Below are 132,051 nucleotides of genomic sequence, written 5' to 3'. Positions count from 1 at the left end.
CTTGGTCTGTGTTTCAGGGTACGTTTTCCTTTCTAATTAATTATACACATGCATGCAATCACATGTATCAGATGTTCTACACTTCTTAAAGCTTATTTGGTTGCTAAGAAATAGAAGATGAAGAGAAAATGATGTGTGTGTAGTTTTCATTCTATTGATTTCTGTATCATGATTAGTTGTTATTCATATTCTGGAATGGATCTTATGCATAAGCGAAGAACACAGTGAACATAATCTAAAAGCTATATATATATATATATATATATATATATATATATATATATATATATAAAATAAAAGATAAATTAATGATCACAAGTATATATATGTCGAGTTTGAATTTTTTATTAAGATTTATAAAATGAATATTATTTATTTTTCTTGAAATAAATATTAAGAACACCAGCCATAATTAATTTTAAATTTGAAAGAATAAAGTAAGAAAAAGATTTTACATAAATAAAAAACAAAATTTTACTCATTTAATAAGGAATAAAATAATTTGTTTTAAATTTTAAATGAAATGAGATATTTTTAAAAACTTGGAATTAAAATTTCACTCATTTTTTACGAATTAAAGTGTCTTTTTAAAAATGATTATTGAAAAGTTTATTGCTGCAGGTGTAAAGCACTTATGGACAAAAAATAAAGCACTGGATAAAGGCAATCATGGGGGCCACCTTAAACTGAATAATCTCTTCATGGGGTGCGAGGATATAAAAAGTATGTAATTTGTTTTTTTATTTTAATTTTAATTATGCACATTTTTATGTTTGTTGTTTTGTATTTGTAAAAATTGGTCCCTGTAAGACTGAAGAGTGCTGATAGTTTTACTACATGAGCTTTTAGCTGTTCAAATTATATAGTTTATTTTATAAAAAATATAAATTATTATCAAAATAAGGTTAACCTAAATAGTAATTAAAGGATAGGGTAAAAAAAGGTTTGTTAAATGATGAGATATAATTCTAAACATAGTTTTGGATGAATACTAAATTATTTTTGTCATGACTGTAAAACATATAGAATCAAGTTTCTTCTAACATTTTATAATAATAAGAGACCTTTGGTACATAATTTTTTTAAAAATATAAAAAATATTACATAAAAAAACTAGACACAAATTTTTATTAAATAACATGTTCATTGTTGAGCTATAATTTAGTTTATTCAATTCCAATTTTTCTTGTAAACGTATAGTATATCATACGCAATAGAATGAATATTGTTTATTAGATAATTGTAAATTTATGTATAGTGTATTTTCATAAATTTACTCTCTTTTTTATGTCTCAACAATTTTTGTTAAAAAATATATTTATTAATTATAATTATGTCGATATTATTCTTGTAATAAATATTATGTCAGTATGATAAACATATCATGTCATATTATTGTTGAATTTTTAAAGTGAATATTTTGAAAATTTTAATAGTGGTATTTAAGTTAATAATTCATTTTGATGACCAATTTAGATATAAGTACAATTTATATGAATGACTCTTGTATTGAAAGTCTTTTTGAGAAGATTTTAAGTAAGTGTCGAGAAGTTATACTAATATAGAAGAGATCAACAATTGAAAATTCAAATGCTAAATTAAATCTTATTTTAAGTAGAAATGAGAAAGTTGTATAACACTATAAGAAAATCATGAAATAGAAAGTAATTTTAGAGACAAAAAATAATTAGTTGCTATAATAACTAAATTAGGGATTATTTTAGAAATTAAAATTCTTTTGTTTCTAAATTAGTTTTTATTGCTGTTAAATACTTTCTAAATTGGTATCTAATTAGCTACCAAAGTTAAAAACTAAATAATTGGTAGTTAAAACCTTGGTAACTAATTAGATACCAATTTAAAAAATATTTAACAATATAAAAACTAATTTAGAAACCAAAGAATTTTTTAGTCGTATTTAATTTAGTCACTGTAACAACTAATTATTTTTTATGTCTAAAATTGGTTTCTATTTCATGATTTTCTTGTAGTGAACCTAGAATATTCATAAACTTATTGTATTAAAATCTTAGGTAATTTGGTTGTGATGCTAATCTATTATGTAAGTTTAGATCATGTCTAATTTATTGGATTATTTGGGTCAATCTCTTAATGACCTAACATAGCATCATTCTCTTACTCTATCATTCATCATCGAAAATATTAATTTCTCATATTAAACTTATTCTTTATGTTGGAGGATAAATTGAAAATATCATATTTATTTTAACTTTTAAAAATATATAGTAAGAAGTACATGCAAAATAAAACTACATTCCACTACAAAATATTAAATTATATTAAAAGAATATTTCTTTTACCAGTTGCTATTGGTATGAATCATTATTATTATTATTGCTGATACTATAAGAAAACAAGCTATTAGCTTCCAAATATTTGCGTGGACCAGCAACAAACGCTAATATCGTCGGCTAAAATGGCGCAAAACTCACGCAAAATAGCAGACGCAAAACGAACGCACTTGTGGATTTAATTTTTTTTTTTTAAAAAAATCAGTTTGCATCGGCCGCGATCCACGCATATGCGTCGGCCGCGGCCATGCATGTTTCACGTTCTCCACATTAATAATAATAATAAGTATAATACAAATCATATTATGACAAAAGAATTTATTTAGTGTAGTGGTTAAAGCTTCTTTATCACCAGGAGGACCTGTTGCATAAGCGTATGCTTTTGTCCACTCTAGATCCTTGTTTTCTTGTAGTGTGACAATTTTTCTCATAAACAGAGTGCAGTAGTATGACACAGTCACCGGGAAGTGATGAATTTGCTAAGGACACACCTGAGAATGATGTTCATCGTGTGTTATCTGCCAACTTTAGGAATGAAACAAGTGGCATAGGTTTTCAATATCCTCCTCCTGACTCACCTTACGAATCAATCAGAAATGGTATGGCTTCTTCCTTCTTTTCATTCTAATAAATTTTAACTTTTAATTTTCTCTTTCTCTCTATTTTTTTTATCAACAAGATAAGAATAAATAATAAAAATATTTAAAAAATATTCTAATTCTTATACAAAATCTTTCAAAACATTCAACTCCTAACATTACAAACAACACCCAACAAAGCTGCATATTACAGCTGCTACACTTAAATTCTCTCTATATATATATTTATTTATTTATGTGTGTTCATTTTATTAGCATATATACTAAACTAGAATAAAATATAATGAAATAAAAAATTAATATATTTATTAGTTTTCGTTTATTTGATACTTACTTTTTATGTATATTAAATACTTTACCTTTTTTTTTTTACTTTTATGGAAGATAGTTTAGTGGATAGAACTAGAACGGCATATACCAATGTAATCTGGTCATTACAAGAAAATTATTAAATAAAAACTAATTTTAAAAAAAATAAATTATTTTAGAGACTTAAAAAAATATTGGTATCTAAATTATTTTTTATAATTGATAAATGATTTCTAAATTGGTTTAAGGTTTAGGTTAGATACCAAGATTTTAGATACTAATTTTATTATCTAAATAATTGATAGCTAAAACTAAGGTAACTAATTAGATACCAATTTAAAAACTATTTATCAATAATAGAAACTAATTTAAAAATTAATAATTTTTCTAGTTTCTAAAATAATATCTAATTTAGTTAATATAAAAATTAATAATTTTTTTTTTAAATTGGTTTCTAATTAATGATTGTGTATTAGGTTTCTATTTTTTTTTTTTATGTTTACAAAATTTCCCCCTCCACTTCTAAAAAAACACTTTATAATAAAATTCAATCAAGTGTTTATTTTTTTTTCTTCTAATACGTCACCATTTAATATGTTTATATATATCTTCATTGATTATCATCATACTATCAGAAACAAACTCCTCACTAGGAGCAAATTCATCGGCAAGTCCAGCACCAGCACCAGCACCAGCACCAGCACCAGTTCCATTGCCTGCTCCTTCATTATCGATATCGCCATTATCAATACCAACAGAAAGAACCACATTAGGTGACTTTTATTATGATTCATGTGTCTTTTATTCTTTCCTCTTATATCTCATACTGATTAATATGTTGCCTATACTTAAATGCTGTAATATTTATCAATCTATTTTATATCATCAATCTTGCTATGATCAATTTTTAATAATTAGGATTAAACTTTAATTAACTCAATCTCACAAAATAAATATGGTGAAGTTATATTTACACTTATGTTATAATTTGATTATTGCAGGAAAACACCTATTTTGGAAAAGCAAAGTCATTATAGGTAATATATCAATTGTCCTTTATATGTACTGTTTCACTATTGTAAGCTATATATACTACAAATCTATATAATCCATTTCAATGAATGGATAATTACATACATAATCTAAGGTTGCGTGTTCTAGTTTTTCATGAATAGATATTTCTATATAACTTCAAAATTCTTTCAAATAGGGAAAGTTATCCTTTGCAATAATATAAACACTTTAGTGTATGAAGAAAGAACAAATAATGCAAAATTCATGCAAGATTTATTAGCCTTTCTCAACCATTTAATATTGAAAAAGAGTTAAGATAAACTACATAGGTCAAGTAGCAACAATAACCAACACAAGTAGAACCTACGAAAACACAACAGTGCAAATTTAGTTGTAGCAGAGAAATTGAGCCACTCTACCTATATTAACTACCTAGTTATTTTCAAACATATAACAGAGCATAAAATCCAATCACAATAGGAAAAGTTAATAGGAGAAGCTTTGTTTTTCATCCAAGTTCAGGTTTTAAGTTAGGCTATGTGTAATATTTCATCCATAAACTTTCTCTTGTTTAAAAAATTCTTTGTGTCTACCTTCCCAAATACTATCCACGTACAATTTCAAAATAGATTTTATTTTTTATTAATACCAAATAGATGAAATTGCTCAAAATAGAACACCAAATAAACTGCTATTTATATAAGTTTAGAGACCAACATCATGCATGTATGTTAAAATTGAATAAATTGAATGAAGATGCACAAATGATTTTATGTGCAAAAGTTAATTGTTTTTTAGTATTAGTGGCATTAAAAATGAGTTTTATCTTACAGAAGCCTCATTTATTTAGGGTTAGATTCATGGAGGAATATGAAACTAATAAAATTAATTTTCCAAAATAAAATTATATCTCTTATTTATTAACTCATAACTCTCCTACTATACTTGTTAGTGCAGGCATTACAAGTGTTGGTGTGGTAATGGGAGTATTCACTATATGTATTATAATTTATTGTTTTAGATACAAGTTATTCACTCCATCGATGAAATTTGGTTTGACCACAAAGAATGACCAAGATATTGAAGCATTTTTAAAAATTCATGGAGCTGAGTCACAAAAAAGATACAAATTTGCAGAAGTCAAGAAAATGACCAATTTCCTCAAAGTTAAACTTGGTCAAGGTGGTTTTGGTGAAGTGTACAAAGGACAATTACCCTCAGGCATCCCTGTGGCTGTAAAATTATTGAATGCATCCAAAAGAAATGGAGAAGAATTTATCAATGAGGTTGCTAGCATTAGTAGAACCTCTCATGTTAATATTGTGTCACTTCTTGGATTTTGCTTTGAAGGTCGCAAGAAAGCTCTTATCTATGAGTTTATGGCTAATGGTTCTCTTGAAAAGTATATATATAAAAGAGAGGCAGAAAACATTATATCATTGAGTTGGGAGAATTTATACCAAATCTCAATAGGAACAGCTCGAGGGTTGGAGTACTTACATAAGGGATGCAACACTTGAATTTTACATTTTGATATAAAACCACATAATATTCTGTTGGATGAGAACTTTTATCCCAAGATATCAGATTTTGGGTTAGCAAAGCTCTGTCCTAGAAAAGAGAGCATTATTTCCATGGCGGATACTAGAGGGACAATGGGGTATGTAGCTCCAGAAATGTGCAATAGACAATTTGGTGGCGTTTCACATAAGTCTGATGTCTACAGTTATGGGATGATGTTGCTAGAAATGGTAGGAGGAAGGAAGAACATTAATGCTGAAGCTAGTCATACAAGTGAGATATACTTCCCACATTTGATACACAAGAGGCTTGCGTTGAACAAGGATTTAAGACCTGATGAAGAGATGACCACGGAAGAAAATGAGATTGCAAAGCGAATGACTATAGTAGGTTTATGGTGCATTCAAACGTTTCCAAATGATAGACCTACAATGAGTAAAGTAGTGGACATGCTAGAAGGCAACATCAATTTCTTTAAAATGCCACCAAAACCTATGTTTTCTTCACCTACAAGATCGACAACAGAATCTTCCTCTTAAATTTAATTACTACATCTGGATTCTAGGCAAATGTTTGAAGTTACTTTGTAAAACCAACCTCTCAACATATTTATTTGGTACTTTTGAATATGTAAAGCTAATGGATCTTTTATGTGCATCATCAAACTAATGTTACATTTAATGCAAATAAACAAATATCACTACTAGAAAATCATTAAATTGAAACCAATTTTTGAGACAAAAAATAATTAGTTGCTATATTCATTAAATTAGATATTATTTTAGAGACTAAAACAATTATTGATATCTAAATTAGTTTCTATTATTGATAAATAATTTCTAAATTGATATCTAATTAGATACCAAGTTGGTAGAATGTAGAACACAAAGAAAAAAAGCTTATTTGCATCCATGAGTTTCGAACATCATGTATTTGATTTTATCATTCTTTATTTTTTTTACTGTTAACAACTTTAGTTTTTTTTTTACCTTTATACAATACTTTTCAAAGAATTCATCAATGTAAACCGTGTATTCACTATCTAGTTTAAACAAAAGCTTACTCACAAATAGATCTTAGAAGACCATAGAGGGACGTACATCAAGTCATGTATAATATGACCTTTTAAAACCATGCATAACCAATGGATGGTCTAACTTTCAATATTTTTATGGTCTCAAATGAAACCACCACATTTTTCCCCATACTTGGGGAACTCTTCTTTTTCTATAACTGTATTTGAAGGATAGTTAAGACCACGTGTTATGTCAGAGTTTGTAGTTTGTAGATCGTCATACCATTAGGGTTTAGGGTTTTCGATGGTCCGTACTATTATTTTGAAATAACTTTAATTGTTGGGAATCGAGTCATCTGGTAATATTTACTTTACTTCTTTAATTATGATTTTTTATTTAAATTTTATAGACGAACTAAATTATGTTTACACTACCTTACAATATTGTCCCCTTCATTTGTGTCTTACATACCCACCTGAAATTTTAAATTTATTAATCATCATGGTCATCTCAAATTTGTAAAATGCAAAAATAGTGAAAGAAAATGCACAAAATAAATCAACAAAACTTGGAGCGAGATAAAAGAATATATGTATGTTAAATGACTCCAAAAAAATACAACAAAATTGTTTTTTGAAACAAAAGTTAACATACCAAATAATAAAATTCGAGTTATTTATCTTTTAGGAATAATCCTTTTTTTACATAACTGATCATTATTACTTACTTTTCTTAAAATTTGTTGAGACTTCAACAATTTATTTATTTACATTTACCATTTATGTTTATACATTGTTTATATTAATTTTAATATGGTTTTTTTATTTATTTTTACATGTTTGATGTTTATTTCCTATATATTAATACTTGTTTTGTAATTTTTTTATTTATATTTACATTTATTTATATTTATGTTTATATATATTTAATTATATAAATTATATTTTTACTTTTTTAATTTATATTGTACATGCTAATTAAATTTATAAACATATTTTTACCACTGTTAATTAGTTTAAGTATTTATGCTTCTTTATAAAAATAATAATTAATATATTTTGATCAAATATCTTAAATTTATTATTTAAAACAAATTCAGGGAAACTTCTTTGCTGATAAAAATAAAATAAAATTATTGAGAGAAAATTCAGGGTACCTTCTTTGCTGATAAAAATAAAATAAAATTATTGAGAGAAAATTCAGGGTAGCTTCTAATTTGATCATTTGGAAATGATTGTTGACTTGACTTGGTTGGGGAAAATATCTAGAGTTTGATCCCTTCTTGACTTCTTAAATTTCTGGTATCTTTCAACTTCATCATTAAAGACTTTATTGGATCTACCATTAAATCTCCCATTAAAACGTAAGAGAGACACTTAGCTGTTTCCGATGTATGCAGATGAATTGAAACTAAAGATGTTCCGCACTCTCACTCTCTTCTTTCTGTTCTCTGTAACTCCAACACTTGTTCTTCCAACTAAGTGTGATGTGAACTTCAACACTTCGTCTATGCTTCTGGGTAAGTATAGATCTATGCAATCACATATATCAGAAGAAATATATGTTTTTCTGTTTCCTTCATTCAACTACCCTATATTATAACCATATTACTCATGCTAATGCTTGCAGCTCAAAACCATAGTTGATGCAAACAACTGAAAAAAAGTGTTGATTCATTGTTTGATAAAATTTTCTATACATAAGATTGAGGAGTGGGATATTTCAAATATTTCTTAAAATAGTTATATGCTTTGTTCTTTAAATAATAAAATGTAAAATGAAATTGAAATTGAAACGTATAGAAAATATTTAATATAAAAAATAATATGGGACTCGGTAAAAAAAGTTATAAGTCTTTTAAATTTTACTCTTAATAGTGAATGTTTAAATTTAATTATGAAAATGAGTGTCGATGAAAAAATTGTAAACAGATTGCAGCAGAAGCAGCGTGGATAGTGATCATTCTGCTTACGTGGCACGGAAACTTGATGACGTGTCAGAAAATAAAACTGTTAGCAATATTACCCGAGGTAAGTATTCGTCCTTTCATATTCATTGTGTTATATATTTTGTCAAAAGTGCATTATATGAATATTAATATTTAACAATATCTTTATGTATGAATCTTTGTTAACGTTTGTATGGAAGTATTAACACTTTAAAAATAAAAAAAATTCTCAAAATTATCTTTAAACATTTAAACTACGAACTCAATTATTATATATATATATATCTTCAGTAGAAGTAAATCACATGAGCGTGTATTAATAATTTTGAACGAAAAACTGCTTAATAGCTTGCAGTGATGGTGGAAGTTGTATTATCGACGCAACATCACAGTCATCAGCGTCGCCGGTGTCGCCACCAAATTTAAAGGCACCGCCGCCATCATCACGGCCACGTGCACGACGATTCCGATCAATTTCATTATCACCGGCAACAGCACCAGCACCGGCACCTGAATCAATGTTTCGATATCCTGATGGACATTTTGATCGTTCAGGTATATTTTATCATTCATTCTTTCAATTTAGACAATTAGAGCTCTCAAAGTATTTCTTAAGGTTAGAGGTTTTTTTTTTTTTTTTTTTATCTTTGGATATGTTCTTTTGATTAATAAATTTTCAAGAGAATAGAAATCATAGAATTTCAGACTAGTAGTTTAATTATTTAAAATTATAAAATTTTAAATTTTATTCAAAAAAATTAAGAACTTAAAATTCTTCGTATTTTCAAATTTATATCATTTGTTTTTTAATTTACGTCATCTAACTTAATTTATTGTTGGTGTTACACATTTCTTAGTCTACCTTAAATGTGTTTCTTAATCTTGAGAAATTTGAATAGAAGAATAAAATCAATCAAATTCAACTAAAAAATATTATCAATATTACGAAACAATTGGAGATGAGATGAGTTTATATTCAATTTAATTAATTTTTTTGAAAATTCTGAAATTCCTTACAAGATTAATGATTAGTTGTGATCATGAATATAATATTTATCTTTCTTTTATCGTGAAGTGATTGTTGTAAAATATGATCTTTTCTTCTCATATAATCTTCTAAAACGACTAATGTTACAACATTTTAAGAACTCTTTTTGTTACCAATACATATTGTTGGATGTGCGGGTACTCCAAGTGCAGGTAACGCAGATAACAATTTGGAGACATGGAAAATTATAATTATTATAGGTAATAGATCTATTATCTTTTTAAATCTCCTTCATCATTATTTTATAAGTTACATTATCTTTAATCTATTTGGCTATGAAATGCAAATTAAACTAGTATTTTTTTTGTTAATAGCTACTTTTTTATTATATATCTAGATAACAAAGAAACTCTAAGAATTTTATACCTTATCTTCTGCTTTTGTTGATGAATCCTAATATAATATGAGAGAAAATTATCTCTTTTCATTGATCTATTGTATTAGTTTACATATAAGAGTTGGCTTTGCTATTTACTCTTAAAGAAAAAATAATACCAAGAGTATTGCTGATAAAAAAAAAAAAAAAAAAAAAAAAAAAAAAAAAAAAAACTCCTAAACCAACCCAAAGTTAATATCAAACAGATTTTATCTAGACTTTATCTCCTAAAAGGTATTTTATGATAAAAAATTATCTTCTTAATAATCTTATCCTGAACAAGTTAGTGTACAAACATTATGTTCAACTTAACCATTAAAAAAATGTAATTTATTAAGAGCTTTAGTAAAAATATCAATCAAAGTTGAGGCATAAGCTAGTTGGATGTTTTCGTTAGAAAACTAATCAGAAACAAAATAATAATTAATCTTAATATGTTTGATTTATATATGGAAGACTAGAATTTTAGCAACATGGAAATTGCTTGACTATATAAAAAACATACATCACTACAAGAAAATAATTATTCAAAAAATTCCCTTAGTTTGTTAAGCTCTAAGACACACATCACACGCATTATTCAAAAATTTACAATTTTTATTTCCACTAATACTCGAAGCTTATTGTGTGATTTTCCTTTAATGATGCCATAAGAGTTTATACCAAAGATTTGATGGTTCATGTCATCAACTCTAAAGACCCATTGTCCTTGATTTGCACGGAAAAAAAAATAGAGTCATTCTCCCTCTCCAATCAACATCCTTGAAGTGTGATCCTGCATAACACACAATTTATTAGTGAATTGCAATGTACAATTGGATTCATTCATCTGTTATGAAACTTATATTAAGTTGTAATTCAACTTGTGAACATAGAAAATATTTATAATTTTTAGATCCTCATCCAACATCACATCCTCTTCGTCGAGGAGCCTTACTATGTGATTTTCCTTGAATGATGCCACAAGAGTTTATGCCAAAGATTTGATGGTTCACGTAATCAACTCTAAAGACCCATGGTCCTTGAATTCCACGAAAAAAATAGAGTTCAGTCTCCCTCTCCAATCAACATCCTTGAAGTGTGGTCCTGCATAACATACAATTTATTAATGAACTGCAATGTATTGGATACATTAATCCGTTATGAGACATATATTAAGTTGTTATTCAACTTGTGAACATAAAGAATATTTGTAAGTTTTAGATCCTCGTCCAACACCACATCCTCTTTGTCTAGGAGCCTTAGGGGATAATGTTAAATATCACGTAACTCAGATATACTCTTCAAATTTCTTATTAGATGATTAGATGTTCTAGTGTCAATTTTCCAATGAATAATGCTACATTCACTTGTCATTTTCTCATTTTAGTTTGTCTTTTAAGTATTCAACATTTTCACCAATACTTTGTCATTGTTCAATAGTCATTACAGCAAGAGTACTCTTGTCTGCATCAGAGAAAGGTGTGTTTGTACTCTTTACTACGTCGATTTGTGCAACATTAACAAAAACATACTATTCCTCCAACTTTGATTGGATAATTGTTCCATCTGCAAACCTCATTTTCTTCTAGCACATAATGAAGTCCTAATTGCATGTGTTCATTCTCCATAATTATCTCCCAAAGATGCACTTGGGCAATTACATTTTCTCGATTATCACTCAAGTTGAGATCATATGATGTGAGAACACTATTTCCTTGATCAATGGAATGTGTCATATCCCATGTCACTTTTAAATTGTTTTTCTTTTGAATTTTCATGCTCTAGTACCATAATAAATATGATATCAAATTGTGTCCCTTCCTTGATCTTTTGTGTTATTTTATATACAAGAGATGCTTTCAATATTTATTCATAAAAAAGTACAAAAAATTTCCTAAATCAACCCAAATTAATAGTAATTAGATCTTACCCAAATTTCGATTCTTAAAAGGTAGTCAAAGATAGATATATTTTGTTATATATGGAGAAATTTCAGATAAAGTTTAGATTGACAATCTATATCAATTAACCAATAATTATATGAAACCTAAAAGGAGTACCTACATTTACGCCCTCACACACCCAAAAACACACACATGTTATAAAAAGATATATATGATTTCTTAATATCCTATATTTCTTGACAGGTGTTGTAAGTGCGGTAATTGGAGGATTATTCATCATACTTTGTTGTTTTAGACGTAAGTCTTCAAGCAAACTAGTCAAATTTTGTTTTACCACAAACAATCATTCAAATATTGACACACATACACACTGAACTCACATAGAGAGAAAATATCGACATGTTATAAAATTATATCTATAATTTCTTAATATCTTATATTTTTTGGCAGGCGCTGCAAATGCGGTAATTAAAGGACTTTATTTCATACTTCGTTGTTCTATAAGTAAGTCTTCAGGTAGATTGGTTAATTTTTTTTTTACCACAATCATTTAAATATCGGCACACATGCACAACACACAAAGAGAGAAAAAAAAAACAGCATGTTATAAAAGGATATCTATGATTTTTTTTAATATTCTATATTTCTTGGCAGGTGCTGCAAGTGCGGTAATTAAAGGATTTTATTTCATACTTCCTTATTTTACACGTAAGTCTTCAAGTAGACGGGTTAAATTTTGTTTTACCACAATGGTTTAAATATCAACGCACACGCACAATACACAAAGAGAAAAAAAGTAGCATGTTATAAAAGGATATCTATGATTTTTTTAATATTCTATATTTCTTGACAGGTGCTGCAAGTGCGATAATTAAAGGATTTTATTTCATACTTTCTTATTTTATACGTAAGTCTTCAAGTAGACTGGTTTTGTTTTACCACAATGATTTAAATATCGACACACGCGCACAACACATAAAGAGAGACAAAAAGCAGCATGTTATAAAAGGATAACTCTTATTTTTGTTTTAATATTCTATATTTCTTTACAGGTGCTGCAAGTGTGGTAATTAAAGGATTTTATTTCATACTTCCTCGTTTTATAGGTAAGTCTTCAAGTAGAATGGACAAATTTTTTTTTAACAAAATGATTTAAATATCAACACACACACAAACACACAAAGATAGAAAAGATCAACATGTTATAAAAATATATCTATGATTTCTTAATATCCTATATTTCTTTACAGGTGCTGCAAATGCGGTAATTAAAGAATTTTGTTTAAAACTTTGGTGTTTTACTCGTAAGTCATCAAGCAGACTAGACAAATTTTGTTTTAACACAATGATTTAAGTATCGACACATACAAACACAACACACAAAGATAGAAAAGATCTACATGTTATAAAAGGATATTTATGATTTCTTAATATCCTATATCTGGACAAATTTTGTTTTAACACAATGATTTATATATCGACACACACAAACACAACACACAAAGAGAGAAAAGATCTACATGTTATAAAGGGACATCTATGATTTCTTAATATCCTATATATTTCTTGACAGGTGTTGCAAGTGTGGTAATTAAAGAATTTGGTTTCACACTTTGGTGTTTTATACGTAAGTCATCAAGCAGACTGGTCAAATTTTGTTTTACCACAAACAATGATTCAAATATTGAAGCATTCTTAAGAAATCATGTTGTTATAACACAAAAAAGATACAAATTTTTAGAAGTGAAGAAAATGACTAATTCATTCAAAGTCAAACTTGGTCAAGGTGGTTTTGGTGCAGTATACGAAGGAAAATTACTAACAGGTAGCCTTGTGGCAGTAAAATTACTAAATGAATCCAAAGGAAATGGTGAAGATTTTATCAATGAGGTTGTCAGCATCAGTAGAACATCTCATGTTAATATTGTCACACTTCTTGGATTTTGTTTGGAAGGCCGCAAAAAAGCTCTCATCTATGAGTTTATGGCCAATGGTTCTTTGGATAAGTTTATCTACAAAAGAGGGTCGTCATCAAAAATTACATCTTTGAGCTGGGAGAATTTATATCAAATTTCAATAGGAATAGCTCGAGGGTTGGAGTACTTACACAGGGGTTGCAATACTAAAATTTTACATTTTGACATAAAGCCGCATAATATTCTTTTGGATGAGAATTTGTGTCCTAAAATATCAGATTTTGGACTAGCAAAACTTTGTCTCAGGAATGAAAGCATTATTTCTATGTCAGATGCTAGAGGAACAATGGGATATGTTGCTCCTGAAATGTGGAGTAGAAATTTTGGTGGAGTTTCACAAAAGTCTGATGTCTATAGTTATGGAATGATGCTATTAGAGATGGTAGGAGGAAGGCATAACATTAATGCTGAAGCTAGTCATACAAGTGAGATATACTTTCCACATTTGGCATACAGGAGACTTGAGTCGAATAATGATGTTAGACCGGATGAAATGATGAATACGGAAGAAAATGAGATTGCAAAAAGAATGACTGTAGTGGGGTTATGGTGCATTCAAACACTTCCCAATGATAGACCTACAATGAGTAGAGTGGTCGATATGTTGGAAGGTAACATGAATTCCTTGGAAATGCCTCCAAAACCTTTGTTTTCTTCTCCTACTAGATCAGAAACAGAATCTTCCTTGTAAATTATATTTATTTTGTTAAAAAATTTCTACAATACAAGAAAATCATTAAATAGAAACCAAATTTAGAGACCAAAAATATTTAATCACTGTATTGACTAAATTACATATTATTACTTACAAAATTATTGGTATCTAAAGTAGTTTATATTATTAATAAAATTTATAAATTAGTTTCTAAATTAGTATTTAATTAGTTACCAAGATTTTAGCTACTTTGTGTGCTATGTCTACGGGTCTCTCAAATGCAAGAAAATTAAATCAAGGAGGAACCTAGCATAGGAGTCTTATACGTTTTAACTTCGGAGAATGCATAAGGAGAGCTCCCTTCTTCTACATTAGTGATTGAAAGGGTTTGGAATAAACACAAAGGCCATTTTATGCGCACACTGTCAAACAATAAACTTTTCCTTTTGAATTTTCAAATGTTTGTGACTAAGATTGGAGTTTTAAATAAAAATATTTAAAAGAAATATAAAATAACATGAAATATTTAATTTAAAAAAAAATTGGACTCGATAAAACAATTACTCTTATAAAAATAGTTAAATTCCTTTTTATTTATAATTTTTTAATTAATTTAAAAAATTAATTTCATTGCTCTACCTTTAAAAGGGTTGAATTTAATCTATTTTTGTTTTAAGTTTAATATTATCGTTTCTGCTAAATCAACTTCATGGAATATTTCTCTGTCATGGTTTAAAACTATTATTACGTAATTATAACTACAAACCCTTCACTGTAATAATTTAATATTTTTTATTAACTTTTAAAGTTTAAAAAATACACATAGTGTAATTTATTATTTTTCACTATAAATATTTAATTTTTTTGAATCTAGAGTTCATATACTTTTTTATTAATTCTATACATATTAATACTAATTAAAGATATTAATTTTTACAATTTGATTTTTGTTTAGAATTCAAACATTATACTTTTAAAATTAATTAAAAATATTATCACTACAAGAAAATCATGAAATAGAAACCAATTTTTAGATACCAAAATAATTAGTTGCAATAGTAACTAAATTAGAAACCATTTTAGAAACTAAACAAAATTTTGGTTTCTAAATTAGTTTCTATTATTGTTAAATAGTTTCTAAATTGGAATCTAATTAACAACCAATGTTTTTTCTACCAAATTTAGAAATTAAATTATTAGTAGTTAATATTTTAATTTTTTTGCTAATCTAGTTCATTTTAAAAAAAATAAAATTTGAGTAAAAATTATTTTACCTTAGGATTAAACTCATATACAATGTTTAAATTGTTTAACCTTTAAGTGTTTTTATACCCACTGCCAAATAATTTACACAAAATTATAACAATTTTATAATTTTACATTATAGTTTTTTTAAATCAAAATTATACGCATGGTGATACCAATTATTTAGTTTCTAAATTTGGTAAAAAAGTCTTGGTTGCTAATTAGATACCAATTTAGAAACTATTTAATAAATAATAGAAACTAATTTAAAAACCAATTTTTTTTTTAGTTTTTAAAATAGTCTCTAATTTAATTATTATTGCAACTAATGATTTAATTATTTATCTTTCAAAATAATTATATTCATTGCATTTAAGTTAATTTTGTCATCAATAAGTGTTAGTATTCAATTAAACAACATAGACAAAGAACTCTGAAATATATATTTTTTATTTGAAGTATTTTATCATCAATAAAATATGTTCTAAAATTATTATTTACAGTATTTATTCATTTATAAAATTAGTTATATTTTAATTTTTAAGTTAAATATGAAAGATTTTCTGATGGAAAAAATCATAATATAATAATATTTACTTTTATTTATAATTTGTTTATAGATATAATCGAGTTAAAGTTTCATATTAAAAAAACATAATTATAAGGCTGCTGATATGTGATATATTCACACTGTAAACAGTAAAAATATACCTTTCATATTTCAATAAATTAATATTTTATTTATTTTATTTTATTTTTAATTTAAAATATTATTATATTAATATAAGTATTTATCAAATGTATATTTTTTTTACTGTTGATGGTGCTAAAAAAACTTTTTCCTAATTATAAATGTAATACAATTCAAAGTATTGTTACTACTTTAAATTAGGTTTATATTTTATATTTAATTTTATGTACATAATAGTTTTCTTAAAAATTAACTTATAAATTATGTATTAAGCACTTATTATACAAATTTAATTTTTTTTAATAAAACAAGATTGAATAATACATAAGATAATTGTGATAATTTTTTAGTTTTTTATAAATTTTATTCCATACCTTAAACTGACTATATCTTATAAATCTATTTAATAAAAATAATTTTTATTAATAATATGGTTCTTTATACGTTCCTTCACTTAAGGTGATATATGAATATCACGTTAATACAAAATATTACAACAAGATAAAATTTAACAAATATTTCTTAAAATATATTAAAATTAGTGTGATCGACTTCTATATACTTTACATAAAAACTCATTTTAATGAAACAAATGTTATAGTTTTGAGATAAAAATTCTAATAATAACTACCCTTATTACATTTATAAATTTTTTATTTGGAATTTCAAATTATTTATATTTTAAAATTATTTATTATGTAATGATTTGTTTATATAATATTTATTCATTTATTTAATGTATTTTAAAATCTACACATTACATTATATCAAATAATTCTAAAATGATTATTCAAATTAGTATGTCCAATTTTATAATATCTTTATTGTAATTATTTATGATATTATTATTTTAATTCAAATATAATATATAAAATCAGTTTCATATATATATATATATATATATATATATATATATACACTGTAAAATTTACTTTTATAATAAATATTAAATTTGTTTTCAAAGATCCGCGTGTTAGACTGTTTGAAAGAATAACCTAATAGGTAATCTAAATAGAAACCCAAAGACTTCCTAAATATTTTATTTTTTATTATGTTTAAATTTTTTTTGTTTTTATCAAACTAAATTTATATAAGAAATATATTACATTTTAAAAATAAATATGGGAGTTTTGTTTACATATACCAACGGATCGAAATGCTTTGTAACTTTTACTTGTCTTCTTTTCACATGGAGACAAATTTCTGGTATCTTTCAACTTCATTACACACTAAAACGTAATCTACTCATTATAAAAATAATAATTAATAATTAATACATTTTGATCAAATATCTTAAATTTATTATTTAAAATAGTTAAACTTAATAAATGAGTAATAGCGTGTAAAATAAAAACTAGTTTTGTTTACATTTGAGAGAAAATTCAGGGTAGCTTCTAATTTGATCATTTCAAAATGATTGTTGACTTGAATTGGTTGTGGAAAATATCTAGACTCTTACCCCTTCTTCTCTTCTTTACACATGGAGAGAAATTTCTGGTATCTTTCAACTTCATTACACATTAAAACCTAGATATTACTGGATCTACTAGAATTCTATGACCATTAAATCTCCCATTAAAACGTAAGAGAGACACTTAGCTGTTTCCTATGTATGCACATGAATTGAAACTAAAGATGTTCCGCACTCTCACTCTCTTCTTTCTGTTCTCTGTAACTCCAACACTTGTTCTTCCAACTAAGTCTGATGTCAACTTCAACACTTCGTCTATGCTTCTGGGTACGTATACATCTATGCAACCACATATATCACAACAAATATATGTTTTTCTGTTTCCTTCATTCAACTACCCTATATTATAACCATATTACTCATGCTAATGCTTGCAGCTCAAACCCACTCAAAAACCCTAAACAAAGTCGGTGATGATGTCTTCATGGCGTGTGATGATAGAAAAAGTAAGCACCTTTATATTTTACACAATTTTAACTATGCATATCTTTAGTGTTTATTCTCTTTTAAATCCACAAATTATACACACTTTTTACCTCTATGAAATGGTCAAAGAAAAAGGGTCATGTTTGTGTTAGAAATAGTATAGTTGACGCAAACAACTGAAAAGAGTGCTGATTCATTCACAAAATTTTCTATACATAAAATTGAGGAGTGGGATACTTCTCTAACAAATTACTTTTTTTAAGGTTGCAGACCACTTTTTGAGTTTTTCTAAGTTTAATTATATGTACTATTCAATTCAAATTCACTAAATTTAAATAGAAGTAAATTATATTAATCCCTTTAAGGTATTTAAATAGGTAAACAGGGTGCATAAATACTTAAAAATAACGAGTATTGTGGCTGTAAAATGATGATCTTTTAATCATTTTTTATGTACATGAAGTGTTAATAATAAAAATAAAGACTACTTTAAATTTCAATAATTTTATAGTTTATAAAATAATCTTTAATTATATAGTAACTATTCTTAAAATTAGTTTTTATTTAATAATTTCTTATAGTATTAAATAAAAGTATATTATATTTCACCTTTTTAGAAATATTTAAATGGGTAAACAGTGTATGCAACCAAAGCATGAGTAATTTTTATTTTATCATTTGCTTTAATAACTAATGGCAAAGTAGAAATTAAATTTATTATTTTTATAATAATCGTTTAAAAATTTATTAATATTAATTTTTATTGGTTATTAATATAATTTTTTCACCATAATAATATATAAAAAAAATAACTCTTTATTTCTTTTTAATGTAAACAAACTTTTTAAGGATAATTTTTTTTTTCTATTTAATACCGTCAAAAACTAGTTTTGAATGCAAAACTTGGGATCTTTAGTATTTGAATAGCTATAAAGATAACAGTAGCTGGCAATTTTATTTTATCTAAAAAGGTAAAAATTATTAATATCATCTTCAAAGTTAGATTTCAGGCTGAAAAAAGTTATATCTTATTATAGTTAATCCCCTTTATTGAAAAATCTGTTTGTAAAGAAACTAACATCTACAGAGAAAAGAACGTAAATTTTAGAATAATAAAAAAGTTGTATATTTTGTTCTTTAAATAATAAAATTTAAAATGAAATATAAAAGTATACAACATATTTCATATAAAAAAAATTATGAGACTCAGTAAGAAAAAATTATAATTATTTTTAAAAAAAAATGACTCTTAAAAGTGAATGTTTAAATTTAAGTACAAATATGGGTGTTGATAAAACAATGTAAACAGATTGCAGCAGCAACAACAGCGTGGATAATCATTCTGCTTACGTGGCGCGAAGACTTGAGACAACTAATACTAATTCCAGCGGTAAGTAGTCCTATAATTTAGTTTATTTTGTGAGTTTTAATGTTGTCCTAGCATAATTTTAATATATTAAAAAATTAATATGTTTAAAATATTAAAACTGGTATAAAAATAATATAAAAAATTCAATAGAAATTCTAATTCATATTTATTGTATTATATTAATGTTTTCGTTTAAAATATATTATATTAACTAACGAAAGTACATACATTATTCTGCCGGTGTGTTTGCATTTTTAACTATTTTTAAATTTTGTTGTACTTCTTTATTAAAATTATTTTATTAAATTAATATATATGTTAAATGTATAAATATTATTATAAATTTTACTGTATATTTCTATATATTATTTTGTGATAATACATTCTTTTAAAGAAGAAATTAAAAAAAAATAGTATTTATTCTCTATTTTAAAAGATATTTAAAAAATCTGAAAACACATTGTGTTTCCACTAGTAAATTTTTTATAATATAAGTAAATATTTTATTGTAAGTAAGTATTTAAATTTTAAAAAATAGTTATTTTAAAGAATAAAATTGAATTGTGTATAAATTTTTTTTTCCCATCTCCTTATATACATTAATATTTCAACCATATTGATAAATAGTTCAGTAAAAAAAATTTATTAAATCAAAACTAATTTTATATATCAAAATAATTAATTACTATTCGATTAAATTAAAGATTATTTTATAAATTAAAAATATTATTGATATTTAAAATAGTTTTTATTATTAACCAAAATTTATAAAATAATTTTTAAATTGGTATTTAACATTGTAACTAATGTTCTACTACCTTATATTTTAAATTCGTCTATATTAATATTTAAAAATTAATTTAAAATCTAAATTATATTAATAGTCAAAACTTAGACAATTAATTAGATACAAATTCAAAAATTATTTTAAATATAAATATTTTTTTTTCTAAATTAGTATCTAATTTAATTAATATAGTAACTAATTATTTTTTATCTCTAAATTTAGTTATTTAATATTTTTTTTAATGTTTGTTACTCAAAGTTATCTTTGAACATTTAAACTCTCTCAATTGCTAATTTATAAACTATAAATGAGAATAACAAAATCCTTCATTTGATATTTTTATATTATAATAGCAATTAGAGATTAACTAATTTAATTTGCATAATTTTTTCTTGCTAGTAAATATGTGAAATTTTGCTTTTCTGCTGTTTTAGTTTTTGATAAAATATTTATTTAAGATTACATTTGACACATTATTTTAATCAGTTCTTAATTTTTTTTACTAGCCAAATAGTATTTAACTTATTGGTTAAATAAACAAATTCCTTTTACTTGTTAGAATCACTTAAAATGATGTTTTTAAAATAAAATAAATTGGGTAACTTATTCGAGAAAATCAATGAGTCATGTGAGTTGTTAAATTATTATCTCAAATGTTTTTTGTTGTGGTAGAAAATCACATGAGCTTGTATTAATAATTTTGAACCAAAAACTGCTAAATAGATTGCAGTACCAATCCTTATATACGAGTTTGTTACAACATCGCACCAGAGGCACCACCATCGCCACCTGAACGATCAATTTCATTATCACCAGCACCAGCAACAGCGCCAGAATCAATGTTTTCACTTCCACCCGACTATTCTCAAGATTCAGGTATATTATTCCTTCTTCCAAATTAAATAATTAAAGCTTTCACGACAAAATTAAATTAATAATATCAACTATTTTATATAAAAATATTTTTTTAATATCTAAAATAGTATCTAATTTAGTTATTACAGTTATTAATTATTTTTTATTTTTAAATTCAATTATTATTTAATGATTTTTTATAATATATTAAAATAATTTTAAAAAAAATGTTTTTTTTTTATTTTTTAATGAAATTATAAATTTTTCGTAAATTTAAGTATTTTTATTAGTAATTTTTAGTTAATATAATATGTGATTTTTATTATTGGACGAAAATAAAAGGAAAGAAAAAAAAAGAAAAAAAGAAGAAGAGAAAGATAAAAATTTAATAGATTTAGAAAATTTAATAAAAAATGAATTAAAAATATTTTACTTTATCATATGTTTTAAATTTAATTAATTTTTTTTAAAAGAATTTAAAATATTGTATATGAAAATTTGATCTTTATTAATAAATTTAAAAATTATAAAATTATTGGAAATTAGTTCAATTAATAAAAAATAAATTATTTTAAATTTCGTTTAAATATTTAAAATTATTCTCTTATTCATGTCATTTATTTTCATATTCTTTCTTCTAATCTCAATATTTTTACTATAGACATCGGTAAATGTTTATTTAGACTAAAAGTGAATCTATGTTTATTTTTCGAATTACAATATCTGGATTATTTTAATGTTGATGTTAGGTCATATTTATTTTCTAACTAACTTTAGTTAAATTTTCTTTAATTTACTTTAAATGCATTTTTCAACTAAACTCAAACAAATATCTTTTTTTAATTTATGTTAACTAACATTATTTATTTTCATCTGATGTCAAATGTCAGTCAGTCTCATTTACATCATTACATCTAGTTTTTGAACAACATAGGTAAAGATTATTTTTCGATTAATGTTGGTTAAGTTTTTTTTATTTATTTTATTGTTAAGTATAAGTACAACTATTTTTTTATTAATTATTTTTTTAATAATATTTTTTTATATAACGATATAGGATTGTTGAAATTAGATATCAACCTAATTGAGATATTAAGTTGTATAATAATAAAGTCTAACCTAAAAGTATTTATAAAAAAATTTATTAAATAAAATTAATTTTTAAAATTAAAATAATTAATTATTATATTCATTCTCACTGCTTTTTTTGTTTTTATTGTTGCGCAGATAACCATCAGCACACACGGACAATTATAATTATTATAGGTAATAGATGCATTATCCTTTTATATCTCCTCCTAATTTATTATTTTATGAATTACATTCATGATAAATCTTTAATCCATCCGCGAAAAAAATGCAAATTAAAAAAGTATTTTTTTAATTATTAACTCTACTTTTATTACATATTTAGATGATGATGAATCTATAATAATTTTAGACCTTATTTTTTTGTTCTGGTTGGTAATCTAATAAAATATTAAAACAAATTATGTCTTCTCAGAGATTTATTGAGTGGTGCTTCCACATTTATTCCAAGAAAAAGGACTATCAAATTTCTAAATCAACTCAAGTAGAATTTCTCATCTTTAGACTCTAAAAAGTATTTTAATGATGTAAAATGTATCTTCTTTCATCTAGAACAATTTTAGTTAAAGTTTAAGTTGAAAATATAGATTAATTATATAATAATTATCTTATCACTTCTCAAAAAGTTGGTATATATAGGAATTATGGATGTCAAGTTTGATCATTAAGAAAAAGAAATTAATCTACCAAGAGTTTTAGTAAAAGTATTAGTCAATGTAATGTAAGAGTTAAGACACAAGTTGGTTTGATGTTTCCATTAGAAATCTCATCTCAAACAAAGTGAGAAATCTGAATATCATTTATGGAAGACTAGGTTTTTAGCAATATGAAGGGTTGCTTGACAATAACAAATGACATGCATAAGTTAAGGGCATGAGACATGAAGCAAGATAAAAAATATTTCAGCCATTTCAACTCACAAGGTATGGTTTCTAATGAATAGGTATTGAGTGAAATATCATATGATATTTCTTTGTTTTCCAAGAGATCAATGACTGACGTAACAACACAAATCACCTCATAAGAGATTGTCGTGTTATGGGATAACTAACCCACTCAAAGTTGCACCAACCATATATTTTTAAGTCACTATCTCCACACAAAAGAATTTCTTGTCCAAGATTTCCTTTCAAATATCAAACAACTAGCAATGCAGCACCTCAATGCTCTTGTCTTGGTTGTTGCATAAATTGAGAAAGAGTATGCACACAATATGAAAGTTCAGTTATTGTAAAGCAAAGATAAATAATTCATCCTGCCAATAATCTAAAAACAAATATACAGGTAGATCTTAAATTGATAGATGATTTTATGGTTGTTCAAACAAATGATAAGGTCATTAAAATACACAAGAACTACAAGATGCAAATCTGATTTCTACAACATAAATCATTAAGGGATTGAATAAAGTAATAACTTTTGAGGACAACTTGGTAAACCAACATCTAGGAGCTTATTTCAATATGTAAAGAGATTTTCTAAGTTTGCACACCATTCCAAGTTTTTGAACAACAAAATCAAGTGATAATTTTATGCACACTTCCTCCTAGAAAATGAAAAGTACAAACCACATTCAAAATATGATGATGTTTTCTTTAATCCTTCAATTTTGTTTTGATTTTCTAATGCAAGATGTTTAAAAAATTAATTCCATGATCAAGAAGATAACTCTTCATGCAACTTAATTATGTCCCATTATCACTCATAAATATTTTTATTGTTTGTTGTATTATTTTTTTACACATGCAAAGAAATTTAGTGGTCTTTGTGAGACTTTATCAACAAGTAAATAAATTTAAATAACTCGTGAAAAATCATCAATTAGGAAAAAAAAAACTCCAAATGAAGAAGGAGTTTAATATGGTCCCACAAATTACAATGAACCAATTTAAATGCCATGTTTTTTTTTTTGTGATCACTTAAAGGAAAATTTTCCCTAGCTTGCTTGCTCTAAGACATGCATCACAAGCCTTATTCAAAGATTAAAATTTGTTACTTCCGCTAATACCAAGAATTAACTATGTGATTTTAAATAAAGAATGCCCTGGCATCTATGTTAGAGGTTTGCATGGTTCACTTCATCAACTCTAAAGACCTATGATCCTTGAATTCTATGAAAAAAAATAGAGCCCCTTTCCTCCATTCACTCGCTCCAATCAACATGCTTGAAGTGCAGTCTTACAGAAACACAATTTATTTGTGAAGTGCATAGTACAATTGGATTCATCCATCATTTATGAGATAAATATTCAATTACAATTCAACTTAAGAACATATAGAACATTTATAAGTTTTTTACCGCTATCCAACACCACATCTTCTTCTTTGGTTGCAAAAGTGCTTTATTCATCTGGAAGTCCTAAGAGATAAAGCATGTAGCTCACACATACTCTTAAAAATTTCTTATCATACGATTAGATGTTCCATTGTCAATTATCCACGAAATAGTGCTATATACATTTGTCATCTTCTCACTCAAGTTTGTCTTATGAGTATTTAACATTCACACTATAATACTAGTCATTATTCAATTGTCAATTTAATAAGACATTGTGGTTTGCATCAGAGAAGGGTGTGTTTGTGCGCCCTTCTATGCCAATATATGCAACATTATCACAACATACCATTCCTCCATCTCAGACAATCCTTCCTCTGATTGGATAACTCTTCCATCTACAAATTCTCATTTTCTTCTAGCACATAAAAGTCCTCATTGCACATGCCCTTTCTTCATAATTCTTTCCTAAGGTTGCTCCCAGAGAATTACATTTCCTTTATTATCACTCAAGTTGAGATCATATGTGAGAGAAATCTCTTTCGTTTATCAACGAAATGCTTCATATCCATGTCACTTTTAAATTATCTCCCTTTTAATTTGCATGTTTTAATACCATAATAAATATGAGAAAATTATGTTTCTTAATAAATTTATTGTTTTATTTTATATTCAAGAGTTGTTGCCTTTGATATATAGTAAAAAAATACTATCAAAATTTAAAATCAAATACAAATCAATATGAAACTCATCTTATCCAGATTTTGAATCTTAAAAGATGGTTAATGATAAAAAAAATCTACTATGATATATACAAATTGTTTTAGCTAAAGTTTAGAATGGAAATCTAGATCAAACCCAAAAGAAACATCTATATGTGTACATTTGTAATTAGCCTCAGTATTATTTGAAATAGAAAATTGACTTCCTAAATAAGCCAACAAAGAATTAATAAGTGTATTTTTATTGTTAACTTATCAATGTTAAATTGTAATGAAGTCTTACTAACCATTCTAAAATTTATGTTAGTGTAAGAACAATCTCACAAAAGAACCTGTTGTGCTCGTGATGCATGGACACATAACAAACTCACCCTACTTTAACTTTAGTTTTTAAGAAAATGACAATAAGGTTGGAAAATGAGGTAGTGGTTATATAGGTTCAGACAACAATACCATGCATCTTATAAACTATCCTAAAATTCAAGTTATTGTGTGTAAGACATAATGATTGAGTCAAACATTTTCACCATTTAACTTATGTCGTTGAGATTTATAAGGCATTTTATCACGAATAAGCATAACGTAAACTTTGATAGAAAAGATCAACATGCTATAAAAGAATATTTATGATTTTCTAATATTCTATATTTCTTAACAGGTGTTGTAAGTGTGGTAATTGGAGGGTTTTTCTTCATAATTTATTGTTTTAGACGTAAGTCTTCAAGTAGACTGGTCAAATCTTGTTTTACCACAAACAATGATTCAAATATTGAAGCATTTTTAAGAAATCATGGAGCTATAACACAGAAAAGATACAAATTTTCAGAAGTGAAAAAAATGACTAATTCATTCAAAGTCAAACTTGGTCAAGGTGGTTTTGGTGCAGTATATGAAGGAAAACTACCAACAGGTAGCCCTGTGGCTGTAAAATTACTGAATGAATCCAAAGGAAATGGTGAAGATTTTATCAATGAGGTTCTCAGCATAAGTAGAACATTTCATGTTAATATTGTCACACTTCTTGGATTTTGTTTGGAAGGTCGCAAAAAGGCTCTCATCTACGAGTTTATGGCTAATGGTTCTTTGGATAAGTTTATCTACAAAAAAGGACTAGTATCAATTGTATCTTTGAGTTGGGATAATTTATATCAAATTTCAATAGGAATAGCTCGAGGGTTGGAATACTTGCATAGGGGCTGCAATACTAAAATTTTACATTTTGACATCAAGCCGCATAATATTCTTTTAGATGAGAATTTTTGTCCTAAAATATCAGATTTTGGACTAGCAAAGTTGTGTGTCATGAATGAAAGTATTATTTCCATGTCAGATGCTAGAGGAACAATGGGATATCTTGCTCCAGAAATGTGGAGTAGAAATTTTGGAAGAGTTTCTCAAAAGTCTGATGTGTATAGTTATGGAATGATGCTACTAGAAATGGTAGGAGGAAGAAAGAACATAAATGTTGAAGTTAGTCGTACAAGTGAGATATACTTTCCACATTTGGCATACAAAAGACTAGAGTTGGATAATGATGTCAGATCGAATGAAGTGATAAATACAGAAGAAAATGCTATTTCAAAGAGGATGACTATAGTAGGATTATGGTGCATCCAAACACTTCCTAATGATAGACCTACAATGACTAGAGTGATCGACATGTTGGAAGGTAACATGAATTTCTTAGAAACGCCTCCAAAACCTTTGTTTTCTTCTCCTACTAGATCAGAAACACAATCTTCCTCCTAAATTAATATCATTGTATTTTGATATAATCTTTCTATTTATATTGTAAAGATGATGATTCAATATATTTGTTTAGTGTTTTTTATTTTGAAAAGCAAATGGATCCATATGTGTGTTAAACTACCACTACACTAATTGCTAAAGCTTGACCTGTGTTAAACTACCACTACACTACACTAATTTTGACTTCTAAATTAGTTTATATTATTGTTATATGGTTTCTAATTTGGTATCTAATTAACAACCAAAGTTTTTGCTACTAATTATTTAGATTCTAAATTTCGTAACAAAATCTTAGTTGTTAATTAGACATTAATTTAGAAACCATTTAAAAATAGTATAAACTAATTTATAAACCAAAATTGTTTTAGTCTCCAAAATGATCTCTAATTTAGTCACTATAGCAACTAATTATTTTTTGTCTCTAAAAATTAGTTTCTATTTAATGATTTTCTTGCAGTGTAATGAATTGTATTTGTCCTCTATATTATTTAGTTATTTCTCTTCAAGTAGTTTTCTTCTTGAATTTTCATTTGCCATTGAAATTGGAGTCTGAAATAATAATATTTAAAAAATTATAAATAATATGAAATATTTAATTTAGAAAAAAAAATGGACTCGATAAAAAAAATTAATAACTCTTATAAAAATAGTTATATTAATTTTTTTAATTTTTAATTTATTTGAAAAATTAATTTCATTGCTCTACTTTTAAAAGGGTTGAATTTAATATTTTTTTTAAAGTTTAATATTATTATTTATGCTAAATTAAGTTTTACTACAAGAAAATTATTATATAATAACTAAATTTAAAAATAAAAATAATTAATCATGTCTAAATTAGACTAATTTAGACACTTAAAAATTATTGGTATTTATTGTAATAAATTACTCATTATATATGAATTCATGGAATATCTCTCTCACGGTTTAAAACTGATACTATTCTTTTTATAAAAAATTATTAAAACGGTTACTACTTAATTATAACTACAGTCATTGTAATAATTTAATATTTTTTATTTATTAACTTTTAATGTTTCTAAAATAATCGTAGTATAATTTATTATTTTTACTATAAATATTTAAATTTTTTGAAACTAGAATTTGTATAATTTTTTTTATTAATTATACATATTAATACTAATTATTAAAAGGTCAAAACAAATCATCATATTAAGCTACTATATTAATAAATATACTATTTATTATCTTCATTTAAATATAATTTATTTTGTCAATATTAATTTTGTAACACCCAGAAAATAACATCTAAATATTTCAATACAAGTTCTACGTATTTCTATACAAATTTGGAGTTTTTCAAAACATTCCTAATACATGATTAGGATTTATAGAAATACAAATATTTACATATTCATAGCTCAAAATAAAGCTCCGAAACCTCTAAGGCTTTTCGGCACCTGTATGGTCATCTGCTCGTGTACATAGTACAGTCATCGCAGTTTTTAAACACAACACAAAAAGCAAGGGTAAGCTAGTGAAAATAAAATTTTATAATATACGAAATTAAATTAAAAGAGAAAATAAAATTACATGGCCAATTTCTCAATTATTCAATCTTCTTCAAATTCCAACATAAATCAATCACATAGATCTCACATGGATCTACACATCCAGAATATCCAACAAACAACGTCTTCCGGAAGACCCGTATTAAGTAAGTCCTACCAGAGACTAACACCTGATCCAAAGATTACCAGCGAATCCAACAGAAAGGATCAGGGTAAGTTCAATACAACCCAAGCCGTGCATCTCATATGTCACGGTGTGCATGAACTCCCCCATCAGCTTCTCACCACCTGATATCTTAGTCTATGTGACTTAGATCATCAGTGAAGCTCGGAGATCTCTGTTACCACATAGGCATCAATACTTAATACATAGCAAACATCAGTCCATACATTATCCCAAATGTATGAATTCAATTCCATACCATCCCGTCATACAATATCATTCCAAACACGATCCACAATATTCAAAAGTCTATTTGACATGAAAAAAAATAACACTTTAATACTAAATCATCAAAATATAATATTTTTACAAATTTAAATAATATACAAACAAACAACCCAATATATAAACACACAACATTCCTGCAAGAGAAAATTGAATATTGGGACCACGTCCCTTCCGCATTCAGATCTTCTATCCTAGGGTGCTATTAAAAATTAAATTTAGCTTCCCTTACCTCAATTGCTTGCTTTCAAGCAACTTTTAGAATTTTATTCCCCACCGTTTGGATAAGCTTCAAGATTTACGGGCCTAATGCAAATTATCCAAACAGAACAAAAATTCAGTATATAATAGAATAAGTTGAGAGGATTAAATTTCTCAACTGACCCCACCAAGATTGATGACTAAATCCTAAAGAAAAACAGAGAACAAAGGATATTTAGAGTAAAAATGAACTTACTCTGTTTGAAAATCTGATCAGGTAGAAATGTTCCTTAACTCCTCTGCTACAGCGTGGTATGATCAGATTCTAAAATAGATGAAGATTGGGAGAGAAATTAAGAGAGAGGGAGAGAAGAGAATTGGAGAGAGAGAGAGAAAAAAAAAAGGAAAGAAAAATGAAAGGCACTGTTCGGGGGGGGGGGGGGGGGGGGGGGGGGGGTCGTGGCTCTGCTTCTTATCTTTTTACGTTGTTACATTATCTCCAACTACAAAAATTTTCGTCCTCGAAAATGAACTTACCAAGAAAGAGATTAGGGTATGATGCTTGTATATTCTCTTCAGTTTCCCAAGTGGAGTCTCCAGATATGAGATCCCAGAAAACTTTCACCATTGAAATACTTCTTCCACGAAGTTGCTTCACTTGTGAATCTAGAATTTTGATTGGCTTCACTTCAAATGAAAAATTTTCTTTCACCTGGATTGAATTAGACTGTAGAATGTGATTGGGATCAAATACGTACTTTCTTAGCTGAGATACATGAAAAATATTTTGAATGTTAACTAAAGAAGGAGGTAAAGCAATTTCATAAGCCACGGGGCCTATTCTCCGGAGAATTTGATAAGGTCCTATGAACTTAGGAGTCAATTTCTTGGATTTGAGTGCTCTTCCTACACCAATGAACGGTGTAACTCTCAAAAAGACATGCTCACCCGCAGGAAATTCTAAAGGTCTTCTTCTTTGATCTGCATAAGATTTTTGCCTACTGAGAGATGTTTTCAATCTTTCCTGAATCATTTTGACTTTCTCGTTGGTTTGTTGTATTAATTCTGGTCCAATTAACACACTCTCACCATCCTGAAACCAGCACAGAGGTGTCCTACACTTTCTTCAGTACAATGCCTCGAAAGGAGCCATTCCTATGCTAGCTTGGTAATTGTTATTGTAAGTGAACTCTACCAAAGGTAGAATTTCATCCCAACTGCCCAAATGATCTAACACACAAGTCCTAAGCAAATCCTCTAAGAACTGGATAGTTCTCTCTGATTGTCCATCAGTCTGAGGATGATATGCTAAACTAAGTCTGAGTTTAGTCCCCAAAGCTTCTTGAAGCGTTTGCTAGAATCTGGAGGTGAATCTGGGATCTCTATCTGAAACTATGCTGGAGGGTACACCATGCAATCTGACTATTTCATCTATGTAAATCTGGGCCAACTTCCGCATAGAGATTCTTAAGTCTATAGGTAGGAAGTGTGCCGTCTTTGTCAACCTGTCCACTATGACCCAAACAGAGTCATGCTTCCTCAAAGTACGTGGTAACTGGGTAACAAAATCCATTGAGATACTGTCCCACTTCCACACTGGAATGTCTAACTGAGTTAACATGCCTCCAGGTCGTTGATGTTCAATCTTTGATTTCTGACAAGTCAAGCAAGCAGCTACAAACTTAGCTACATCATTCTTCAGGCCATGCCACCAATAAGACTTCTTGAGATCTTGATACATCTTGGTCATTCCTGGATGTAAACTGAGTTTGCTTTTATGACCTTCAGATAACACTGTTTGCTTTAGTTCATTATCCTCTGGTATGCATATTCTATTTTTGAATCTCAAAATACCATCCACTCCTAAAGAGAAGTCTTTAGCTTTGTCAGTATTTAATAAGCCCATGAAGTTCTTCAATTTTGAATCTTCCAACTGCTTCTCCTTCACCTTCTCCAGAAATTCATTAGTTATAACAAGGGTATTACAACTAATGCAATTTGAAGACATGGAAACCTCCAAATTCATACCCCTGAAATCTTCAATCAATGCTAACTCTCTAATCATAAGCGAAGACATTTGTATCTTTTTACGACTCAACGCATCTGCAACAACATTTGCCTTCCCAGGATGATATATTAGCTGGAAATCATAGTCTTTTAAAAATTCAATTCATCTCCTCTGCCTCATATTTAACTCCTTTTGATCAAACAAATACTTCAAACTTTTATGATCACTGAACACATTAAAACTAACTCCGTAAAGAAAATGTCTCCATATTTTTAAAGCAAACACAATTGCTGCCAATTCTAGATCATGAGTTGGATAATTTCTTTCATGCACCTTTAAGTGACGAGAAGCGTAGGCAACAACTTTCTTATTTTGCATCAGAACACAACCCAATCCCTGATAGGAAGCATAACATAAAACTTCAAAAGACTGATTGGTATCAGGGATTGTCAATACAGGAGCATTTGTCAACCTTCTTTTCAACTCTTCAAAGCTTTTCTCACATTGTTCAGTCCATGCAAAAGGATGATCCTTTCTAGTCAATTGGGTCAAAGGGGCCACTATTTTAGAAAAACCTTTTATAAATATCCTGTAATATCCTGCTAACCCGACAAAGCTTTTAATTTCAGTAACTATTTTAGGACGTTCCCACTGAAGTACAACCTCCACTTTAGAAGGATCTACTGATATTCCCTGTGCAGAGATGACATGTCCTAAAAATTGTATTTTTGACATCCAGAAGTCACATTTTGAAAGTTTAGTATATAACTGTTTTTCTCTCAAAATGTTCAGGACGATTCTAAGATGTTCTGCATGTTCTTCCCTTGTACGAGAATAGATCAAGATATCATCTATGAACACTACCACAAACTTATCAAGAAAAGGTCTGAATATCCGATTCATATAATCCATGAAAATAGCTGGAGCATTAGTCACCCCAAATGGCATAACCAGAAATTCATAGTGACCATACCTTGATCTAAAAACAGTCTTTTGAACATCTTCCGCCTTCACTAAAATTTGGTGATAACCTGAGCGCAGATCTATCTTAGAAAAGACAACTGCCCCATGCAACTGATCCATCAAGTCATCAATTCTAGGAAGAGGATATTTATTCTTTATTGTTAACTTGTTTAATTGTTTGTAATCTATGCATAGACGTGACGAACCATCTTTCTTCTTCACTAATAGCACTGATGGAGAAACACTAGGTCGAATGAATTGCTTCTCCAATAAGTCTTCTAGTTGTTTCTTCAATTCACCTAACTCCGCTGGTGCCATCCGATATGGAGAAATTGACACGGGGCCTGCTCCGGGAATCAAGTCTATTGCAAACTCTATCTCTCTTTTAGGTGGAAGTCTAGGAATATCATCAGGAAATACATCCATAAACTCCTGAACTACAAACATATCTTTTTGTACTTTATCAGTAACTATAGAACAAGCCAAAAGCATAAAACATTTTGCACCTTCTCGTATCTCTCTCTCAAACTGATGAGCTGAGATAACCTGCATTCCTTCTAATTTAGGAAAAATTAACTTCTTCCGACCACAATCTATAAGGATATGATTAGCAGACAACCAATCCATTCCCAATATAACCTCCAAATCTTTTAGAGGTATACAAATCATGTTGATCTTGTATCTATGCCCATTTATAATTACTGGACACTCAGCACTCATGGAAGAAGTTACTATAATACCTTCTGTTGGTGTAGATACCACCAACTCAAAATCTAATTCTCGGACTGGCAACTTAAGTTTCTTAGCACAATCAAAAGATATAAAAGAATGGGTTGCCCCAGAATCAAACAATACAGATACCAGTGTTCCAAGGATAGAACAAATACCTCTAACAAGGCTATCAGACTGTGAAGCTTCAGCTCCACTAATAGCAAAAACTCTGCCAACAGCTTTGGGTTTTTGATTACTATTTTGTTGTACTTGCTGCACTCCGCCAGAATTTGGAGCTCCCAATTGGACACGACAGTCTTTTGTTGCATGACCATACCTGTGACATCTATCACATGTCACATTTGATACTGGATGAGGGCAAAATCTAACAACATGTGGCCCACCGCATCGAAAACATATGAAACTAGGTGGTGATTGAGAACTGGGTCTTCCACTGCTATAAGATTGAGGTTTGAAATAAGGTTTCTTTCTATCTTCATATTTAGGCATGCTTTTAGAAGGTCCTCCCACTAGAGGCTTAGCAAGTCTGCTACTACTTTTCAAACTCTCCACTACTTTTGCTTTCTCCACTAGGGCAGGGAAATCTTTAATGGACATAGGAATCACCACTTCTTTAAGTTCTTGCTTCAATCCAAACTCAAATTTTCTACATCTCCAAGCCTCAGTCATGGTCTGGGTGTAGAATCTAGCTAGGTGTTTGAACCTAGTAGCATATTTTGTGACTGAAAGATTTCCTTGTTCCAGCTGCATGAATTCAATTTCTTTCGCATACCTGACACGATCAGGAAAATACTCCTCTAGGAATCTTACTTTGAAGTTCTCCCAAGTACCATCTTCACCTTTGTCTTCCATCATTTGCTTCATGCCTATCCACCAAAACTCAGCTTCTTCAATAAGCATATAGATGGCATAAGATAACTTTCTCTCTTCAGGGCATTGAGTAGCTTCAAAGATTCTTTTTATGTCTCTCACCCACGGGTCTGCTCCATCTGGATTTACCTTCCCATTAAACTTGGGTGGATTGTGTCTCAGAAAATCCTCCAGACTAAAGGTATGGGGTTGTTGATGAAGCTGAGACGCTTCAGCTACTAATCTAGTTGTTTCTAATTGATGAAGGGCAGCCTGATGCTGTTGTGCCATAATAGCACACTGTTGTTGCAAGGCTGTTGCCATCATCTCTATTGCCCGAGCTAAGTTGGGTATCTACTGGTGGAGGAGGAGTAGGTGGTCTACGTGCCATCTACTAAGCACGTAAAGAATTGGGTTAGAAATTACTAAAAATTTCCAACTACATCTTTAAGACAAATTAACTTAAAAGAAATCATCACACAAAATAGATACAAAACCAATCAAGACTTATCTCTAAAATGTACTCTAGCTACTTAGAATTAAGATAGAAAATAATCTTGATCTAGTCATGAGTGTGCACCATCACCACTCTATCAAGATTCTTTTCATTCTTAATGCTTTCATCTTTATTCATAACAATTAACTTGACTCGAACACAAACAAGATTTCAAGAAAAACAACTTTGTCAAACATCTTATTAGAAACTTTTAACTAAGTCTTGAGGCTAGACGTAAACAAAAATCTACACGCAGGAGAAACAAAATAAACCCACTACCCTCAGGTTATTCTAAGGATGAACCGCTTTGATACCATTAAATGTAACACCCCAGAAAATAACATCTAAATATTTCAATACAAGTTCTACGTATTTCTATACAAACTTGGAGTTTTTCAAAACATTCCTAATACATGATTAGGATTTATAGAAATACAAATATTTACATATTCATAGCTCAAAATAAAGCTCCGAAACCTCTAAGGCTTTCCGGCACCTGTATGGTCATCTGCTCGTGTACATAGTACAGTGATCGCAGTTTTTAAACACAACACAAAAAGCAAGGGTAAGCTAGTGAAAATAAAATTTTATTATATACGAAATTAAATTAAAAGAGAAAATAAAATTACATGGCCAATTTCTCAATTATTCAATCTTCTTCAAATTCCAACATAAATCAATCACATAGATCTCACATGGATCTACACATCCAGAATATCCAACAAACAACGTCTTCCGGAAGACCCGTATTAAGTAAGTCCTACCAGAGACTAACACCTGATCCAAAGATTACCAGCGAATCCAACAGAAAGGATCAGGGTAAGTTCAATACAACCCAAGCCGTGCATCTCATATGTCACGGTGTGCATGAACTCCCCCATCAGCTTCTCACCACCTGATATCTTAGTCTATGTGACTTAGATCATTAGTGAAGCTCGGAGATCTCTGTTACCACATAGGCATCAATACTTAATACATAGCAAACATCAGTCCATACATTATCCCAAATGTATGAATTCAATTCCATACCATCCCGTCATACAATATCATTCCAAACACGATCCACAATATTCAAAAGTCTATTTGACATGAAAAAAAATAACACTTTAATACTAAATCATCAAAATATAATATTTTTACAAATTTAAATAATATACAAACAAACAACCCAATATATAAACACACAACATTCCTGCAAGAGAAAATTGAATATTGGGACCACGTCCCTTCCGCATTCAGATCTTCTATCCTAGGGTGCTATTAAAAATTAAATTTAGCTTCCCTTACCTCAATTGCTTGCTTTCAAGTAACTTTTAGAATTTTATTCCCCACCGTTTGGATAAGCTTCAAGATTTACGGGCCTAATGCAAATTATCCAAACAGAACAAAAATTCAGTATATAATAGAATAAGTTGAGAGGATTAAACTTCTCAACTGACCCCACCAAGATTGATGACTAAATCCTAAAGAAAAACAGAGAACAAAGGATATTTAGAGTAAAAATGAACTTACTCTGTTTGAAAATCTGATCAGGTAGAAATGTTCCTTAACTCCTCTGCTACAGCGTGGTATGATCAGATTCTAAAATAGATGAAGATTGAGAGAAAAATTAAGAGAGAAGGAGAGAAGAGAATTGGAGAGAGAGAGAAAAAAAAAAGGAAAGAAAAATGAAAGGCGGGGGGGGGGGGGGGGGGGGGGTTCGTGGCTCTGGTTCTTATCTTTTTACGTTGTTATTTTGTATAATATACCAATATTATATAAAAGATATTAATTTTTACAAATTGATTTTTTTAAAACATTATATTTTTAAAATTAATTAAAAATATTATAGTAGCAGATTTTAAACAATCACCATGCGTAGTTTTGACTTCTAAAAAATAAACTATAACGTAAAAATATAAAATTGTTATAATTTGGTGTAAATTATTTGGCAGTGGGTAAAAGCACTTCAAGGTTAAACAATTTAAACATTGTCTATGAGTTTAATCCTTAGGTAAAATAATTTTTACTCAATTTTTATTTTCTTTTAAAATGTACTAGATTAGCATAAAATTAAAATATTAAGACACTGATTGATTATGCTCATGAAAAAAAAAACAGTTCCAAAGTATTGATCGTTAGCTTAACAAGGTTCTTTTAATAGTAAGTTTAGAGGAGATACAAAATTAAAACTTTTGAGTTTAAATTAATAAAAGAATTCAAAATAATTTAACTTGTAATTTTTGGGATACATATTAAAATTTAATTAGATGAAAAAAACTGGTAAACAGATTGTAGCAGCAGCACCCAAATTACAACTTTTGATTTTGATTAACATCACAATTAAGGTACTACATTTTAGAGCTTCTTTATAAAGAAGGAGTTCACATCAAGTTTTGACAAAGATTAAGAAAATCAAGGATCTCACCAAGATATGTTTTTGTATTATATTGCAAAAGATTGAACTCATCCAAATTTTAACATCTTTATAAAGATTAAAAACATATATTTCACCTTAAGATCAGTGTAATGCTATAAATAATTTTTCTCACATTTCATAACATGTATAATTGTGTTTTTTTTTTTCTTTCTAAATTTATGTATGAAATAAAACATGTGAATAAATATATATATATATATATATAATATTTTTATTTAATTAATAGAATGAAAAATTTATTTAAAATCAAATTGACATCTATTTTCTATTTTTTTATTGTAGTATTTTTAGTTTCAATTAACTAACCTATATAAGTTTTTTTCAATATTATTTTAAAATGAATGAATAAAGTTTACGAAATTAGAAAATAAAATTTAAATTTAATTTATCCAACAAAATATACTATTCACAGCACACTAATATCAAAATTATTTGTATAAAATAAAAAAATTTAAATTTACTTGACAAACTAAATATTTTACTAATATTTTTTTGAAAAATTTAAAATACTTTTTATGTGATTAACATATTTTAATTACTTATAAAAAGTATTTAAATCATCAACTTTAAACTTTTAAATTTAGTGTCTAAATATACCATTAGAAAAATAATTATATGTCTTAATATTTATTAAAAATGATTTAAGATTTTATTTTGCAACATAAATTTTGGAAAACATTTGTATGATTTGAAAATAAAATTATCTGTATTTTCTTCTATTCCGTTATCTTATTTGTCTCTTTTCAAAAATATCCTTCCTGGTGGCAAAAGAGATATTGAGATTGTCTAGCTTCTTGGAGTAAGGTTTGTTTATTACATTTATTAAATTTGTTTATATTTATGCATATACATATATACTTATATAAATTATATTTTTACTTTTTTTAATCTATATTGTAATGCTAATTAAATTTATAAACATATTTTTACCACTGTTAATTATTTTAACTATGTATGCTTCTTTATAAAATTAATAATTGATAATTAATATATTTTGATCAAATATCTTAAATTTATTATTTAAAAGTTAAACTTAATAAATGAGTAGTAGCGTGCATTGCGTGTGAAAAAAAATAGTTTTGTTTGCATTTGAGAGAAAATTCAGGGTAGGTTCTAATTTGATAATTTCAAAATGATTGTTGACTTGGCTTGGTTGTGGAAAATATCTAGACTTTTACTCCTTCTCTTCTTTACACATGGTGAGAAATTTCTACTAGAATTCTATGAACATTAAATCTCCCATTAAAACGTAAGAGAGACACTTAGCTGTTTCCTATGTATGCACATGAATTGAAACTAAACATGTTCCGCACTCTCACTCTCTTCTTTCTGTTCTCTGTAACTGCAACGCTTCTTCTTCCAACTAAGTCTGATGTCAACTTCAACACTTCGTCTATGCTTCTGGGTACGTATACATCTATGCAACCACATATATCACAACAAATATATGTTTTTCTTTTCCTTCATTCAACTACCCTATATTATAACCATATTCTTCATGCTAATGGTTGCAGCTCAAAACCACTCAAAAACCCTAAACAAAGTCGGTGATGATGTCTTCATGGCGTGTGATGATAGAAAAAGTAAGCACCTTTATATTTTCCACAATTTTAATTATGCATATCTTCACTGTTTATTCTCTTGCATATCCACAAATTATACACACTTTACCTCTATGACATGGTCAAAGAAAAAGGGTCATGTTTGTGTTAGAGAAAAGTATATATAGTTGATGCAAACAACTCAAAAGAGTGTTGATTCATTCACAAAATTTTCTATACATAAGATTGAGGAGTGGGATATTTCTCTAAAAAATTACATTTTTTTAGAGGTTGCAGAGTTTTTCTTAGTTTAATTATATGTCCTATTCAATTCAAATTCACTAAATTTAAATACAAGTAAATTATATTTCACCTTTTTAGAGATATTTAAATGGGTAAACAGTATATGCAACCAAAACGTAAGTAATTTTTATTTTATCATTTTTTTAATAACTAATGGGAATGTAGAAATTAAATTTATTATTTTTATAATAATCGTTTAAAAATTTATTAATATTACTTTTTAATTGGTTATTAATATAATTTTTTCACCATAATAATATATAAAAATTAACTCTTTATTTCTCTTTAATGTAAAGAAACTTTTTAAGGATAATTTTTTTGTTCTATTTAATACCGTCAAAAACTAGTTTTGAATGCAAAACTTGGGATCTTTAGTATTTGAATAGCTTTAAAGATGACAGTGGCCGGCAATTTTATTTTATCTAAAAAGGTAAAAATTATTAATATCATCTCCAAAGTTAGATTTCAGGCTGAAAAAAGTTGTATCTTATTATACTTAATCCCCTTTATTGAAAAATCTGTTTGTAAATAAACTAACATCTACAGAGAAAAGAACGAAAATTTTAGAATAATAAAAACCGATGGAATTTAAATATTTCTTGAAATAGTTGTATATTTTGTTCTTTAAATAATAAAATTTAAAATGAAATATAAAACTATACAACATATTTCATATAAAAAAAATTATGAGACTCAATAAGAAAAAAATATAATTATTTTTTTAAAAAAATGACTCTTAAAAGTGAATGTTTAAATTTAAGTACAAATATGGGTGTTGATAAAACAATGTAAACAGATTGCAGAAGCAACAACAGCGTGGATAATCAGTCTGCTCACGTGGCGCGAAGACTTGATTCCCTAACTAATTTCACTTCGAATCCTAATATGACCTTGGATGACAGTAAGTACTCTTAATTCAGATTATTTTGTGAGTTTTTAATGTTGTCCCAGCATAATTTTAATATATTAAAAACTTAATATATTTTAAAATATTAAAATCAGTATAAAAAATAATATAAAAAATTTAATAGAGAATTTAATTCATATTTATTGTATTATATCATTCACTACAAGAAAATCATGAAATAGAAACCAATTTTTAGAAACCAAAATAATTAGTTACAATAGGATCTAAAATAGAGAACATTTTAGAAAAAAAAATTTGATTTCCAAATTAGTTTCTATTAAGTTAAATAGTTTTTAAATTGGTATCTAATTAGCAATTAAGGTTTTAGATACCAATTATTTAGTTTCTAAATTTAGTCTCTAAACCCTTATTGCTAATTAGATACTAATTTAGAAACTATTTAACAATAATATAAAATAATAAAAATTAATTTAAAAACCAAATTTCTTTTTAGTTTCTAAAATGGTTTCTAATTTAGTTACTATTGTAATTAATTATTTTGATTTTTAAAAATTGGTTTCTATTTTATGATTATCTTGTAGTGATTGTTTTGTTTAATATAAAAACTTCTCAATTACTAATTTATAAACTATTAAAGAATAACAAAACTCTACCTGCTTTTGATATTATTATATTATATTATAATGGCAATTAGAATTTAACTAATTTAATTTGCATAATTTTTTCTTGCCAGTAAATTTGTGAATTTTTTCTTTTCTGTTGTTTTAGTTTTTGATAAAATATTTATTTGAGATTACATTTGACACATTATTTTAATGAGTTCGTAACTTTTTTACTTGCCAAATAGTATTTAAATCATTATTAGTTAAATAAACAAATTCCTTTTACTTGTTAGAATCACTTAAAATTTCTAACTAAACAGAAATAAAATACATTGGGTAACTTTATTGGAGGAAATCACTGACTCATCCAAGTTTTTAAATTATTATCCCTAATGTTTTGCATATATTTTGCGTATACATTGTGAAAGTATTTATATATATATGGGTTAGAATACTCTTAAATATTTATTCTTAAAGTATTTCTGTTTTAATTAATTTTATTTTTTATACAAAAAATTAAATATTTTTTGTGTGTGTATTTTGTAAATATATTTATATGTATATATTACTTGTGGAAGAAAATCACATGAGCGTGTATTAATAATTTTGAACCAAAAACTGCTTAATAGAATGCAATACTACTATCAGAGGTTATCGAAGTTGTTTCACCTACCCAAAACCACAAGCACCACCGACTGTGTCGATATCATCGCCATCGCCACCACCACATGTGCCAACGACGCTATCATCACCGCCACCTGCACGTAGATCACGATCAACAGCGCCTGAATCATCTCAAGATTCAGGTATATTATTCTTTCTTTCCCTTTAGATAATTAAAGCTCTCACAACGGTAACACTTCTTTCTAAGTAAATATTATTATTAAAATGAATTCGAAAAGAAAGGTATTTTTTTAAATAAAGTTTAACTTCACAAAGATAGTTATTTTTATTAAGTATTTAAAAAAACTATATTTATCAATTGAGATTTTTTTTGTTTAATTTCTTTAAGAACTCTTTTTTATTTTCACTATACTCTTTTTTTATTGTTGCGCAGGTAACCACCAGCACACATGGACAATTATTATAATTATTATAGGTAATAGAGCCATTATCCTTTTATATCTCCTATTTTATTATTTTATGAATTACATTCATGATAAATTTTTAATCCATCTCTAGAAAAAAAAATGCAAATTAAACGCTTTTTTTTTATTATTAACTCCACTTTTATTACACATTTAGATGGCGAGAAATCTACAATAATTTTAGACTTTATCTTTTGTTCTTGTTGATAATCTATAAAATATGAGAGCAAATTATGTCTTTTCATTGATTTGTTAAGTGGTGTTTTCACATTTACTAAAAAAAAATACTAAGAAACTAATAAATCAACTCAAATAATTTATCCTCTTATTTAGGCTCTAAAAGGTATTTTAATGATGTAAAAAATATCTATCTTCTCTCATATACCGAGCAATTTTAGCTAAGTTGAAAATCTAGATCAATTATATAATAATTATCTTATCATCCTTAAAAAAGTTGGTATGCACAAATTATGGATTCAATTAAGAAAAAAAAATGTAAACTACCAAGAGTTTTAGTAAATGTATTAGTTAGTTATGTAATGTAAGAGTTGAGACATAAGTTGGTTTAATATTTCCATTAGAAAATCTCATCCCAAACAAAGTGAGAAATCTGAATATCTTTCATGGAAGACTAGGTTTAAAGGTTGCTTGATAATAATAAAAGACATGCATAAGTTAAGGGTGTGAGACATAAGCAAGATAAAAAACATTTCAGCCATTTCAACTCACAAGTAATGGTTTCTAATAAATAGGCATTCAATTTCTGCAAAAGAGCGATATATCATATGATATTTCTTTGTTTTCCAAGAGACCAATGACGATCCAAACGACACAAACCACCTCATAAGTAACTGTCGTGTTTGGGACAACTAATCTATTCAAAATTGCACCAACCATATATTCTTAGGTCACTATCTCCACATAAAAGAATTTATTGCCTAAGGTTTCCTTTCAAATATCAAACAACTAGCAATGCAGCATCTCAATGCTTTTGTCTTGGTTGCTACATAAATTGAAATATTAAAGCTCTTGTATTGTAACGCAAAGATAAACAATTCATCCCGCCAATCATATAAAACAAGTATGCAGGTAGATCTTAAATTGATAGATGATTTTATGGTTGTTCCAACAAATGATAAGGTCATTAACATAGTAAACCCTAAACTTGGTAAACCAACATCTCGAACCTCATTTCAATATGTAAAGAGATTTTCTAAATTTGCACATCATTCCAGGTCTTTGAACAACAAAATCAAGTGATAATTCTATGAACACTTCCTCCTAGAACACAATGTGCAAGAAATCACTATGCACATCCATTTGTTGTAGTTAACACATTAGATGGTGTACAATTGATCAAATAACCTATAGTTAAAACATATTCTTCCACAAATTTAATAGGAATCAAAATGCAAAGTACAAACCACATTCAAAATATGATGATTTTTTTGTGTGTGTTCTAATGCAAGATGTTTGAAAAATTAATTCCATGATCAAGAAAATAACTCTTTATGCAAATGAATTGTGTCCCCGGTTTAAATGCCATGCTTGTTTTGTAATCACTTAAAGGAAAATTATCCCTATTTTGCTTGCTCTATGCATCACAAGCCTTATTCAAAGATTCACAATTTTTACTTCCATTAATACCAGGAACTAACTATATGATTTTCAATAAAGGATGTCCCAAACACCTATGTTAGAGGTTTGCATGGTTCACTTCATGAACTCTAAAGACCCATGATCCTTGAATTCCATGAAAAAAAATAGACCCCCTTCTTTCGTTAACATCCCTAAGTGTAGTCTTGCATAACACAAAATCTAAAATCTATTTGTGAATTTCATAGTACAATTGCATTTATCCATCAATTGTGAGATAGATATTAAATTACAATTAAACTTCAGAACATATAGAACATTTGTAAGTTTTTAACCGTCATCCAACACCACATGCTCTTCTTTGGTCGCAAAAGTGGTCTATTCATTTGAGAGCCCTAATAGATAGTGTTGAATATCATGTATCTCACACATATTCTTCAAATTTCTTATCATATGATTAGATATTTCAGTGTCAATTATCCATGGGACAACGCTATATGCACTTGTCATCTTCTCACTCAAGTTTGTCTTATGAGTATTCAACATTTGCATCAATACTTATCATTGTTCAGTGGTCAGTTTAACAAGACCACTCTTGTTTGCATCAGAGAAGGGTAGGTTGGTGCCCCCTACTACGTCAGTATGTGCAACATTAGCACAACACACCATTCTTCCATCTCTAACAATCCTTTCTCTGATTGGTTAACCATTCCATCTACAAATCCCCATTTTCTTATATGACGTAATGAAGTCCTAATTGCACATGTCATTCTTCATATTCTCCTCTAAGGTTGCACCCAAGAAATTATATTTCCTTGATTATTACTCAAGTTGAGATTATATGTGAGAGAACTCTCATTCCTTTATGAACAAAATGCTTCATATCCCTGTCACTCTTAAATTATCTCCGTTTAAATTTTCATGCTTTAATATCATAATAAATATGAGAGAAAATTATGTTTCTTAACTATTATTTTGTTTTATTTTATATACAAGAGTTGCCTTTGATATTTACTAAAAAATACTATCAAAATCCAAATCAAATCAAAATCAATATCAAACCAATCTTACCCAAATTTTGAATATTAAAATATGGTGTGTGTCTGTGTGTGTGCATGTGTGTGTATGTGTGTGCATTTGTAGTTAACCTCATTAATCTTTAAAATAGAAATTGACCTTCTAAATCAGCCAATAGAAAATTAACAAGTGTATTGTTATTCTTAACTTATCAATGTTAAATTGTAATCAACCAATAGGTTCAGACAACAATATCATGCATCTCATAAACTATCTTAAAATTTAAGTTATTGTGTGTAAGATATAATAATTGAGTCTAAAAGTTTCACCATTCAACTTATATGGTGGAGATTTATAAGGCATTTTATCATGAGTAAACTTTCATAAAAAATATCAACATGCTATAAAAGGATATTTATGGTTTTTTAATATTTTATATTTCTTAACAGGTGTTGTAAGTGTGGTAATTGGAGGGTTTCTCTTCATACTATATTGTTTTAGACATAAGTCTTCAATTAGACTGGTCAAATCTTGTTTTACCACAAATAATGATTCAAATATTGAAGCATTCTTAAGAAATCATGGAGCTATAACACAGAAAAGATACAAATTTTCAGAAGTGAAAAAAATGACTAATTCATTCAAAGTCAAACTTGGTCAAGGTGGTTTTGGTGCAGTATATGAAGGAAAATTGCTCACAGGTAGTCGTGTGGCTGTAAAACTACTAAATGCATCCAAAAGAAATGGTGAAGAATTTATCAATGAGGTTGCCAGCATCAGTAAAACATCTCATGTTAATATTGTTACACTTCTTGGATTTTGTTTGGAAGGTCGCAAAAAAGCTCTCATCTATGAGTTTATGGCTAATGGTTCTTTGGATAAGTTTATCTATAAAACAGGACCAACAACAATTGTATCTTTGAGCTGGGAGAATTTATATCAAATTTCAATAGGAATAGCTCGAGGGTTGGTATACTTGCATAGGGGTTGCAATACTAAAATTTTACATTTTGACATCAAGCCGCATAATATTCTTTTAGATGAGAATTTTTGTCCTAAAATATCAGATTTTGGACTAGCAAAGTTGTGTCCTAGGGATGAAAGCATTATTTCCATGTCAGATGCTAGAGGAACAATGGGATATCTTGCTCCAGAAATGTGGAATAAAAATTTTGGAGGAGTTTCACAAAAGTCTGATGTGTATAGTTATGGAATGATGCTACTAGAGATGGTAGGAGGAAGGAAGAACATTAATGTTGAAGCTAGTCGTACAAGTGAGATATACTTTCCACATTTGGCATACAAGAGACTTGAGTCGGATAATGATGTCAGACCGGATGAAGCGATAAATACAGAAGAAAATGAGATTTCAAAGAGGATGACTATAGTGGGGTTTTGGTGCATTCAATCACTTCCCGATGATAGACCTTCAATGAGTAGAGTGGTCGATATGTTGGAAGGTAACATGAATTCTTTGAAAATGCCTCCAAAACCTTTGTTTTCTTCTCCTACTAGATTAGAAACACAATCTTCCTCCTAAATTGTATCATTGTATTTTGATGAAATCTTTTTAGTTATATTGTAGAAAGAATCATTCAATATATTTGTTTAGTGTTTTTTCATTTTGAAAAGCAAATGGATCTCATATGTGTATTAAACTACCACTACACTAATTTCTATAGCTTGACCGCATGATAACTTCTTTTAACAAGTTAAATTGAAGTGGTTAAGTAATAAGAAGGCTCAACACGAATACCTTGAAAAAAATATATCTGAAAAGTGAAAATCATATAGGCTAATGAAACTAAAGATGACTCCAAAGCTTGGAATAAGATTTATGGGGTGAGTAGGAGAACAAGATTAGACAACTAGTGAAAATTATTTCTTCAACTTCTTCTCCTGTCCTTTAATGAATTATTTGACCTCTATATCATTTAGTTATTTCTCTGCAGTAGTTTTCTTCCTAAATTTCCAAATGTTTGTGATTAAGATTGGAGTTTTAAATAATAATATTGAAAAAAATTATAAAATAATATGAAATATTTAATTTAGAAAAAAAGTTGGACTCGATAAAAAAAAATTAGTAACTCTTACAAAAATAGTTAAATTACTTTTTAATTTTTTTAAATTTATTTGAAAAATTAATTTCATTGCTCTAATTTTAAAAAGGTTGAATTTAATCTATTATTTTTTTAAAAGTTTAATATATATTATCATTTATGCTAAATCAAGTTCATTGAATTTTTATCTGTCACGGTTTAAAACTGTTACTACGTAATTATAACTACAGACCCGTCACTGTACTAATTTAATATTTTTTATTTATTAACTTTTAAAGTTTCAAAATTACACATAGTATAATTTATTATTTTTCACTATAAATATTTAAATTGTTTGGAACTAGAATTTGTATAATTTTTATATTAATTCTATACATATGAATACTAATTATGAAAAGGTCAAAACAAATCATCATATTAAGCTATACTATGTTAATAAATATACTAATTATTATCTTCACTTGAATATAAATTATTTTGTCAATATTAATTTAGTATAATATACCAATATTATATATAAGATATTGATTCTTACAATTTGATTTTTGTTTAGAATTAAAACATTATATTTTTAAAATTAATTAAAAATATTATAGAGACGGATTTTAAACAATCACTATGCGTAGTTTTGACTTTAAAAAAATAAACTATAACGTAAAAATATAAATTTTGTGTAAATTATTTGGCAGTGGGTATAAAAAGACTTCAAGGTTAAACAATTTAAACATTTTATGAGTTTAATCCTTAGGTAAAATAATAATTACTCAATTTTTATTTTCTTTTAAAATGACTAGATTAGCATAAAAGTAAAATATTAAGACACTGATTGATTATGTTCATGAAAAGAAAACAGTTCCAAAGTATTGATCATTAGCTTAACAATGTTCTTTTAATAGTAAGTTTGGAGAAAGGATACAAAATTAAAACCTTTTGAGTTTAAATTAATAAAGTAAAATGTTTAAATTAATAAAGGAATTCAAAATAATTTAAGTTGTAATTTTTGGGATGCATATTAAAATTTAATTAGATGAAAAAAACTGGTAAACAGATTGCAGCAGCAGCACCCTAATTACAACTTTTGATTTTGATTAACATCCTAATTAAGGTGCTACATATTAGAGCTTATTTATGAAGGAGTTCACATCCTTTTCAAATTAAAAATGAGTTCCCAACATTTTCTAAATTCTGTTTTTGATCAAGGCACTATAAACATATTAATATAGAGCAAATACCAGAGTTCTAACATATTAGAAAAAGCATCACAATAAATATATACTAATAGTTGCAAGTGGGGTGCCCTAATGGGAGTATTCACTCCATTGATGAAATTTGTTTGACCATAAAGAATGACCAAGATATTGAAGCATTCTTAAAAGAAAAATTCATCCATATGCTATTATCCAAATAGAAGACCAGGTCATGGATTTTTTATCATCAAATAAGAGATATTTTTCTTGTCAAGAACAATGCAAGTAGTATGATGAATAAAAAGAGATGAAAAATAATAGTTCTATTGACTGGAGAATATAAACAAAAAACGCACCATTCATCCATATGCTATTATCCCAAATCTTTTCCAGAATATGGACGGAGCTAGACAGGGCGATTGAGATCGGATGTCTTTGCTTTGGTTCGAATAAGATCAAATTAATACATCAGAATTCTGCACCAAAGTACACTCATAAATTGAAATAATTTTATTTTTTTTTAAATAAAAGCTTTCATGTTATGCATCATTATGCAACTTAAGATTTCAGCTAGGCTGACACCTCAAGTAACAACAATCATTTGTCATCATATGAAATAAATATTATTAAAAAAATACAAAAATACGGGAAATTAGACCAAAACTCATATGTTAACAAAAACAATACATAGGTAGACTATACCTATTCATAAAGAATTCTAAGAACAAACAAGATGGAAGTCTATTATACCAATTAAAAGATTCTTTATGAATAAATTCTAAATTAGTCAACTTATCAGCACACGCATTCCCTTCACGAAAGTTATGAGTAACCCTAAACTTAATTTTCTCACATTAATTAAGACAAGTATTTCATCGATTACAAAGAATCCAAGGAACATTTGTCCTAACAGTAAACGCAGCACAAACCAAAGCAGAATCACATTCCAGCCAGACATTAGTAAGCCCCCCATCTTTTGAGCTTCCTTCACAACATGTATAACCCCATAAAACCCAGCAACCAAAGCAGTTTGAACTTCAAGAAACGCAGAAAAAGCTCCAATAAATTCTCCCATACTGCCACGAAAAATACCTCCACAAGTAGCAAGGCCAAGTTATCCCCTAGCAGCCCCATCAATGTTAATTTTAACCCAATCTGGTGAAGGAAACTCCCATCTAACAGGAAGAGGACGTAGAACTTTACCAGTAAGAGTGTTAATACCAAAAAACTTGAGCACATTGAAATCGAACATATCATTATTTATTGAAGCTTTAGACGAATTACCCACTAAACAAGTTAAATCTTTAATAACCAAAATAGTTCTAGAAACCTCAATCTTATCTTGAAAACGAGCATAATTCCTCATACGCCATATCATCCAAATAGAAAAAGTTATCACAACTAGCTTAATCAATTTAACCAATGGACTACCATCACTCTTAATAAAAGAAAGAAGATAATCCTTATTAGAGAAATGATAAGCGGGAAAAATGTGTCAACCCCAACTCCAAATACGCAAAGCATTAGCACATTAAAAAAAATGTTGAATAGATTCATCATCGTGCTTTTCACAAAACGTACACATAGAACAAATATGCAGACCTTTATTTTGAATATGCTGATCAGTAGGAAGCCGCCCATTTAAAACTTTCCAAAGGACATGAGTTTTGGAAGGCAGAATATATGAAGACCAAATAAATTTACCCCAACCATAGGAAACTCTTGGATCCAAGAAAAAAGTCCTAGCCGATTTAAGAGTGAGATGACCAGACTCATCTAGAATCCAATTAGGAATATCCTGTTCCGCCCCAACCATGATATGACTAAAAAAATGAGGCATCTGCCGTAAAGACAATGGAATATTCCAATCACCACCTGTCCAAAACTGAGAGACTATATCCGGAATACTAGCAGCATCAGATAATCCTGCAATATTTACTAAAGAAGTAGTAGCACACCATTTATCATTCCAGAAATTAATAAAAGAACTTGTAACAACAACACAAGAAGTATAATCAAGTATAGTAGAATAATTTTCATCAAGGAACAAATACAGAAAACTAATTCAATCAAAATCTACAATCAAACACTTCAATTCAATATTAAAAGTGCAGTTGCTTCATCCCACACAACACCACATCCATCTATCACAGAACAATCCCAGAATCAAATCTTGATCAATTGAATTGATCGTAACTACTGTGTGACTTAAGATGACAAATGATTGTTGTTACTTGAGGTGTCAGTATAACTGAGATGTCAAGTAGCATAATGATATCTAACATGAAAAAATTTTATATATAAAAAAAAACTATTGTGTGACTTAAACCCGAATAGTACAAGGTTTAATTGACCAAGTATTTCTTTAAATATATCAACAAAATTTTAGGTAAAGTCACATATTAAAATTAGTATTATTTCTACCTACTCTATATAAAAACACCTTTATTAATGAAACAAATGATGTAGTTTTAAGATAAACAATTTCCTCATCAGTACCACTTATTACATTTATAACTTGTTTATTTAAAATTATTTATTATGTAATGGTTTATTTACATATGAAATTTATTTATTTAATAAGTTTCAAAATCTACACATTATCTTATATCAAATAATTCTAAAAAAACAATGATAATTCAAATTAATATATACAATTTTTTTTATTATAATTATTTTACGATATTACTATTCTAATTCAAATATAATATATAAAATTAGTTTCTTTTATATATATTATAAAATTTACTTTTATAATAAATATTAAATTTAAAGATCCGTGTGTTATACTCTTTGAAATAATAGCCAAACACGTAATCTAAATAGAAATCCAAAGACTTCCTAAATATTCTGCGTCTTTTGTATTTGTTCTGATTTTTGTTTATTTCTTGTTGGACAGTTTTGAGAGATCAATCACAAGTGGTCCTAAAGGTTGTTTTTACAGGAGAATGTTTCTCCAATGATAATAAGATGTGAATTAAAATTATTTGCTATTATTTTTAAATTGTTTTATCAAACTAAATTTATATAAGAAATATATTATATTTTAAAATTAAATATGGGAATTTTGTCTACATATATGAGAGAAAATTCACGGTACCTTCTAATTTGACCATAGAATGGTTAAGACGTACACAGTGGATCGAAATGGTAGAGTGTGGTCCCTTCTTGCTTCTTTCCAGCTGGTGAGAAATGGAGAGAAATGTCTGATACCTAACTTCATTACACACTAAAACGTAGACATTATTGGATCTATTCCAATTCTGTGACCATGGAATCCCATTAAAACGTAAGACAGACACTTAGCTGTTTTCTATGTATGCAGTGAACTGAAACTAAACATGTTCCGCACTCTCAATCTCTTCTATCTGTTCTCTGTAACTGCAACGCTTCTTCTTCCAACTAACTCTCATGTCAACTTCAACACTTCGTCTATGCTTCTGGGTACGTATAGATCTTTGCAACCACGTATATCACAACAAATATATGTTTTTCTGTTTCCTTCATTCAACTACCCTAAATTATAACCACATTATTCATGCTAATGCTTGCAGCTCAAAACCACTCAAAAACCCTAAACATGACGTGTGAAGATAGAAAGAGTAAGCACCTTTATATTTACACAATTTTAATCATGCATATCTTCAGTGTTTATTATTTTTATAATAATTGTTCAAAATTTATTAATATTACTTTTTAATTGGTTATTAGTATAATTTTTTTTATCATAATAAGATATAAAAAATTAACTCTTTATTTCTTTTAAATGTAAAGAAACTTTTTAAGGATAATTTTTTTGTTCTATTTAATACCGTCCAAAACTAGTTTTGAATGCAAAACTTTGGATCTTTAGTATTTGAATAGCTTTAAAGATGACAGTGGCTGGGAATTTTATTTTATCTAAACAGGTAAAAATTAATAATATCATCTTCAATGTTAGATTTCGGTTGAAGAATAAAAAGTAGTACCTTATTATAGTTAATCACCTTATTGAAAAATCTGTTTGTAAGGAAACTAACATGTACAGGGAAAAGAACGAAAATTTTAGAATAATAAAAACGATGGAATTTAAATATTTCTTAAAATAGTTGTATATTTTGTTCTTTAAATAATAAAATTTAAAATGAAATAGAAAAGTATAAAAAAATACAAAATATTTCATATAAAAAAATTATGAGACTCAATAAGAAAAAATTATAATTCTTTTAAACTTTACTCTTAAAAGTGAATGTTTAAATTTAACTATAAAATTGGGTGTTGAAAAAAAAATGTAAACAGATTGCAACAGCAGCAGTAGCAGTAACGTGGATAATGATTCTACTTACCTGGCGCGAAGACTTGATACAACAATTTTTTTCAACTCATCAGGCTTCGTTCCTAATCAGGGCATCAGTACGTACTCTTAATTCAGATTATTTTGTGAGTTTTTAATGTTGTCCCAGCATAATTTTAATATATTAAAAACTAATACATTTTAAAATATTAAAATCAGTATAAAAATAATATAAAAAATTTAATTCATATTTATTGTATTATATTAATGTTCTGTTTAAAATATTAACTAACGAAAGTAGATACATTAATCTATCTGTGTGTTTGTATTTTTTAAAAATTTAATATTTGTTGTGTTTCTTTATTAAAAATATTTTATTATAATTTTATTAAATTAATATATAAGGTAAATTTATAAATATTATTATAAATTTATATATATGTGTGTGTTGTGGAAAAAAATACTAATGCATCATTTTATAACAATAAAATCTTTTTTAAGAAAGAGACTAAACAAAAAATTAGTATTTATATGATCTATTTAAAAAATGGGAAAAATATAAATATTAGAAAACTTGTGTTTCAGCTAGTTGTACATAATTTTTTTTATTGTGAGTGGTGATTTGAATTTAAGAAAATAGCAATTTGAAAGATAAGTAAAATCAAATGTATGCAAAGAAGAGATGTATCATCTCCTTATATTAATATTTAACAATATGTCTCTAATATGTCTCTGTACATGCTTTGTTAACTCAAAATTATCTTTAAACGGTTGAAGATTTTACATCAACTAAAAATTAAAACATTTTATTGTATATAAGTGGGTATAAATTTTATTTCATAAATCGATTTTATAAGATTAAATTAAATTTAAAAGTCCACTCGTAATATAAACTTCTCGATTACTAATTTATAAACTATTAATGAGAATAACAAAACTCTACATTATTATATTATATTATAATAGCAATTAGAATTTAACTAATTTAATTTGCATAATTTTTTCTTGCTAGTAAATTTGTGAATTTTTTCTTTTCTATTGTTTTAGTTTTTGATAAAATGTTTATTTAAGATTGATTACATTTGACACATTATTTTAATCAGTTCGTAACTTTTTTACTTGCCAAATAGTATTTAACTTTTTATTAGTTAAATAAACAAATTCCTTTTACTTGATAGAAGAAGATGTTTTTAAAATAAGTTTGAACTAAAGAGAAATAAAGTAAATTAGGTAATTTATACGAGGAAATCAATGACTCATCTGAGTTGTTAAATTATTATCTCCAATATTTTTTGTTGTGGAAGAAAATCACATGAGCTTGTATTAATAATTTTGAACCAAAAACGGCTAAATAGATTGCAGTCCTGTCAGTCAAAACGATTGTGACGAAAACATATCACCGCCACCACCGCCGCCTGTATCAACGACGCTATCATCACCGCCACCTATGTTAACGACGTCACCATCACCTGTGTCAACGACGCTATCATCGCCGCCATCTGTATTAACGATGCCACCACCACCTATGTCAGCGACACTATCATCACCGTCACCATCACCGTCACCGCCACCTGTGTCAAAGACAGTATCATCACCAACAACAGCGACTGAATCATCTCAAGATTCAGGTATATTATTCTTTCTTCCAATTTAGATAAATTAAAGCTCTCACAACGGTAACACTGCCTTCTAAGTAAATATTATTAAAATCAACTCGGAAAGAAAGGTATTTTTTTAATTAAATTTTAACTTCATAAATTTAGTTATTTTTATTTAAATCTTTATTAAGTATTTAAAAAATTTATATTTATCAATTGAGATTTTGTTGTTTAATTTTTTATTAAGAATAAACAATGTAATTTCGTAGTTGATATAATAAATGAAAACGAAAATAAAAAGAAAGGAACATGAAATTTAATAGACCAAGAATATTTAATAAAAACTGATATAATATCTAAATTTATCATATATTTCAAACTTAATTAAGTTTTTTTAAAGCATTTGAAATAATGTATAAGAAAATATGTTTTTTTATTAAGAAGTTTAAAAAATTATAAAATTTTAGCGAAATTAGTTGAAGTAATTAAAAGTAAATAATTTTTAATTTTATTCTTCTCTTAATTCATGTCATTTATTTTCATATTCTTTCTTCTAATATAAATATTTTTATTATAGACATCGGTATATGTTTTTTTAGACTAAAAGTGAATCATGTTCATTTTTCGAATTACAATATCTGGATTATTTTAATGGTGATGTTAGGACATATTTATTTTCTAACCAACTTTAGTTAATTTTTTCTTAATTTACCTTAAATGTGTTTTTCAACTATACTGAAACATTTTTTTTAGTTTATGTTAACAAACATTATTTTCAGTTGACGTCAGATGTCAGTCTTTTTTACATCATTACATTCTTCTGTATAAATATTAGTATAACTATTTTCTCATTAAATCTTAATTAGAATATATTTATTTACGATAATATTATAGAAAAATTATTAAATAAAAATTAATTTTATAAATTAAATTAATTATTTATTATATTGATTATATAAAAAATTATTTTATAAATTAAAAAAATATTAGTATTACTATAAAAAATATTATTAAATAAAAACTAATTTTAAAGATAAAAATAATTCATAAATATATTGATTAAATTAAATATTATTTTTAAAGACTAAAATAATTATTAATAAAAAAAATTATTATTTATAAAAATTTATAAACTAACTAAAATATTAATAATTAATTTAAATTTTTTTATTAATAATAATTATTATTATTTTTGACATCATTAGATTTTTATTTTGTAAAATATTATTTAATTTAATTGTAGTGATTAATTATTTATTATCTTTAAAATTAATTTATATTTAATAATATTTTATAGTATAGTAAAAATTATTTTTTAATTATATTTTATTTATAATATTAAGATTATTATTGCATATTGTTATTTTCGATTTCATATAACCAGAGCTTTCTAAAATAATGTCTGAGAGATTATTTTTGGCAAATGTGAACTAAAATTATTTAGTTGATGTCTGTATGTACTGACGTTGTTTTTTGCCAGCAATCATTATTTCTTTTATTAATAACAATATTTTTTGTGTTAAAATTAATTAAGATTGTGGTCAATATTAAATAGTAATTTCGATTAAAGTTAATTAAGAATTTTTCTAATGAATTTTAATTGAAAAATAATATCAATCAAGTTTAACTAAAAAAAATATCACTAATATTATGAAATAATTTAATATGAGATTAATTCAAATTTAATTTATTTAAATATTTTAGAAATTATAAATTTCTTGCCAGATTTATGATAAGTTGTAATGTAATATTTATCTTCCTCTGATGTTATTGCTGTAAAATATGATCTTTTCCTCTAGTCTAATCTTTGAAGAATACTCATGCTACAACACTTTAAGAACTCTTTTTTATTTTTACTATGCTCTTTTTGTATTGTTGGTGCAGGTAACCACCAGCACACAGGGACAATTATTATAATTATTATAGGTAATAGATCCATTATCCTTTTATATCTCCTATTTTATTATTTTATGAATTACCTTCATGATAAATCTTTAATTCATCTGATAAAGAAATGCAAATTAAACTAGTTTTTCTATTATTAACTCTACTTTTATTACATATTTAGATGACGAGAAATCTACAATAATTTTAGACCTTATCTTTTGTTCTTGTTGATATAATCTAATAAAATGTGGTGTTCTTGTTGATAATCTAATAAAATGTGGTGTCTTCCACATTTACTAAAAAAAAATACAACAAGACTTCTAAATTAACTCGTATTTAGACTCTAAAAGGTATTTTAATCATGTAAAAAATATCATTTCTCATATACAATTTTAGCTAAAATTTAACTTGAAAATCTAGATTAATTATATAATAATTATCTTATCATCCTCAAAAAGTTGGTATGTACAAATTATGGATGTCAAATTAAGAAAAAAAAAATGTAATCTACCAAGAGTTTTAGTATAAGTATTAGTCAATTATGTAATGTAAGAGTTGAAACATATGTTGGTGTGATATTTTCATTAGAAAATCTCATCTCAAACAAATTGAGAAATCTGAATACCATTCATGAAAGACTAGGTTCTTAGCAATATAGAGGGTTGCTAGGTTCTTAGCAATATAGAGGGTTGCTTGACAATAATAAAAACATACATAAGTTAATTAATGATTTTGAATAGCAAACTGATATTATCCAGATTTTGAATCTAAAAAAAATATACTTTGATTTACACAACAATTTTAGCTAAAGTTTAGAATGAAAATCTAGATCAATTACATAACAATTATCATATCAAACCTAAAAATAATATATATATATATATATATATATATATATATATACTCACAAAAGAACCTGTTGTGCTTGTGATGCACGAACACATAATGTAATGAACAAACTCACCATACCTTAATTTTAGTTTATAAGAAAAAGACAATAAGGTTGGAAAATGAGGTAGTGGTTATATAGGTTCAGACAACAATACCATGCATCTTATAAACTAAATTATCTTAAAATTCAAGTTATTATGTGTAAGATATAATGATTGAGTCTAATAGTTTTACCATTTAACTTATGTGGTGGAGATTTATAACGTGAACTTTCACAGAAAAGATCAGCATGCTATAAAAGGATAATTATGGTTTTTTAATATTTTATATTTTTTAACAGGTGTTGTAAGTGTGGTAATTGGAGGGTTTCTCTTCATACTTTACTGTTTTAGACGTAAGTCTTCAAGTAGATTGGTCAAATCTTGTTTTACCACAAACAATGATTTAGATATTGAAGCATTTGTAAACAATATTGGACCTATAACACAAAAAAGATACAAATTTTCAGAAGTGAAAAAAATGACTAATTCATTCAAAGTCAAACTTGGTCAAGGTGGTTTTGGTGCAGTATATGAAGGAAAACTACAAACAGGTAGCCTTGTGGCTGTAAAATTACTGAATGAATCCAAAGGAAATGGTGAAGATTTTATCAATGAGGTTGTCAGCATCAGTAGAACATCTCATGTTAATATTGTCACACTTCTTGGATTTTGTTTGGAAGGTCGCAAAAAAGCTCTCATCTATGAGTTTATGGCGAATGGTTCTTTGGATAGGTTTATCTACAAAAGAGGACCAACAACAATTACATCTTTGAGCAGGGAGAATTTATATCAAATTTCAATAGGAATAGCTCGAGGGTTGGAGTACTTGCACAGGGGCTGCAATACTAAAATTTTGCATTTCGACATCAAGCCACATAATATTCTTTTAGATGAGAATTTTTGTCCCAAAATATCAGATTTTGGACTAGCAAAGTTGTGTCCAAGGAATGAAAGCATTATTTCCATGTCAGATGCTAGGGGAACAATAGGATATCTTGCTCCAGAAATGTGGAGTAGAAATTTTGGTGGAGTTTCGCAAAAGTCTGATGTGTATAGTTATGGAATGATGCTACTAGAGATGGTAGGAGGAAGGGAGAACATTAATGTTGAAGCTAGTCGTACAAGTGAGATATACTTTTCACATTCGGCATACAAGAGACTTGAGTCGAATAATGATGTCAAATCAGATGAAGTGATAAATATAGAAGAAAATGAGATTTCAAAGAGGATGACTATAGTGGGGTTATGGTGCATTCAAACACTTTCCAATGATAGACCTACAATGACTAGAGTGATCGACATGTTGGAAGGTAACATGAATTTCTTAGAAATGCCTCCAAAACCTTTGTTTTTTTCTCGTACTAGATCAGAAACGAAATCTTCATCCTAAATTATTATCATTGTATTTTGATAAAATCTTTTTAGTTATATTGTAACGAGAATCATTCAACATATTTGTTTAGTGTTTTTTATTTTAAAAAGAAAATCGATCTAATATGTGTAACACTACACTGATTGCTAAAGCTTTAGCAATTGTTCATGATAACTTTCTTTTAACAAGTTAAATTGAAGTGGATAACTAATAAGAAGCTCAACACAACAACAATTTGGAAAAAATATATCTCAACGCAATAATAACTTAGAAAAAATATATTTGAGGTGAGTAGAGACAAGATTAGATAACTAGTGAGAATTATTTCTTCAACTTCTTTTCTTTTCCTTTAATGAATTGTATTTGTCCTCTATATTATTTAGTTATTCCTCTTCATGATCAGTAGTTTTCTTCTTGAATTTTCGAATGTTTGTTATTAACATTGCATTTTTAAACAATAATATTTAAAAAATTATAAATTAATATGAAATATTTAATTTAGAAAAAAGTTGGACTCGATAAAAAAATTTAGTAACTCTTACAAAAATAGTTAAATTACTTTTTTATATTTTTTTAATTTATTTGAAAAATAAATTTCATTGGTCTACTTTTAAAAGGGTTGAATTTAATCAATTATGTTTTCAAAAAATTAATATTATCATTTATGCTAAATCAAGTGCATGGAATTTTTTTCTTACACGATTTAAAACTGTTACTACGTAATTATAACTACAAACCCTGTAATAATTTAATATTTTTTATTTATTAATTAAAAAATTGTAGTGACAAATTTTAAACAATCAGCATGTGTATCATTACAAGAAAATCATGAAATAAAAACCAATTTTTAGATACTAAAATAATTAGTTACAATAGTAACTAAATTAGAGACCATTTTAGAAACTAAAAACAAATTTGCTTTCTAAATTAGTTTTTATTATTGTTAAATAGTTTCTAAAATTGATATCTAATTAGCAACAAAAGTTTTAATTATCAATTATTTAGTTTCTAAATTTGGTAGTAAAAACATTGGTTGCTAATTAGATAACAATTTAGAAACTATTTAACAATAACAGAAACTAATTTAGAAACTAAATTTTGTTTTAGTTTCTAAAATGGTTTCTAATTTAGTTACTATTAGGGGTGGCAAAACGGGGCGGGCCGCGCGGGCCGGCCCGCAGCCCGCACCAAAAAACACGGGGCGGGTTCCCTTTTCTGACCCGCCAACCCACTTAAGCCCGTCCCGCATAACCCGTGGCCCGTGCGGGCTTACGACGGGGCGGGGCGGGCTGACCCGCCAACCCGCTTATGTGAAAACTGATGTGTGTTGTGCATGTGCTGCTCCGCTAGTGCCCTTTTTTTTCCCCCAAATTCATTCACACACATTCAATTTGAAACCCTAAAAAATACAAACAACAAGCATATGCAACCGCAAAGCTGTCGTCGTGCCTATCTTCCTCCACAAACACCACTGTTTGTTTTCGCCGTCCTCCACCACCCCGCCAGTCGCTGCCATTCTTCCTCCACGAACACCACTGTTTCCGCCGTCCTCTACCGCCAGTCGCTGCCATTCTTCCTCCACGAACACCACTGTTTCCGCCGTCCTCCACCGCCAGTCGCTGCCATTCTTTCTCCACGAACACCACCGTCAGTTTTCGTCGTCCTCCACCGCCAACACCAATCTGCGACCGTCGCCCTCCACCACTATCAGTTTTCGTCGTCCTCCACCGCCAACACCAATCTGCGACTGTCGCCCTCCACCACCGTCTTCCTCCAAGTTCTATCTCTTCCTCCTTAACCTTCCACCATCTGCAACCGCCATTTTTACTCATGAGAATTTTTTTTTTCCATTACTTTTTTTCTGCAGTTTTAGGATTTTAGTCATTCAAGATTTGTGGAGCAACAACTTGTTTGTATTTGTTATTGTATTGGCTTTGTAGGTGACAACTTTCTGCTTTGGGGTAATTTTTAAATTCTACATCATGTTGGTTATGTTGCATTTATCTCTTTGTATCTATGGTTATATTTAGATAGATTCTTATGTTTATGCTATTAATTAATCAGGATCTTAATTTTGAAATTGGAATGGCTGAAGAAGAGGATATTAATATTCCCGAATGTGAAAATGAAATTGAGAAAGATGATTTTGAAAATCAATCTGAAACTGTTGAAGGTGACAAAAAGAAAAGGGATAAGACTACCACCTCTGATTGTTGGAAGTACTTTACTAAGATTGGGGTGGATAAAGATGGAAAAGAAAGGGCAAGGTGCAATAGTTGCAATAGAATATATCTAACTGGTGGAAGAAAATATGGCACTTCTCATTTAAATCGTCATATTATGAAATGTGATAAAAGAAAAACTGAAGATGTGGGTCAAATGATTTTAGATATGCAGGGAAAGTTGAAAGGAAAAAAGATAGATCAAGTTGTACATCGTGAATTGTTGTCTAATCTAGTTATTAGACATAATTTGCCTTATAAATTTGTTGAGTATCCTGAACTTAGGACTTGGATAAGCTACTTGTGTCCTGATGCAATTATGATTTCTAGGAACACTGTTAAGGCTGATATTGGGAGAATGTATATAAAAGAAAAGACAGTGCTTAGGGAATTGCTTGTTTCTATTCCTAGTAGGATATGTTTAACTTCTGATTTATGGACATCTATTAATACTGAAGGTTTCATATCATTGACTGCTCATTTTGTTGACCTAAATTGGAAGTTAAATAGCAAGCTACTCAACTTTTGTCATATGCCGCCCCCCATACAGGTTTTGAGTTGTCGAAGAAAATTTATGATTTTTTACAAGATTGGGGATTAGAGAAAAAAATATTTTCTATCACTTTGGATAATGCTTCTACTAATGATGTTCTCCAAAATACTCTAAGAAGCCAACTTCTTTTACAAAACGGTTTGATATGTGGTGTTGAATTCTTTCATGTTCGTTGTTGTGCACATATATTAAATTTAATTGTTCAAGAAGGACTAAAGGTGCTTGGTGAGGCTTTGAACCAAATTAGAAATAGCATCAAATATGTGAGGGGTTCAGAGAGTAGAATGGTGAAATTCAAACAATGCCTGAAAAAGTTTAGTGATATTGATGCATCATGTGGTTTGTGTCTTGATGTCCCTACAAGGTGGAACTCAACTTACTTGATGCTTCAAAGTGCTCTTAAATAACGTGTTTTTGGAAGTTTGCACTTGGTTGATGAATCTTATAAATATTGCCCTTCAGAGGAAGATTGGCAGAGAGCCGAAAAAATTTGTAAGTTCTTGTTACCCTTTTATGATATCACTACCTTGATTTCTGCTACAAGTTATCCAACTTCCAACTTGTATTTTTTACAAGTTTGGAAAATTCAAAGCTTGTTGATAGAAAATGTGAAAGATGAAGATGCACTAATTAAGAATATGGCTGAATTGATGATAGTCAAATTTCAAAAATATTGGGATGAATATAGTGTTGTACTTGCATTTGGTGCAATTTTAGACCCAAGGATGAAGTTAGAAACATTGAGTTTTTGCTTTGAAAAAATTGATTCATTGACTTGGGAGTTGAAATTGGAAAACATCAAGCAAAAATTATACAAACTTTTTGCCGAATATTCTAGCAAAGGTTTGAGAGCAACAACATCAAATACTCTAAAGCGTAAGCAAGGACAATCTTCATCCCCATCTACTTCTAAACCAAGTCTTTTTTATGTAAGTTGCTTACTTGAATGTACTTCAGTTCATTTTTTAGTTTTTGTTGTACTTGCCCCATGTTACTAACTTATTACATCTATAATAGGAATTAAAAATGCGCAAGCTTCAAGTAGCTAATCAAAGTGGAAAAACACAACTTGACACTTATTTGAATGAGCCAACTTTGGATTTTGATTTTTTGGAGCATATGGATGTGTTAGAGTGGTGGAAAAATAATAGTCAACGTTTTTCGGATCTTGCTTTAATGGCTAGACATTTGTTGAGTATTCCTATAACCACAGTTGCATCAGAATCTGCATTTAGCATTGGTTCTCGAATTCTTAACAAGTATAGGAATTCTCTTTTGCCTGAAAATGTGGAAGCAATTATTTGTACTTCTAGTTGGAAGCACGGATTTTCTGAAGGTAATTTATTTATTTTAACCAATTCTATTGTTATTGTATTATTTTTGGAAGCATGGATTTTTTAGGGTAAATTCATTCTTTCATTGTCATTGTTCAAATGTATGCAGATGATGGAAAAGATTATAATTATCAAAAAGTAGAAGATGAAAGCTCTTCTAAGGTTGCATCTAATGTTCTTGAAGTGGAAGAAGATGACATAATAGCAACTGCATAACAAGTGTTTGATGTGATAACTGCTCTTGATAGTTAATTATTGCTTATTTATTCAGTGTTGTTTTTGAATTCATCAAATCTCTTGTAACTATTGATGATGTGTATTTGTTTTTTGGCCACCTTATACAATCAATTTCAGAATTTGTGAGGTGTATTTGTTTGTCATACTTTCTAGTACACCGCAGGTTGGATTAATTCATAATTTCATATTACATCTATATATAATATTTTATTTATAAAAGTTATGCGGGCCAGCTCGCACGCGGGGCGGGCCTATGCAGGACGGGCCAAAGCGGGGCGGGCCAGCCCGCTTTGCCACCCCTAGTTACTATTCTAACTAATTATTTTGATTTTTAAAAATTGGTTTTTATTTCATGATTTTCTTTGTAGTTTTGATTTTTAAAAGATAAACTATAACGTAAAAATATAAAATTGTTATAATTTTGTGTAAATTAGTTTGCAGTGGGTAACACTTCAAGGTTAAACAATTTAAACATTGTATATGAGTTTAATCCTTTGGTAAAATAATTTTTACTCATTTTATTTCCTTTTAAAATGAATTAGATTAGCATAAAATTAAAATATTAAGACACTGAATCAAATCAAGGCAAAGATTAAGAAAAACAAGGACTTAGTTAAGATATGCTTTTGCATTCATGGTAAAAGATTGAACTCGGTCAGATTTTAACATGTTTACGATGGAAACCATATTTTACGATGGAAAATAATTTTTAATTAATAGAATGAACAATTAATTTAAAATCAAATTGAAATCTATTTTTTTATTGTAGTTTTTTAGTTTCAATTAACTAACTTGATAAGTTCTTTTCAATATTATTTTAAAATAGATAAATTAAATTTACGAAATTAGAAAATAAAATTTAAATTTAATTTATCAAATAAAATATACTATTCACAGCACACAAATATCAAAATTACTTTTATAAAATAAAATAATAAAATTTAAATTTACTTGACAAAATAAATATTTTACAGAATTTTTTTTGAAAAATTTAAAATACTTTTTATGTGATTAACATATTTGAATTACTTATTTAAATCATCAACTTTAAATTTTTAAATTTAGTGTCTAAATATATATATATTTTTTAAATTATTTAAGATTTTATTTTGCAACATAACTTTTAGACAACATCATAATTAATACATGTATATATTAAAAATAAAATTATATAATAAATATATTACAGTTTGTTATAAAAATGATCAAATTTTGTCTCTAAATAAAAAATTATCCTTCAAAATAATTATATAAGTTAATTTTGTCATATCAATAAGTGTTAGTACTCAATTAAATAATATGACACAGATAGCTTTTTGAATATATATTTCTTATTTTTAAAATATTTTATTATACATAAAATATGTTATAAAATTATTTTCTACATTATTAATACTAGTGGAAATACATGAACGCGTTAATATTTTTTATTTTTATCATTAACATTTTCAAACTCATAATAATACTACAACAATAAAGAAAAAACGATTTAATATTTTATACAACAATAAAGAAAAAAGAATTTTATATTTTATATTTATTAATAATTCTCAATTTAACGGAACAAAATAAAAGAAAATGAAAAAATGATCAATTTGATAAAGAGGAATAAAAATTTTGTCTGCCTCCAAACAATGAGTTTAAAGGTCTGGTTGCGAAAGGCAGGACAAACAACAGGTTACCATTTCAAATCCAAGTTACGAAGACTCAATCTTCCATAATAGTCATTTTTTCATAATGTAGCAAACTTCTTCCCTGCCTCACGCGAGAAAGATCGTGTCAGAAATCATACACTGTAAATTCTATTGGCGAATTTGGAAAAGCTTCGATGTCATATTAGTGATGAGAAGAATAGGTGATCTGTGAAGAAGGGTGTTATTGGAGTGAAGAAGAATAAGTTGTTTTGCTCCTCGTTCATATGTCCATCCAGATCGCCCATGTCAGACATTCGAAGATGGTCATCCGCCAAATACTATTGATGGAGGTCACAATCACAGATTGAGTCATCTATGAAGAAACAACTTTTGTCATTCACTCATATTTTTTTGCAAAGCAAGAATAAGAAGTCAAATAATAAGAAGGAATAATAACTATGATTTTTAAGAGAGATGAAGACATGAGAAAAAATCTGTTCCACGTCGTACAAAACATTTAATAAATTACTCCACATTCAAAATTTGAAATTAGTAACTACTTTTTACAAAATGATAGAATATTAATTTCAAAACTAAAAGAAAAAAACTGTTTCCAATTAAATATAAGAATAATTAGTTATTTATTAAATACTTAAAAAAATAATGAAATAACTTAACTGTCCAAGATAAAACAATAAAATAAATATTAATATAAGAATAAAATTAATAAAAATTAAAAAAACGTTAAAAAAATATAATAATATAAAAGTATTTATCTTTATTATAATTAAAATTTATAATTTGATTATGGATATAATAATCGAATTCAAGTCACATATAAAAAAACATAATTATAAATGTATTACTAGTTTATATTATGTTTATATTTTGATATGGTTTAATTTTATGTACACAATAATTTTTTTAAAAAAAATTAACTTATAAATTATGTATTAAGTACTTAATATACAAATTTATAAATTTTATTATATAACAAGATTGAATAATAGATAATATAACTATGATAGTTTTTTACTTTTTTTTATAAATTTTTATAGGTATTAAAAAGTGGACTTTTTAAGTCTAATTCCACCTCACAAAATTGATTTATAAGGTAATGTTTACATCCACTTATAAAGAATAAAATGTTCTAATCTCTAGTCGATATTGGATCTCCAACACATCTCACTCATAGCGAGAGTGATAGCTTATGCGTGGGAAAAACTATTGTGGGTGAAAACTGATTTTCTAGGTGAGCAATCAAAGGCCAAATAGTTATCATCCAAAGGAACAGATGCTTTCTGGTGAGTATCAAATTCAAAACTTGAAGAAGAATGTGGTTCGTAAATGGGTTGAGATAACCCTGAAGTATCCCTCTTAATTTAATTTATTCATTGCTGATAAAAAAAAATCAAATTCAAAACAATCTGACGAAGCAGATGTTAATGAAGTAGCCCCATAACCAGTATCATCCTTGCTAGAACAACTGCTGAAATGGCCGCTGGTTTAAAGATTCTTGTCACCAGCATACGAAGATCCCTTAGCAGCATTTATTTCATGTGGATCATACCATTGAAAATTCTAAAAGTCATCTTCACCATCTGTAATAACAATCTTTGCAAAGTACTTATTGGGTGTAACAATATCATCTAACCAAACTTATTGCTTTCAAAACGTTTTGCCTTATTCAAAGAGAGATCCTCAAGTCACCTCTTATACCCCGTTAGAAGTCAGTGTGTTGCAATTTGTTGACCATACCTTGTTCATGTGTGAAGACTCTTTTAAAAGTGTTTTGACTATAAAAGAAATTCTAAGGGTTTATGAGATTGGTTCTGGACTGAAAATCAACTTTTATAAATCTAAACTACTTGGCATTAACATTGAAAGGAATGCCCTACGCCTCTTTGCAAATACCTTAAATTTTTCTCTCATGGGGGTACCTTTCAAATACTTGGGAATTGTTGTTGGAGGTGACCCAAGAAAGGCTTCCTTCTGGGAACATATCCTTAATAAGCTAAGAGAAATGCTGAATACATGGAAAGGAAGATTCATGTCATTGGCGGGTAGGATTTGCTTGGTGAAATCTGTTCTACTTGTCTTTTTTTAAAGCTCCAGCATTGGTGCATAAAAGAATTATAAGTATCCAAAGAAGCTTTTTGTGGGCGTGGAGAAGAGAGAAGAGAACTATTGCATGGGTGAGTTGGGAGAATTTGTGCAAACCGATGGAGAAAGGGGGTTTGGGGATCAAAGATATTAGGAGGTTTAATCATGCTCTTCTAGCCAAGTGGAAATGGAGGTTAGTGAGTGATGAACGAGGGAAGTGGAAAGACATCCTTGAGTCAAAATACCTAAGGGGAAATCTTTGAAGACCGGTGTGGGCAAATCTTCAGTCATGGTGGTGGAGGGATCTGGCCAAGGTATGCGGAGAGGATGCAGAAGAAGGGTGGTTCCAATCAGCTCTTCAATGGAAAGTTGGCTCAAGAGATAAGGTCAGATTCTGGGAGGACCTACGGATAGGGAGCAATAAGTTGTACAACTTGTTTCCTAGATTGTTTTCCCTATCATTGGACCAGGGTAATAGAGTGGGAGAGATTGGAAGCTGGGAAGGGTCGGAGTGGAGGTGGAGGTTGAGGTGGAGAAGGGAGAGGTTTGTGTGGGAAACTGTACAAGGAGAAGAATTGTATAGGCTTATTTCTGCAGGCTCCATTAAGAGGGAGGATAAGGATAAGCAAATATGGAAAGGTGATGCTATAGGAGGTTTTTCGGTGAAATCAGCCTATGACTGCCTTGGAAATATTGAGGAAGGGCAAGTTAAAGGTATTCTCTATCATCTTTGGTCCACTAAAGCTTTTCCCAATGTTCTAACCACTGCTTGGAGGATTCTATTGGATAAGATGCCAACACGTAGTGGCCTTAGTAGGAGAGGAGTGCTAGTGTCACATATTGGGTGTGAGATGTGCAGGGCTATAGAGAAGACATCTCAACACTTGTTCTTTGAATGTGCCATTGCTCAGCGGGTTTGGTATCTTTGTTTTAGGTGGATAGGCATCCTGGGAGTTCAACATAAGGATCTGAAGGTTCACTTTGAAAGTTTTGATTTGGTTCACTTGAACTCTAAGCAAAATCAGTTGTGGAAGGGAATGTGGGTGGCAATTGTGAATGGTATTTGGGAGCAAAAGAATACGGTTATTTTTAAGCAAGGAGTACTTGATGCGGAGGAAATATTCCAGATGGCTCAACTAAGAGTGTGGCAATGGATGAAACATAGGGACAAAAACTCTTTCTTCTCCTTTCCTGATTGGAACTTAAATCCTATGTTGTGTATCAAAAGTTGTAGGTGAAAGGGTCTCTTATGAAGAAGGAGGGATCAATGTACCTAGTTAACGGGAGGCTTTTAGGTGATGTAGGATGTGCTCTTCGAACTCCCTGAACCATATGCTTGAATCAGAAAGGCAACCTGTGTGTTGTATGGGTCTGCTTTTTAGCATTTGAGATGGTTTATGCAGGGATGGTTTATGAATGTGTTGCAGGTTTTTGCCTCTTTGCTTGATTTTCCAGCAACCAAGAATTGAGCAGGTGGAGCAAAGTGAAGGGAAGGGGAAGGAAAAGAAGGATCTTGATTTTTCATCACATGCTAAATAAACCCAAGCTGAAAAAGCTGATGAAGTTCCTGAGGATCCCAACCTCTATAGCCTATCTTTCGCTTGGTTTATTGCTTATGTTCATTTGGTTACGTGGCTTGCTGCTACATAATCTGTTCTAGGTGTAGGACGTGTAGCACATTTTTTTATACAAAGTTGGCTTTTTTAAACTCTACTGATGTTGCTTGGTGGCTGACATGTAACAAAGAGTATTATGAAGCTTTAGGAGGATTTGGATTTATGAGGAAGTTGGGTGTTGGATGTTGGGTGGTGGAATGATGTTATAAGGTCAAAAACCTTGGTCTTCAAGCTACGCTTAAGTATTTGGAGGGGAATTTCCCAACTTCTCTATAGCCAAATCTGGTTGTGGGTGTTGTTTTTGCTGCTGCAGGTCTGGTAGGAGAGGCAGTTTCTATGATGTACTGTTTTTGCTTGTTGTTCCTTGTGGGTTTGTATGTAGCTATGTTATGGTATTAGGAACAGTTTGAAAATGGAGGTGCAAATAGTGGAGGGTACCTCGGTGAACCAATAAAGGATGCTGCATAATTGTGCAGCAGGTCTTTCTTTTGCTTGTTAGTTTGTAAAAGGGTTGGGATACCCCTAAAGTATCCCGATTTATTTAATTTTATTATTTGTTGATAAAAAAACTCATTTTTGTTAATTCTTTCAAATTCAAACTCAAGAACACTGGACAACACAACACTTAGGAGAACAATTTAGGGTCAAACGAAAACAAAAGCCTAATTGGATGCAGAATTACACAACAAAAGCAGTCACTTAATGCCAAGAGGCGTATCTCCCAATTGAATCTCACCAATTACAATAGCAACAAATTGTATTTAAATCTAACCCTAGATTCTTCACTCGCTTCGAAAATTATTAAATTGAAAACAATACGACCACTACAGTTTCGTCGGGTATGAGAAGCAATCAAACCCCTCAGGTAATTAACAAAAAAACCCACTAGAAATTGAAATATCAGAAAACCCTAAAATTTGACCAGTTCGAAACCCTAGACACGTGAATAAGTCCAGAAATTATCAGGAATTGGGAGGAAATATCAAGTGAGTAAGAACCAAAACCAGGAATTTTGGATAATACACAAGGAAATACAACGATCATGTGACCTTGAAAAACCTAATCGAAACCCTAACCTAGAAAACGACAAGGATTGAGAAAAGAGTGACAATTTTGAAATCAAACGGAAGAACATATCGGGAATTAAATGAATTAGGGACTCGATTGAAGAATTAGAAGCAATAACTAAAAGGAGATGGAAGATCGAAAGGGAGATCATCTGCTTCCTCATATTGTTTTGATATTGATGTGTTGGAGAAGATGTGTAGGAGATCCCACATTAACTAGAAATTAAGAGCATTTCATTCTTTAACTGGATGAAAACATCACTATAAGCCGATTTTATGAAGTTGAGTTATTAGGCTTAAATTCTACTTCTTAATATGTATCAAAGTCACTTTGTTAGTTAGGCTTATCAGATCACTCACTATCGGGCCGCGATCAGACCATTCATAATATGTTGTCCCACACACAAGCTATCATTTTCGACGAGAGCGAGGTGTGTTAGAGATCTCACGTCAACTAGAAATTAGAGCATTTCATTCTTTATAAATAAGTGCAAATCTCACTTTATAAATCCGTTTTATGAGATTGAGTTAGGTTTAAATTCATTTTTTAATAATAGATGTCAAGATCAAATTCAACAAAAAATTTAGATAAAATCACATATTTTAATATTACTTCAATGTACTCTACAATTTTTTTTTTTTTTATCAGCAACTTCAATGTACTCTACATAAAAACTCATTTTTAATGAAACAAATGTTGTAATTTTGAGATAAACAATTCTAATAATGATTACCACATTTTACATTATAACTTGTTTATTTAAAATTTAAAATTATTTATATTTTAAAATTGTTTGTAATGTTTTATTTACATACGATATTTATTTACTTATTTAATATGTTTTAAAATATACACCTTACATTATATCAAGTAATGTAAAAAAAACAAATGATAATTCAAATTAACATGTATAATTTTATAACATCTTTTATTATAATTATTTTATGATATTATTATTCTAATTCAAATATATTATATAAAATTAGTTTTTTTTTATATATATATATATATATATTATAAAATTTACTTTTATTATAAACATTAAATTTATTCTCAAAAGACTTGTGTTGTACTGTTTGAAAGAATAGCCTATCACCACTGCAATCTAAATGGCAACAGAGAGATTCTGCATATTTTTTTTTGGTAATTTGTTAGGACTCTTTCTTCCTGCACCTCCTTACCTTCTTCTCTCACCTCCATAAATTTTCAAATTTCCAAAAATACCCCTCTATAATATTCTAGATTATGTAATTCGGAAGTCATTTTTTAAATTTGTAATTACCTTCCGGATTACATAACGGTAGCCTTTTTTCAGATACATGATTACTTTTTTCAAATGAGTTTCCAAATTACATAATCCGGAAACTACTTTATGAGGTGATACAAAAAGGAGAAAAATGTATTTTCATGGAGATGAGAGACGAAAATATGATTTGTTAGGTGTGAAGATCAATGCAAGTGCTCCTAATGGTTGTTTTGATATTGGGGGAATGTTTATCCAACGATAATAATAACATGTCAATTAAAATTATTTGTTATTATTTTTAAATTGTTTTGTTTTCATCAAACTAAATTTATATAATAAATATATTATATTTTAAAAATAAATCCCGGATTTGTGTTTACATATGAGAGAAAATTCACGGTACCTTCTAAGACGGATTAACACGTAAACCATGGATCGAAATGCTTGTAAGTTGACTTGGTCGGGGAAACAAAGCTAGAGTGTGGTCCCTTCTTCACTTCTTTCCAGCTGGAGAGCATTTTCTTGAACCTTTCAACTTCATTACACTAAAAAGTAGACATTATTGGATCTACTCGAATTCTGTGCCCATGGAATCCCATTAAAACGTAAGACAGACACTTAGCTGTTTTCTATGTATGCAGATGAACTGAAACTAAACATGTTCCGCACTCTCAATCTCTTCTTTCTGTTCTCTGTAACTGCAACGCTTGTTCTTCCAACTAACTCTGATGTCAACTTCAACACTTCGTCTATGCTTCTGGGTACGTATACATCTATGCAACCACATATATCACAACAAATTTATGTTTTTCTGTTTCCTTCATTCAACTACCCTAAATTATAACCATGGTTATCAAACTTGCGAGTCAACTCGTTGACTCGTCCGAGTTTACGTGCCCATTTTGCCTTACCGAGTTAACTCGGTAGTAAACTCGTTTTTTGAGTAAACTCGGTGGACTCGGCGCAAACTCGGTGAAATCGCAGTGGACTCGCGACTCTGGTCCGAGTTGGCGAGTCCAACTGGGTCTTTTTTAAACCCCCAAAACGGTGTCGTTTGTCGAGTTCTTCTATGGAGTGCGGCGGTAGATCGAGCGGAGCGTGTGGTGGTCGCGGGTTAAAGGTGGTTGCGTTGCGGTGTCGCGGGTTGCAGTGGTGGCGTCGCGGTGGTCGCGGGTTGCAGGTGGTGGCGTCGCGGTGGTCGCGGGTTGCTGCTTAGGTTAGAGATAGGTGGTGTGAAATTAGGTTAGAGAAGGGATTAGGGTTTTGTGCTTTTTTATTGGGCTGCTGCAGAATGAAGGCTGTTTTTTTAATTGTGTTTTTTTTTTAATTGGGCTTGCTGCACATTTATTTTTTGGGCAAAAATTGAATTTAAAGCAGCAGTATATTTTTTAAGGAATGTGTGGGAGGGAGGGGATAAATTCAAGTGAGGTTAATAAAACTGCATCTTCTAATACAAGTAAAAATTTCTAGGAAACTATTAATTTTTTTTTAATATAAAAGTAGACTCTTACGAGTCTACGAGTCGAGTCTACAGAGCTCCCACGAGTCTAGACTCGCGAGTTTGACAACCTTGATTATAACCATATTATTCATGCTAATGCTTGCAGCTCAAAACCACTCAACCGTAAACAAAGTTGGTGATGTCTTCACGGCGTGTGGTGATAGAAAAAGTAAGAGAACCTTTATATCTTAAGTAATTTTAATCATGCATCTTCAATATGTTTATTCTTTTTGCAAATGATACACACTTTGACCTTGTTGATGAGTCCCAGCTCCCAGCTAACAACTGAAAAGAGTGTTGATTCATTGTTTGACAAAATGTTATATACATATAAGATTTAGGAGTAGGATATTTCTCTAAAAAATTACTCTAAAGTTAGTGAAGGTGTAGTACAAAAAGTAGAGCTAAATAATTCTCCAGAATTATGAAAAAAAATGGTTAAAGGTGAGGGAATGAAGGCAAAGTGAGGGAGAATAGTCAAGAAGAAAATAATGTGGATAGGGAAGAAGACATTGCACACCACTTGTTGAGTTTTTCTTACTTTACTTATATGTCCTATTCAATTCAAATTCACTAAATCTAAATAGAAGTAAATTATATTTCACTTTTTTAGAGATATTTAAATGGGTAAACAGTGCATGCAACGGAAGCGTAAGTGATTTTTATTTTATCATTTGCTTTAATAACTAATGGCAATGTAGAAATTAAATTTATTATTTTTATAATAATTTTTTAAAATTTATTAATATTACTTTTGATTGATTATTAATATAATTTCTATCATAATAATATATAAAAAATTAACTCTTTATTTCCTTTTAATGTAAAACTAGTTTTGAATGCAAAACTTGGGATCTTTAGTATTTGAATAGCTTTAAAGATGACAGTGGCTGGCAATTTTATTTTATCTAAAAAGGTAAAAAATAATAATATAATCTTCAAAGTTAGATTTCAGGCTGAAAAAAGTTGTATCTTATTATACTCAATCATGAAAAATCAGTTTGTAAGAAAACTAACATGTACAGAGAAAAGAACAAAATTTTTAGAATAATTAAAACATGGAATTTAAATACTACTTAAAATAGTTGTATATTTTGTTCTTTAAATAATAAAATTTAAAATGAAATAGAAAAGTATACAAAATATTTCATATAAAAAAATTATGAGACTCAATAAGAAAATTCTTTTAAATTTTACTCTTAAAAGTGAATGTTTAAATTTAACTATAAAAATGGGTGTTGAAAAAATGTAAACAGATTGCAGTAGCAGCAGCAGAGTGGATAATGATTCTGCTTACGTGGCGCGAAGACTGGAGACAACTGTTGTTAGTTACCACCAGTCAGCAAACACCACTGCAATTACTAATGCCAGCAGTAAGTAGTCCTATAATTCAGATTATTCTGTCAGTTTTTAATGTTGTCCTAGAATAATTTTAATATATTAAACAATTAATATATTTTAAAATATTAAAAATAGTATAAAAATAATATCAAAAATCCAATAGAAAAATTAATTCATAGATATTGTATTATATTAATGTTTTCGTTCAAAATATATTATATTAACAATCGAAAGTACATATACATTATTGTGGCGGTGTGTTTACATTTTTAAATTTGTTGTACTTTTTTTATTAAATTAATAATATGTATGTTAAATGTATAAATATTATTATAAATTTTAATATATATTTCTATATATTATTTTGTGATAATACATTTGTCTAAAGAAGAAATTAAACAAAAAAAAATAGTATTTATGGTCTATTTTAAAAGATATTTTAAAAAAATCAGAAAACACATTGTGTTTCGACTAGTTGTAAGTAAATTTGTTATAATATAAGTAAATATTCTATTGTAAGTAATTATTTAATTTTAAAAAAGTAGTTATTTTAAAGAATAAAATTGAATTGGGTATAAAAAAAATTGCACCATCTCCTTATAGACATTAATATTTAACAATGTCTCTATACATAAACGGTTTGCTAACTCAAATTTATCTTTGAACATTTAAACTCTCAATTACTAATTTATAAACTATAAATGAGAATAACAAAACTCTTCATACTTTTGATATTATTATATTATATTATAATAGCAATTAGAGTTTAACTAATTTAATTTGCATATTTTTTTCTTGCTAGTGAATTTGTGAATTTTTGCTTTTCTCTTGTTTTATTTTTTGATAATATATTTATTTAAGATTACATTTGACACATTATTTTAATCAGTTTGTAACTTTTCACTAGCCAAGTAGTATTTAACTTATTATTAGTGAAATAAACAAATTCCTTTTACTTGTTAAAATCACTTACTTAAAATGATGTTTTTTAAATAAAATAAATTGGGTAACTTTATTCGAGAAAATCAATGAGTCATGTGAGTTGTTAAATTATTATCTCAAATGTTTTTTTTTGTTGAGGTAGAAAATCACATGAGCTTGTATTAATAATTTTGGACCAAAAACTGCTTAATAGATTGCACTGCTAATCGAAGTTGTACCGGCAACTTAACAACGACAACTTCATCATCACCACCGCCTGTGTCAACACCGCTCGCACCGCCACCTGCACGTCGATCACCATCAATTTCATTATCACCAACACCAGCACCAGTAACACCACCAGGTAAACCCTAAACTCTAATAAAGAAAAGGAAATATTTAATAAAACAAAAAAGAAAGATGAAAATTTAATAAAAGCAGAATTGAAAATATTTAAATTTATTATATGTTTTATATTTAATTATTTTTTTAAAGAATTTAAAATATTGTATAAGAAAATTTGATTTCTATAAGAAATTTAAAAAATTATAGGAAATTAGTTGAATTAATTGAAATTAAATTATTTAAATTTCGTTTAAAAATTTAAAATTTAAAATTCTTCTCTTAAATTCATGTCATTTATTTTCATTTCTTTCTTCTATCTCAATATTTTTACTATAGACATCGGTAAATGTTTTTTTTAGTCTAATCTATGTTTATTTTTTGAATTAAAATATCTGGATTATTTTAATGTTGATGTTAGGGCATATTTATTTTGTAACCAACTTTAGTTAAATTTTCTTTAATTTACTTTTAATGCTTTTTTTTAACTAAACTCAAACATTTTTTAATTTATGTTAATTACGTTATTTTCAACTGATGTCAAATGTCAGTCTCTTTTACATCACTACATTTGGTTTTTGAACAACAAAGGTAAGGTAAAGATTATTTTTCGATTAATGTTAGTTAAAAAAATTTATATATTAATTTAAAAATTATTATATAAATTTGTATTAATTATAGAAAAAGTTTTAGATATAAATAAGTTTTTAATCTCTAAAATATTATATAAGTAGTTGATATAGTGACTAAGTATTTTTATTTCTAAATTTTGAATATTCAATAATTTTATTGTAATGTAGTAAGAATTATTTTTTTTTTAATTTTATTACAGGATATTGTTATTTTTTATTCGATAAAAGCAGACCTTCCTCAAATAATGTCTAAGATTATTTTTGGCAAATTGTGAACTAAAATTCTTTAGTTGATGTCTGTCATGATTATTATTTTTTGCCTACAATCATTCTCTTTTTTTATTAACAACAATTTTTTTTTCAAAATTAATTAAGATTGTTCTCAATATTAAATAGTAATTTTCATTAAAGTTAATTAAGAATTTTATTTTTATTTTTTTAATGAATTTTAATTAAAGTAATATCAATTAAATTTAACTAAAAAACTTTCATTAATATTATGAAATAATTTAATATAAGATTAATTCAAATTTAATTTATTTAAATATTTTAGAAATTATGAAATTCCTTGTCATATTTATGATAAGTTGTAATGTAATAATTATCTTCCTTTTATCAGTTATTTATTGTTGTAAAATATGATATTTTCCTCTCGTATATAATCTTTCAATACTCATGTTACAACACTTTAAGAAATAATTTTTATTGTCACTATGCTCTTTTTTTATTGTTGCGCAGGTAACCGTGACCACACATGGACAATTATAATTATTATAGGTAATAGATGCATTATCCTTTTATATCTCCTAATTTATTGTTTTATAAATTACATTCATGATAAATTTTTAATCCACTTAAACTCTAAATCTTAAATCTTAAACCACCGCATAAGAGATTGTCGTACATAAGAGATTGTCGTGTTATGGACAACTAACCCACTCAAAGTTGCACCAACCATATATTCTTAAGTTACTATCTTCACATAAAATAATTTCTCCTTCAAGGTTTTCTTTCAAATATCAAACAGCTAGCAATATAGCATATTAATGCTCTTGTCTTGGTTGTTGTAGAAATTGAGAAAGAGTATGCACACAATATGACAGTTATGTTATTGTAAAGCAAAGATAAATAATTCATTCCACCAATCATTTTAAAACAAATATATAGATAGATCTTAGACTGATAGATGATTTTATGGTTGTTCCAACAAATGACAAGGTTATTAGCATAGACAAGAACTACAACAAATCTGATTTCTATACACATAAATCATTAAGGGATTGAATAAACCAACTTGGTAAACCAACATCTAGGAGCTTGTTTCAATATGTAAAGAGATTTTCTAAGTTTGCACACCATTCTAGGTTTTTGAACAATAAAATCAAATGATAATTTTATGCACACTTCTTTCTAGAACACCTTGTGCAAGAATCATTATGCACACCCATTTGTTGTAGTTAACACATTAGATGGTGTACGATTTATCAAATAATCTATAGTTAAAACACACTTTCCCCAAAAGTTAATAGGAAGTTACCATGAAAATGCAAACTACAAACCACATCTAAAATATGATGATGTTTTCTTTAATCCTTCAATTTTGTTTTGATGTTCTAATGCAAGATGTTTAAAAAATTAATTCCATGATCAAGAAAATAACTCTTCATGCAACTGAATTACGTCCCATTATCACTCCTAAATACATTTATTGTTTGTTGTATTGTTTTTCTACACATGCAAAGAAATTTAGTGATCTTTGTGAGACTTCCCTTTTATTAACAAGTAAATAAATTTAAATAACTCGTGAAAAATCATCAACTATTGTTAGGAAAAAAAACACCACATGAAGAAGGAGTTTTATATGGCCCCAACAAATCACAATGAACCAGTTTAAATGTCATGTTTGTTTTGTGATTAGTTAAAGGAAAAATTTTCATAGTTTGCTTGTTCTAAGACATACATCACAAGCCTTATTCAAAAATTCACAATTTTTTCTTCCGCTAATACTATTAATTAACTATGTGATTTTCAATAAAGGATGTCCCTAGCGCCTATGCTAGAGGTTTGCATGGTTCACTTTATCAACTCTAAAAACCCATGATCCTTGAATTCCATGAAAAAAATAGAGTCCCCTTCCTTCATTCACTCGCTCTAATCAATATCATTGAAGTGCAATCTTACATAAACACTATCTATTTGTGAATTGTGAGATAGATATTCAATTACAATTCAACTTGAGAACATATAAAGCATTTGTAAGTTTTTTGCCGCCATCCAACACCACATCCTCTTCTTTGGTTGCAAAAGTGTTCTATTCATCTAAAAGTCCTAAGAGACAATGTTGAATATCATGTAGCTCACACATACTCTTCAAAATTCTTATCATATGATTAGATGTTCCAATGTCAATTATCCACCGAAAAGTGCTATATGCACTTGTCATCTTCTCACTCAAGTTTGTCTTATGAGTATTTAACATTTGTACTAATACTTGTCATTGTTCAATTGTCATTTTAATAAGACATTGTTGTTTGCATCAGAGAAGGGTGTGTTTGTGCCCATACTATGGCAATATATGCAACATTAGCACAACATACCATTCCTCCATCTCTAACGATCTTTCCTCTGATTAGATAACTTTCCATCTACAAATCCCATTTTCTTCTAGCACATAATGAAGTCCTCATTGCACATTCCCAATCTTCATAATTCTCTCCTAAGGTTGCACCCAGACAATTACATTTCCTAAATTATCACTCAAGTTGAGATCATATGTGAGAGAACTCTCCTTCGTTTATCAACGGAATGGTTCATATCCATGTCACTTTTAAATTGTCTCCCTTTTAATTTGCATGTTTTGATACCATAATAAATATGAGAGAAAATTATGTTTCTTAATTTATTCAAGAGTTGCCTTTGATATTTAGTAAAAAAATACTATCAAAATCTAAAATCAAATCCAAATCAATATTAAAAAGATCTTACCCAGATTTTGAATGAATAAAAGATGGTTAATGATAAAAAAAAATCTACTCTGATATATACAAAAAAATTTAGCTAAAGTTTAGAATGAAAATCTAGATAAATTACATAACAATTATCATATCAAACCCAAAAGGAACATTTATATGTGTGTGTACATTTATAATTAACCTTAGTATTCTTTGAAATAGGAAATTGACCTTTTAAATAAGTCAACAGAGAATTAACCAAGTGTATTTTTATTGTTAACTTATCAATGATAATTGTAATGAAGTCTTACTAACCATTCTAAAATTTATGCTAGTGGAAGAACAATCTCACAAAAGAACTTGTTGTGCTTGTCATGCATGGACACATAACATAATAAACAAACTCACCTTAGCTTAACTTTAGTCTATTAGAAAAGGGCAATAAGATTGGAAAATGAGGTAGTGGTTATATAGGTTGAGACAACAATACCATGCATCTTATAAACTATCTTAAAATTCAAGTTATTGTGTGTAAGATATAGTGATTGAGTCTAATAGGTTCACCATTCAACTTATGTGGTGGAGATTTATAAGGCATTTTATCATAAACAAGCATAACGTAAACTTTCACAAAATAAGATCAGCATGCTATAAAAGGATATTTATGGTTTTTTAATATTCTATATTTCTTAACAGGTGTTGTAGGTGTGGTAATTGGAGGGTTTTTCTTCATACTATATTGTTTTAGACGTAAATCTTCAAGTAGACTGGTCAAAATTTGTTTTACCACAAACAATGATTCAGATATTGAAGCATTCTTAAGAAATCATGCGGCTGTAACACAAACAAGATACAAATTTTCAGAAGTGAAAAAAATGACCAACTCATTCAAGGTCAAACTTGGTCAAGGTGGTTTTGGTGTAGTATATGAAGGAAAGTTGCTCACAGGTAGCCGTGTGGCTGTAAAATTACTAAATGCATCCAAAAGAAATGGTGAAGAATTTATCAATGAGGTTGTCAGCATCAGTAGAACATCTCATGTTAATATTGTCACACTTCTTGGATTTTGTTTGGAAGGCCGAAAAAAAGCTCTCATCTACGAGTTTATGGCCAATGGTTCTTTGGATAAATTTATCTACAAAAGAGGGCCATCAACAATTGCATCTTTGAGCTGGGAGAATTTATATCAAATTTCAATAGGAATAGCTCGAGGGTTGGAGTACTTGCATAGAGGTTGCAATACTAAAATTTTACATTTCGACATCAAGCCACATAATATTCTTTTAGATGATAATTTGTGTCCTAAAATATCAGATTTTGGACTAGCAAAGTTGTGTCCCAGGAATGAAAGCATTATTTCCATGTCAGATGCTAGAGGAACAATGGGATATCTTGCTCCAGAGATGTGGAGCAGAAATTTTGGAGGAGTTTCGCAAAAGTCTGATGTGTATAGTTATGGAATGATGCTACTAGAGTTGGTAGGAGGAAGGAAGAATATTAATGTGGAAGCTAGTCGTACAAGTGAGATATACTTTCCACATTTGGCATACAAGAGACTTGAGTCGGATAATGATGTCAGACCGAATGAAATGATAAATATAGAAGGAAATGAAATTGCAAAGAGGATGACAATAGTGGGGTTATGGTGCATTCAAACACTACCGAATGATAGACCTACAATGAGTAGAGTGGTCGAAATGTTGGAAGGTAACATGTATTCTTTGGAAATGCCTCCAAAACCTTTGCTTTCTTCTCCTACTAGATCAGAAACATAATCTTCCTCATGAATTAATATTATTATATTTTGGTAAAAAATTTCTAGTTATATTGTAAAGAGGAGATATTCAACGTATTTTGTTTAGTGTTTTTTGTTTTATTTTGAAAAGCAAATGGATCCTATATATGTGTTAAACTGCCACTACACTAATTGCTAAAGCTTAACTAATTGTGCATTATAACTTTCTTTTAACAAGCTAAATTGAAATAACTGATAAAAAAAGGCTCAACATAATGACAACTTGAAAAATATATAGCTGAAAAATGAAAATTATATAAACTAATGAAACTAAAGATGACTCCAAACCTTGAAATGAGATTTGTGGAGTGAATAGGAGAACAAGATTAGACAATTAGTGAGAATTATTTCTTCAACTTTTTCTCTTTTCTTTTAATGAATTGTATTTGTCCTCTATAATATTTAGTTATTTCTCTTCATAATCAGTAGTTTTTTTTTCTTGAATTTTCAAATGTTTGTGATTGAGATTGGAGTTTTAAATAATAATATTTAAAAAATTATAAAATAATATGAAATATTTAATTTAGAAAAAGAAATTGGACTCGATAAAAAGATTAGTAACTCTTATAAAAACAGTTAAATTACTTTTTTAATTTATTTGAAAAATTAATTTCATTGCTCTACTTTTAAAAGGGTTGAATTTAATCTATTACTTTTTTAAAAGTTTAATATTATCATTTATGCTAGATCAAGTTCATGGAATTTTTCTTTGTCACGGCTCAAAAATACACATAGTATAATTTATTAATTTTCACTATAAAATTTAAATTCTTTGAAACTATAATTTGTATTTTTTTTAATTCTATACATATTAATACTAATTATGAAAAGGTCAAAACAAATCATCATTACTATGTTAATATATATACTAATTATTATCTTCATTTGAATAAAAAATATTTTTTCAATATTAATTTAATATAATATACCAATATTATATGTAAAATATTAATTTTTAGAATTTGATTAATTTTTTTAGAATTCAAACATTATATTTTTTAAATTACTTAAAAAAATTATAGTGATAGATTTTACACAATCACCATGCGTGGTTTTGATTTTTTAAAAATAAACTATAACGTAAAAATATAAAATTGTTATAATTTTGCGTAAATTAGTTGGCTGTGGGTATATGAACACTTCAAGGTTAAACAATTTAAAGATTGTATATGAATTTAATCCTTAAGTAAAATAATTTTTACTCATTTTTTTTCTTTTAAAATGAACTAGATTAGCATAAAATTAAAATATTAAGACACTGATTGATTATGTTCGTGAAAAAAAAACAGTTCCAAACTATTGATCATTAGCTTAACAATGTTCTTTTAATAGTAAGTTTGGAGGAAGGATACAAAATTATAAATACTGTATAAGTAATTTTTTTTAAAAAGTTTATTCACGTTTTTTTTTTACTTGAATGCGTGTTTGAAATCCTGATAGTGGGGATGACGAAATAATGGATCAATATTTAAACTTAAATAAATTTTAGATATTTAATATATTATTCATTTTTATTTTGAATATTTAATATATTATTTTTCAAATTAAGTAATCAATTAATTCTAAAAATTACTGAAAAAGACATTTATATTTTACTGCTAATATTATGTTATCTCTTTAAATTTGTCTTTGAAATATTTTTGAAATTTTCTGTTGACTTCTTAATTTATTTATTTTATCATAATAATTCAGATATTTTTCCATCATATAATATTGCATATCAAATAGGTAACAAAAATGACTTGATGTATTTAGCTTTTCAATACTATAAGTCATATAATATATGTTTGAACTTATTAGATATCTAATTTTAAAATATGAAATATTTAAATCTTATATTAATACCAATAACTTATTTAAGTCTAGTTAAATGGTTTTCATACAAAGACTCAAATAAAAAATGGTGCTATGAGTGTAGGGAATATTTTTTTAACTAAACCAAAACAATTTAATTATATATATAGCTCTATTTATTAAAAAGATGAAATTTCATAACCAAAGCAGCTTTGCAATCTATATATATACATCTCAATCTTTAAAAGTTATCCTCATTAGAAGATGACAAAATGAAGGCTGTAACTGGGTGGATGCTGGCACTGTGATGCTAACTCTGCTGACATAAATTTTGGTGTTGTTTTTGTTTATCAGCAAGAAGTATTTGGTGTTGTTGTGTTGCTCACGGCTTTAGAATCAGGTGATGGTGGAGGAGGGTCATCCTTCAGCAACACAACATCATCAGAAGTGCTTGAGATATCCATTACCTCAGGCTGACTTCTGTTTTTGCCATCACTCTGAATATCCTTGAGAGTCTCCACCACTTCTTCCATAGAAGGTCTCATGTCTTTGGAACTCTGCAAGCACTGAAATGCTAACTCAGCCACACCACTTATCATTTTCCTCACCTTGAAATCTGATTCAAAACCAAGGTTTCGGTCCACAAGCTCTTGCAGTGTCTGATTGTGAATCTTGTTAATGGCCATGTTGGCCAAATTGATTTCATGTCTATGCCTTGTGATGTCAACAGCAGGCAGTGATGATATCAGCTCAACCAGCACCACTCCAAAGCTATACACATCACTTTTGTTGGTAAGCTGGTAACACTCGTGGTACTCTGGATCCACATAACCTGGAGTCCCTTGTGGAGCTGTTGAAACATGGGTGGCTTGGTGTGGGAAAAGACGCGAGAGTCCAAAATCTGCCACTTTCACACAGAAGTTACTTTCAAGTAGAATGTTGTTGGTTTTAACATCTCTGTGGATGATACCTTTGAGATGAAGAAACTTCAGTGCACTTGCAGTCTCCACAGCTATATTCATTCTAATATGCCAAGGGAGTGTTCCAGGTTTAGATAGATGACCATGAAGATGATCTGCAACAGTTCCATTAGAAATGTACTCATACACAAGCAGAAGTTCACGACTGTGGCGAGAGGTGCATCCGAATAACTTCACAAGATTTGGATGATCTATGCGAGTGAGGATTTTAATTTCATTCATGAACTGTGCAACTATCCTGTAGTTGTTCTCATACAACCTCTTCACTGCAACAGAACGCCCATCTCGCAGTTTGCCTAGAGAACAAACATCAGAAGGCAACAACCTTTGTTAATGGTCATTCAAGGCACAAAAACGACAGATAAACATCATAAGCTGCATGTTCTTACCAAAATACACTGTCCCAAAGCCACCTTCTCCTAGTTCCTTAGTTGAGTCAAAGTAATTCGTGGCCACTTCTAGTTCTTCATAGGAGAAGAGGTGAACTCCAGGTATAATGCTTTGAGTGAAGCTTTGACTTCCCTTCTCAGTGTCCTTTGAAGATGGATCAGAAGAGAGGCTCCGAGATTGTATATATGACATTACATAACTATTCTTCCTTCTACGAATAAAAAGATAGACGCAAATGCCCACTATAAGTGCTCCCGCTGCAGCTGAACCAACACCTAAAGAACAAGCATAGCAAATTTCAATTAATATATAACTATTTATGAAATAAATGTGAAAAAAATAAAGAAAAAAATGAAAGAAAACTGGACCTATTACCTATAGCGATTTTCCTTCCCACGTTCAGAGTGCCTGCAGCAGATACAGTGGAGAGCAGAGATGGGTTAGCATTGCGGCAATTCAAGGATGATAATATGGTAAACATAAACACACAAACACATACATATAATTTCCCCAAATAACTCAAGAAGAAAGTACGCGCTAAGAGTTATTGCATGGTAAAATAGCATGACATCCTTATGAGAGGCAAAATGGGAATTACCAATATCTGTATACTGCACTAGTATGAGACAATTTAGAAGTTAGCCATACATATTTGTTTTCCGGTTCAAATTTATGATGACTAGTTTCTAACTGAGTATAGCATTGGTCCGTTTTCTTAAAGTCCAAGTATAAAGAATACTCAACTTCAGCATACTTTCTGCATATTTTGATGATAAGCATTTATAATGGCTGATAATGATATCATCACATGAGACAATGACATGACTATACGTGGCTGAATCTGTTCATGAGACCGTTAATAATTATATCAAAAGAACTGCACTCTTGTTTTGTTACTGTGTCTACAACATACAAATTTTTCTCGTGGCTATTAGTGTGGTTAGAGACATTTATGTAAACCAAATACATAAATAAAGTGTGAAACCATCATCATCTGATCTATGATCTATGAAGATACTTTAACTGTGCATCACACTTTAACTGGGTATCACACAGGTAAAAGAAAAGACAAAATTCTGGTATACTTCTTTGGCTAGCATATTCTGAAGTAGCATTGTAGAATAGAAATGCATCTCTACCCAAAAGAGGCGAATGGGGGAAATAAAACATGAAAGGAATAGACGCGTCACACATATATGAATAAACAACAAAAATATGATCACAATATTTCGAAATGTATTATTACCACTACCACAAGTTTTTAAGTAGGACTTATCCTTGCAGAAGCAGAGAAACTGATTGCCATCAAATCCACAACGTCCACCACTTTTCTCACAGTATTGGCAATCAGGCGCCGTCCAATTTAAAAGAAACCCCATCTTCAAAATCTCAATGTAATTCATTCTCAATAAGCTAGTGAAATTAACAGCATCGTTCGTGTTGAATGGCGCATTAACCATAAACTGACACTCGTTCAAGGAATAGTTTTTGTGCTCTAGTGCCTCCTTATGAAAAACCGCAAAAGAATAATGTGAAGCATTTTTAGCACAATCCACTTTGTAAGTGGGGTAATCTATGGGTTCTGTGGTACAATTGTAGAAGAAAGAGAGATTCCAATTGTCTGAACTATAGGTAAATGGAGTTTGATCAAAGCTGTAATTATATAAGGGAACAGGACAATTCTCCTCATAGGCAGCTATGTTGGCCACAGAAAATGAGGAGTTAGAATAAGAGATATTTTTTACTAGAAAATCGTGAGTAGAAGTTCTGAGAATTGGATTCTTGTCCACGCAAGTGATCTCAAAGTGGGGATAGCCACAAAATGACTCTTGTTCATAAGGAATCCAGAAAGGATACTTAATGGATGGGCCATTTCCACAACTTTTAGGAGTGCAGGCCTTAAATTTTGGATTGGAAGATAGAACAGTGGTAGCCAAGAAGAAAATTGTGGTAATAATACATAGTTGAGGCTTAATGTAATGGAAGGAGATTGGAAGGATCATTTGGTTCTGGAGATTTGAAAAGAATGAAGTGGAGAGAAGAGAAGAGCAATAGTGTGGAATCTAAGTCAGGCATTTAGAGGAACTTCAAAGTCGTTGGTAGGTGAGTACTGTGGAAATTCTTACAAGAAAACATGCTACTATTTTATAATGGGGGGTTTATGGTTGAAACTTGAAAATATAGATGAAACAAAACAAAAAAGTTCAAGCAATAGATAACCAGTCATTGGCTCGTTTACAAACATGAGGAAGTAGGTTAACACCCTATCTTTGCTTTCCTAAACAGGTGAATAGCAGTTTTGTGAACTTGTTGAGGGTGTTTTTGTAGTTTCATAGGTGGCCTTGTCCATACCACATTACAACTAGTCAAAAGTTGAACACCCACAAAGGAAAGTAGGTGAGTACCTTCCAATGGAAGATTGCAGACTCCATTTTTTTGTAGTTATATAATAAGCATCAACCAAATGGAATACCATAGAGGATGAAAACCACATCATCCACAGCAATGGTGACATCAGTATGACACTGCAGGTAGATAAATAAATCTACAGGCATACATATTTATCAATCATTCATGAATTCCATATACATGCAATAAATTATTTAATCAATCAATCAATGGCTAAGTTAGAGGTTTTTAAACATTATAATACAAATCAACACTTTTGTCCTATGATAGGCACTTCAGTAGAAGAAATTAGAAAAGCACTATGGAATGCACAGTACTGTGGTTGTGCTATCTGCATAGATATTACTGTTAAATCTGAATGCAACCGTATGTGTATAGCTCCATTTGAACAGATAGCAATTTAGAGATACAGTCATGTATGCAAATATTGCATGGTTATGATTAAAAGTTACGAAAGCACTAAAGAGTAATATTTGAAAATTAATATTTTTTGACTAAGAGGGGAAAACCAAAATAGTGGATGACTTTTAATCAAAGTCATATTTTAGGAAAAATAAGAATAAGTGGAGAAATCAAAGTCTGTTTCGCAATACTTTAAAAATCTCAAAAGTAGAAGAAAAGCAGAAAATGATGTCCATGATGGTGAAAGACGTGTTGGACCACTAAGAAGGAAAAGATCAGCACTTGCATACAAATGCAATCAAAAACTCTGCAGAAAATTAAAATCACAAATATACCCTTAATATATATATATATATATATATATATATATATATTACTTCATAACTAATTATAATAATACAGATATCTAAGTTAATAAAATAATTTTCAGACATTATATCATTATAACAAATTTATCAAGTAGTTATGTATAAAATAAAAGTTGTAAGAATATCAGTATTCATTTAATTTTTAAATCATCACTTAACCGAGATGAGCTTCGGTTTTTATTTTTAAAACAATATTAAACTAGAAATTATATTAATAATGAAAAAGTTTCCACTTCTTAATTATTGGTGGTACATGCACATGCATCCGTGAAATGATAGGAAAAGCAGAAAAAAGATGGATCATACTTTTTTGTCGTGTATGATGTTAAGTATGGATCTAATAATTTTAGACCACAAAAGAAAAGAAAAGAGTTTTACAGTAAAAACCAACATATATAATTTCATAAGTAATAATTTCATAAGTACATAAAAGTTTGCCTCTCTTAAGAAGGCTACACCAAAATCTTGTCTTCAGTTATGCTCTTTTCCATGTCTTTTGTTAATAATTATATATCTTACAATGATGTATGCACTATATGCATGGCAGTATAATAAGTTTGAATTTATTCGGCAAACAATTTTTAAATATATGAACTATAAGAATTATGAAATAAAAACTACAAGTGAACTATTAAAGAATCATGAATGATGGTTAAAAACAAATGGGACTCTAATTCATAGAGAAATTACTTGATAATATTATTCAATGGTTAGAAAGAAAAATTTCAGGAAATGGTACTAAAAGTCAAAGGTGATACATATTTAGAGAGGGGATTGAATTGACGCGTATGGAAAAAGGAAGAAGGAGTGAGAATGGAAAAACAAAGTAATAAATAGCTGGAGAGAAAACAGAGAGATGATTTTAATTTGGTTATTGACCGAGTCAAAACTGGAGAATGGAAATGAAGGTGTGAAGAAGGAAGCATCTCAGCATGACTTGGAAAAATGTGCAGTCAACAACTCTTGTTTTTCTCATAGTCATCAGGTCAACAACGTAATTCTCATCGAAATCCTCAGAGATTATTCAGTATACTTGAATTATTAATAATTATTTTCATTATGATTATAATGGCTAATTTCAATCTTTACAGTACTGTTTATTATTAATTCATATCTATGAAGCAACACGTGCTTTGTTTTTGTATATTAAAGTACTTCTTTTATTAAAAAAATCATCATGGTCTGCAAAACGCATGATTTTTACTGCATAATCCAACTGGCTATTGCGATGAAGCATCACATAATTTTGCTTCTAAACAAACACTGCTAGACAGAATCCTGTTATTCCTAAATAACAAAGCTCATATATGTTTTATCCAACCCAATCCAATAATCTGTATTTGCAGGAAGCAACACAAGTTTAACAGCACAATATTATGATATTAAAATGACAAAAGATTTCGAAAATAATAATAATGTATGTAAAATACTCTTTCTTATGATTTTTAATTAAAGAAACCTCTTTTAAATTCGTTTCATAAACAAGAATCGAAGTGAAATTGATGTGATTGGAGTGTGTTGTGGTTTTTGGGTGTATGAATCCATGCAAGAAACCCCAAGCTTTATGGGACTTGGTGGAGAAAGAAACCGCGGGAGGAAGGATATAAGTAATTGTAAGAGAAAGATGATAATTTGTTAAAGAAAAGGAATTTAAAAAAAAAAAGAAAAAATGAAGTGTTGATTGGTAAGTGGATGGTGGAGATGGAAAAATTGAGGATGAGAGTAAGAGTGGGTTGGTCCAATTGCAGGTGTTCCCAGACTGCACTCAATTTGTTGTGCTTATTGTTGCATCAAAGTGGGAACTGAGTTGCTAAAAACATGATTTTGTATGTAAGATATGAGAGGAATAGAGAAGATACAAGACTTACTTTTACTGGGAGGAGAACAGTGTTGATCTGGGCAATAGTATTCGCATGAAACTACATGTTTATAGGAACCATCGATCCCGCAGTTACTTTCGCTGCATCTTCTGCAATCTGGCGGAACGCCATAGTAGACCCCAAACCCATCATTCAAAGCTTGTTCCAGAACTCCAGCTCCATCATCACTATCATCATAATGAACCAGAGGAGCGGCACTTGGCAGCCACAAACGCCCCTTGCAATCCTTAAGCAGTGGGTATTTCTCGAGCATCTCATTCTCCTTGTATGCCTCCTCAAAATAATACACAGCATCATCCCCGCACTTAAACTTGCGTTTTGAAGGGAATTTCGGGATGTCAAGAGGACAACCATCCAAGAATACGGTCACGTTGTGCACTGAAGTGTAATACTGTAACAGAGTGTTGTTCAACTTCTCGTAACTCAGAAAAAAATCATAAGAACAAACATCTTTGACAGTGTCTGTTGGCACCACTGTCATGGTGTGAGTGGTGTTGTCGATATCCTTCACCGTCAAATTTTGATGTTCATAACGATCATATTCATAAGGAGCATAGCAGATGAGCTGGGATGATGGGTGGGCGCCTTTACATTGAGACGCTGGACTCTCTTCCCAGAAAGGATCCAGGATGGCGGTGGCGGCCACGTTTATGTTGCACATGTATGACTGTTGAGCACAAGGCGGGGGCGGTGGTTGAGAGTGGGAGAGTGGGAAAGCGATGAAGAGGAAGAAAGAGAGGGTGAGTGTGCTGTGGATATGATCCATTATCGTACTTGTTCTCATTTTGCTCTCTCCCAGAAATGAAAGCTATAGAAGAAGCAGTTCTTCACAGCGTCATACATACCAATTATCCACACACTCCTCCCACGAAACTACCTTCTTCTTTCTTCTTACTTTCTTCTTACTTTCTTCACTCCCAAACAAAATACATTTCCGTATTCCCCAAACACGACCCGGTCTCTCCCTCTCTCCCTCATTCAAAGAATTCGGTCAACGCTTATTGGAATAATTTCTACTCAATTTTTTTTATTACATTTCTCTATAAATTTCTATACTATCATCTCATGTTAACATTTTCTGCTCCAAAGAGTACGAATTACACATCAACCACGCCTAATTTCTGTTTCTTACTTTAGTTCTAACCTCAGTTAGAAAATTAGGTTTTTCTTCGTAAATTCGTTTCTTCTAATTATCTTCTTCTAGGTCTCTGCTCTGTTTTGAAGTTGTCCAATTTTATGAAATTTGTGACGTTTTATTAAAGCTGTGACCCACACCCTCTGTCAAGACCATTCTAATTTTGCTTATTCGTATAAATATAAATGCATGAGATATAAGCAATGTGATGCATGTGAAAGGGCATGGTCGTTCTTTATGATGGAAACTTTACGTTAAGAGGTCATTCATCAACCAATCACTCAAATCTCAACCATTATACACGCAATGAAGAAAGATATATATAGGTCATTGACCAAGAAGGAACATTTACACGCCTATTCAAGAGCAGTTCTAGGAAAATCAGAATCAGAACACACCATTTCATCAATCAAATTGAGACCATAATGCTGCTTCACTTTTCAGAGTCAACCTCAAGACTCAAACCCATAATTTTCAAGTCACACCTTTCATACAAAGAATCCACCTCTGGGATTAAGAGAAACACCCCCATGTAGGTGTTGGCAACTAAGACTTTTCAGTTGTTATTTAATGTTTCTGCAGTTTTTTTTTTTCTATTTTGCTTGTAAGATGTTGGTATATAAACACATCAGCGTTCATCATAAAGGGAAGAGTTACATGTTGCAAAAATTTGTGTTAGTTGTTAATGAAGTAGCATGAGAAAACACATTGTATATCATTCTTCGTACTTAATAAATTATTAATTTGGGTGCTGATTTACAATGCCCCACTTCTCTGTTGATGCTGCCCCCACAATGGATCATCCAAATTTATATGGGACAAAGCAATGGAATCACTTATTTGGAATCAAGCATTCAACTGCAAAGAAGTGGTTCATTGGAGAAGTATAATAAAAAAGTAGTGCAGCTTGTCAGGTAACTGTGCCTGTCATCTTTCCATGAAAATACCAAGTTTGAACATCTAATCACCAAAAGGCCACATTCCATTACCTTACTGTTATATGCAGACTTTTAAAAACTTCTACTCATTATTATCTCTTTGTTAATATTTAAAAGTCAGCGTAAGCCAAACACGCCCTTAGGGAACAGAAATATGGCATTATAAAATTTGACACGTTATCTCATAACGCAGTCTTCAATAGTTGGATCTATATTATAAAATTTTGAACAGAATGAAGGAAAAAAAATCAAAGGGAACTGTTCTGACAAAACAACTCTTCCTTACACGCAAATCAAATTAACAGATCCATTCCATGTCTAGAATGTGAAGCTCTCTACCTGCCTAAACCAGAGTGGATGAATAACTTGTTTGATTCCACGTTTCAGTTATGATTTTATTTAAGAAGCTGATTTTGATAACTCTATGGCCTTTCACATCCTAAACGCGGTTTTTCAGTTCTCAACTTGTTTCTAGACAAGCACATAGGGTATTTGGATCCTTAAAAAAGTTGAATACCAGCATCCAAAAGAAAATGATTGTAGTAGGAGTATTAATCAAAACAAGAGAAGGAAGAAAACATACTCGGAGCATGTGGAGACTCTGGAGACTCTTTTGGAAAATTTTGAGAGTAAGGGGGTAACTGTGACTTTGCTGGTGTTACTCTAGGTGTTGCTGCTGGAGACCTTGCTAGGATTTTGTTACAAAACTCACCATCAGGTTGATGATTTGGACAGAGACACATAAATCCACCCATAGATGCATTGTATCCACATCTCCCACCAGATCTTGAGCAACCATCACATTGATCTTCTTTCACACCACTCCATCCAACCTCAAATCCATTTTGCAGAACATTTCCCACAAGCGAAACACCCTTCACAGCCTCTCTTAGAACAGAAACATTGATGCTATTCTTGCACCCCAGACTCGATAACTTAGCCACTTCAGTACTCAACACAAAGTATGAAGCTCGAAGATCACCATCTATGAGGCAATTAAATTCTAATGCTCCTTCAATATCCACACTACCAGACGTATATCCAAGAGAACCGCAGTCATAAAACAAAGTGTACTCATCATCATTAGAAGTGTACCTAAAGAAACCAGGATCCAACTTCACATTGACATAATCATTAGTACAAGGGTCAGCCCATAAATCCAACCTTGCAATCTCCAAAACCTTAGATGCTTGATCCATGTCAATGACTTGGAATGTCTGTGACATGATGTCAATTGTCACGTTGTCTTGTTGGCAATCAAGCTTGAACTTTGGATGCCCACAATACTCCTGCTGGTCCTTACTCCAAAATGGGTAGCTAATATCGTTGAATTTCCCACAGCTAAAAGGTTCACATGCTGTGTACCCTTCAGCATCACTAGACACATATGTTGGGAACAAGAGTGAGAAGAATAAAAGGGTGCTGATGAGGGAAGAAGGAGGTGGAACAAGAGGATGAGGCATGACAGAAATCTCAGAGGGGTCTTAATTTGCAGGGGAACAATGTGAGAGGCCTTGTTTGTTGGTGAGGCAAATGATCAAGTACAGAACAACAACCTATATATCCAAGTCAAACTAAATGACGTATAACTAGTTTGATGTCTTCCATAAAAATGGTGTTGACAACTTGGAAGTAAAACATTAAAAGGAAACACTGTGATCCTTAATTTTGATTCTGTAAACATGTTACCAGTAAGATTTATTCACTGGCTGCGGTGTCTTTGTCACGTTAGTGATGTCATGGTTAGATTTTTTTATCAACTTTATTCAATGCATAAGACTAACTTAACCATGGGGAATGATCAACTAGAAGTAAATGCACAAGATATTTAATAAAACAAGACTTAGATACATGTATGTAAATGCTTGCAGTGTTATTTTCTAACTATGAGTTTTATCTTTGATAATCTATATTATTAAAAATCATTATTAAAGTTTAGCAATCTTAAAATAATGGCTCTATGCAGGGTTGAACTGACCGAAATAAATAATGATATTTAGTTTGCTGGAAAAGTGTTGTCAAAAACTAAGTGCCCAACAAGCAAACTGATATTACATTAATTAAAGTTAAGACTAAAACACTCTACCAACCCCCTTTTAATATTACTAATCTTTTTCCCTTTATTACCACTGCATATGGGATAAGGTTATAAGAGAATGAGTCTCTCTCCTTCTACTTTTTCCCTTTTGATGCTAAGAGTTTATTTAATACATGTTTATATTATGTTCTGAAAGAAGACATTTTTCTATAGAAGGGAAAGGAATCAAGAAATACTGATGCAGAGTTAGGTAAAGGGGATTAAAATATAGCAATGTTTGTGTCTACACAATTTTTATTACTATGTCAGCGAAAGAACCAAAATCTGTAGACTAAATAATTATTTTCCCATTCAAGAGATATGGTTGTCCTCTGACTAGTTAAACCACAACAAATGAAAACTTATTTTTATAGTATTTTACATTGCAGGTTGTAACTATGGAATTTGCATGGCTTCTGATTTCTAACTAGTTAGCCATAGGGCTGTTTCTTCCATCATTCCATCAATATCAAAAAATACAACTTTATTCTCTAAATCACTTCTGAATTAAATTTTTCGAAACCCTAAATCCTAAATCTTTTCGGACATTTTTTTGAATTTTGTTAGTATATTCCAGAAAATGTTTTCTGGAAATTTCAATTTGTAGAATGAAACGGAGTAGATGAGATATTTTGATCCTTTTACTCATTTGTTGGGGGTGCAGGAAGAACTTTGTGGGGGTGCAGAAAGAACTTTGTGGAGATGCAGAAAGAAACCCCTAGTCATAGTAGATGGCCAGCCTAGTACTCCTAAAAACACCTGAGCCCAAGCCCAAATACAGTTCCTTATTCCCAACCCATATACCCAATCAGGTACATTTTTTTACTAGATATAAGATTAATAATTTGAAATACAGAGCTAACTATTAATGATAAACAATTCAGTTTAAAAATAATTCATCACACAATTAATAAATCAAATTTAAAAAATTGCGTTATCTGATAATTTTTAAATAATGTAATTAATCATGTATCATATTCTAAAAATTAGTAAGTAATTTTAATAATGTTGATGGGGCAAATGTTTGGTAAGCTTGGAGTCACAGTTTTCAACTCAAATTCAAAGTTTAGAGTTAGCCCAAATATCATATTCCCTGTAGGAATAATTAATATTAAAATTTTAAAAAATATGTAAACATCTTTTTGGTGTAATGGTCTCGTAATGTCAGTATAAAAAAATTATATAGTCTAAAAACTCATTTTTCTTTTTACTTTTAACCGTTATATTCCGAACAATTCACAATATTATTTTTTCTTCTATTTGTAATCATTGTAATTCGAAACAACTAACTATTGTGCTGTGAACATCTCAAAATACTATATTTCAAGAACTCGTATTTTGAACAAAACGAAGTAGTAAAAGTATTAAACCTGCATAAGTAGTATAATTTACACTAAATATATCAAATAAAGCATGCAAAATAACCACCAAATATAACCTAGTTGTGAGTATAATAATGTTTCAAATCTTAATAAACAAATAATTAAAGTGTGTGTATCTAATAAGCAAGCAGATTTGTGAAGATGTGATCATGTGATGAGTTTGATCAATAAAAGAATCCACAATTTGTTTAAAGAACCTTAAAGTGTACCTTTTCTGCAACTTTTGGCAACAGTTCTGCCATCTCTGCATAAGCAACTTGATTGCTTAGTGGAAGGGTCAAACAGGCAATAGCCACCAGACTCCTCACACACTGCACAATCCTCACCTCTCCTCCAATCAACCACAAATCCTTTCTTCATGGCATCACCAAAATCACTGATCAAATCACTAACATCGATCTCTTCTTCCTTCACTGTCACCACAACATGCTCCTCACACTCTCTCACCCAACCGTATCCATTTTTAACTTCCTCCCCAGCCACAAACACATAAGACTGATTCTTACCATGTTGCAGACACTCTATGTGCTCAACAGATGAAGGGTAAGAGCTGCAGTTGAAATAGAAACTCAGATTCAAATCCAAGGAGCTCAAAGAAAAAGGGAGGTTTTGTAGGGAAACATTGTGTCGTGTCCTCGGACAAGGTTGTTCCAATATGTCTATGTCAAGAAGTGTGATTGAATGATCATCATAGTTTATCTCTGAGACTCTATATGTGTCAGTTGGAAAACGAATGATGGCATGGTCATCCAAGCATTCAAGACCAAATTCAGGGTAGCCACAAAACTCTACAACGTTGGTGCTGGATTTCTTCCAAAAGGGGTAACTAATGGAGATAGTGCCACACTTAGAAGGAGCACATGCTGTTGATGTGGTGCTATAAGTTTGAGCATGGCATGACACAATGATGAACACTGCAAAGAGGGAGTAATAGGGTTTTGGCATGGCTTTAGGATATTGATTATGAATGAGAATGATAGTTGTATATATAGCTGTAAATTTTCTTGAATGTGATGAACAGTCAAAGAAAAAATTCAGAAGAGTCAAATTGTTTATTTAGAAATGAAATGAATGAGTGGGAAAAGAATCTACAGGAGGAAGGTGACGTATATTATAACTCTTGCTACTTTATATACACGGCTATATATTAATAACAAAAGTCTACTTGTTCTTTTTTATGATTATTTTTTATCGCAGTAAGCTAGTTGTAATAGTCTTCTCTTCGTAATAATAGGGTGGTTTGATGCATTACGATTCATAAGACTCTTTAACTTGACGCCCCAAGTTTCAACCTATGAAATCTGTTTCAACCAAAGATGAAATCTGCTGGAATAGTACGAAAATTAAATTTCTTTTATAAAACCTCTCATTTAGTCATTATTATGAAACTTCGGAAATTAATTTGACTAGAATAATTATGAGAATGGACATATTTAAAAAAAAAAATACTGGATAAGTAGTACTAGGTAATACAATTTCATTTTTAAGAAGTATTGATTATTGAATATGACTTCAATCCACTGCAATAAATGGTTAGATATGACACGATTTTGATTTAATAAAAGTTGAAAAAATAGTGTTTATAACTGTGAGCACAACTTTGTTTAACATTAATAATGTTGTGAAAGTTTTTTTTTAAAAGGTGATATCATTAACTTTATAACAAAATTATAAAATAAAAACTAAATTTATAAATAAAAAATAATTAGTTGGTATAGTTATTAGAGACCATTTTAAAAATTAAAAAAACTTTTGATTTCTAGATTAGTTTTTAGTATTGTTAAATGGTTTCTAAATTGGTATCTAATTAGCTACCAAAGTTTTTGCTACCAAATTTAGAATCTAGATAACTGGTAAATAACTGGTAGTTAAAACCTTGGTAGCTAATTAGATAACAATTTATAAAATATTTAACAATAGTAAAAACTAAAAAAAAAATTAGTCTCTAAAATGATCTCTAATTTAGTGCAACTAATTATTCTTAATCTCTAAACTTGGTTTTTATTTCATAATTTTCTCGTAGTATAACTACTTATGTGTTTTATACTAAAATTGCCATACCCTTTAAAACTTAAGTTAAATTTGGATAAAACTCAACAACATTGTCTATATTGTCTTGTCTATAATATTGAACAAACATACTAGACGATCGGATACTAGATGGTCTTTGTCTTCTATACATTAGACATTATAATTATCTTCTTTTTGTCTTTATATATCCTTATACCTTTATGCTATGATTATGTTAATCAAATGATCCGATTTTTGCTTTTGTAATCTTTCTATTTGTTTTTTAATTATTTGAATATATTTAAAAAACTAATTCAAAAGTAATCACAATATGAGTTGGTGCAAGAAAACAAATCACAATTTAAATTGATAATATTCTCGCTCCATATTTTTTACAACATTAAAATAAGAAATTAAAGATTTTCAGTTGTTGAAAATAATTTTTTTAGAAAAAATATAAAGATATACCAACATAACAAACAATAATTACAATTTTTCTTTTTACTTAACCATGATAATTACAAATATTAATTAGATAAATATGTTTAAGAAAATACAAACCTTAGATATATCCGAGAAACAAAGATGAATAAAGTGATTTGACAAATGTCTTTCTATGCAGAATCTCTTTGACTTTGTACGCAAAAGATTTACAATGAAACCATTATACCCTTAAAACTTCACCTTTTTTTTAAAAAAAAAAACTTAACACTGATTAACATTAAAGAAAATCATAGTGTATCCTAATGATTTATGTAAAATTCAAAGTCATGTTTCTTTCTTAAGAATAAAGTCATGCTATTCAAATATGACTTACAAATTTATGTAATTTTTAAATATATTCATTTAAAAAATTTGATGCAAAATTACGTTATTCATATTAAAATTCCGAAATAGTACTAAAAGTTTATAATGAATGGTTCCACGAGAATGGAATATGTGTAAACTTTGAAGTCCTTTTGGGGTGAGAAAAATGTTTGAGATGTGGATATTAAGAGCATGTTAAATAATATAAAATTGAGAAACACGTGTCTGCCACGTTCCTTTAATATTATTATAAAGGTCTTACATGGCTTTTTAGTCAATGGAAGTATATGTATTCATTTCATGGGCCTGTCACGTGCCTGTCACACGAAAGAGGGACACTATTAATATTAAATGTATTCATTATTATTATAATAAAATAGGCTTAAATATAACTTTGGTCACTATTTTATATCCACAAATTTTAACATCTTAATTTTTCATTATATATAAATTTGATTCTTGAATTTTTTAAACAATTTTAATTATGCCTAACTTTTGAAACCAAAATAATTAAAAAAATTAAATAAAAATTACGAAATTCTTAAAATATTAAGAGAAAAAATTACAATTAAGCAGATATCAAATTGCAATTTGTAGTCAATGGTATTTAACAAATTAATCATTCTGTGGGCGGGTAACATAAACCATCTATTAGTACATTTATTAAATTATTTATACAAAATAATAATAATAATATTTTTTGCACACTAGGTTTATTAAACTCTAGATCTAAACTTTAAACATAAAAAAAACAATTAATCTTTTTGTCAATCCTTTTACACACTAAAAAAGTTTTAAAATAATGAAAATGCTGCAATTACAATATGGATGCAAAATGGGATGCAAGTTATTTAAAAAGATTAAAACTATTTTTTTACGTTCATATAAAAGTGAAAGAAGAAGGTATGTGAGGAAGAATTTGTCTTATTTAAGTTATTTAAATTTAACTTGTTTTATTAATTACGTCAACAAACTCAGAAATGAAAATGAGTTTAATTATTTAAATGAATCAAATTCAAGTTTTAAAAAAGTAAAACCTTAATGCTCCATGAAATAAAACTTATTTTTTAAACAAATTATATATGGAGAAGATCTTACTTACTTTTTTTTCATTTCTTATTTTATTTCTATAAAACTCATGCTGGGATAAAATTAAAAATTGGAAAAAAAGAAAACAAATGGAGATTATATCAAATTCGTGGAAAAAAATAAAGAACTTTTCAAAAGTAATTTAAATTAAAAAAATGAAAATTTAAATAAAAACAACAAAAGAATTTTATATTTAATACGTAGTTATAAATACAACAACTAAGAATTATTTAATTAGAATAATTATGACCAACAATAATAAAATTTTATTTTATGATATTATTATGAACAAATGAATTCTATTTACTGAAAACTGAATTATAAAGGTATATATAATAGTACATAATATTTGAACTTCACATATTGCTGTTAGTAGATTATCATCTTTATAAAATATTAAATCTGTAAAGTTGTATAATAATTAAAAAAACTCAATTTAAACAATTTAACGATTTTAAATTGAATAAAAAACTCCACTTGTTTACATTCTCAAATATCTTGTAAGGTGCTTCTGTAATAGAACACCCCTCAGTTTGGCTATTTCTTTCTACACCTACATATTTTCTTTCGGCACTTCCATAATTTTTATAATTTCAAAAATATCTTTCTGTAAATAAGTGAAATGATTCAAGAAGTTTATAAATAAATTGAAGATTGAGAAAAAAAAATATTATTAATTTAATTCTATTCTTTGCTCATAAAAAAAAAACTGTCTTGTTAACAATACAAATCAAATGACAACAAAAAAAATGTTAAATACGTAATAGAACATTTTTTTTAATAAAACTTAATTTAAAATACATAAATTTATAAAATATTTAAAATTTAATTTATATATATACCTATATTTCAATTCCATACACTAGTTTACAATCTTGTAAAAATATCCATAATGAGACTATGTTTTCATAAAAACTTCACATAAACATATTCATACATAAATTTAAGGTATATTTGAATGTATTTATTTCAAGAAAAAGATAAAAAAAATGAATTATTTTTCTATAAACACAAGGATATGATTTCATTATCTATTTTCAGAATGTAATATACTCAAAATATCTTTTCTTAAGAAATAGACATTTGTGAGACTTTTCCATGTTTTCTGAAGACTCATTCGTGTTCTGCTGCTTCCTTCTTCCTTCCTTTTTCTCATCTTTCATTTCCTCTGCTGTTTACGCTTACATGTTCCTCACAGAGGGAGTGTAGAGACTTTGCACGTCACTAAGGTTGCTTTGCATGTTGTGGTGCTGACTGCATCACTTCTTCTCAATGTTAGAGCATTCTAGTTACTAAAGGTTAATTCCTTCAACCTTCCAAAAGTTGTTGAGGGCACCTTGTCTTTCTTGAATTTGCTTGTTTTAAACTAGGTAAGAACTAAGAAACCTTGTCTTGGTACTGCATACTCCATAATTGTGATGAGTTCTTTTGTAAGATGATAGTTTTCCAAGTCAACACAAGGATACACAAAAACTACTTAAACATGAGAATAGTAGGCATAGGAAAATCAATGTTATCTTCTGTTTTCTGAATAATGTTTGCAAGGAATGAATTCCTTACTAGTTAAATCTCCTTATTTAGTAACTTTTATTTCAAAATATGCTTTTAACTGGGGGGAAAAAGTGACCAGATATTGCTGTTTTAAGGGAAGGTACACAGCATGAGTCCTAAAGAAGGAATTCCTTTATTTAATTGGTAACTTGTTCCTATTGAAAGTTTGTTTTAATTACTCACGTGGTTCTTGTACTTGCACAATTTTCATGCTTTAGTTCCTACAGGGAAAACTACTTGGCTTAGTCCCTCCCTACACATACTCTTCTGCCATTCAAAGGGAATAAAATGGATTAAAAAGATTGTGTATAGGGACTAAAACAAGTTAAAAGGTGCTTCTAAGTGTAGGGACTCAAAAGTAAAGATTGTGCAAATATAGGGAGTAAATGAGTAACTAAGCATATTTGATTTAAACATGGCTTCTACTGAATATTTTGCCTGCAGTGATTGTTTTTCTGATTACATGATAGATGCTCTCCTTGGCCACAGTAATAGTTTTCTTCTGATGGTGTGTTAAAGAAAATTCTCCTCTTTGGCAAATTTGACCATAATTATGAAATTATACAACTCAGGGCTTTGATGAAGATAAGAAGTTTAATGCATATATTACTTCAGTTATTAAAGACCAATGAGTTTATTAGAATGCCCTGCTGGTTTTTTTGTGTGGATCAAGTATATTAGCACTTTAATGCATGTTTTACTTCAGCCAATAAACCTTTTCTTCACCAATGAGTTTATTAGAACCTTCTGCTTGTGTTTTCTGATGGATTAAGTGTGGTGTTAGTCCCTCTAATTATGGTCTTGTTAATCTGTCTTTTAGGTACCAAGAATTGTTCCTCCACACCTAGCTAAATCATAGACTTAAATATGTTTTCTTCTCACACCAAGTATGAACACAATTAGACTTTATAGAAAATATACAAAGTAATTTGCAATTCTGATAAGCCTGCTTTTTCCTCACTCACACTCAGCATCCCAATGGCCCTCTGACGTTTATTAATTGCCTTTTGAGAATGAGGTGTAATCTCTTTGAGTGCTGCTTCACTGGCACTTCTGACACATTTCCAAAGCAGAGTAAATGGAAAATCTTGCCTTACAAGAAACTTGCAAAAGTCACAGATAACTTCAATCAATCTCATTGTCTTGGAAAAAGAAGCTTTGCCACTGAATATTACGGTAAGTGACTAAGCTATGGCCATTTATATGAACAACATAAATACAAACTTGAACGCCAAGTTGAAACATCCTCAAGTTTTGTTATGCACAAAAAATTTCTTCTGTTTATTTCCCTTGTTTTAGGAAAACTTGAGGATGGGCGTGAGATTACAATCCAGTGTTTCAACGAAGACAAGCACCACATATTGCAACAGTTTATCAATGAAACTACTATCCTAAACTACTTGCCTCACAAAAATATTGTGTCAATTTATGGGTCTGCTTCTCATCACGAGGAATCTATGCTAGTCCATGAATACTTATCCAATGGAAATCTTGCTGCTCATCTTAAAAGTGAAGATGAAAACAGCACACTTCCTTGGCTGACACGATTAGACGTAGCAATTGATATTGCAAATGCATTGGACTATCTTCACTTTTATGGCATCATCCACCGCAATGTGAAGTCCAGCAATATTCTCCTAGATGTGAACTTTTCTGCTAAACTTGCAAACCTTCATTTATCATGCAAGCTTCCTGATGGAGTTCCTGTGTATGCTGCCCATGTTACTAATGATATAATTGGAACATGTGGTTATATCGACCCAGATTATTTGACAAAAGGCCAGCTTAGTGTAAAAAATGATGTTTATAGCTTTGGGGTGGTGTTGTGTGAGCTTCTATCATCAAAGCTGGCAAAATACTGTTTTCTGAATGAGGAGGACAATCTTGCTATGCTTTTAAGAAGAAAAACTGAAAAGCAAGAGGTGGTGGAGGTGTTGGATCCAAGACTTGCCTTCCAATCTAACCTTAAGATCAAGAGGATGATGACTGCTACAGCTGAACTTGCAGTTTTGTGCATGCAGTGTCCACAAGAGTTAAGGCCAAACATGGAACAGGTGCTAGAGATTCTCAATGGCATAAAGGAAGGGAGAGATGAAACAAACACAACAAAAGGTATAATAAAGTCATTTTTTGTCCTGTTTCCTTGCTCATGGTTTTCTAGCTTCTGTGTGTTTTTGGTGCAACAGACTGAGGATAAAAGCTTTTATTCATGTGTGATAATCCATACATCTCAGCTTTGAAAATCTTCCACCATGCTGAACTTGAAGAAGCTACTAACAATTTTGATACTTGCCTTGGAAAGGGAGGCTATGGCACCGTGTACTATGGTGAGAACCTAATCAGTCCGCATATTTCAAACCAATATTTCATAGCTATTTATCATAAACACTGACACGGACACTGATACGACACGAACACGGATATACTTATAATTTCTAAAATGTAGGATACAGGAACACGGATCTATATATTATATAATTATGAATTATATAAATTAACAATAAAGATTTATATGCACAAGTATATTTCAAGTTTTTTTAGCAGAAAGATGTTTTCCATGGCTGATTCAAAATGATTTGTTCTTTATTTTTATAATCATAATAAAAATTTATCCAATAAGTTTGAATTTTTAGAAAATTAATGTATTTCGCCTTTTCAAAATTGAGTTAGAATCATGTTAGAATTGTTAGAAATCCAACAATATACGTGTCCTACGAATGTTGTACGAGTGTTGGTGTCCGATAGATGTGTCCGACACGGACATAACACGCTATTTAAGAGGAGTGTTCAAGCCTCATATACAAAGGCATGTGCATATATCTATTTCTTTTCTGATTGTGTGCCACCTCATATACAAGTCATGTGCATATATCTATTTCTTTTCTGATAGTGTGCCATTGTATTAGGAAAACTTAAGGATGGACGAGAGGTTGCAATAAAATGTTTCCATGACGAGAGTGAGACAGAAAAGATCATTAAGCAATTCATGAAAGAAACTGAGATCTTGGTTTTGTTGCACCATACAAATCTGGTTCTACTTTATGGCCGCACTTCTCGCCATAGCAACAAACACATGCTAGTGTACGAGTACATCTCCAATGGCACTCTTTCTAAACATCTTCATGACTCTTCCTGTGGTAAACTACCATGGCATACTAGATTGAACATTGCCATCGAAACTGCAACTGCCTTGGTATATCTCCATGACTCAGGTATCATCCACCGAGATGTGAAAGGGAGTAACATTCTGTTGGATGAAAATTTTACTGTTAAAGTTGCAGATTTTGGATTCTCACGGTCTCTTCCAGATTATGTCACTCACGTTTCCACTATTCCAGTAGGAACTCGTGCTTACATAGATCCTGACTACTATGAATCGGGAAGAGTGAGTGACAAAAGTGATGTCTATAGTTTTGGGGTGGTCTTGTTTGAACTTATATCTTCCAACCCCCCAAGTTTAATGGAAGGCACAGATTACGTTACTCTTGCACAATTTGCAAAGAGGAAAATCTTGAACAAGGAATTAAACGCGGTAGTGGATCCAAGTTTTTGGTTTGGTGTTGACAGAAACATGATGGAAATGATAACAGCAGTGGCAGAGTTAGCATTTCAGTGTGTGCAGTGTCCCAAGGAACTCAGACCATCAATGAAACAGGTGCTAGAGACCCTTGAGGGCATTAGGAAAGGAACATGGGGATTCAACCAGATAACATAGTCTTTGTTCCTTCAGCCAACAAGCCTGATTCTTCCAAACCATTCATTTGATTTTGGTTGAAAAGATATGGAGTTTTGCCTTAGTATAGTAATTTGAGGTTAGCCATGCATCTTGCAAATGATGTGCATGTAAAGGAGTATTTAGGGTGTCTATGCTCTAGCTTGATTACTTTTTTTAGGCACATTGAAAGTGTATCCTCGTCTCACTGAATTCATGTTCAATACATTACTGTAGTTTCACCATGTATATATTCCCATATATATTATACTTTCAATCATGTTTTCCATCTTTTGTTACCATAATCAGAGGGTCTTCATGCAAAGCCATATTTGAATTCAGGAGCATCTCACAACTTCACATTAATAGAAAAAGGTTCTAAAAAATGCGACCATGACATAAAATGCAGAATGAAAGAAAAACAAGAAAAGCAAAGGCAAAGTCATGTTTGTTTGCGAGTGTTTTAAATGATCCTCACCTGAATTATGACTCTTTAAGACATCCAAATAAATTTGTCTTTTTTTGGAGAAGAATATGAAAGAGACAAGAAAATATGCAGGATGTAAGTCCTTGACTTAAGGAGGGAAATAGAGCTTCAAAAGGATGAAAGAATGAGTCAATCAAAGATACTCAAACAAATTGTTGGGTATTGCGAACAGAGATAAAGTTGTTGGACATTCCAGAATTGTTGAGAAAATTATGGTAACAGAGAGGTACTCCAAGAGCAATTGGTGAGAGAAGAACATACTCTTGAAGGTGCTTTGCTAGCCATGATCAAACATGTTAGGAAATGGAAAAAGAAAAACTGCATGAAGAATCATTCAGCTAGTGATAGCAGTGCTCATAATTACAACAAAGGAAAGGGTGAAAATAAAAGTTTGTCAGCATTGTGGGAAAATGGATCAACCTCAATTCAAATGTTGGAGGAGACCTGATGCTACTTGATGCAATCAAATGGGCCATGAAGTATTCAAATGCAAGAGAAAAAATCAGCAGCAAAAGGTAGAAGCTAAGGTTGTTGATCAAGAGGAGGAGGACCAACTATTTGTGGCCAATTGTTTCTTGAGCAGTAAACCAAGAAAATGTCAACAAACCAATCACATGACTTTTGACAAGGCACTCTTTAGATATTTGAAGCAAGAAAATGTCAACAAAAGTTAAAATTGGAAAAAGGTGATTATATCTCAGTAAAGGAAAGGAAACAATATCAATTATATTAAGAGCAATGATGTTATGATGGTTTCACTTTATGTTGATGATGTTTTGGTGACGAGAAATAATGGATGGTTGAAATGTTGTTGTTTTTATTTTCTATATTTATTTATTTTTTTTATTTTTTCTTCTTCTCATTTTTAAGCATTAAGTCTAGTATTTGCATTAGTTTTTTTTTAGGATTTTGCATTTAGGGTAGACACTTCAATATTATTTGTGTGTTCACTATTAATTAATAATAATTGACTTTGTTTTTTTTTATAATTATGTCCTGTATTTTTTTACTTGAAATTAACATAATTACGTCATCAATAATAATAAAAATAAATATTAATTTAGGTTTATAGATTCAACTTTTATGTTGTTGTAGAGTTTTTTTTATTATTTTCTTCATTCTTAAAAAAAAATTAAACTAAACATTTTTAATTTATTACTTTTTTATTTTTATTTTGTAAAAAATAATTTCTTTATTCATTAATTATATTTCTAACTATTTTAAACATTAAAAACAATTATTTTTTAATACATTCAAAATTAAAATTATAAAAAAATTAATTTATTATTTATTTATTTATTTTTGAAATGGTGCTAGATAGGGAAATAAAAAATAAAAAGGTGCTAGATAAGGAAATAAAAACAAAAGGGTATTAGATGGAGAAATAAAAGTGTAAATGGTACTAGATAGGGAATTGAGTCAGGATACATGAGTTATGTGTATTAGAGAATCATAAAATCTGTTTCTTAAATCAATTTTAAAATTCTACAATTGTGGATAGTTAAAGTAAATGTCCATCAACACCCTTTTGTTTGACTCATTCTTTTCAAATGGACACAACAAATATCTTATTTAATAAAAAAAAATATCAATTTAAATTAAAAGTAACATTTTATTTATTTATTTATTATCGGCAATAAAAAATAAATAAATAGGAACCACTTAAGGGGTGGTTCAACCCTTGTACATATACCAGCCTAAAACCTTCAGACTTACTAAACAACCCAACCTCTATTAATTAATCTCATGCAAACCAAAGGTTCTAAACACCAGTCAGAAAAAGAAAACGAGGCTGACATACAATTAATAGAAACCCACAACCAGACCTTTACTTGTACCAAAGAAAAAACTTCAAAGGCATCACCACACCTCTTTTAAAAATTATGTTATTCCTGTGCTTCCATAATTCGCTCACTACCCGAACCCAAATTGTGTTCCAGACATTATTAACCGGTTTCTGAAGCGCAACTCAACCTAAATTGATCAAAGTTACTCTTTGGCTCAGTATGGGACGCTACCAGAACCCCAAGCCACCTATAACATAAACTCCAAACCCGCCTAGCAAAGATACAGTCGAAGAATAAATGGCAACAAGACTCTTCCTCCAGCCCACACAAACCACACAACGAGCTATCCACCAAAACCCCTCTTCTACTCAGATTTACCCTTGTAGCAAGCTTGTTTTCCAACAACCTCCAAGCCAAAAGTGTTGCAGAGGGAACTGCCTTGCTCTTCCACAAATTTCAAAAAATTGCCGAAGAAATTGACTCTTCATCCTTTCTCACAAGATTATAGGCAGAATTAACCGAAAAAGTTTGGGAATCCCCTTCCTTCCAAATCCATCCGTCCACCTCTCCCGAAACAACTCGAGCCTTGAACAGAAGCTGACGCAACTGCTCCGTCATCTGCTTCTCCCACTCAAAAAACGGTCTTCTCCAAGATAAGTGTCAGACCCAGTCACCGTTCGACCAAGAGCCAAGCTCTGACAACTTAGCATTATTGGTAGAACTGATAGAAAACAATCTAGGGAAGGAACTCTTCAAAGACTCGCCGTTCAACCAACTATCCTTCCAAAAAAATATATCCTTCCCTTCCCCTACTTTTCACCTGAAGTCGTCTACGAAGTTTCTTCCCCAACCCTCTGAGAACCACACCTCTTTCAAATCTTTCCACCAGAGAGAACACCTCCTACCTTTTCCTTCCTCTCCTAAACTTCTCCAACCTCCAGATTTAGACACAAGAATCTCCTTCCAAAGGCCTCTCTCGGTCGACCCCAACCTCCAAATCCACTTCCCCAATAAAGCCAGCTTGAACAATTTTACATCAATTTTCCCCAACCGCCCATACCTGCGAGGCTTACATACCTGACTCCAAGAAGCCCATGCCATCATCCTTCCTTCTGCACCCCACCCTCATACCAATATATCCACTCTTTTGCTAAAGTGGTCCACAGAATATTATCAAATATCTTTAATTTTTTATTTAACAGAGAAAAAGATCTTTAAAAAAAAGTAACTAATCATCTCTCCACTCTCCTGTTAAATAATACCAAATAAAATAAATTTTAAAATTAAAAAACTGTTTTATTAACTTTTAAAATTATAAAATGTCCAAATAACCAAAATAAATTAATAAAATAAAATATTAAGTAAGGATAAAATAGAAACAAATTTAGAGCAGTTAAAGTGGGGAATCCCCTTTATATCAAAACTAGCGGGAACACATGCGCTCTCACACCTGTGTATCCGCATTTTTTATTTTTGTTTTTAATGTATATCTGTATTTTATTTTTATTATTATGGATCAAATATTTTATTTCTATCAGTGTATTTTTATTTCTATCATTATTGTGTATTTTATTATTATTATTATGTATCGACATTTTTTATTTCAACGGATTTGTCTATTCATCAAATCTAGAGTAGTTTGATTTTTCAATATGTATGATCTTTGACCATAAATAATGATATTTCTTTAGAGTTTGACTATTTGATTGATTTTTAATACATAATATACAATTTATTTTTAAAATTTTTTTAATTCTATTTTTTAATGTATTTTTTTAATGAAATGATTACCTAATAGTATAAGAAAAATGAATGCAACAGTATATTTTGAGTGGTTTACTTTGGTTAATTAACCGTAAAATTGATTATTAAAAGAGTAAAGAAAGAAAAAGGGGATTAAGAAGTGTATCTTTGAGGATTAACGCTCAACTTTCAATAAAAAATCATATTTTTTAAATAAAAACTTCTACATATGATATGATTCCATTTATACCTATTTGAATATTTTTTACTTTTTATCAAATGCAACAACAGTTTTACTCTCTAAATTAAGCTATTCAAATTAACCTAAATTAATGTGGTTTTTATATTGGATGTTACTTCGTTTTAGAATGAAATTTTCTTTTTAAACTTTGAAATTGTTAAGAAGTATTGATCTATTCAAATATTCTTATCACATATTTTTCTCATATTTTTAATGATTTTTTAATTTTATATCTATTTTTTTTACTTTTATATTGTGATATAGTAAAAAAAAACAAATATGTTTATCTAAATTAATGTTAGATAAACTAGCGGGAACACAGGCACTCTCGCGCCAATGTATCCACATTTTTTATTTTTGTTTTTAATGTATATCTGTATTTTATTTTTATTATTATGGATCCAATATTTTATTTCTATCATTATTGTGTATTTTAATATTTTTTATTAATGTTATTATTATTATATATCGACATTTTTTATTTCTACGGATTTTTCTATTCATCAAATTTAGAGTAGTTTGAATTTTCAATATGTATGATCTTGGATCATAAATAATGATATTTCTTTATAGTTTGACTACTTGATTGGTTTTTAATACATAAAATACAATTTATTTTTATCATTTTTTTTTAATTCTTTTTCGAATTTTTTTAATGAAATGATTACCTAATAGTATAAGAAAAATGAATGCAACAATATATTGTGAATGATTTACTTTGATTTAATTAGCAGTAAAAATGATTATTAAAAGAGCAGAGAAAGATAAAGGGGATTAAGAAGTGTATCTTTGCGGATTAACACTTAGCTTTCAATAAAAAATCATATTTTTTTAAATAAAAACTTTCACATATATGATTCCATTTATACCTATTTGAATATTTTTAACTTTTTATCAAATGAAACAACAATTTTATTCTCTAAATAAAGTTATTCAAATAAACCTAAATTAGTGTGGTTTTTATATTGAATGTTGCTTGAAACGTTTTAGAATGAAATTTTATTTTTAAACTTTGAAATTGTTAAGAAGTATTAATTTATTAAAATATTCTTATCACATATTTTTCTCATATTTTTAATGATTTTTTAATTTTATATCTATTCTTTTATTTTTATATTGTGATATCATAAAAAGATAAAAAAATATGTTTATCTTAATTAATATTAGATAAATTACTTGAATGAATTTTGCAACTAAAACAAATTATTTTATTTTAATTATTTTATTACTTTATTTATCTTAATTAGTATTTCAAACTAACAGAAACTTAGGTCTTAATTAATAAATTTTGTTAGTGATTATAGTAATATTTAACTTTTTAAATCAAATATATAGACTAATCATATAGATACTCATTTTGTTTTAACATAGATTGTGAAAATTATGTCATAAAATATATTTTTTAAATGCATATTGATTGAAAATTATTAAAACTCATTAAATTTAGTAAAATTATGTTTATTCTGATTTACACAATAATTTTAAAAGATCTCCCATTAAATTATGTTCACAACATAAAAAAAAAAAATCAGATCTTCATAAAGAAAATTATAAACCAAAATAAGATAATGCATAAAATAAAAAATTGAAAAATTTTACATACTATTTTTATTGTTCAAATTTGAATTAGAGTGATGATGAAAAAACATTATTATATGGTTACAGAGGTGGAATTAGAGTATGAGAAGTTATCACTTTCCATTTGTTTTATAATTTAGTATAAAGCAAAGCAAAAAAGTTAAAAGTGTTTGAATTATAATATAGTGCAATATTGAGAAAATACAGGTTTTATGTTATCAAATTACAATGTATTGAGAAGACTAAAAAAACCAAAAAATTATTATATGCAGAAGAAAATCACAACAAATATTAGTTTTAAAAACAAATAAGAAATATTAAATGATCATAAAAATAATAATTAATATGTATTTAACTTTGCACTTTTTTTATACCCATTGAACTACTATTTTGCAACCAACTTTCTCTCAAAATTGTAACAATATCCTTTTTTCCCAAAAGAGCTAAATGTAGTGTACATCCACATACTGTTATATATATATAAAAGTGAAAAAATTATATTATACAAAGAAAGAAACTGTAAATGATGTTAAACTAATGATCAAAAAACGAATTCAATCTCATTATGTTGCTCAAGAAGGTCTTCGACATATACTAAATATTTTAGAAAAAATAAGAAATGACAACAATGTCCATAATATAATAATATAATTAAATATTTATATAAGGATAAAATAATAAAAGAATTAAGAGCACTTAAAGAGGGAAATCCCCTTTATATATACTAGGGGAACACAGGCACTCACGTGCCTGTGTATCTAATAGATCAAAGCACAGTAGATATAAAAACTTTGCCCGCAAAGCTGGGCTTAGGATTCATAAAAAAATATAAAAAAAAATTAAGAAAGCAATAGAAACAAAAATGTTCAAATCCTATAACAATGAGACACGTCTATGCTTCGCTTTGGAAGTACGAGAAGGAGGAAGCAATGGTGGTTGTTGTTGTACAGTGGTGATTGTAGAGGGACTAAGATGGGTGAGAGTAGGAGAAAAACATGGAGGGTGGAGGAAGAATGTTCAAAATGTGTCAAAATTTATGAGCATTTGTTTTCTTTGAATGTAACTGGTGAAAACTACTCCTTCGTAAGAAAGTGGATGTAAATGATGACGGTGAAAACTACTGAAGAAAGTGGTAACCGCTCAGTAATAATCAAATTGTTCACGTTTGGCGGCTCAATGACCATAATACAATAATAAAATTAAATATTAATATAAGGATAAAATAAGAAAAAAAATTAAGAGCAGTCAAGAGGGGAATCCCCTTTATATATAGGTATAGAAGTATATATATATATATATATATATTATACATATATTATAGATTATAGGTTATAAATAAGAGGAGAATCCCTTTTATATAGTTATAGATTTTACTTGACTCATTATTTTCAAATGGACACAACAAATATCTTATTTAATAAAAAAGAATATCAATATAAATTAGAAAAATAACATAGCAATATCTTCATTTTTCGCAAAAGTGGTTTACAAAATATTAACAATTATTTAATAGAGAAGAAGATCTTTAAATCAGAAACTAATCAATCTCTTCACTTTCTTGTCAGTTAAATGACAACAAATAAAGGTATAGATATATAGGTATAGATTAATTAATTAATATTTTAATTAAAAAAAAAGTAACGTTTCTTAATTCCATAATTTTTTATGTTAATTTATTAAATATTTTAGTATAATATTGAAATAATTAGTTTATTAATTTAAATACAATATTAAAATTATTTTTATTATATAAATTAATTAATATAATTTTAATATAATTATAAATAAATAATTAAAAATATATAATTTTAATTCTTTTTTATTTTTTCCATTACTTTCCCACTTTCTTTTCTTTTATCACTGAAAAAAAATATTTTAGTTATTTATCAAAAATTAGTATAACTGGTATATAAATTAAATTACAAAGGTTTTTTTTTTATCTTTCCCCCGCAAATTGTTAACCTCTTCAAAGAAAGAGGAAGAAGAAGCAGCAGCAGCATACATAATTTCTATCAGGTCAGATTATCTCTCTGCTACATGCAAGGCGCCTGACATTGTTGCGTTTCTCAATTTTCTTGTTCTAAACTATATTGCACTGGTATATTCTCGATGACTCTAACGAGAAACTTTGACGAAATTTCGAAACCAAAGCGCAAAAACGAAAACGAAAATCACCTCGTTTTCGTTTTCGTTTGGGGTTTGGGGTTTTTTTTAGGGTTTAGGGTTTTTGTTTGCGTTCTCTCTGTTTTTTTTGTCATAAGTCATTGAGTTTAATTTTATCAGTTGAATGAAATGTAACTTTAATGCGTGCCAAATGTTATGGTCATACTATAGGAACTGAGATTACTGAGATCTTTTCTAGGATAAGATTGGAGTGATTTGTTAAGTTTTTTTTTTTAATTTTCTTGCAGATTTTATATGTTTATATTTTGATTATTTCATTATTGAGAAATTAACTGACTGATTGCATTAACTTGTTTCCAGATGGTCTGGCCAGGTTCAATGCACTTCTCTCACGGAGTAGTTGGGCTGAACCGTAGTTTTCATCCTCAGGTATGCTGGCTGATATTTAGATAATTTTCTACAATTGGTTTTCCTCTCCAAATTAAATGACAGAATGGGAGGGGAATTGGTCGATTATATACACCCTCCTTTTTATTTATGATGATTTTATCTAAAGATATTTCCTTTGAAATAACAGAAGTCTCTAACTAGACTACATGCCCCAATAAGGCAGAAGCAATATTCGGCTCTCCATCTAACTAGACTACATGTCCCAATAAGGCAGAAGCAATATTCGGCTCTCCATCTAACTAGACTACATGCCCCAATAAGGCACGTGTCTTCCAAATGTATTTTCGTATGTCGGTCCGCCTTAACTCCCCTCATGAAATACTTTATTATAACAAGGTCAGCTTCCCAATTCAGGCTCATACCTGTATATGGTTTCTCACTTGACCTTTTGCTTTTGCTAGCTTGTAGCAGTGTCACATGTATATACAATTATGCTTATGCTTATGCTTAATCAGAGAAATTCTAACAACAGACTTATTTCCTACTTTCTAACAAATTTGAAGTAATGAGAATCTCAGGGAGAGTGTATGTCCAGAATAATATGTTGGAAAGTGTGTTCCTATCATTCTTCATACTTATATATAATATTGTGGTAAATCATTATATGTTCTTTTATTACTTGCTTTTTTTTTCACTCTAGTTTAAACCACTTGTTTTCAGTCTTTTAGTGCCTGGCAGTTAAACTGCCTTCCTACCCCGTCTCTGTTTTTTGTCTCTATTTATTTAGCTTTTTGACATGTTCTGCAGTATGTCAACCTGTTAAATGATCTGGTTCTCCCTCTTAATTTTTTATTTAATACATTACTCTACGGATAGATTATTTACTTTTATACATTTATTCAGGTATATGATCCTTTACAAGGAAATATTTTGGTTCAATTGATCCCAGTAGAAGATTTTATATTGTCTTACAGAACTGTTATATCAGCTCACCACTATTGGTGTCATATAATTATTTGTTCCATTTGTTTCAGGGTATTAAATCTAGTAGTGCTACCTAAGTCGCCGGTGGTGAAGACGTTGCTTTCGGACTTTGTGATAATTTTATCTGGTTACTGTTTATTACGGTATTGATATAATTTTATTACTTTCTTAAGTGTTTTGGGTCCTGCATATTGGTTAAATTATAATGTTATAAGGTTGTATTTTTCTTTTTCAGCTTAATTCAACATGCAGAAACAAAGAACTCCGCAAGAAAATCTTATTGGCGTATCAAGATTTACATTGATATCAGTCACTTGGATTTTAGCAAAATTAGGGTGAACATTATTTGATTACATGCTTAAAAACCTGTTTTATGACTCTTATATGCATTTTTTTTAATGTGAAAGCTGATGTTTTCTAGGTACCTTTTTTTTCTTGCAGAATATTATAGCTGATATGCGCAAGGTTTTGTCCAAAAATCCTCAAATAGGATCGCAAAAATTGCATAGAATGGTCATTTTGGAGAATATTAATCCTGATCTTAGGGTTTGTGTCCGTTTTATTAATTTGTTTACATGCAAAATTTTATGTTTTTTTGCAATGTCTCAAGAAACATATTTCTTCATAAGTTTTTTTTTAACTATTTTTTCTCAGCGTACATTCTCTTACTATTGGTCTCTTGCAGATACTAATATCTTGCTTTGTGAAAACTCGTTATGAAGAGTACCACTGCGTTAAGGTAAAATGCTGCCTTCCACTTGTTTATGATAAAATGTCAGGAAGCATGCCTTTAATTCTACCATAACTTCATAATAATTTTTTGTAACATCTTTTATATGTAAAAATAGGAGGCAATCCTTTTGGATCTTCTCGAAGTTATCCGTCATCATGGAGCCAGGCTAGCCAACTTCCATCAGAAATAAAAAGTCATTTTTAAAATTAATAGTATACGGTGAATAACACGAGATATGTGTTTATATTTCGAAAGTATGTGAATAAAAGTTCTAAACAAAACTTGACAAAGGTATTCTGTTTCTGTTTCAGCTATTTTAGATATCCTCTAACAATAGTCAACCAAGCAATTCCAGATTTTATATGTTTGGAAATGGAAACGGATATGATAACCGCGAATTGCTTTGGAATATCTTTTCTGTTCTTTGCCATGCAATTTCCTACAATCATCACACTATAAATATAATGATAGACAGAAAATATCATTTTATTTTGCATTAGATTAATAACTTATTAGAAATTCAAAAATATAAAAAAATATGCAATTTTTTAATGGAATGAATAGATTGTGAATCATAAAGTTATATTTGATATTTTTTCTATTTTTATGTTAGTTACAGTGTGTAGTGATTTATCCTATATCCTATTTTCACTTTTAAAATAAATACTATAAGCAATAAGTATAAGTAATATAAGAAAATATAAATAATTGTTTAACTAAGCTATTTATAAAGTTATCTTTAAATCTGACGTCAAATGAAAACACATCATGTTCATGCCAAGGAGATGTGACTTAGAAAACTATTGAAAGTTTCGTTATCTTCCTTTCTTTGGGCAGGCTAATAAAACTTTCTTGTGGTTCTCTTGGTCTTCGTGTTATTCCTTCGTCTCTCAATGGGGAAGATACTTGCAGAAGACACTTTGACGACGCTCGTGTGTGTAATGTGATAATGATGTACCTTATTCCTTGGAATGTGTGTTATTTATATTATTTTAATGGGCTTACCTTATTGGGCCCGAATAGTGGAATAGATCAACCTCTCACTGGCTTTGGTTTGAGCATTAATGGTTAAATGTGTTGGTCGGTCAGGTCGTCCGTGGGGTCTTGGTCATCTCGATCTCGTCCCATACTAGTACACTTGCCCTCAAGCTCGATGATGGATGTATTCACTGAGTCTTTAATGGTGGGTGTCGGTTGGTTCCTCTTGGGTGTGTGACTGTTGGATTTCCCGAGGTGTGATGTGACCTCAGGCGGCATGACATGAGCCGCATTAATGAGGGTTTTTTTTGGGTGCGAGGCATTGTTGATCATTGGATCCAAGAGATCTAACGGTTGAGATCATTTCGTCATTTCGTATTCTAAGGTCATTGGGCCCTATAAATAGTGGTCCCAACCGTGTCGAGACACTGTGCTTTTTCTTTGTGAGTTCTCTGATAGCCGAGTGATCTTTCGCCCCTTGTTCGGATAATCGAGTGCTTTATCGCCTTCTTGATTTGCCTCAGTCTTGTGCTTTTTCTTTGTGAGTTCTTTGATAGCCGAGTGATCTTTCGCCCCTTGTTCGGATAATCGAGTGCTCTATAGCCTTCTTGATTTGCCTCAGTCTTCGGCTCTGTTTAAGGTTAGTTAAGTCAACCTTGTCTCGGCCCATGTCCTTTTCTGATCCTCCCTCTCCTCCTCTCGTTCGTCCGTCTTCTTCTTCTGGGTCCTCCACAACCGACTCCTTGTCGGCCGGGGTGGCCGAGGTGCCACTCCAAGTGGAGGTTGTCAGGGGGGATGATCCGGCCAATGTTGTTGATCGGTCGAACTCTCCCCTGTTGAGTGTTCCTCTGGTGGACCTTAGCTGAGTGGACTCTAAGGTAGTTGGGATCTTGTCCTTCTATAAGACTGAGCCTACTGTATCCAAATTTTTGGATAAGTGTTCAGTTTTAAAGGCGAGCGGGCATTCTAGCTTCTTTAGCATTGTGCCTTGCTCGTCCACCGAGAGTGTCTGCATGGGGAGACCAGGTACTGGTCCCCCCCTTTCTACATGTATTTGTGTCTCTTCTCGGACCTACATGTTTCTCTTCCCTTCGATGAGTTTACAATGGACGTCCTTCGGGCGCTCATGACTGAAGCTTACCAAACAATGTTGTTGTTGTCTCTTCATAAAGAGATGACCGAGATGAAGAGAAAGGCAGAAGAAGTTGCCCAGAAGAACGAACAAGAAATGCAGGCTCTCCGAAGGGAGAACAAAGAGATGAAGAAGAAACTGATGGAGAGAGGACCATCTGCTGGACTGACCAATATTGTCGGCAAGTCCTACACCTCCCCTCCCAACCCGAGACTAGTGGAGGAGACAAGGGACAAGGTCTCCACCCATGAGATGGATGGTGAATCCTGTCTCAACAAGTCGGTCAGGACGACCGTCACGATGGACTCGGCCCGCCGACACCCCTTCACCAATGCTGTTATTGAAGCTCCATTGCCGGACAAGTGGAAAGGTTTCAACAAAGACCGATATGATGGGTCCACTGACCCGGACGAGCATATGGATGCCTACACTACCCACATGAGTCTCTACACCTCGGACGATGCAATGTTGTGCCGAGTGTTCCCTACATCTCTAAAGGGAGCAACCCTTAGCTGGTTTACCAAGCTCCCACCCAACTCCATTGATAGCTTCGCCACACTTGTGGTAAAGTTTGAGACTCAGTTTTCTACAAGCAGGCCGCACCACTTAACCTCCATCGCCTTGGTAGGCATCTGCTAGGAGAAGGGAGAGTCACTAAGAACCTTTGTTGATAGGTTCAGCAAAGTGGCAATGAGTATTTGAAATTTCAGCCCGGACGTTGTCATGCACCATATGTTGACAGCCCTGCGTCCATGACCGTTTGCTGATAATTTGTGTATACAGCCAGCCACCAGCCTGGACGACCTCAGGAAGAAAGCTTTTAAGTTCATGCAGTTGGAGGAACTCAGGGTGTTCCACAACCAGGCCTGTGTCGAGGCCAGCGAAGAGAAGAGCAAGGATGAGAAGGACTGCCAAGGCCGATCAGGTCAACGAGGCGACAGACGCAGAGATAATTGGGACCGAGGGAGTCGGTTCTTAAGATACACCCTCTGACAGCCGAGAGGGGAAGAATCATGGACGAGACACTCAATGTCGAGTTGATCCCTTCTCCCAGGAAGCTGACCAACCCTAACAACGCCGACCGAAGAAAGCAGTGTCGGTATCATCAGAATAGTAGGCACACCACTGAGGAATGTCAGGCTTTGAAGGACAAGATTGAGGAGTTCGTTCAACCTGGACACCTACGCTGTTTCGTCAGGAGTGGCTGAGATACAAGGCACTCCCCATGCAGAGATTAGTCCTCCAAGAGAAGACGCTCACCTCCGTAGACCAGAGATGACCAAGATCGCAGGTAAGACCGCCAGTCTCGGAGAGACGACCCTCCTCACAGGGATGATCTGCCCCGGGAGGCAGAAAGAAGAGGAAACCGCGAGGTTATCAACACCATAGCCAGCAGCTTCGCTGGTGGAGGGAGTACAAACAGCGCTCGAAAGAAACACCTTCGGGCAGTACACCAGGTGAACGCGATGACATTTCGACCGAGGATACCACCCATCACCTTCACAGAAGACGACTTTAAAGGTATAGACTACCGACAGGACGATCCCATGGTAATATCGGTCAATATAGACCGATTTACCATCAGAAAAACTCTTGTGGATCAGGGAAGTTCAGTAGACATCCTCTAGTGGAAAACGTTCAAAGCCATGAGAATATCTGAGGCCGAGATGGTGCCCTATGACGACCATGTGGTCGGTTTCTCGAGCGAAAGGGTTCCCAAGGGCTACATCAAGCTCTACACCACCTTCGGTCAAGAGAAAAGCTGCAAGACAATAAGGATCTGATATCTTGTCATCGATGTCAATACCTCTTATAAATTAACAATAAAGATTTATGTGTACAAGTATGTTTCAGTTTTTTTTAGCAAAAAAATATTTTTCATGGCTGGTTCAAAATGATTTGTTCCTTATTTTTATAGTCATAATAAAAATTTATACAATAAATTTGAGTTTTTAGAAAATTAATGTATTTCTCCGTTTTAAAATTGTATTAGAACCGTTGTAGAATTATTAGAAATCTAACCAATATTTTTTTAATTAGACACTTCACCGAGACATATCCTAAGAATGTTGTACGAGTGTCGTCCGAATGTCAGTGTCCGACACAGACACGCCATTTAAGAAGAGTGGTGAAGCCTCATATACAAGTCATGTGCATATATCTATTTCTTATCTGATTGTGTGCCATTGTATTAGGAAAACTTAAGGATGGACGAGAGGTTGCAATAAAATGTTTCCATGACGAGAGTGAGACAGAAAAGATCATTAAGCAATTCATGAAAGAAACTGAGATCTTGGTTTTGTATATTCCAACCCCCCAAGTTTAATGGAAGGCACAGATTACGTTCCTCTTGCACAATTTGCAAAGAGGAAAATCTTGAACAAGGAATTAAACGCGGTAGTGGATCCAAGTTTTTGGTTTGGTGTTGACAGAAACATGATGGAAATGATAACAGCAGTGGCAGAGTTAGCATTTCAGTGTGTGCAGTGTCCCAAGGAACTCAGACCATCCATGAAACAGGTGCTAGAGACTCTTGAGGGCATTAGGAAAGGAACATGGGGATTCAACCAGATAACATAGTCTTTGTTCCTTCAGCCAACAAGCCTGATTCTTCCAAACCATTCATTTGATTTTGGTTGAAAAGATATGGAGTTTTGCCTTAGTATAGTAATTTGAGGTTAGCCATGCATCTTGCAAATGATGTGCATGTAAAGGAGTATTTAGGGTGTCTATGCTCTAGCTTGATTACTTTTTTTAGGCACATTGAAAGTGTATCCTCGTCTCACTGAATTCATGTTCAATACATTACTGTAGTTTCACCATGTATATATTCCCACATATATTATACTTTCAATCATGTTTTCCATCTTTTGTTACCATAATCAGAGGGTCTTCATGCAAAGCCATATTTGAATTCAGGAGCATCTCACAACTTCACATTAATAGAAAAGGTTCTAAAAAATGCGACCATGACATAAAATGCAGAATGAAAGAAAAACAAGAAAAGCAAAGGCAAAGTCATGTTTGTTTGCGAGTGTTTTAAATGATCCTCACCTGAATTATGACTCTTTAAGACATCCAAATAAATTTGTCTTTTTTTGGAGAAGAATATGAAAGAGACAAGAAAATATGCAGGATGTAAGTCCTTAACTTAAGGAGGGAAATAGAGCTTAAAGGATGAAAGAATGAGTCAACCAAAGATACTCAAACAAATTGTTGGGTATTGCGAACAGAGATAAAGTTGTTGGACATTCCAGAATTGTTGAGAAAATTATGGTAACAGAGAGGTACTCCAAGAGCAATAGGTGAGAGAAGAACATACTCTTGAAGGTGCTTTGCTAGCCATGATCAAACATGTTAGGAAATGGAAAAAGAAAAACTGCATGAAGAATCATTCAGCTAGTGATAGCAGTGCTCATAATTACAACAAAGGAAAGGGTGAAAATAAAAGTTTGTCAGCATTGTGGGAAAATGGATCAACCTCCATTCAAATGTTGGAGGAGACCTGATGCTAAATGCATCAAGTGCAATCAAATGGGACATGAAGTAGTCATAAGCAAGAGAAAAAATCAGCAGCAAAAGGTAGAAGCTGAGGTTGTTGATCAAGAGGAGGAGGACCAACTATTTATGGCCGCTTGTTTCTTGAGCAGTGAAAGTTGGTTGTTGATACTGAGTATACCAATCACATGACTTTTGACAAGGCACTCTTTAGATATTTGAAGCAAGAAAATGTCAACAAATATTGCTTGATCAAAGATGTTGTTGGTCAAGATATTTCAAGGTAAAAATGAAAGGAAAAAGTTTTGCTCTAAATCCATTGGAGGAGGAGCAAGTTGTTTTCTCACTCAAGGAAAACCTTACAGAAATATGGCACAAGAGGCTCGAACATTATCATCATCAAGTGTTATTTGCAGTTGAGCGGAAAAGAGTTAGCGCTTGATGTTCTTGAGCTTATACAGCAGGATACATAACCAATCGTTGAGCATTGGTTTTAAAAAGACCTTGTCTTATGCCACTCTTTATATTAAGAGCAATGATGTTCTGATGGTTTCACACTTTATGTTGATGATCTTTTGGTGACAGGAAATAATGCATGGTTGGCTTCATGTTGATGAGATGAGAATTACTTCATGTTGTTTTATTCTTAGATCTAGAGTTTTTTCATGATGTTTTAGAAGCAAGAGAGTGTCTCAATCCAGTGCTAAAGCACAATTCATAGTAATAACATTTTTTGTCAATCAAGCTTTGTGGTTGGGAAAGATTTTAATGGATTTGAATATAAAACAGAAAGAAAACACCAAATTTTTTATTGAGAACCAAGTTACTATTGTTATTTACTATAATCTTGTGTTTCATGGGAAAATTTAGCATTTTAACATTAAGTTGTTTTTCTCAAGAGAATTACAAGCAGGAGAATTCATAATTAATTTGGCACAAATTTATATCAAAATATAGATTTTTCCGAGTTTCATTTTTATCCAGTGTGGAGTATAAAGAACTTTGTATTCTTGGTCAATTGAAAATTGTATTTTATTAGAAAATTTGTCTTTTTCATTGACTCGGTACTACTGCATGAAGGATAACAGCTAACAATATATTTCTGTAGATACTTTTTTTTCTTTACGCGTTTTATTAAATAAAATTTACCTATAATTTTATAGGTAAAACTATAAATAAAATTTATAGTTTTAAATAAATTTTAATTAATAAATTTATATTTTTCTTTAGTAGTATTATGAATATAATTGAATTGAGTTTCTTTAAACAAAATTTTAATTTTAATTTTGTAAACAAAAATGATAATAAAAAAAACTTTAAGAAAATGGTAGTTCAATTTTTTTTTCAAAAATACTATAATTATATGTCATTTCACCGACAAATACTTTGGTCATAAGAAAAACACTTTTAGTAGAAAAGTCATCCTTAATAAATGCATTCGAGTATCAATTTTTTAGTGTTGTGTTGCAATTCCTAATTCCTTCCTTGCATTTTCTGCAGCTTCTCTCTTCTCTACTTTTCAGTGCCCTTTTTGTTCATCTTAACTGAACTACAACACAAATTATCCTTGATCCTAAAGTTCTCAACTTCATAGAACAACACTCATTCAAGAATGGCCTTGTTACCTTGGTGAATTTCTTTTCCTAGATTACTTGTTGGTGGCTAAGTTGAGACTTTCTGAGTCACTACACCTCAATCACTATCTCAGTGGCAGATAATTCTTTGAAAGGGGCACACAATTTATCCCCCAAAAACTGTTGGGGGCACCTTGTCTTTCTTGGGATTGTTTGTTCTGCATTAGGTAAGAACTGAGAAACCTACTCTCTGTTTTACATATAATATACTTAATTGTGTTGAATTCTTTTGTGGAAATGTGTTGTTCATTTCATTCAACCAAAAGTAAAATCTTAGCATACAAACATACGCATAAAAAGTATCTGTACATCAGAATAGTATGTATAGGAAAACTTGTATTTATATTAATTGATAATATATTTAGATTTTATATTTGACTAATCTTGTTTGTAGATGATTTTGAACATATAAAAATCTTGATTGTAAATTTAAATAACTCATAATGATTAATATGTGTTCCTCTATCTGACATTTTCAATTACACATGTCGTAGTGTCCATATTGTGTCTGGTGTCCTTCTCAATGTTTGTGCTAATCCTACTTGAATTAGTTAAGTCCTAATTAGTTAACTTTCTTACTTTTGTTTTAACTTTTTTTAATCAGGAGAGAAATAACCATTCAATCAGGTGTTATCACCAACCACCTGCATGAATTAGTACAAAGTTGTTATAGCTTAATCTGGTATCTTGAACCCAAGTCATAAGTATGCAACTATGTTAAATACAAAGAGAGAAAGTTGCTTTATAGCTTATAGTGGCCTTGTCCGGTTGAAGTGGGATTTTCTTCTAAAGAAAATTACCGTAGTTTCTGGCAAAAAAACAGTTATTGTTAGGAAGGAATATGTGCTTCAGGAGTAATAATAAAAGTTTTCTTTTCAGGGAGTAATTTTCTGTAATGATCTAAAACCTATTCTCTTAAATTTAACTGTACTTTTTTGGTAACTTCTTCCTCTTATTTCATCTAAATTTCTTATATGGGTCAAGTCACATGAAGTTGATCAACTAGTAGCAGTCGTATATCCACAAAGAGTTGTTGTTGTTGTTGTATACTCATTGGCATAATAGGATGTTACCAGCTGGAACAACCCCTTTTATTTTAGCTGATCCTCACATTTTTCATCTTGTTCCACTAAATTCCAATTCTTTGATCTTATTTAAACAGGAATTAGACGTCACAGAGTTTAATATGCAGAGAAAATTTCATTTCTGAGAAGTCACATTTTACCTCACTCACCCTCAGCATCCCAACGACCCTGCAACTCTTGGTAATTACCTCATGAGATTTAGGTGTGATCTCTTTGAGTGCTGCTTCACTAGCACATCTTCTGACACATTTCCAAAGCACAGAAGCCTGAAGTGGCGAGTCTTTCCCTACAAGGAAATTGCAAAAGCCACTAATAATTTTGATCAATTTCTTCAAAAGGGAGTGGGAAAGAAAGGCTTTATCAATCAGTACCACGGTAAGAGACTGTTCCATAACCTTCTAAATACATAATAGTATCAATAGATGATAAGACTCATGATAACAAGAGATTCTCACCATTCAAATAACCACTAACTAATAAGTGTAAATCTACCATATCTGAAAAGCAAAATATAAACATTGTTTTGAATAGAGGGGTTTTGGATAATTTGCTGTGACCAGAACAAGTATCAATGTATAATTTCAATTTTGATTAACATGAAAAGCAGTTAAAGGACTACATCTCATGTTTTTGCTCAACATTTTGTTGTGATTATTTATATTGTTTTAGGAACACTTGAGGATGGACGCGAGATTACAGTCCAGCGCTTTAAAGAAGACAAGCGCTACATATTGCAACAGTTTATCAATGAAACTGTTATCCTAAATTACTTACCCCACAAAAATATTGTGTCAATTTACGGGTGCACTTCTCATCACGAGGAACCTCTGCTAGTGCATGAACACCTATCCAATGGAAATCTTGATGCACATTTTGTAAGTGAAAGGGGCGAAAACATTGCACTACCTTGGCATAAAAGATTAGATATAGCCATTGATATTGCAAATGCATTGGACTATCTTCACTATTACGGCATCATCCACCGCAATGTGAAGTCCAGCAATATTCTCCTAGATGTGAACTTTTCTGCTAAGCTTGCTAACCTTCATTTATCATGCAAACTTCCAGATGGAGTTCCTGTTGACACCATTCATGTTACTAGTGATAGAGTAGGTTCAGGTGGTTATATAGATCCAGAGTATTTGACAAAAGGCCGGCTTAGTGTAAAAATTGATGTTTATAGCTTTGGAGTGGTGTTGTGTGAGCTTCTATCATCAAAGCTGGCAAAATACTGGACTCTCAACGTGGAGAATAATTTTGGTACCCTTTTAAGCAGAAAAATTGAAAATAAAACTTTGGTGGAGCTGTTTGATCCAACACTTGGGTTCCAATCAAACCTTCATATCAAGCAGGTGATGACTGCTACAGCAGAGCTTGCAGTTCTCTGCATGAAATGTCCACAAGAATCGAGACCAAACATGGAACAGGTGATAGAGATTCTCAGTCTGATAAAGCAAGGGAGATATGGAACAAACTCTCACTCAACCAAATGTACAATATTATATCCCTTTTCCTCTCTCATGGTTTTCTGGCTTCTGTGTGTTTTTGTGTTTACAGACTGAGGATAAGAGGTTTTATTAACATCTTATAATCCATACATTTCAGCTTTGAAAATCTTCCACCATGCTGAACTTGAAGAAGCTACCAACAATTTTGGCACTTGCCTTGGAAAGGGAGGGTATGGCAGCGTATACTATGGTGAGAGGCTAATTAGTCCACATACTTTAAATCATAGCTCCCTAAGAAATGTGCATAGAGAAGTTAGGATATGCACAGACAGTAAAAACAGTTTTACATTGTCATCTCATCAGACATCAGAATATGTTATAAGTTTGTTGACTTCAATAACAAACATCTTAACAGTCATGTTAATGGTTATTTCTGATTAACTGACCATGTAAACACCTTTTGTTCTGATGACATGCCATTGTAACAGGAAAACTTAAAGATGGGCTAGAGGTTGCAATAAAATGTTTCCATGACGAGAATGAGACAGAAGAGACCATAAAGCAATTCATGAAAGAATCTGAGATCTTAGGTCTCTTGCACCATCAAAATCTGGTCTCACTTTATGGCCGCACTTCTCGCCATCGCAAGAAACACATGCTAGTGTATGAGTATATCTCCAATGGCACTCTTTCGAAACATCTTCATGAGTCTTCCAGTGGTAAACTACCATGGCAAACTAGATTGAATATTGCCATTGAAACTGCAACTGCCTTAGAATTTCTTCATGACTCAAGTATCATCCACCGTGATGTGAAAGGGAGTAACATTCTGCTGGATGAAAATTTTACTGTTAAAGTTGCTGATTTTGGATTCTCACGGTCTCTTCCAGATCATGTTACTCATGTTACAACTATTCCAGTAGGAACTCGTGCTTACATAGATCCTGACTACTACATATCTGGAAGGGTCAGTAACAAAAGTGATGTCTATAGTTTTGGAGTGGTCTTGTTTGAACTCATATCATCAATCCACCCAAGTTTAGTTGCAGGCACAGATAATGAGACTCTTGCACAGTTTGCAAAGAGAAAAATCTTGAACAATGAATTAAATGAGATAGTTGATCCAAACTTTTTGTGTGGTTCTGATGATAACACTTTGGAAATGGTAACAGCAGTGGCAGAGTTAGCATTTCAGTGTGTGCAGTGTCCCAGGGAGTTCAGACCATCCATCAAACAGGTGCTAGAGACTCTGGAGGGCATAAGGAAAGGAAAATGGGGATTCAACCAGATAACATAGTCTTCATTCACACTCACTCACTGCAAATTCTTATATGATTCTGGTGATTATCAATTATACAGTAACTTAACAAACCTGCTTTTGGGCTTCACTTTAGATCATTCTTTCACATTCAGCATTCATTATTTGTATCCCACAATAGGCATTTTGTTTTCTTCTCACTGTTCTCTTTTTTCTTTTTCTTTACTTGATTATTTAACTGTAGTTACACCATTTATATAAAGAACAAAGAATTCCCTTTATTCTCCTCAAAAACCTTGTCAATTCCTTTCTTCCAAAAGCATGGTTCCTTTAATTTCAATATTGCATAACATGCTAGATTAGACATTAGAGTTTATGAATAAAAACAAAAAGTATTAAGTTTTTTGAGGCATAAACAATTAAGATGCGTTTAAGGAATAATTAACATGAGAGTGCAAATTTTGATTTCAAAGAATGCACAAATAAAGTTTAAAAAATAGTGAAGATGGATATCAAAGTAGAGTTTTCTTTTCCTTTTTAATGTAAAAAAAAAAAAAAAATTGACAATAAAAAAAAGAAAGAAAATGCAATTAGTAAATTGGAAATTGGAAATTGTATACAACAAAAGCCTTTACCCTGGAAGAAGAAACTAGTTGGGTCTGGTTTATTTGGGTGATTCTAAATTACTCTTGATAATTTTTGGTGATTCTAAGAAAAAGTATTTAGAATAGAAAATCCAGAAAAGAAAAATCATTCTAGAATATTATTTTAGAACACTTTTTTTTTTGTATGCTCTGAAAACATTTTAAAAAGACTAATCCAAAAGTTAGTTTTAGAAAGTATAAAACAGTCTTTTCCAAAATTGATGGGTGTAGGAAGAAATTTGTTGGAGTACAGAAATAAACACCCTCAAAACTATCAAAAAAAAAATTAAACTAATTGTCTCTTGGGTATATGGATATGTGCATTGAGGCTTACACATACCAATTTTTAGGCAATTGCTCTCTGCACCTAATAAATGTTTAAAAATTTATAATTGTTCTTCTTTTCAGAATAATTTTATAATAGAATTAAAAAATCAAAATCTCATTTTAGAAAGGAATACCTAATACAAATAATACATTCTAAAAAAATGATTTCAAAAAATAGAATTGAAAAATCAAAATCTCATTTTAGAAAGAGAAATCCAAAATATAAATAATACATTTTAGAAAAACGATTTCAAAAAATAGAATTGAAAAAACAAAATCTCCTTTTAGAAAAAAGCAAATCCAGAATATAAATAATACATTCTAGAAAAATAATTTCAAAAAATAAAATTTGGAAACATTTTTTAAAAAAATTTGGAAAATAAAAATCCAAAAATATATCCTAAAAATATTATTCTAAAAAGTTTTTTCAGGAAAACCTAATCTAGAAAGATGTTTCAGAAATTCAGATCTCAAATGGATTTCAGAATGCCAGACTCAGAATAATTTTGATTAGTAACTCCACTCCTGTTTAAAAATTAAAAATGACATTTTAATCATTTCATGTGAATGATTGGTGAAGGAAACAATTGCCCCAACCATATATAATTTATATTCCAAAAGAAAAGAATCTTTGTTTTCAAATATAAAAGAGATAGATATATCACATCACATGTAGTACTATTAGAGATGAATCATGATAAGTTTTTTAACAAAGAGGTTTCAACAAAAACACTAAGAAACCTAAGACCAACCAGAGTTGGTAGAAGAAAGTAACCATGGAGGGATTAAATAAAAGTTGTGGTCAAATTTCCAATTATATTTATACGTCTGAATTTCTGTCTACTTCTTGGCATTCATCGTTTTAAACTTTTCTCTATTTAATTTTAGGTTCATTCATATGAATTTATCCTCTTCAACACTTTTTCCACTAAAAGTTCCTTCTACCAATTCTCTTCTTTGGGAAATTTGGTCTTTCTCTAAGAATACCTCCAGCTAATTGCACCAAATTTTCATTCTAGACAAAAAAAAAATACAAATAAACTCCAATATTGGTTTTTACAATCAATTTGAAACTCAATATAGTTTATAAATTAAACCAATTAAATTTTAATTGTTATAAAAAGGTGAAAACGATATCACTACAAGAAAATCATTAAATAAATATTAATTTTAGAAATCAAAATAATTAGTTACTGATTCGGTCGGTCATCGGTAGTCGGTGACATCAGCAACAGATAGTCACGTGGACTGTTCTTAGTGAAACACGTGGGCCAGGGAAGCAGATGACTCATTGAGAAAGTCACCCAGGGTGATGATCGGTGATCAGGGGGCGGTGGTCAGAGAGGATGCACGATCAATGCCTAGATAAGCGCCTGGAAGCAGAAGGCGTGGCGCTATGGTGCACCGATCGGTCATCTGGTGTGAGCAATGATCATCGGGTTTTCGTGTTACACACAGTTAAGCTGGAAACAAAGGGTGATTCCCAGCGGGAGCATTGCATACGAGCCTGGCGTGACAGAGTATCAGAGAAAGGAGAAGTTATGTGCTTTGTAGTGTCGTGCACGAGAGTGGCCTAAGAGAGCTAGTAAGTCAGTCGGTGATTGGTGCTCTCTTAACCCATAACGTGCATGGTGCAAAGCAGAGGTAATCGTTCACACAATAGGTAATGCCTGGTGTGTGCGCTTAGCCAAGCCACACTTGGTATTCACACTGAGGTTGCACGAGCCACCTAGTTGAAAAAACGCGCTAAGTTACTTCATGCACAGAGAACCTAGGCGCGCAACAGAGGTGCGTTTTGACCCTCAGATGGTGCCACGTGTAAGGTGAGATGTGAGTCACATGTCTCCATGTGTCATCATCTGGAGAGAGGTTCGGCCAAAGTATATAAAGGGCATTCCGCGCTCATGCAGAGGGGGGGTAAGATTCATTCTTGCAAGTTACCAGTTTACACACACAGAGAAAAGAGAGAGAATCACAGAGTGCACACGAGTCTCGCAGAGAGTCAGTTCTTAGTTCTTTGGTGGTTTTGTAAGGCTGACTTGAGCGTCGGAGTGCCACCGGCCGCTAGAGGCGCCATTTGGTGTGTTTCACAGGCTTGCTTGGAGTTCTTGTGGAGTTCTTGGAGCGTTCTTGCACTTGTCATGGTTGCGGAGGTGGAAGATAGAGTTCGACGAGACGAATCCTTCGACGTTTGAATCCCCGGCAAGATCTATTTGACTAAATTACATATCATCTTATAAACTAAAAAATTATTGGTATATAAAATAATTTCTATTATTAATACAAATTTATAAAATATATAAAATAGTTTCTAAATTTGTATTTAATAATTAGTTACAAAAGTTTTAATCATTTCTTATTTTATATTCTAAATTAGTTTCTATTAATCTTTTAAAGAATAATTTATAATATAAAATATTAGTAGCTAAAATCTTGATAGCTAATTTAAATATCAATTTAGAAACTATTTTCATAAATTTTTATTAATAATAAAAAAACACTTTAAATACCAATAATTTATTAATCTCTAAAAAACACTTTGTGGGCCAACCCGTCCCGTTGTTGGCCCGTGCTGACTGCAGTTTATGCAGGACTGGCCTAAACGGACCAACAGGTCAGAATAATGAATTCACCCGCACTTTTTAGTAACAGACCGCATACTGATTCAAATGACTGCCCTGCATTGCCACTCCTTTTTTTTCTATAGCTAATTACATAACGCTCCAACATCAGACATTGAGCACACGAAACTCATTTATTGTCATGTCATTCTTGTGCATACGAACACCTTCTAGACCATATATTTAAGACCAAAATTTTTAAGTCAGAAAATTTTTTATTTAACTTAAAAACGTATATCTAAATTCACTAAAAAAATGAATTTAATAGATATTATTTAACAAAGGTTAATATAATCCTTGGGAATGGATTTAATTAACGGAGATGTTTGGATCTTTTTGTGAGGGAATCCAAATTTTTAATCTTAATCAACTACTCATTTAGGAAAATTTGACTGTCAGGTGGGCTTGGCTTTGATTTTGCTGGGAAGACAGTATATAATGTTGTTTGGGTTGCTGCCCTGTCGTTGTTCATGGAGCTTTTAGGTTTCTTCATATATAAGTGATTAACTGTCGATGGTTTGGGTAGTGCATTGCTCACAGTAATAGGTCGTGAGGTACAACATTGTTTCTTTTGTACTAACCCCATTATGGTTTGTATATCTAATGAAATTTTAAAATGTAAGAAGTATCAAGGTGGTTCAGTTAACATGTTTTTTTTTTATTGATCTACTGATCATGGGATTCTATCATTATTAAATTAATTGCATATATTTGCGTACAATATCGTACAATAATTGCGTATAATTCGATAATTATTATTTTCTTTGTTGTTAGGTGTCGCATCGTCAAAAATTGTTCCTTCTCCAATATCGTTGTACAAATATTTGCGAGTTGATACTATGTCATTTTTTACTTGTTACATCAATAACATGATGAACTAGTTTTTGTTATCAAAAAAATTTTAACATAACCTTACTTGTTTTAAAATTAAAAAAATTAAGAATATATACCCAATGTATATAAGAAATACATAATTGATTGTTTATATATTGTTTTCACTTGTTTTTTTAGCATACCCAATGTATATAAGAAATACATAATTGATTGTTTATATGTTGTTTTCACTTGTTTTTTAGTATATAGACTGAATGCCTTTGTTATCAAATTATTCTTGATTTCCTGTTTGGATCTTTTTTGCTAGGGAACCCAAATTTTTAATCTTAATCAACTTCTCATTTAGGAAAGTTTGACTGTCAGGTGGGCTTGGGCTTTGATTTTGCTGGGAAGACAGAATATACTCCTGTTTGGGTTGTTGCCCTGTCGTTGTTCATTGAGCTTTTAGGTTTCTCCAGATATAAGTGATTAAGTGTCGATGGTTTGAGTAGTGTATTGCTAATTGTAATAGGTAGTGAGGTACAACATGGTTTCTTTTGTACTTACCCATTATGCCTTGTATATCTAACCTAATAAGAATCAAATATTACAATGTAAGAAGTATCATGGTGGTTCAGTGAACTTGTTTTTTCTTTTTCATTGATCTCCACAATCATGTGACAATAGAAAACTATTAAACTATTACTATAGTGGATTTTCTTATTATGTTTTATTCAAAATTGTTTATTCTCTAGCATGTAGGGTGGTGGTCACCAACCACGGTTATAGGAGAGGATTTTGAAGAAATAGTTCACTTTGTGTATAGGAGATATATACTAGTATATGGAGACTTTATCTCTCCAAATTACAATTTAATTAGGTAGAGATCCACTAATCATGGGATTCTATCATTATTAAATTAATTGCATATATTTGCGTACAATATCGTACAATAATTGCGTATAATTTTATACTATCATGAACCTCCAACTTGTGTCACAGCGTCAAAAATTGTTCCTTGCCAAATACAATAGTTTAATATTTGCGAGTTTATACTATGTCATTTTTTACCTCTTACCTCAATAACATGATGGACTAGTTTTTGTTGTCAGAACATTTTAACATAACCTTAGTTGTTTTAAAATTAAAATTAAAATTAAGAATATATACTCAATGTATTTAAAAAAACATAATTGATTATTGATTGCTTATATATTGTTTTTACTTCTTTTTTAGCATATGGACTAAATGCCTTTTTTATCAAATTATTCTTGATTTCCTATTTTTAATATTTTAGTGAGGAATCAGCTTCTCATTTAGAAAAGTTTGATTGTCAGGTGGGCTTGGCTTTGATTTTGCTGGGAAGACAGTATATACTATTGTTTGGGTTGCTGTCATGTCGTTATTCATGGAGCTTTTAGGTTTCTCCAGATATAAGAGGTTAACTGCCGATGGTTTGGATAGTGCATTACTCATGGCAATAGGTCGTGAGGTACGACATTGTTTCTTTTATACTTACCTCATTATGGTTTCTATATCTAACCTAATAAGAATGAAATTTTACATCATGGTGATTCAGTAAACATGTTTTTCTTTTTATGTTTTATTCAAAATTGTTTATTCTCTAATATGTAGAATGATGGTCACCAACCACTGTTATAGGCACAACCACGGTTATAGGCGAGGACTTCGCGACAGTTTATATTCCTAACTTACCACAAATTTACTTGTTAAAAATCTAAGGACCACAAATTTACTTGTTAAAAATCTGAGGACTTCGCGACAGTTTATATTCCTAACTTACCACAAATTTACTTGTTAAAAATCTAAGTAAAAAATCTTATTGGCGTATCAAGATTTACATTGCTATCAGTCACTTGGATGTTAGCAAAATTAATGTGAGCATTATTTGATTACATGCTTAAAAAACATGCTCTATGACTCATGCATTTTTTTTTTTAATGTGAAAGCTGATGTTTTCTCAATACCTTTTTTTCATGAAGAATATTCTATTTTGGTTATTTCTTTTATGAGAAATTAATTGCATTAACTTGTAAGAAAATTTCAAGATGGTCTGCCCAGGTTCATGCACTTCTCTCACGAAGTTGGGCTCAACAGTAATTCTCATTCTCAGGTAAAAGATAATTTCCTACCGTTTTCCTCTTTAAATTAAAGAAATGCTGAGTTTTTTCTCCTCCAAAACCTTGTCAATTCCTTTCTTCCAAAAGCATGGTTCCTTTAATTTCAATATTGCATGCATACTAGATTAGACATTGGAGTTTATGAGGAAAAACAAAAAAATATAAAGTTGTTAGAGGCATAGATAATTAAGATGCGTTTAAGGAATAATAAACATGAGAGTGCAAATTTTGAGTTCAAAGACAAATAAAGTTTAAAAAATAGTGAAGATGGATATCAAAATAGGGTTTTATTTTCCTTTTTAATGTAAAAATATTTTTTGACAATAAAAAAAAGAAAAAGAAAATGTACTTATTAAATAGGAAATTGTAAATAACAAAAGCCAACTAGTTGGGCCTGGTTGGCATTGGATTTGGGTATACATGTAGTGAAATTTAAGACAGATAAATTAAAACTATGGTGTTTCTTACTGCACCCCTACATTTTTTCAGAACATCCAAATTACTCTTATAATTTTTTGTGATTCTAGAATAGTGAGTGTTCCGTATTGGACTGCAGAATGAAAGACCCTCAAAACTATCTCAAAAAAATCTTAAAACTAATTGTCTATTGGACATATGGATATTACACATACCAGTTTTTAGGCAATTGCTCCTGCACCTAATAAATGTTTAAAATTTTAGAATTGTTCTTCTTTCCACCATAATTCTGAAAAACCTAATTCTGCACCTAATTACTAATTCTTTAAAAATTAAATTAATTTATAATTTAAAATATTAGTAGTTAAAATTTTAATAATTAATTTAGATATCAATCTAAAAACTATTTTTAAAATTTTTATTAATAATAAAAAATATTTTAAATATCAATAAAATACTATATAATTTAATTAATATAATGACTCTTTTTTTTCTAATCCCAATCCATGAACATTCTTGTAACAAATTTAGTATCCCATTCTTACTATTTGGGTAATAATTAAAAGGTTTGAACTAGCTTTGCATATGTTGTCTTCTTGTTACTTAACTAAGATGTGCTTTGTTGAATTTTATCCTAAAGCAATTTAGTATTAGTGTCTTATATAGAGATGAGGTGAGAATTGTCAAATACACTTTACACAATTATTGTAGATAAAGCTTTAAGAATCTATGTTTGAATAATATTGCTTTCAAGAAAATCTTTCTCTGCAAGGAAAAGATAAAGGAAATCTCAACTTTTTTTAGTATATAGAAATATCTCCAAATCGATAATACAAAAATAATGTATCTCTATCCATTGCTATATTGTAAATTAATTAATATAAAACCTTGAGGATGAAACTCTTACTTTCATAATTCGATCTCCCCTTATTAAGAATAAATATTTATTTATTAGAATTATAAAAAGTAAACATTTATCTTATATAATGTAATATCAAAATATTAATATATATATATATATATATATATATGTATATATTATCCAGATGAAATTAGCATGCCACAAAATTATATTATGTATACATGTGTTTCTTTTTGGTTTTCAAAACCATGAACTTGCAAATTAAAAATAATTAATAATATAATTATTCACATAAGGTCAGGTATGGTACATAAATAAGTGGAAATTTCAATTTATAATATGATTTTATAATGTTAAGTTAAATTTAAATTTTATTTTCTTAAAAAAATTATCAATAATAATTTTTATTATAGTTATTTTTTAATATATTAACATAACTACACAATTATTAAATAAAAACTAATTTTAAAGATAAAAAAATAATTAGTAACTATATTAATTAAATTATATATTATTTTAGATACTAAAAAAATTATTGGTATCTAAAATAATTTTTATTATTAATAAAATTTATAAACTAATTTTTAAATTAAAATTTAATTAGCTACCCGAATTTTAGCCACCAACTTTAAAATCTAAAATAATTGATAGCTAAAAACTTAGATATCTAATTAGATAATAATATAGTGACTAATTATTATTTTTTAAAATAAACTTTTATTTAATAATTCTTTTTAGTGCATTTTTATCTATTACTATAATAATAACTATGCTAACAAGATTTAAATATAAAGTTGTGAAAACTATCCTATCCTTAGGGTTAACAATTAGCAACAATATGAATGTGTTGAGAATATGCTATGTGGTATGCTTGTAAATGTTGTGATTGTATATTTAGCAAGACATTGACACACTAAAGTTTAACAACCCTAAACCAAAGCAAAAGAGTATATATAAGGGTCCCAACCATTTGATAATCTGAGTGATGAGAGTCACATGTCTGATTCCAATTTGAGCATGTGTAATGTAACCCTTCCTTTCTATCATTGTCCTTTCTTCAGTTTTTGTGACAAACCTACATTGACACAATGCTTGGGGCCACCATTTTAATTTTTAATTCTTCTGTGCCACACATTATTTGCCTGTCATCCCTCTCTATTCACCATACCATCTATACTTTTCTCACTCATATCTTATCTTTTCTTTATGATATGAAAATAGATTTGTGGGCTATGCCTTACTCACATAATGCACCAACAATTAAGACTATAATCTTAAATAACTTGCTTAAATAGATCTTTTTGGATCTTACAATGATATATAAATTAACATTTTACATAAAAATTCACTCAAATACTAAGATTGTTTTTTTTAGTGATTGATTCTTATTAAAAA

General features: G+C 29.8%; 12 protein-coding genes across 26 annotated transcripts in view; 11 read left to right on the top strand and 1 right to left on the bottom strand.

Annotated features, from left to right (window-relative positions):
- LOC137837996 (rust resistance kinase Lr10) overlaps nt 1-6,420 on the top strand; it is a 6,668-nt gene extending 248 nt beyond the window's left edge. The window contains 6 exon segments of the mRNA XM_068647192.2: nt 1-18; nt 622-723; nt 2,750-2,911; nt 3,856-3,993; nt 4,222-4,257; nt 5,192-6,420. The exon segment at nt 1-18 is cut by the window's left edge and continues 248 nt beyond it. Coding sequence (XP_068503293.2) covers nt 1-18; nt 622-723; nt 2,750-2,911; nt 3,856-3,993; nt 4,222-4,257; nt 5,192-6,294 — 1,559 coding nt within the window. The 3' untranslated portion in view covers nt 6,295-6,420.
- A 1,655-nt stretch (nt 6,421-8,075) lies between these two features.
- On the top strand, nt 8,076-14,878 carry LOC137837995 (LEAF RUST 10 DISEASE-RESISTANCE LOCUS RECEPTOR-LIKE PROTEIN KINASE-like 2.5). 3 transcript variants are annotated; one of them, XM_068647191.2, is made up of 11 exons: nt 8,076-8,290; nt 8,703-8,801; nt 9,068-9,274; nt 9,920-9,967; nt 12,273-12,326; nt 12,480-12,533; nt 12,684-12,737; nt 12,883-12,936; nt 13,082-13,135; nt 13,280-13,333; nt 13,603-14,878. In XM_068647191.2, exons 1-11 carry the CDS (start codon nt 8,161-8,163, stop codon nt 14,694-14,696), a joined length of 1,902 nt encoding a protein of 633 aa, XP_068503292.1. In that variant the 5' UTR covers nt 8,076-8,160; the 3' UTR covers nt 14,697-14,878. The 3 variants fall into 3 exon arrangements, with proteins under 3 accessions (XP_068503292.1, XP_090157741.1, XP_090157742.1); XM_090301616.1 differs by having other exon boundaries at nt 8,266-8,290; nt 9,075-9,274; XM_090301615.1 differs by lacking the exon at nt 9,920-9,967.
- An 11,375-nt stretch (nt 14,879-26,253) lies between these two features.
- LOC137837993 (LEAF RUST 10 DISEASE-RESISTANCE LOCUS RECEPTOR-LIKE PROTEIN KINASE-like 2.5) lies at nt 26,254-27,339 on the top strand. The gene has a single exon (XM_068647190.2). It carries the CDS (start codon nt 26,428-26,430, stop codon nt 27,337-27,339), a length of 912 nt encoding a protein of 303 aa, XP_068503291.1. The 5' UTR covers nt 26,254-26,427.
- A 10,915-nt stretch (nt 27,340-38,254) lies between these two features.
- On the top strand, nt 38,255-45,542 carry LOC137837992 (PR5-like receptor kinase). Its single transcript, XM_090301072.1, has 7 exons — nt 38,255-38,392; nt 38,502-38,570; nt 39,628-39,732; nt 40,931-41,107; nt 41,359-41,471; nt 43,447-43,507; nt 44,452-45,542. The coding sequence occupies exons 1-7, from the start codon at nt 38,263-38,265 to the stop codon at nt 45,540-45,542; spliced, it is 1,746 nt and encodes a 581-aa protein (XP_090157198.1). The 5' UTR covers nt 38,255-38,262.
- A 4,871-nt stretch (nt 45,543-50,413) lies between these two features.
- LOC137837991 (LEAF RUST 10 DISEASE-RESISTANCE LOCUS RECEPTOR-LIKE PROTEIN KINASE-like 2.5) lies at nt 50,414-57,949 on the top strand. 3 transcript variants are annotated; one of them, XM_090301624.1, is made up of 6 exons: nt 50,414-50,693; nt 50,804-50,851; nt 51,528-51,641; nt 52,894-53,150; nt 55,005-55,046; nt 56,239-57,948. In XM_090301624.1, exons 4-6 carry the CDS (start codon nt 52,970-52,972, stop codon nt 57,327-57,329), a joined length of 1,314 nt encoding a protein of 437 aa, XP_090157750.1. In that variant the 5' UTR covers nt 50,414-50,693; nt 50,804-50,851; nt 51,528-51,641; nt 52,894-52,969; the 3' UTR covers nt 57,330-57,948. The 3 variants fall into 3 exon arrangements, with proteins under 3 accessions (XP_090157750.1, XP_068503289.1, XP_090157749.1); XM_068647188.2 differs by having other exon boundaries at nt 50,425-50,693; nt 52,878-53,150; nt 56,239-57,949; XM_090301623.1 differs by lacking the exon at nt 50,414-50,693 and having other exon boundaries at nt 50,824-50,851; nt 52,885-53,150.
- A 1,447-nt stretch (nt 57,950-59,396) lies between these two features.
- On the top strand, nt 59,397-60,134 carry LOC150028141 (zinc finger BED domain-containing protein DAYSLEEPER-like). Its single transcript, XM_090301071.1, has one exon. It carries the CDS (start codon nt 59,397-59,399, stop codon nt 60,132-60,134), a length of 738 nt encoding a protein of 245 aa, XP_090157197.1.
- Nucleotides 60,135-65,513: 5,379 nt separating this feature from the next.
- Nucleotides 65,514-67,478, top strand: LOC137838903 (uncharacterized). The gene is made up of 6 exons (XM_068648112.2): nt 65,514-65,587; nt 65,682-65,780; nt 65,840-66,536; nt 66,629-66,694; nt 66,798-66,821; nt 67,410-67,478. Exons 1-6 carry the CDS (start codon nt 65,514-65,516, stop codon nt 67,476-67,478), a joined length of 1,029 nt encoding a protein of 342 aa, XP_068504213.2.
- Nucleotides 67,479-69,737: 2,259 nt separating this feature from the next.
- On the top strand, nt 69,738-78,924 carry LOC137837990 (LEAF RUST 10 DISEASE-RESISTANCE LOCUS RECEPTOR-LIKE PROTEIN KINASE-like 2.5). The gene is made up of 6 exons (XM_068647187.2): nt 69,738-70,085; nt 70,932-70,994; nt 72,082-72,198; nt 73,302-73,451; nt 74,800-74,838; nt 77,709-78,924. The coding sequence occupies exons 1-6, from the start codon at nt 69,956-69,958 to the stop codon at nt 78,785-78,787; spliced, it is 1,578 nt and encodes a 525-aa protein (XP_068503288.1). The 5' UTR covers nt 69,738-69,955; the 3' UTR covers nt 78,788-78,924.
- Nucleotides 78,925-80,776: 1,852 nt separating this feature from the next.
- LOC137837989 (LEAF RUST 10 DISEASE-RESISTANCE LOCUS RECEPTOR-LIKE PROTEIN KINASE-like 1.2) lies at nt 80,777-93,516 on the bottom strand. Of its 4 annotated transcripts, none has more exons than XM_068647186.2 (4): nt 92,772-93,516; nt 82,347-82,379; nt 81,971-82,246; nt 80,777-81,877 (listed from the first exon to the last, which is right to left on the bottom strand). In XM_068647186.2, the coding sequence occupies exons 1-4, from the start codon at nt 93,505-93,507 to the stop codon at nt 80,952-80,954; spliced, it is 1,971 nt and encodes a 656-aa protein (XP_068503287.2). In that variant the 5' UTR covers nt 93,508-93,516; the 3' UTR covers nt 80,777-80,951. The 4 variants fall into 4 exon arrangements, with proteins under 4 accessions (XP_068503287.2, XP_068503283.2, XP_068503284.2 ...); XM_068647182.2 differs by lacking the exon at nt 92,772-93,516 and adding an exon at nt 89,687-90,768; XM_068647183.2 differs by lacking the exon at nt 92,772-93,516 and adding an exon at nt 87,019-88,874.
- A 4,028-nt stretch (nt 93,517-97,544) lies between these two features.
- LOC137837987 (uncharacterized) lies at nt 97,545-102,020 on the top strand. Of its 8 annotated transcripts, none has more exons than XR_016520529.1 (5): nt 97,545-97,766; nt 98,991-99,195; nt 99,319-100,131; nt 100,206-100,346; nt 100,926-102,020. XR_016520529.1 is itself a non-coding variant. In XM_068647179.2 (5 exons), exons 2-5 carry the CDS (start codon nt 99,033-99,035, stop codon nt 101,732-101,734), a joined length of 1,878 nt encoding a protein of 625 aa, XP_068503280.2. In that variant the 5' UTR covers nt 97,545-97,766; nt 98,991-99,032; the 3' UTR covers nt 101,735-102,020. The 8 variants fall into 8 exon arrangements, 5 of the variants coding, with proteins under 5 accessions (XP_068503280.2, XP_090157748.1, XP_068503278.2 ...); XR_016520528.1 differs by having other exon boundaries at nt 97,545-97,838; XM_068647179.2 differs by having other exon boundaries at nt 100,254-100,346.
- A 7,497-nt stretch (nt 102,021-109,517) lies between these two features.
- LOC137837982 (uncharacterized) lies at nt 109,518-112,209 on the top strand. The gene is made up of 8 exons (XM_090301140.1): nt 109,518-109,665; nt 110,052-110,120; nt 110,269-110,477; nt 111,116-111,208; nt 111,301-111,400; nt 111,507-111,611; nt 111,751-111,804; nt 111,914-112,209. Exons 2-8 carry the CDS (start codon nt 110,052-110,054, stop codon nt 111,986-111,988), a joined length of 705 nt encoding a protein of 234 aa, XP_090157266.1. The 5' UTR covers nt 109,518-109,665; the 3' UTR covers nt 111,989-112,209.
- A 6,585-nt stretch (nt 112,210-118,794) lies between these two features.
- On the top strand, nt 118,795-123,114 carry LOC137837986 (wall-associated receptor kinase 17). The gene is made up of 5 exons (XM_068647176.2): nt 118,795-119,207; nt 120,203-120,500; nt 120,795-121,616; nt 121,731-121,823; nt 122,062-123,114. Exons 2-5 carry the CDS (start codon nt 120,317-120,319, stop codon nt 122,868-122,870), a joined length of 1,908 nt encoding a protein of 635 aa, XP_068503277.2. The 5' UTR covers nt 118,795-119,207; nt 120,203-120,316; the 3' UTR covers nt 122,871-123,114.
- Nucleotides 123,115-132,051: the final 8,937 nt, after the last annotated feature.

This window comes from Phaseolus vulgaris, chromosome 4 (assembly GCF_051622355.1).
Source record: "Phaseolus vulgaris cultivar YP4 chromosome 4, ASM5162235v1, whole genome shotgun sequence".
Classification (NCBI taxonomy): Eukaryota; Viridiplantae; Streptophyta; class Magnoliopsida; order Fabales; family Fabaceae; genus Phaseolus; species Phaseolus vulgaris.
This window is presented reverse-complemented; position numbering and strand designations above follow the sequence as displayed.

Coding starts and splice junctions, on each gene's coding strand:
- LOC137837990 (XM_068647187.2), top strand. CDS start 69,956: ATGTATGCAGATGAACTGAAACTAAACATGTTCCGCACTCTCAATCTC. Junction 70,995..72,081: donor GGCGTGTGGTGATAGAAAAA/GTAAGAGAACCT, acceptor AAATGTAAACAG/ATTGCAGTAGCAGCAGCAGA. Junction 74,839..77,708: donor GACAATTATAATTATTATAG/GTAATAGATGCA, acceptor ATTTCTTAACAG/GTGTTGTAGGTGTGGTAATT.
- LOC137837986 (XM_068647176.2), top strand. CDS start 120,317: ATGAGATTTAGGTGTGATCTCTTTGAGTGCTGCTTCACTAGCACATCT. Junction 121,617..121,730: donor AAACTCTCACTCAACCAAAT/GTACAATATTAT, acceptor CATACATTTCAG/CTTTGAAAATCTTCCACCAT. Junction 121,824..122,061: donor GTATGGCAGCGTATACTATG/GTGAGAGGCTAA, acceptor CCATTGTAACAG/GAAAACTTAAAGATGGGCTA.
- LOC137837989 (XM_068647182.2), bottom strand. CDS start 90,566: ATGCCTCATCCTCTTGTTCCACCTCCTTCTTCCCTCATCAGCACCCTT. Junction 82,380..89,686: donor AGAGTCTCCACATGCTCCGA/GTATGTTTTCTT, acceptor TATCTGCTGCAG/GCACTCTGAACGTGGGAAGG. Junction 82,247..82,346: donor GGGAAGGAAAATCGCTATAG/GTAATAGGTCCA, acceptor CTTGTTCTTTAG/GTGTTGGTTCAGCTGCAGCG.
- LOC150028141 (XM_090301071.1), top strand. CDS start 59,397: ATGGCTGAAGAAGAGGATATTAATATTCCCGAATGTGAAAATGAAATT.
- LOC137837992 (XM_090301072.1), top strand. CDS start 38,263: ATGTATGCACATGAATTGAAACTAAACATGTTCCGCACTCTCACTCTC. Junction 39,733..40,930: donor TAATATGACCTTGGATGACA/GTAAGTACTCTT, acceptor ACTGCTTAATAG/AATGCAATACTACTATCAGA. Junction 43,508..44,451: donor CTTGTCATCTTCTCACTCAA/GTTTGTCTTATG, acceptor ATTTCTTAACAG/GTGTTGTAAGTGTGGTAATT.
- LOC137838903 (XM_068648112.2), top strand. CDS start 65,514: ATGGAGAAAGGGGGTTTGGGGATCAAAGATATTAGGAGGTTTAATCAT. Junction 66,537..66,628: donor TCCAGATGGCTCAACTAAGA/GTGTGGCAATGG, acceptor CAAAAGTTGTAG/GTGAAAGGGTCTCTTATGAA. Junction 66,822..67,409: donor GGTTTATGAATGTGTTGCAG/GTTTTTGCCTCT, acceptor TTATGGTATTAG/GAACAGTTTGAAAATGGAGG.
- LOC137837987 (XM_068647179.2), top strand. CDS start 99,033: ATGAGGTGTAATCTCTTTGAGTGCTGCTTCACTGGCACTTCTGACACA. Junction 99,196..99,318: donor CTTTGCCACTGAATATTACG/GTAAGTGACTAA, acceptor CCCTTGTTTTAG/GAAAACTTGAGGATGGGCGT. Junction 100,347..100,925: donor CTATGGCACCGTGTACTATG/GTGAGAACCTAA, acceptor CCATTGTATTAG/GAAAACTTAAGGATGGACGA.
- LOC137837995 (XM_068647191.2), top strand. CDS start 8,161: ATGTATGCAGATGAATTGAAACTAAAGATGTTCCGCACTCTCACTCTC. Junction 12,534..12,683: donor CATACTTCGTTGTTCTATAA/GTAAGTCTTCAG, acceptor ATTTCTTGGCAG/GTGCTGCAAGTGCGGTAATT. Junction 12,937..13,081: donor CATACTTTCTTATTTTATAC/GTAAGTCTTCAA, acceptor ATTTCTTTACAG/GTGCTGCAAGTGTGGTAATT.
- LOC137837991 (XM_068647188.2), top strand. CDS start 50,591: ATGTTCCGCACTCTCAATCTCTTCTATCTGTTCTCTGTAACTGCAACG. Junction 50,694..50,803: donor CACTTCGTCTATGCTTCTGG/GTACGTATAGAT, acceptor TAATGCTTGCAG/CTCAAAACCACTCAAAAACC. Junction 55,047..56,238: donor AATTATTATAATTATTATAG/GTAATAGATCCA, acceptor ATTTTTTAACAG/GTGTTGTAAGTGTGGTAATT.
- LOC137837993 (XM_068647190.2), top strand. CDS start 26,428: ATGACTAATTCATTCAAAGTCAAACTTGGTCAAGGTGGTTTTGGTGCA.
- LOC137837982 (XM_090301140.1), top strand. CDS start 110,052: ATGGTCTGGCCAGGTTCAATGCACTTCTCTCACGGAGTAGTTGGGCTG. Junction 110,121..110,268: donor ACCGTAGTTTTCATCCTCAG/GTATGCTGGCTG, acceptor TTGAAATAACAG/AAGTCTCTAACTAGACTACA. Junction 111,805..111,913: donor AAGAGTACCACTGCGTTAAG/GTAAAATGCTGC, acceptor ATGTAAAAATAG/GAGGCAATCCTTTTGGATCT.